Source organism: Mesoplodon bidens, assembly GCF_964165515.1.
Source record: "Mesoplodon bidens genome assembly, chromosome: 14".
In the NCBI taxonomy this organism is placed as follows: domain Eukaryota; kingdom Metazoa; phylum Chordata; class Mammalia; order Artiodactyla; family Ziphiidae; genus Mesoplodon; species Mesoplodon bidens.
The window spans coordinates 11668758-11781761 of record NC_138170.1 but is presented as its reverse complement, the minus strand read 5'-3'; the positions used below and the strand labels follow the sequence as shown (position 1 = coordinate 11781761).

Here is a 113004-nt window from a genome sequence, read left to right as displayed (position 1 = left end):
GACTTTGACATCTTCCTGCAGATGGACAGGAAGTTGTTTCTGGAACCTTATGGGGACAGCCTAGAACTCCCTACAGAACTGTCCCAAGGAACCTACAAAAATGGAAACCAAATGAGCACCCAGTCCCAGTCCTGGGTGTGGAACGGATCAAACCCCACGGGCCTAGACTCACCTCGTGTCCACCCTACTCTGCTTTCCCACTCAGCCCTGGGTTGGTCCGTATCTTTGCAGGAGGAGGGGATGGGCACAGGTTCTTGGTGAGCAGCTCAGACTCCATAAGGCTGGCTGAAGCTTGCCCTCAGTTCCTCCTTTCCCACCTAGGGAGCTCAGCTAACCAGGAGATACCCCAGATGTAACCTCTTCCTGGTCTCTCAGCATCTCTGCTCCATCTGGCTTTCTGCTGAAGACATTCATGTGTTTGTTGTTTGCCAGGCACCAGGGAGGAGTTAAGATCACTAGGGCCCGAGGCCTGGGTCCTTTCCTCTGGGGGCTCCGAGTCAGATGGAAACACGTGGGGCGTGTCCTGCTCGGCAGGAGCTGGGCTGGAGGGTTGAGGTGGGATAGAGTGAGAGACACACGGTGGTCAGGGTGAGCCGAAGCTGGATCGTAAAGGACCTGGTGTGCAGCCCAGGAGGGTGGGTTTCGAGCAGAAGAGTGACGGGCTCATGGCTTGGGAGATAGTCTGGGAGTTTGGCTTTAAGAAGATGGAATGACTTGAGTAAGTGAGCCTAGAATAGGGTAGATTATGGCCTGGAGATGGTTTATACTATGCATGCAAATTTTCTGTAAGTCTAAAAAAGGGGCAGGGGGAGAGAATGCCCTGGAACCTTGGGACAACCTGGCTATCCACATCTGGCCACATCCCTCTCCCTTTCCCCGATCCCCCAACTTGCTTGCTGCCCGTACTTAGGGGGTTTCCTGAATGCCACACTCTGTGTAAGGGCCCCTTTCCACTGCCCCCTCTGCCAACACCTTTGCCTCCAGCTATCCTGCATCTAACTGGCCCCCATCTCTACCTGTTCCCTGCCTTCTGAGGAAGCGTTGCTCCGTGCATTCCTGGAACTGACCGCCACCCCCTCGTGCCCACACCCCTCCCCCTCCCCGTGTCCTGCCTACCCTGACCTCGCCCTCAGGGGTCCCATCTGGGTTTTCGGCCTGTGCTTTACCTCTTCATTATCTTGCCTCGAAAACAACTTGATCATCTTGGTATCAACTTGGTATCGCCATCATGAGGAAAAAGAAAAGCCTGCACTTGACCGTCTGCTGCCTGTAGCCGAGATCCACGGATGTGTGGTCTTTTCCAGCCCTTTCCCTCCCTCCCCTGGTCCTGTTCACACCTGACACGTTGGCCTCCAGCCACTGCTCCCCACTTACGACCCTCAATCATCAAATCCAAAGCCTTCCCAGCTTCCTCACCTCTCAGCGACCTTTGGCCCCATCTGCCCCTGATCTGTGGAACCTGCACAAGGCCCAGTGTGATCTGGCCAGTTTGTTAGCTTCTTGTGCTTCCGTTTGCTTCTCTATAAAATGGGGATAATAGCACTACTTACCTCACAGAGTCCTTGTGAAGATTAAGTGAAATTATGCACGTAAACAGCTCAGAACAATGCCTGGCACAGAAGGAAAGCCTGTTAGCTATTAGTACCGGCCTTGCTGGCCTTCCTCAGGCACCCTCCCGCCTCTGGACTCCGGTTCACATTCTGCCCTCAAACGTGGGGTCCTGCTCCGAGGCTGGGCCTCTGCACTCAGCTCTCCCTCTGCCTGGACTTTGCAAGTGACAGATGTAAACTCACATGGGCTTTAGCAGAATAGGACATCGTTTGGCTCCAGTAACTGGACAGTCTGTGTCCAGGTCGGGCTCCACACTGAGCCAGGAATCTGTTTTTCTCTTGTTCTTCTCCCAGGCCTAGGAGGGCAGGGGCAACCCTCACGGTACCGAGGTGGCCCCAAGAGCTCCCAAGACTCCCTCTTCTTGGTACAAATCTAGTGCGCAGAGAATGTCTGCTCGTTGGAAATTTCAAACTCAAGTCCAGGGTAGGGTCTCTCTTTTTTTTTTTTTTTTTGTGGTACGTGGGCCTCTCACTGTTGTGGCCTCTCCCGTTGCGGAGCACAGGCTCCGGACGCGCAGGCTCAGTAGTTGTGGCTCACAGGCCCAGCCGCTCCGCGGCACATGGGATCTTCCCGGACCGGGGCACGAACCCGTGTCCCCTGCATCGGCAGGCGGACTCTCAACCACTGCGCCACCAGGGAAGCCCCAGGGTAGGGTCTCTTAGAGCAGCATACCTTGGGCCGTGTGCCCACCTCTGAGCCAATCACTAGAGGCCTCCTTCCGAGATGGGGGTGGGGTGTGGAGGCAATGCCACCCAAAGGATGGGGGGGACCAGCTGCTGAGAAGTTCGGAGTGCCGGCACTGGGAAGAGGCAAAATCCATTGCCGTCCACCTGCCACCTCCCCCGTGAAGCCTTCCTTGACCCTTTCTCCCACCGTTATTCCCTATCACATCAAAGCCTAACTTTCTACACCCCTCCCCTGCCCTCCCCTCCTGTCTTTCCTGTCTCTTTGCTCCCAGTAGAACATAAACCTCCCAAGGGCGGGAACAGGGCTGGTTGTTTTCCATGGTATCCCAGGGCCTGACTCCTGGTGTTGAAAAAGGGAAATCTCAAAACCTTATCCTCCCTGGGCTTCCGGTACTCCATGTTCTCCTGGTTCGTCTTCTACTTTCTTGCATGTTCTCTTCTGTCTTTCCTCCGCTTCTAACCTCCCCCCGGCCCAGCCTGAACTCAGCCTTTTCCCAAGGTGGGGACTCTCAGAGATCTCAGCCGGCTGACTACAGGGCCGTCGGTTTAGCTTCTGGGAAAAGCCTCCAAATCTAAGCTTTCAGTCCTGATCTTTGCTCTGAATTTCAGACCTGGAGTTCTGTCTGCAGGACATGGTCCTTCAACAAATCCTCGTGGAAGTGGTAACTTTCTGTACAGATGTTACTCATTACACGGCAGAGTGAACTTAGAATCATCTCCCCTAAACCTGTCCCCAGCTGACTCCCCTTTTCTATGAATGATTCTGTGACAGGTCGTCCATTGCTTTGAAAGACAACATACCAGGATGATGAGGAGATGTGAGCCAGATGGGCCTTTGCTTCACCTTGGGTGTCAGGTAGAAGCTTCTGATTTTCTGGATCTCTTTGTCCCCATCTGGTGTGACACAGGCAGGGTGGGGAGGAAGTCCACGCACAGAGAGGCGCTGACTCCCTCACTGAATGAATGAGGCCTGGTCAGTGACCGTGACAACCCTTTCACCTGGCCGCCAAGGGACTCCAGGCCGATTTGTAGCTCAGGTGCAGCCACTCAGGACCCGCTCTTCCACCCGTTCTTTATTTTCTGTGCTCCCGATGCTTTCTTTCTTATTTGTATTTCACTAATTTATGGCATGCATTTCCTGTGAGCTGTCTCAAATCCTCTCTGGAACAAGGTGGGAATACATTAATATTTAAAATAAAATAAACAAAATGTCAGCTTGTGTGTGTGTGTCTTAGGCTGGAAATTCCTTAAGGGCAGGGACCATGTCTGTTTATATAGCACCTGGCACGGTGTCAAATTGAGGCTTAACAAATGCATTTTGATGAGGACGAGAAAGAAGCTGCCGGCACGAAGATACAGAAGTTTGGATCTCACCCTCAGGCCAAACCTCATCCAAACCCCCTTTTCGCAAGGGGTAACCTTCCTCAGGCCCCAGCCAAATCCTCACCCAGTTCCTGACCATCCAGGCTCCTTTCCGTCACCGCTGCCCGTCCGGACTCCCCGTAACCAACCCCGTCCTCACCTCACTCCGCTCTCACGAATGCTCCCCTTTTCCCCAGTCACCCCGCACTCGGGTCTTCACCCCAACACGCCCAGCCCACCCTTCGACCCTTTCACCCCGTGCCCCAGCCCCGCGGGCCCAGGCTGGGCAGCAGCGTGTGGTGCTAGGAGATGCCACCGGCTGAGTGTTTCAGGTGCCAAGGCACGCGTAGGGACCTCCAGCCAGGCGGGGACCTGGAAGAGGGAGGGGAGGGGTTGAGGTGCTTCAAACCTCCAGATGCAGCAGTTAAAAAGAGGACAGGGGCAATGATCCTTCAAATTGCCACATCTGTATAATCTGCCTTTTATTTTCTGCTTCATGAAGTTTTATTTCCCATTATTTATTCACCTCCCCCTCCTCCCCTCCCCCACCCCTGCTCCTCCTTTAGCAGGCGACATGCTCAGATGGGCCCGGAGCCTTGGCCTGGGTCTCCGCCCCCCACCCCCGCCCGGCTGCTGGGAGAAGGCACCTGGTCCCCCTCCGATGACGCCCTCTCCTCTCCCCATCGTTGTGTTTCAGCCCCTAAATGCCCCTCCCTCCCTCCTCCAAGGAGAGCTTGGTGGAAATGTGCATGGGGGAAGGGGTCACAGAGGTGAGGCCTGTCCCCAAGGCCCCGGTCCCCGTAACCACCCCGAGCCGGAGCTTATGGCCGAGAAGGACCCAGGAGATGAAGATGTCGACCTCACAGCCAGGTGGTGTCTCCCCGCCACGCGCCACCCGCCCGCCTCCTCTCCCGGGCCTCTTCCCCACCCTCTCTACCCAGGACCCTCTTCATCGTCCCTTCCCTCCAGTTCTTGGACCTGTGGTCAGCGTGCAGGGGGTTAGTGAGATGGGAAGGAGGCGGACCAGCCAGGGCTGCAGGGAAGTGAGCTTTTAGAGGCCCTGAGCATCTCCTCACACACACCCCCCGCACCCCGCTCCCACTGTAGGAACAAAGATGCAGCTCAGAGAAAGACCCGGGCCATCAGGTTCTAGTTAGTCATGGGGGGCGGGGGAAGGCAGGCCTGCAGTGGCTGCAGTGGGGTGAGAGGGTGTTTGGGAAAGGGCGCTTACGTTGTGAGTCTCCTCGACGTTGAGTCTTCTTGCCTAGCGCCCTCCTTAGCTGTCCGTGGGACACAGAATCTCAGGACAATAGCCCTTTTTCAGGCCCGAGGTTGAGGGTTTGCAGTCAGTGTTCTTAGAGGCTTCTTCTTGAAGAAGCTATGGAGGCTCAAGAGAGGCCTGGGAGGGGCATGAGGGATTTTGCAAATCTTACCTGAAACCGGACAGCACTTTGTAACACCTCTCTTTTGGCTTTCATCCCTTTCCCATCTTGCTCTATACCTATACCGACTTTTATAAAAGTCTCATTTTTTTTTTTTTTTTTGGCCGTACGTGGGCCTCTCACTGCTGTGGCCTCTCCCGTTGCGGAGCACAGGCTCCGGATGCACAGGCTCAGTGCCATGGCTCACAGGCCCAGCCGCTCCGGGGCATGTGGGATCTTCCCGGACCGGGGCACGAACCCGTGTCCCTGCATCGGCAGGCGGACTCTCAACCACTGTGCCACTAGGGAAGCCCAAAAGTCTCATTTTTAAAATAAAAGCTCTGAAGTTTCTTGGTTTTATTTCGGGTGACGGCGGTGGTGGTATAATCCCGTCCAGTTCATCTTGTTTTCTTCTAGGTGCCTACCACAGGGTCTGGCACAGAACAGGTGGTTTATGAACTATTTCTGAATGAACGAATGAATCAATGAATGTGAGAACTATGCCTTCTCAGGCCCCAGACTGTATTAACTGTGGCTAATTCACTTCACTCAGGTTTCTGATTTCTGTCCCAGCCTGGAATCCTCTGGAAGCCTGGCTTTAGCCCAGCCAGCTGAGGCAGGACCCCAGGGCCCCGGGTGGGTGGGCGACCAGAAACCAATCCCCCCCCCAACCCCAAACAGAGACCAGATTCCGCATATGGAAATATGGTGTTTGCCTGATGGAAAATTACCAGGGGAATTTGGGAGAAAGAGGGCTTCATACCTGAACCAGTCAGATGAGTCCCGTAATGCCTTTCACTGCCCAGGTGACTACTGAATCACGGTGTGACGGCTGGACATCATTCTGGCCCGAGCCACGCATTTTACGGCCAAGGAAGCTGAGGATTTCCCTGGGGTTGCCAACCGGGAGGCAACCAGGGTGGGGACACAGCCCCACACCCAGGCCTGAGCTCTGGAGCAACGCTGTCCCCCAGGGGGGTAAACAGAGGTGTTATGATGACCATAAGTGACAGCTCCAGTGACACCACAACCTCAGCCCCTAGACTGGCCGGCCAGCAGGCCCTTTCCCTCGTCGTCATCATCCGCAAAGAGGGCGGCTCTGGGGAGGGCGCGGCTGTACTTTCTACAAGTAAAACCTCAGTCCTCACCGCGGCCAAGAGGCCTTGCCCTGCTTCCTTCTTTCTAACCCTCTTCTCTTTCTCTTACTTCTTCCCTTTGGTGGAGAAGTAAGTTTCCATTCAGACCGAGCTCACCCGTATTGATGAGCAATGTCTTTGCCGCAGCAAGGTCCCCTGGGGAGGCATGTGGGCGGGCGGGGGGATGCTCTCTGGGCCGGGCCCACGGGGGTGCACTCCTCTCCCCAGGGGGTGTATGGGGGGAGCCAACGTTGCCCACAGCTGGGGGCCTCCACTCAGGGCCCCCAGGAGGCAGGAGCAGGACGTGAAAATCGGGGCCTGATGGCAGTGGAAGGGTGGGCTGGAGGGGAATGTGAGTTCCCAGGCCTGGGCTGTTCGTGAAGCTAAGTAACACCCTCCTGCCTGTAAAAAGCAAACACATCTAAAACAAACGAAAAGTTTTATTTGTAAATGAAAGCGGTTCTCCTTCAAGGCCGGCCCCGGGAGGGAGTCGTGGCAGCCAGCAGTCGGGCTGTGTGTGTGTGATTGTGAGCGCACGCACGTGTGGGCTTGGGCTCCCGTTACACGGGGGAGGACGCCTTGGCTGGAGAGGAGGGGGAGGGGAGGTGGGGAGTCTCAGAGGAGGGGGGGACCGGGAGGCGCGGTGGGGGGAAGGGAGTTGGCTTCATGCTGGTACTAGTTTGATTTATCCCTAATGAGTTCTCAGCACATGGCTGCTCCCGGCTCACTCCGGGGGCCAGCGCGGCCTCCCATGGGCCCCAGCCCGCCCCCGACTTCAGAACAGACGCCACTCACTCAGAAAAGAGCCAATTTCCACACTGCACAGTCTGCTTCACTCAAGGGGAAATCACATTTCCCCGGGAGAGCCGGAGGCAGCGCTTCACTCCCCAGCCTGGCCGGCTGCCACCGGGTACAGATGCCGAGGAGCTGGGCCCCGACCTCCCTTCTCCCCCAGAACAAAGCCCCACTTCCCCCAGCCCTCGCCCCAAATCTCAGGGCAGCCTCTCAGCAGCTGGGGCTTAGCCTTTGCCGCTCAGCGAGAGAAGGAGGAAGGGTGACGTCCAGGGGAGGATGCTGCCGGGGCGGGGACCGGCCTTGCCTGCTTCCTCCAGCTTTGTCCAGGAAGCCAGGCACCTGGTTTGGTTTGAGGGGCTTAGAGATGTGGCGATGGGGTTGCTGGTGGTGTGTGTGGGTGCATGCGCTCAAGCAGGGAGCAGTAGGGAATCGGGATCTGCCATCAGGAGATAAGGACCTCCAGCATCCGTGTCCCGAGAGCCCCCAAGAGCCAGAGGAAGAGAATAAAGTAATGAGAAGAGTAAGAAACCGAAAGGGATGGAAGGAGGGAGAAATGCTTCCAGCCTTTCCTGAGCAGACACGGGGAAAGTCTAAGCCCTCCCGAACATTCACTGCAGACACAAAGGTCTCTCAAAGGAATAATTGCTTCGGACTCAGCAGAAGAGGGACTGGAATAAGAAATTAAAAGAGGTGGGAAAAGGAAAGAGAAAGGTGCGAGGGAACGCGGCCTTTGTGGGCCGGGATGCTTTCATCACAATCACAGCGGGCGGCTGTGGGTAGCAGGCTGGGTCACTCCCTGTCTGCGGGTGTCACACAAACTGAGGCAGAGGAACAATCAGACCCCTGCCTGCGGTGGAAATGCTTTATGACCCTCAAAGTTGGAGAAGGGGCGGCCTGGGGGGACATTAAGGGTCAAGGATGGAGGCTCCCCCAGCACTCCCCTCCAGCCCCAGAGCTCCTTCCCGGCCTGCAGGCTGACCTCTGGGCCTTTCATCCAGGACTATTCCCCAAGTTGGGAGTGTGTGGCAGTGCCCCAGGCGGCCACATAAGTCCGTCCCTTCCTACAAAGTGATGGGAGCCTGAGGTCTCTGCAGAAGCCTGGCCACATCCAGCTACTCAAGGACTTAGATTGGGATGCAGATTTGGCCTTAGATTAGGGGTCGGGCTGTGGCCCCAGCTCCTCTGAATGACCTTGAAAGATCAAGTCATCTCTTGCTCTCAGTTTCCCCAAGGGCAAAATGGGGCTGGATGTTCAGAATTGGAGACACAAATGGATGTGAATGAGTTTTGTAAACAGACAGAAACTAAGCCTATGGGAGAAGGGTTATTCTATCTTCTGAGGATGGGGGAGTTCAGGGAGGGCCAGGGAGGGAGCCCCAATCCCCCCTGAAGCTAAGGGCACTGACTCGGGACCCCGAGGTCTCCAGCCCCCTTGTCCTGTGCCCACCCCCAAAGGACGAGCCTTAGGAAGACTCTGGTGGGAAAAGTTGTGAGTATTTGGGGAGGGGGCCGGGAGGATGGTGAGCGCAGTGGGAGAGGGGAAACCTTCGCAAGCCCCTCACCTCCTCTGGCCTCCTACTTCCCCATGTGTAGACTGTGGCCATGCTCTCCTCTCACCTGAGGTTGTTGTGAGGGTTGAATGTGTGTCTGGCACATGACGGGCAGAAGGTACATGTTCTTTAGTAACAACAAATGCCAAGAATATTGGCGAAGAGACAGGAGGGGCTGGCCTCAGAGCAAGACTCCCAGCTGCCCCTGCCTCCCCCCGCCACAGGCCGTGGGGTAGGGGCCAGAGGGTCACAGCAGCTCCAGTCCACCTTAGAAAGGTGGGTTCTGCCCCACCTGGTGGGCCCAGGTAGGGCTCTAGCTGCTTTGTCTCCCAGCAGGAAACCCACCACCGTCCAGGGGCTGCCTGGCCCACACAGACCGCTGAGCTCCAGGCACCCTGGGCTCTCCTGGCCGATGCTAGGAGGGCAGGGGGCACTGCAGGAGGAAGGGTGAGGATGACAGTCCGGGGAGAAGGGCCTGGAAAGCTGAGGAAGACTCTCCACACAGGCAGTGAGAGGGATGGCTCCAGGGTGCAACGGGGGTGGGGCGTGGGGGGGTGGGTGTGGCAGGGCCCTCGCTGCCCTGGGAACGCCTCGGGCCCAGGCTTCATCCCCAGTTCTCCCGCCGACACACACACCACTCCCATATGCCTTCAGAAAAACCAGGGCTTCGACCCTGCTACAGAGTCAACTACCTCTCCGCCACTTCCCACGCAGCTACCCACGGACACTCCCCACACTCCCCAGCAGGAAAGCCCCTTTCTGTGCATCTGTGCCTCCCATCACCTGTCCTCCCCACCCTTCCCCTCCTACTCTTTCTTCACCACGACCCCGTCATGTACCTCGCCAACTTGTCCCAACACCACCCCCGATGTCAGGGCACCTGAGATCATCTCTCTCTCCAAGCACACAGACGGCTGTATTTTCCAAGCCCCGAAAGGGGGACCTGCGGTTTGACTGTGGACGGAGTGTCTGGAGCGCTCCTGGCTGGGACCTGCTGCACCTGGGCCATGCCACACACTCGCTGACACCTGCTCTGAGCAGAGTGTCCTGGGGGCGCTCAGCTCACTTCGAGAAGGAACGGGAGAGCTGAACCACGGTCAGCCAGCAAAAGCCCAGCCCAGGTCCCTTTGTCATTCAGGGCTGGGAGAGGCTGCCAGGGCACCAGTGTCCCCGGAAAGGGTCTGGCTGTGAATACAAAGGATCGCTCTGCAGGCTCTGGTGGGGCACCATCCACCTCTCAAGGTGATTCCTGGGTGGGGACTGTTTTAGGGCTCTCAGGAACCCAGATATAATGGGATGCAGTCCTGCCACCGTGGCTCGTGGCTGGAGGAAAATCCTGTTATTGAAAACTGAGCCTCATCTCAGATCCGCTCAGAAGTCATGGGGACTGGTCTTCTTTGTGGGGGGCCCACTCTATGCCATCCTCAGTGAGCATTCCTCGCCTCTCCTTTGGGAGGACCAGGGAGGTCAGAGGCCCGTCTCTTAGCCGCTGCCTTCCCAGCCTGGGAGCCCCTGGTTGGGGTGCTAGTGGGGGATGAGGAAGCCCCTCCTCCACCCGACTCGACCTCAGCTGTTATCTGCCCAGCTGTCGGCATTAATCTGGCCATCCTGCCCCCCGCTCCAGCTGGGTCCCTCATGGAGAGGGTCCACGCAGACACCAGGCAGCCGCTGGTGGTCCAGGCACCCTCTTGGGGGCAGAGACCTGGCAGTCACCATTGTGACTTGTCCTCTAAAATCTCACAGAAGGAGGTTGTCCTGAGTCCTTATAGTAGCTCCCTCACCCCTTCCTGGCCTCAGCTGCTTGATTGCACAGTCTTGCCAAATACTTAGGAACCAAACCCCAAAAAATTAAACTCTCGGTGGCAGTCTCAGAACTTCCCTTGGGTCTAGAACCCCCTGGCATCCCTGATGAGAGAGCCCTGTGCTGTTGGGTGAAAGTGCTGGACTTAAGGTAAGAGGACTTGATTGAATCTACTACTTCCTGCCTTGGGCAAGTTATTTCATTTTCTTCTGAGCCTCAGTTTCTCCATATGTAAAATAGGGCAAATGGCAGCTTAATTTATGTGAGGCCCCCATCCAGCAGAGCCCAGTAACTGTCTTCTCCCTTCCCTCCTCTCCCACCTCAGGGATCCTAAGAGCTGTTTACGTGGGCTCCAGTGTAGAGCTGTTCCCGGATCTGCCACCACCAACCTTCCTGGCTGATTCTCTGGCTTCCTGTTAATTACAACAGCAACTACCTGTGGGGAGTCTGTGATTGGCCAGGCACTGGGCCACGTGCTTATTTGATGCTCGGGTTTACTCAGAGTTGGCACAATCAAAGCTTGGGAGACGTGATTTGCCCGGTGCTGACCATCTCTTTGGGGCAGAGGGTGAATGCTAAGTCAGGGGCTCTCTCCCTTGGGCATTCGTGGTCCTTTCAATGCCTGGCCCCAACGTGAGTTCGCTGGCCACTGGGCTCTGAGGTTCTCTGGAGAAAACCCAGTCCTGGGGTGCCTCCTTCCCCAGCCAACCCCAAAGCTGGAGACCAAGAGTCATGGTTTATTGAGTCACGTGGCAGTGGTGGGTTGTCTTTAAAAAAAAGAAAGAAGCGTCAAGGGGAGAAGCCCGACATGGCAGGGAGACAGGTCACTGAGAGGAAAAGGGCATCTTGACTCAAGCAGAGCCTCCTTTACAGTATTTACAGTCAGGCCTGGGGAGGGGAGGGCAGGAACGGTGGGAGCCAGAGAGGAAACCGCCATGGCTGGCTTTGGGGGGGTTGTCTTAGGGTCTCTCGGGTAGCTGTGGGCTTGGCAGGGCTGTTGGGAGGGGAGGCGGGTCCCCAGCCATTGTGCCTGGCTCTGCCCTGGGCAGGGCTGCACCCCACCCCCAGGAGCCCGGGGGCTTTGGAATGTCTGTCTCAAGCTGCAGTAGGCTCAGCCAGGCTGAGGTCTGGCTGCCAAGGGGTGGTTCCGTGGCGGGGAGCACCTGGGATGGAGCTCCTACGTTCACAGCAGCAGGTAAAAGGAAGGCGGATGACCACCTTGACCACCAGGCGGAGCTCCTGGTTGGCTGGACCCAGCATTCAGCCTGTGGGCCAAGAGGGAGAGGAGCAGAAAGATCCAAGCAAGCTGCACAGAGAAGGTGGTGCCTCTCAAGGCAGCGGTGCGGGAGAGCCTTCGCACCCGCTGCAGCTTGTGGGCTGGACGGAAGCGCTTAGAGCCCGCGGCTGCTAGAGCGTGTCGGTGATGGAGCCACAAAGGTGCTTCTGTGTGGCCCTGACCCCGTCGTGGGCCCCATGTGCCTCTCAAGCCTCTGGCCGTCCCCTCTTCCCTCCCCACTTCTCCTCCGAGTTTGTCTCTTTGGAATGGGACGGTTCTGTCCCCCTGGGACTCCTGCCCCTCATTAAGGAGTCCTGGAGGACAGCGTGGTCTTCTCCAACGTCGTCCGGTCTCTCAGGGTTCATTGAATCAACCACACAGGGAGGGAGCCGTGATGCTGGATTTGTGGTTATTTTTCATGTAATAAATAAAGATTCCTTTGTGTGACTCTCTGGGGCCCGTCCCAGGCCGAGTCCTTCTGTGGCTCAGTCGCTCCCACTGTCCCCATGGCAACTACAGATGGTCAAAGGCCGCGGCAGTGGTAGGTGGCGCGCTTGGCCTTGATGTGGAACTGTAATAATACGGGGAACCTGGACACGTTCGCAAAAAGAACAACAACACTGCTGGTCAGGAGGGGAACCTGCACCGCACAGCCTCTCCCTGCCTCTGCCAACCTTTAAGACAGCACGAGTTAATCATTGATCCCCGGGCCTATCTGATCATCAAAGATTAACTCCCCTCTGGCCCTATTTCCTCCTTCTCTGGCCTCACCTTTGAGTTTCTGGCCAGAAGGAGAACAGTGGCTTCTTGCCCCTCCCGCCATGACTCCTTTGACCTTCAACACCCTTGTATCAGGGAGAGGGCAAGAGAGAGCAGTTACATTTGGGACCCTGGAGAGCCAAGTTCACACGGGGAGATCACTGGGGCTTTCCCCAGCCTTGCCCAAAAGGTGCGAGGCCAGAGGATCTTCTTCTGGGGAAGCAGGGGGACTGGATCCTGACCGGTCAAGGGGGATGCACATTTGAGGGCCTGCACCGGGCAGCTCTGCACACCTGCAGGATGGACAGCCCGGGAAGGTTCCATGGGAAGGGCCTGTCTCAATGCCGTCAGCCTTTCCGGCTAAATCGAACAGAAGGGTGGCTTGAACTTATCTGGCAAACAGAACCCAGCTCAGCCAGCCTCCTAGTCATTTCTGGAGCATCAGGAGGAGAGGGAGCGTCTTGGGAATGGACGGTCCTGCCAGGCCTGTGACGGCGCCCTTGCGGTTGGCCGTACCGCACTGCGGCTTCTGTCCGGCTCAGGTTTGCTCCGAGACCCTTAAGGCCATCCCTCACGGAGACTCCAGTGGGATCCCTCACGTTCCCCATTAAGGGGCCTGGTTTCCTGAAAAGCTTCTCTACCCAGCCCAGGCCCAGGGGGAGACAGGGGCTGAGGAGCAGCCCCACAGCTCACTCTCTGCTCCTCCTGGAGGCTGTCCACACCTCAAGCCAAATAACAGGAATGTGGTGGAACAGACGATTTCTGTGTAAGGGCTCTGGGCTGAATCGTGAGTATTTCTGAGTCACTTAGATGGTTAATGAGGGCGACAGGATGGCATTGTTCGCAATCAGGGTGCTCCCCAGCAGAAAGGCAGCTGGCACTCCCGCAGGGCGCCCCTGCGACAGCGTCTGCAGCTGTGGGACTCTAAGTCCCTGAAGGCAGGGAGTCCCCCTCCAAGGCTTTTCTGGAGTCCACTCACCACTGCCCTCCCAAAGCCTGAGCCCTGAATCTTACACAAAACAAAAGATTTAATAGAAATGGCCTTGGGATGGAGAAGAGAGAGAGTGATGCACGGAAGTCTCTCTTTCTCCTGCCTCCTCTCCCAGGCAACCTGGTACCCTGCCTTCCCTCTATCTGCTTGGATTACGGAAAACACCTGTCTTCCCGGGCCCTCCATCTAACTGGGGCCTCCCAGATCTCAGACAACTTTTGGCTCAGCCTTGCACCCCAACCCACCCCCCACCGCCCGCCGCAGAGCAGAGGCCCTGGGCAGCCCCAGAGGCAACTTACTCAGCAAGCTGGAGTTGGGGAAGCGCCAGGCCTCGCTGTAGGAGGAGTAGGGGGTGTGGCCATAGGCGTTGCCAGAGTATTCGCTTCCTGTGGGAAGAGAATGTGAGAGACCCATGAGGTGGAGGCACCAGTGGAAGGCTGGGGATGGGGGACAAGGGTCTGCAGGGCAGGCATCGAGCGAGTCCTCCTCCATCAGTCCTTCGAGGGCCCCTCAGTCTGCATCATTTGGGGCAGTGCCTTTTCCATCAGGGACTGGAGGTCCTGCCCCATCAAGATCAGCCCTCACAGGACCCCCAGGAGGTAGATGTTAGTACTGTGCCCATTTTCCAGATGAGGAAACAGAGGCTTGGGGATCTGCAGAAGCTCACACAGCTGGAGGGTTTGGTGGAATTTGGAAGCTGTGCTGTGACCAGGGCCCAGGTTCTAACCACTTCTGCTGCTGCCTGGACCTTCTGTAAAAAGGTCTTTCCAGGAAGGGCCAATGGGAGTGAGAGGAGTTAGGGGTCATGGAAGGGCTCAGTAAGGATAAGCTTTGTAGCCTCCCTAAATATGGTTTGTTAGGGAGGGGCGTGTGTTTGGTGGGGGGGGGGGCGTTGCTGAGGATGAAGGGAAGGAGAGGGGAGGGCATCTGGGTCCTGGGACTTGCTCCATAGAGATGTGTGTCTCATTTCAAATCTGCCACTGCAAGCAAATTCAGTGCATGATTTACACAAAGCAAATCAGATCACCTCTTTCTGCGAGTGGATTCTTGGCTTCACCAATGGAATTACTTACCAAAAAAATTACTTAAGAATTCCCTTAAATAACAAAGCAGACCACCGCAATTACTGCTGGGGCTTGGGACGGAGCGTAAAGTTGGCAAAACACTTTCCCACACAGTAAACCCCTTTATTCTCATAACCTTCCGATGAAGTGCTCATCAGTAGCGCCAATTTATAGAAGAGGCAACTGGAGTACAGCACCAGTGAGTAGGGGGCCTCAAATCACACAGCTGGGAAATGGCAGAGCAGAAGTTGACCTGAGGGCTCTTAACTTGAAATTCCAGATCATCCATTTATGTACTTAGGAGACAATTTCATCCACAAAGCCAGGTTCCCGCCAACCCTGAGCTCCGGTGAATCCACACCGCCGTCCAGAATCTGATCTGCTGTTGTGAGCCTCGTGCTTTCTGTGGTTCCTTCCTGATCTCCTTCCCAGAGTCTAGAAGAGAGGCTCGAAGCTACCTGGCTCTGGAGCTGGCCTGCCTGGAGCCAAATCTCCATGCTCCACTTCCTAGCTGTGCAACCTTGGACAAGTCACTGAACCCCTCTGAGCCTTGGTTTCCTCATCTGTAAAATGGGGCAGATTATTGTCCCTATCTCATGGGGTTTTGCTGAAGATTCAATTTGATAACACACATCAAATGCTTATGAGCACCATGCTTGGAATATAAGAAGCAGTCAAGAAATGCCAGCTTTTATGATTTTCCCATTAGGTAGGCACTAAAATAAAGCTCAGTAGAGCCTCACACCAGTCATCCAACCAGTGTTAAAGCCTGAGCTGGGATCAGCAGGGGCTTCTTCCCTGCCAGAGAAGAAGGCAATTGCACAGAAGGAATGGAAGCGAGGAGGAAGAGCCTGAAGCAGAGGAAGGTTACTGGGTCCTTGTCCAGGGGGTCAGCATAGGCAGTGGTAACAGGAAGTTCCTTAGGGGCGGGGCCTAAGCCTAACACAGGTCAGGAGCACAGCAAGTACATGTATAAGAAGGGAGGGAGAAGAAAAGCAAAGGGATACATACAGAAAGACAGAAACTAAGAAATGATCTCATCCAGGGATTTCCCTGGCGGCCCAGTGGTTAAGTCTTTGCCTTCCAGTGCAGGGAGTATGGGTTCAATCCCTGGTCGGGGAGATAGCATCCCACATGCCTCGTGGCAAAAAAAAACAAAACATAAAACAGAAGCAATATTGTAACAAATTCAATAAAGACTTTAAAAATGGTCACATCAAAAAGAATTTTTTAAATTAAATATAGTAAAAAAGAAAAGAAATGATCTCATCCAACCATTCATTTCACAAATGAAGAAACTGCTCCCCAGAGAGGGACATTTGCCCAAGGCCACATGCTCCCTTAGAGCCTGCTCGGACTCTAGCCCCCAGTACTTTTTCCTGTATTCACAATGCGACCTGTCCTGCTTACTGCTGGGTTCAGCGCACCCTGGAAGAAGCCGATTCTACGTTGGTTGCCCAGCAACGCCCTCGGGCTTTGACCCCACCTCACCCAATGCCAACCTCAGCGGCTCCAAAGGACTGGAAGAGAGGTGGAAAGTCCAATGTGTTTGCCCTCTCGCCGTGTTACTTCTTCATGCATTCACTCACTCACTTGCTCACTTATTCACTTATCCAACACACACTTACAGAGTACCTATCTGCTTCGGTCACTTAGAAGTTGGAGTAGGGTACGGGACTCAGGAGGTGGTACACCCCCTGGGTGCAGCATCATCCCACCACCAGATCTGTCAACCCACCTGCAGCCAAAGCAGATGAAATGTCCCTGCACCCATGAAAGGCCAACCCATCCTCTTTGCTCTGCATCCTGCCTCACTCCCCTGTCTGAGGATTTGGTCCCTACAGTTTATCCCTTCTCTGTACTCTTCATCGACGTCTCCCTTTCCAATTCATCACTCCCTTAGCCAGCACACAGGCTCTGCCATCTTCTCTTTTAAAAATCCTCTTCTTACCCCACATGCCTCTCCAGCTACCAGCCCTTCTCCGCTCCACGGTCTCTGCCCTCACCTCCTCATCCCCCTCCAATCAGGCCAACGCTGATCTCTTCACATCTCCACGACCTCTACCCTGATCACTCCAGTGGTCACCTCCATGTCCATCACCCCCCTCAACCTCTTAGCCGGCTTTGATTCAGTTCATCACTCCCTCCGTTCCTCTGGGTTTCATGATGCCAGTTCTCCTGGTTTGCCTCCTAACCCAAGGGCCTTTCTGACTCACGGGCCCTGCTCGTTCCTTCTCTGCTACGTCTCTGAATGTTGAAGAAGCCCAGGGCTTGGTTTGTGAGCCTTCTGTGATTTTCCATTCACATTCTCTTTCTAGTGATCTTGTGTAATCCCTTGGCGTTAAATAACCGCTTTGTACAATGGCTGAGATGTATACCCTAGTCAGGATTCTTTCCTGACTTCAGACACACATCGTGTGCCTACGGATGTATTCAACTGGTTATCTAGGCGGTGTCTCAATCCTAATATGGCCCAATAGAACTCTTGACTCCCACATGCCAAGTACTCTACCCTTCCTCTTCTAACCTCCCACATATATACTTGTCACCGCCATCCATGCCGCTTCCCAAGCCCCAGACCAGGGACTCATGCTTGTTTACAAGCAGCCAATTCACTAGTAACTGCTGTTGGCTCTACCACCAAAATCCCTCCTCAGCGTCTCTGTTCTCCTCCTCCCCTGCTACCTCTATGGCCCACAGCACTGTTATGTCCTGTACGAACTACTGCAGTTGTCCTTCAATTGGTCAGCTGGTCTCTGTGCTTCCTCTTCTGACTGTCTACAATTTGCTTTCCCAGTGGCCTGAGTAGCTTTAAAATTCGACCCATCCACAAACAACATCTCCTCATTCTGTAGCGCTTTTGCCACTCACTCACTGTTCTTGGATATTTCACCCTCTTTCTTTGTGTGATCATGCTAAACTAGTTCCTGCCTTGGGGCCTTTGCACTTGCTGTTCTTTTGGGCTGGGGTCGGTCTGCCCCAGTTTACCACTTGGCTGACCACTTTGAACACCTTCTCAGAGAGGCCTCTCCGGATCACCCAGTCTAAAGTAGTTATCTTCTCTCCCTGTGGCTCTTTATTACATCATCCCATTTTATTGTCTCCCCAGGGCTTATCACTATCTGAAATTATCTTGTTTATTCATTCACTGACTTTTTTACTACACTTTTTTTCTCCATTATTAGGCTGTAAGCTCCACAAATAGAGGGACCTGTCTTGTTCACTGCTAGATCCCCAGCATCCCATACCATAGATCCTCAACCACTCTTTGTTAAGTGAAACGTGGTGAATGGATGGTAGGATGCAAGGATGGTTGAGAGGGTGGATAATGGATAGATGAAGAATGGATACGTGAAAAGATGTATGGAAGGATGGATAGAAGGATGGATGGATGAATGGATGGGTGGATGGATAGATGGATGGATGATGGAAGGATAGAAGAAGGGATGGATGGATAGAAGGATGGGTGAATGGATGGGTGGATGGATGGATGAATAGAAGGATGAATGATAGAAGGATGGAAGAAGAGATGAGAAGATACACGGACGTATGTAAAAATGTGTGTAAAGATGAATGGATGGAAAGATGGAGAGATGGGTGGATGGATCCATCTATCGAAGCTCTCAGTACAGCTCCAGAACTGGTTAGAGGGTCATTAACTGTATCGATGAGACAGGAACAACAGCAACAACAATCAGAAGGCACAACAGAAGATGAATGGATAAGAGAAATCTGTGCCCTGGTCTGGGTCCTATGTTGCTCTCCTAAAACACATGTCATTATTTCTGGTTTGGTGGGAAGCAGCGTGGTGTAGTACGCTAGATCTGAAAGAATGCTAGATTTGAAATAAAAAAAACTGTGTTTGAACAACCCAGCCATTTAGTATGGTTATGACCCCGAGCACACTACTTCGCTTTTCTATGCTTGTTTCCTTATCTACATAAAACTAAGATCATACCAGCTTCCCAGTCTTATGGTGAGGATTAAATGAGAAATAAATGTATACCTCTGAATGGCCAGGCACAGAGAAAGTGCCTGACAAATGATCTCTTCCTTCCTTCCACAATTGATTGAAGAATGTCATTGGTATGCCTTGCTTTGAGCATTTTGTCTGTACCTAGCACACAGTAGGTGCTCAAGGAAGGTTTGATTTTAATGGAAGGAATCTCGCTTCAGTCAACTTGGAGATTGTAACCACTGGTAAGAGATGGACACGAATACTTTTTCTACAAAAAAATTCCTTAAGAATTCATTTGCACCATGGAGTTCCTAGGAACCAGGGATGCATTTAAGTAACATTGCATTTTCTGAAAACTGATTTGCATGTAACTTACTGGGAGCCCAACCACCTTGCCAGGCAAGCCCCCTCTTGGAATTCACTTTGCAGTCCATGCTGTACCTGTGTTATTATTATTATTTTTTTCCACAACACCCACTCAGGGTGAGGTCTTTATGGAAACAACCTGGGGGCCTTTGATGAGAGGCCCAAGCCTTCCAGCTACCTCACAGGTCAGACTCTGGGCCCCAGGAACCACCCCTTGCCCTGGGCCTGCCCCCAGGAACGATCCATAATTAAGAGAAAAGCCCTGTGCTTTACGTCTCCTCCTCCTCTTCTAAGCAGGCGGCAGGGAAAGGTGGAGAGGTTGGAAGGGGAATGGGGGGAGCTGACTGGAGCCTGGGATTTTGATTGAGAGGCCCCATTATCCACACTCTTAAAAAAATAACCAAATCTTTTCCTTTTTTATCTGGACCAATCTCATTTCACGCTCCAGAAGAGGAAGGGAGGGAGGGAGGGAGTCTGGGGCCAGGAGGGAGAGAGGAGTCAGTATTCTGTATTTTCAACGCTGCATTAAGCACATCGCCAAGGTAACCAGGCAGCAACAAGTGCCAGCTCAGCGGGTTCCCAGGGAGCGCAGAGCCTCCTTCCCTCCCGCGCTCCTCCCTCCCCTCCCTCTGCCCAGGAGAGCCCAGCCCACCTGCCTCGCACAGGGCACCCGAGTGGGTGGCTGGTAAAGAATAACCCCTGCCAGTGGGGGAGGGAAACAGGCCTGGGTGAATGCCTTGAGTCTCTGGAGTCAAAGCCAGAGAGGCTGGTCCAGGGCTGGCAGGGAGGTCACAGATGCCCTGATTGATTCAGCGCCCCTTCCAGAAGCTCCAGGTCCTCAGGCCTCTCTGGGCAGTGCAAATGGCTCTATTCGACCCTATCCATCCTGGGGTCCTTCCTATATGTTTCCTAAAAGAGTGAGACTCGTCCAAAGAAACTCTCATTGTCCTCACTTGTCCAGACCTTGATAACCCGGGTCACTGCTGGGTGAGGACCACACTGGTGGACAAAGAGACCCCAGTGACTGGCAGGGAGGATTCCAGAACAGCCCAAGTGATGATGGAGAAGTACTCCCAGCTCATCTCACACTTTATAGTACCTTTGGAGTTCTCAGGCCACGGGTCCTGCCCGTGCAGGGTTGAGTGAGTGTGAGGTGTGAAGAAGGTTGTATTTCAACCATCTTCACTGCCATCATCACCAACACCATGCAAACTACCTTCCCATGCAAAATGGGAAGGTAGTCAAACCTTCCCATTCTGGAGACCCCACCTGACCTGCTGAGTTTCTCTCCATCTACACCACGTGCCAACAACCACAATGCTTCACCCTTGTACCTTCTTCCATTGCCCCATGTCCTGCAGGCCCATGAGATTCTGCCTCATCCAGGGACTCTTGGCCAGGTGACAAGACATCCTGTTCTGCCCAGGTCATGATTTTACAGAAAGGGTAAACTGGGATTCACCAGAGTTAAAGAACTGGGAGACCACGGGTTGCTTATAGGCTAGGCTTAGGTTTAGCTCACAGTGTTCTGATGGCCCCCAGCGGCCTCTCCATCAAGGCTCACTGCATCACTGGAAGAAATGGCAGAGTTCCGATTTGAACACCAGTCTGTCTCAGTCCCTCCCTTTTCATCATGGTGGGTAATACAGGAGTATCTGGGAAGAAGATGCTGGGGCTGAGCTGGAGAGAGTTATGGAGCCAGGACTGCACTGAAGTCTCTTCTCCAGGCATTTATAAGAAGATGCACCTCTCAGTCCACCCTTCCTTGCCCTTTGGGAAGCCTGTGCGAGGGGCACAGCTCACCTCTTGCCCTCTCTTGCTCTGCCTGGGGCCACCACTTCCTCTTTGCAATGCTTCCCCTCCTGCCCAGCCCCTCCCCTTACCTGCCACCATGCCTGCGATGGCAGAAGAGGCATAGCTGCCCTGTCCACTGGTGGGGATGTGGGGTGGGTATCCAGGCAGCGTGGGCCCCACCATCTCTCGCCCTGGAAAAATACAGCAAAGTGTCATCAGGTGGGCCATTGTGGGCTCCTGCACTTACTGTCTTGCTCCCCTGAGGCTCAGCAAGCCTTCCCTCTGCCATTCCTGCTCTCTCCCAAGTCATTCTCCAAACCCACTTCCTCCCCCGCCCTCCTCCTCTGAGCCCAGGCTCCTCTCTCCTCGGCTGGCCTTGACCAGGCCACAGGCTCCACCATGCAGGGTGTCCTGGTTACTGCAGTCCTCTATGGTTCCCTGTTCTCCAATGATTTTATTTACACAAATCTTATTCATCCATAAAAATGTCATGGTATTGGAGGGAGGCTGAGGGCTATGTCTTCTGGGTCTTTGTGGTCCCCCCTGGCATCCACATAGCAGCCGGCACAGCTTGACCTAAATAAATACATTAGAGGCCACTGGACTCAAAGCTCACATCTCCAGCTCCAAGGAGAACCAGGAACAAGACCCTATGAAGGGATGGCAAAGGTGTGGCCTGGTGGCCCATCACTCTCCTTTTCCAAACCTGTGGCAGATCTTGCTAATCAATCACTGCACTCTTTGCCGCTGAGCCAGAGGGAGGTTCCTGCCACTCGACCTGGCCTTTCAGGTGGACACAACCTATCAGAGCTGCAAGAGACGTGAAACATATCGCCTCTTCCTGACGTGGAAAGGAGATGTGGGCTGACAGACCGTGTTTACACAGGCCCGTGAACCACTGACATCTGTCCACGCCATTCCTGAAAAGAACCATCTCTCTGTTTATCTATAAGTTGTGGGTAATACTCTGGCCTTGGTAACACAGAGGCTGCTCTGTGAAGTCCTGATTTCCCTGGCTTTGCCTCTCCTCCACATCAGGTAGTCAAACCTTCCCATTCTGGAGACCCCACCTGACCTGCTGAGTTTCTCTCCATCTACACCACGTGCCAACAACCACAATGCTTCCCCCTTGGCCCTTCCTCCATCGCCCCGTGTCCTGCAGGCCCATGAGATTCTGCCTCATCCAAGGACTCTTGGCCAGGTGACAAGACATCCTGTTCTGCCCAGGTCCTGAACACTGTCCCAGCACATTTATGAATAACGCCCATTCCACTCTCAAAATGCCCCAGTTTGAATGATGAAATTATTGGGTCATCCTAGCTCGTGGCGATGTTTTTACAAGGGTTCTGAACCTCAGACCTATTGACACTTGGGGAGAGATAATTGTCTGTGAGGGACTGTCTTGTGCATTATAGGATGTTGGGTCTACCCACTAGATGCCAGGAGCAGTTCCCACCCAGTGTGACAACCCAAAATGTCTCCAGATATTGTCATATGTCCCCAGGGGGGCAAAATCACCTCTGAATGAGAACCTGTGTGTTAGATTATCACCATTACCAGAATGCCTTTACCTTTCCCACACTGGGGGCTACCTTCTCTCCTAGGACTTACCTAGCCTCCCTGTGACCCTCTGTCAACCAGCTTACCAAGTCCACCCCCTCCATGGCACTGTTGGTCCAACTTTCCTCCCATCCATCCCCCCGAGGCCCTTCATATGTCGGGCGCTTCAGGGGGTGCCTAGTAACAATGGGAGGGAAGGTACCTCGCATGGAACCCTGTAAGTTGTCAATACAGCAGTAACTCCCTCCTTACCTCTATTTCTAGAGGTTCCCTGAAGACCGTTCATTCATTGGACAAATACTGATGGAGTAACTCTGATATCCTAGGCACTTTTCAAAGCACTTGGGGATACAGCAGTAAGCAAGAATGCTAAATTAGCAAGGCTAGGCGCTATAAGTCATGATGGGGATAGACTGGGATGGGCACTGGAGGCAAGTCCAAGTCTGGGGGGGGCGGTCAACAAACAAGACCAGGCCTACTGGACTTCTACCTTTCCTCTGGAGGGAAGGGTCCAGGAACCAGAGGACTTTGGTCCTCATTCTGCTTCTACAACTAATTTTCCAAGTGCCCGAGACCAGCCACCTACGTACCCCAAGCCTCAGTTTCTTCACATGCAAAATGGGATAAAAAATAAGAGTAGCCTTACACACCTTATTACTATTACCAGAATGTTATCAGCATAATTCAGAGCTAAGGTTTCATGCCAGAGGTGAACACTGATTTGTGCAAAGGACACATTCTATAAATTGTTACATGTCAAGGGAAACCTTATAGAATAAATCCTATTGGAAAGGAGCCATCGGTTTATTATTTAAAATTGTGTGAATGTTTTGGTAAAAATGAACAACACCCCCTAATTTCCTAATTTGTTTCAGTATAATGTCCAGCAGTGGTCGGTGCTGGACCAAACAGAAAGGGACCCACTGGAATCCGACAGATGGGTCCAGTTCACTTGACACAGGCCTGAACAAATGAGGGCTTGGCCACACAGGTGAGGAAAGGGAAATTTCAGTATATTTAGAAGGAGAGGGAGAAGTAGGCAGAAGATATACCAAGGGAAAATCTGATCTTTCTTCGAAAAAGACTGCAATACGATCAGCTCTCAGACTCAGCCCCTTGGACCCTTGGATGAAGCCCCTGGTCAGGTACCAGAGCCCATGAGAGGCAAGGAGTGATATGAAGCCTGTGTGGGCAGGAGGAGGACACATGGTGTACGTGACATGAGTAGGGGAGTGATGGAAGAGGGTGGTGGCTCATTCAGGCCTGATGCCTTTTCCCTTTCCTCTTCCCTCCCTACTTCCGAGAGACAGACAGACAGACAGACAGACAGACATCTAGGTCCAGATTGTGGCTGAGGAACAAAGTACTTAATCTCCCTGACCCGCATCTTCTCGTCTGTCTCGTGAGGAGCTAGGCTAGATGACAGATTATAAATTGGGCTCACCTTAATTAATATTTGACTGATTGGTAGGGGGCTTCCTGGTGCATTGTGTTGAGAAGGATTCTGAGGCTGCATCTGTGTCTGCTGTGATTGGGGTTGGTGGTATAGCTTGGCTCTCAGGCCACCTATTGGCTAGGGCTGGCCTAGGGGCTCTACAGAGCTCTTTCCGGCCCTGGAGCCCTGTGGTGCCACATTCCCCTTCATTCTCCTCTTATCCTGTCCCTTTCCATCACCTGGTCCTGCTGCTTCTTGAGCTTTGCAGCTCAGCGGGCAGACCACCAGGGTGCAAGCTCCCCTTAAGCCACAACTTAATTTAGTCACAGCTGCCCCCATGGGTCCCATCCCACGAGAACTAGCTCCCAAACTGCTCCTTGGGAAACTGAATTCACCAGCCTCACTCCCCTGTATTCTGAGATTTTTCATCTTCGTCTCCCCTTAGTCACCTAACTTTCTCCCAGTGGGACGGAGGTTTTTGAATCAGATGCTGGAGCAAACTCCTGAAGCCTTCCTCCCCTGAAGCTTGGCCCCCTTGAAAAGCCTGCTGAGACAGTCTTCAGGACGGCCTTCACCCTGACTCCGTACCATCAACTTTCCCACCAGTCTCGCAAGACTCTGCTGCAATTCCTTAAATATGTGGGTTTCTCCCAAAGCCAAGAACTTTGCAACCTTCTTAGAAATGAAACCACAGAAGCCATAAGGCGGAGGCACCCTTTCACAGCCTATTTTATGGACTTAATTGATTTTTAAGGCTCTTCACCACAAGTTTATCTTTGGTTTGTAATTCCATCTCCTCTGTACTCAAATATACTTCCACTATAGTCCTATGTTTAAGAAGCTGACACAGACACAGGTCTACGTTGACTGGCTGGGAAATGGGGTTTTAGAAGAGAACACTAGCACCCCAGAAATACCGGTAAATGTTCTAAATATCGGTAGAGGCCAGGATCAGAGCCAGGACTTGCAGGAATTCTGAGGGTAGAGGTGATTTCAGACCATTTTATCCGCTCCCTTTGATGTCTGCCCTCTCTGTGACCTCTTTTCAACTCCTTATCTTGTTCTGATAGCAAGGAGAATTTATGGCAATCCAGAAATCTCTTTGGCAGGATTAAATATAATTTTGCACAAAAGGATGGAGGTGGGTCATGGGCACTTTGATGATAAAACCGAAGTCAGGGCTTTCTCATCAGCTGAGCGGGACTCAGCCCTGGAACAGCCAGGACAAGGACAGCCTCAATACTGCTCTCGGCCAGTGTGCTGGGACCCCAGACTGGGGCATCTGATGGGAACTGGGAATAGAGTTAGGATCAATCCTCCTGTTCCCCAAACCCTGAGGTTTCTTCTTTCTTGGCTGATTAGGGAGAAGTTGAGACGCAGATAATACCACCCCAGACATCGCACCAGCAGAGCCGCTGGGCTGGGAGGGGACTTGACCCCAGGGAGGCGGACAAAGACTTGGCGGGAGGTGGCAGGCAAGGTCCATAGGAAGCTACTCAGAGGAGGAGAGCTGGGGGGGTTCACGTAGGTGACATTTCATTATGGAATGAAAATTTACCTGGTCCTCCTCCGTCTCCTCTGTCTGCAGCAGTACCTCGGATTAATTTGGTCTGGACTTCCTTTCATTTTTTTCAAGCTCATCTCTTCCTCCTTTGGATAGGTTTCCAGCCCCCAGACTCTTGAGATCATTCCCCTCCTTTTTTTTTTTTTTTTTTTTTTTTTTTGGCTGTGCTTCATGGCTTGCAGGATCTTAGTTCCCCAACCAGGGATTGAACCCGGGCCCACGGCAGTGAAAGAGCTAAGTCCTAACCACTGGACATCCAGGGAACTCCCAGATCATTCCCCTCCTAAGCTGCTTTCTCTCTGCCGTGTCCCCCCAAGTCCGCTCACTGTGGCTCAGCCACGTGGGAAGTATTTAGGTCCAATCTTGACCAGAGGCGGCAGGGGGGACACTCCTTCAGGAGCTCCAGGCCAACACATGGGCTCAGCACGGATTCTGCCATCATGGGCCTTGTGCCTGATCCACGGGGCGGGCCTAGCTCTGTGGACTGCGGCCTTGACTTGCCTCCTGTTCTCGGCAACCTCCTGGACCCAGCCGCTCCAAGCCTGGCCACTGCTTGCTCTTCTCAGAGCCCCTGCCTCTGGGGGCGGGGGTGCCTCTTCAGCCCTCAGGCTGGGCTCTGCAGACTTCACGGGGGTCACACCCTGCACATCGCCTCACCTGGGCCTGGCTCCGGGGGCCAGCTGTCTAAATGACCACTGGGTGTCTGCTGCCCACTGCTTTGCCCCATGGGGGCCTGACCTCCCAGTCCTGCAGCTGGCTCGGAGAGAGGGCACATCGATTAAACTAAGAGCTCACAGAAGTTGGAAGCATCACCCCTGATGTGGCTGCATGGTGGCTGGGGGTGCTTGAAGCCCTAAAAGGGGAGAAAGCGTGGGAGCTCTGGGGCAGGGACTTTGCACTGAGCTGTTGCCACCACACTTCACACCACCACCCAGGTCTGTGCTCTGATACATCTGCTTCCCACTGCCCTGTGTCCCTCCCGCTCCTCTCTGGCTGGTCCTGCCAAGCCTCTCCACAGCTCCCACTGCAAGTGAAGAACTGCTCCCCGTCACCGCATGCTTCACCCACACCCTCATCCCTTACCTGCCTCATCCCAGCCCTCCTGGCCCTGGCCCACCATGCGCACAAGGCAGGCAGTCTTGCCCGGTGACTGGGCCGGTCCACCCCACAGTGGATGTGAGTCTCTTCTATTCCCCCCTCCCTCCCTCCCCATCCCATTTTCTCTGGCTGACATCACTTCACTCAGCTCACAGAGTTTTCTTCTTTAATCACTTTGGTCAAAACAAATGACCCATCTCTGCTGACTTCACCCTCTTTTGAAATTCTGCACTGAATCAACACTTTCCTCCTTGCTTCAGACCCTTACACATTGCCTCTCTGCCCACACACTGGGCTTCCTTTATGAATCCTTTGTCTCTGTGCCCACCTCTTCCAAGAGGACCTCCCTCATTAGACGCAGGGATGCACAGAGGAAAAAAAAAAGTCCTAGGTGCCAGACAGACATAAAACATACAGACAGTTACAAGAAAGGGTCAATGAACTTGAATAAGAGGACCGTGTGGTCCCTCTGGGCGGGCAGAGGTCTGGTTCTTTTGGTGCAGTGATTTTCAAGACCAAGGGCTTTCCGTGGGCAGAGCCCCTACTTCAGACAGAGCAGCTCTTCATTTGTCTGGTTTGGATACCTGGCTTCTGTCAAAGGTTTCATTTCAAGAGAGTGCTGCGAGGTCCAGCAAGTTTGAAAACCACTGGTCCAGAAGGGCTGGCCCACTCCTGGCTTCCCCCATGGGTCCTGGTTCAGTGCCTTGGACCCACATCTGAAACGGTCTCATCTCTGTGGCAGCCCTTTAGATATCTGAAGACTGTTATGGGTCTCTGCCCCCCAGCCCTACCCCTCACTCCACCTCAGGCCTTCTCCCTGCCCAAGCCAAACACCTCCGACTTTTTCAGCCACTGCTCAGACCCTGGCTAGACGGGCTGATGTCCTTTTGCCAGGGAGACCCAGCTCTGCTGGGGAATGACCCACATGCTGCATGCAGGCGGAGCCCTCACCATGGTCCCATTCAGGGGCCTCGGCCAGGCCCTTCTCTCTGGGCCTGTCGCCCATCAGTGTAAGGAGAGATTTGGTCTAAATGCCCCTAAGATTGCTTCCAGCTTTAAATGTTTTGAGTTGGATGAGGTTCCTGATGGGAGGTCCCTGCTCCCCCCTCTCTTGGGTTGGTGAGTCACTCTGCTTGAGTGTCCTCCAAGGGTGACACTCTTAAGCTGGGCACAAGGAGAGTTACACTATGGAGATCCAACTGGGGCTTACCCTCTGTCTTTAGAAATTTGATCCAGAATTTGGCTCCCAAAGCCAATGGCTTTCTCCCTCCAAAGTTTTCTTTTTTCCTTCTTTTGTATGTTTTACCCAGACCAAGTGTTCAGGGCTTTACGGAGCCTGGCTCCTGGCCTTAGGGTCCCTGTTCTTCCATGGGGCCTTGGGTGGAGGTTCTGGAAATCTGCCTTCACCCCGACGGCCTGACTCTGCAGGCTCGGAAGGGGCACATCTTGGCAGCTCCAAAAGTTGCTGGAGGAATCAGGAAATGGGGCGATGGTGGAGAGGACTGGGGGCCGGAGAGGGGGCTGGACCCACAGCAGGGGACCGGCGTCCGGCCCTGAGGACCCCCCTCCCTCCCCCCACGATGGCTGCACAGCCCGGGACCTCCCTGTCGTACCTGAGAGGAGGGCCTGGCCCGTGAACTGCCCGTACACGGAGGCAGCATGGGGAAAGGCATTGAAGGGCGGGACCGAGGCACCTGCTGGGACCCCGGAGCCGACTTGCTGCAGATCCAAAAAGGCGGAGCTAGATAAAGAGGAAGGGGTGGAGCTAGAACTGGACACCTCGGGGGTTTCCTGCTTTATGGCGAAGGGTGAATGAGGATCTGCCGGAGGGAGGGAGACAACAAGGAGAGAGGGGTGTGAGATGATGGGGTGGGAACATGCACAAACCAAGCCATGAGGTGCGGGAGGGGTGCGGCGGCGCGGGGCCGGGGGGCGGGCTCCTCCCTGAGGCTGGGCGTGGAGGGGGGAGGTGGGCGGGGCTACGCGGTGCCCCTCAGGCCGCGGGAGGAGGGGAGGGGCCGCTCTACCTCCCTGCTGTGCCTCTGTGAATGTAGACGCGGCTGCGTGTGCCCCGCGCTGGGGGGCAGGCGGAGGAGAGGGGCCGAGGATAGAAGGCGAGACCCTCTGGACCCGCCTGGAGGCCCAGCCAGCAGAGCCCCCCTCTCCTCTCCAGGCCCAGGGCCGTAACACATTCCTTCTCTCCATCCGCCAGCTCTGCCCTCCAGCCCATCCTGGCAGCTGGGGCCACATGGCCCAGGAGATTCCGGGCATCGTACCTGCCACCACGGGGTAGGTCTGATGAGTCGAGAGGTTGCGCCCCAAGGGTGTATTGGAAGGGGTCAGGGTGGCCTTCCCGTCGTCCAGGGCGCTGTTGAGCAAGGGCAGCGGGTAGAGGCCCTGGCGGACAAAAAGAAGTCAGTGCACAGAGGCCGTGGGTCGCAGGCCCACCTAGAAACCCCGCGGCCCAGTCTCCCCAGGAAACACTCCCTTCCTGTGTCCCCCCTTCCCGCTCAATCTCGACTCCACTTAGCCTGCTTAATTGGCTCTTATTCTCAGACTCACAGCCCTTCTGTTTTCCTCCCAGTCCCAGGCTCAGGACCTTCCCTTCCGCAGCCCCGGAATTCAATGCCGGCTGGTGGTGCACAGGCCAGGCACAGAACAGAGCAGCTCCTTCCAAGGACCACGCCCTGCCTGGACGCTGGGCTCCTTCCTGGTCTCCTCACCCTGTCTGGGCCCACAGAGAACAGGATGCAGGGCTGGGGCAGTTGGCACAGGAGACTGTTCAGGTTGCTTTGCTCCATTCATTAAGTTATTCTTCTCCAGATCACAAATGCAGGCACAGAGAGGTCAGGAAACTTGCCACACTCTCACAGGGGCCGAGCCAGGATTTAAACCCCAGGGGTCTGGCTCCAGGGCCCATGCTGTCAACCGCTGCTCTGCAGTGGGTAACATCATGACCACTTCTTACACTTGCAAAGAGCGGACATTAGATTTTGCCTGTGTTATCCTGATCCGTTGCCCCCAGCAGCCCTGTGACATGGGTGAGCAATATTAGGTCTGTTTTATATGCCGAGAGCCTGAAGCCCAGAGAGGTAAATGTCCCAGGTGCGTATGAGACAGAGACTAAATCGAGGACAGCAGTTCCTGACCCAGGCATTTTCTCCTTCAATAAAATGACACACCCGATACCCCAGCAGAATAGGTGGATTTCTCTCCCCCCGCCCCATATCCAAGGAAATATAAATGTGCACATTCAGCTTGAAGATTGTAGGGGGTTAATTTGTTTAAAAGATTCTTTATCAGGTACCTGGGGATCTTCTTAGTTATGACCTCATTTTAGATTTCACTCGGCCTCCCCTGACGTGAGCAGGCCATCTCCTAAGATGGCCTCCAAGAAGAACTTGTTCAATTAAAGGCAACGGTACATCACCCCTCACCATGACTCCCTCCCACCAGGGCACGAGGTGTGTGCTCACACCTGCTCCCCATACATGGATCACACACGTCACAAATGCCCTGTGTGAACTAGTGTGCAAAACTGAAATCAAGGCTTGCTCCGTGGTTACATAACGGCTCCTCTAAAGGCAATCGCTTTCAATGATTTCCATCGAGCTGGGTTCTCCAAGGAGCCACAGCAGTTTCTGGTGGTGTGCCAGGCACTTCTGGAAGCTGCAGTCAATTCTGGAGGCCACAAGGGCACCATTATCATGTAGCAGCAATTACTGACTAAATGGCGCTCTGGTTCCATGCCTTCCGAGGGGGCTTCCTGCTTCTAGGCAGGATGGAGTTGCTTAGAGCCTGGCTTAATGAAATTGAACAAGATGCCTAACTTCTAGAGAGTGTAAGAAAAGTTTAAAAGGCTTTATGGATATGTTGATTTGATACCAAATACTTTCTCAGAATCCTCTAACTTTCTAAAATTTAGGCAATTCAGTGAAAGACAAACCAACCTATATAGTCAGACATTTCGGGGATGTTGCACTGAATGGCTTAAACATCCCCATGATGACTGGATTTCTTACTGGGATTGAACTTGAATTGGGGTTCAGAGGGCACAATGCTTTAGGACTTGGGTGAGTTTGAGCCCTGGATCTGCAAGGACCAGCCAAGTAGCTTTAGTCTCCTTGACCTCTCAGAGCCTTGGCTTTCTCACCTGTATAACAGGGATAATAGAATCTGCTTCACAAGGCTGATGTAAGGATTAAATGAGATTTTATATACCTACATTAAATGCTTAGCCCAGAATGCTTGGTAGCCCAAATGCTCAATAAATAGCTATTTCAGAGTTATGTGAAGAGTCATAAGCTCCCCAATGCTTGAGTCTCTGTCTTCATAATATTCCCATTCTGTTGATCTGCTTCTTGATGCACTTGTAAAATAGAGGAACGAGGGCTGGGCAGACTCCTAACTACGCCTGGTGGTAAAATAGCAACCAGAAGTGAGGCCACAGGACGTTTCTGTTGAATGCTTTGCCCCTTGTTGACTTTATAGAAGAGATGGCCATGTCTTCGCCCCATCCTGAGGTCAGGTGTGAGGACCTGTGCTTCTCTCCTGGCTCCCTAGGCCAGAGGGCCTTCCTGTGCCCGGTGAGGACACACGGAGTGTTCCTTCAGCAGTGCTGACAGCGCCGAGGGTGGGAAAGGTAAGGAGCCCCGGGCACAGGCTGGGTTCTCCCTGCCGCTCGCCACCGAGCAGGGGAATGGAGGACGGAGTAGGTGACTGGCTGAGGGGGGGAATGAATCAATTATGGGCGCGGTGGAGCCTCTGTCTTCTCATCTGTAAGGTGGGGGGTTGGAGTAGTTCCGTGGTTTTCAGGCTCTCTTTTTCCAGTCTTCAAATAAGAACTCACATAGGAGCATCGTATTTAAAGCAGGTGAAGTGAACGGATCTGAAGGAAACCAGGGCCGGCAGGGCTGAGCTCCACGACCATTCACTTCCCCAAGCCCTCTCTACGTTCTCTGGCCCTGGGTCATCTCCACACAAACGGGAAGACTGGACTGGGTGGGCCCTGCGGTCCCTCTGCCTCAAGACTCTCCATTGCATGACTGCCCATGTACATATGCCAGCTTGGTGCTGGGTCTCGGGGCTCCTTGTAATCAAGCAGGGCCCCTTGTGGGGCTCAGGAACAGAGCCAGGAAATGGCTCTGTGGCCCAGCGGGTCTCAGCAGCAGGGTTTCTCTACTCTCCCAGGACACTGGGTTGTGCAGGCTCCGTCTCACACAGCGGGTTCCCGCAGGCCCACCGCTGTGGCCCCATTGGGCTCCCCCACCCCCGCCCCACCCTGCCCCGGGAGCCATGTGCTGCCTTGCGGCTGAGTAGTGCCCGGGCCCTCTCCCCAGGTCTGCTGACGGCCAGCCTTCTCTGCAGCCCTCCTGGTTGCTACAGCCCAGGCTGATAAAATCGCTGACGCAGATTGCCTGCCCAGCTGCGTTGCTGGCATCGGCCCAGCAGCCCAGAGGGTCACTGGCAACGGTTCAGTTGATTATTGGCATCGTCACCATTGGCCTACTCAGATCTTAAAGATGTACGGGCATGCCTCACTCCTGCATCCGATGACAGCGTGTGCAGAGAGGGCTGAGCAGACACCGGCCTAGAGAATCCTCAGCTGGTTGACCAGGTGGGGTGAGGCAGGGAGACACTGCAACTGCAGTGTTGATAAAAGATAATGAACTGAGAGGCCAGCGGGCCTGGCAGTTCGGACGGAGGTGTGGAGTCTTTGTTGGACTCTGTGGGAGACCTTGGACATCTCTGCCAGCTTTTCACAGAAGCCAGCCCACGATAAGCCGTTTCACCTGCCCTGAGCACCGGAAATAAAACTTCCCTTGTAGCTTGTAGTTTATTGTGCTGGATTTCTCAGGGCATTCACTCAATCTACCTTTACTGAGCATCTGTTATAAGAGGGGCGCAGTGTTAGGTGTTGGAGACAAAAAAACGTTTTGAGATGCTGCCCTGTCCTTAAGAAATCTGCTGTGTCTTTACATCTCTGTCCACTAGGCAATTACACTACCCCGTGAGTTCTGGGGGGCAGCCACCCGGACGTGCAGAAGCAGGGGCGCGGGCGAGATGAAGCATGTCTGAGGAGCGAGGAAGGATTCGTGGACCAGGTGATGCTTGAGCTGAGTCATAATGGCCGAGTGGTATTTTTCCAGGCAGAGAAGTGGGAGGAAAGGCATTCTGCGAGGAGGGCACACCGCGTGCTGGGGCAGAGGGGTGTGAGCAAGTGTGGCGTGATGGGGAGCGTGAACAAGGCTCACGGGGTGGGCAGGCGTGAGTGGCCCGAGGCGGGGCTGGAGCTGCTGGCAGAGGTCACGCTGTAGAGGCCGGAGCTGCGGCTTTATTGCTGTGGGACCTGACCCCGCCGTCTAGGGAAGTCACCGCGGCAGGGGCATGGCATGGTTGGCTGCATTGCCCTAAGCTCAGAGGCTGTGGGTGAGGGAAGGCAACAGGGCTGGGAGGATGAGGAGGAAGAAGCTAGCGTCTGGTGAAACAAAGCCTGTGACGGCCTTGGAGCTGCAGGAAGCACGCGCCTGAGCCCATCAAGCAACTCCTAGCTGCTTCCAGAGCCGCAGGCTGATTAGGGAACTCTCAGAGCCCATGCCTTGCTCCGGCACCCCCCCCCCACCGTCTGCTAACCTCCCACGCCCGGCTGGCCCCTCACCTGCTCGCCTTTGGTGTGGCTGGGGGAAACATAGGCCTCCGGGTACTGCTGTCGATCGAAGGGGCACTCAAGCGGCTCAAGGTGGTGCTGGCTGAAGGCGTCCGTGCGAAGGTGCTTGCGGGGCCCACTGCCACTGCTCTGGGAGTCAAGGCTCAGCCGACAGCTGTCCTGGTCACCTGGCGGGTGTCCCCAGGCAGGGAGAAAGCTTTCAGGGGCCCGTCCACCCACCCCCCAGGCCCGAGCTGGGGAGCAGACTTGCTTCAGGGGAGGGAAAGGACCAGGCTTCCGGGGCCTCAGGGTGGCTTAGAGACCGGCCCGAAAGCCCTGGGCCGCAGGGGGCTTGTGTCCCATCAGAGCCTCAGCAAACTGCCCTCCTGCGCCCCCAGCCTGCCCTCTGGTTCCCACAACACTCACTGTCGTCCAGTTTCCTCTTGCTGTCGCTGCCGGGCTGCGCGATCCCCAGGAGCCCGTTGATGGAGTAAGTTGAACCCAGAGAATCGGACTGGGGAGACTCTGGGGGCGTCACGGCTGAGCTGGGGACTGCAGTGGGGCGAGACGGAGGGTCAGGACGTGGAACTGACACCCCTCGGAGCCCCTGCTGCCACCGTGGAGGGGTCGGGGGCACCACGGGTGACAAGGGTCTTGCCTGAGGTGGTTCCACCCCGGAATATTTCAGAGCGAGGCTGTGTCCCGACGGAAGGGCTCCGTCTACACACTTGGGTGTGTCTGTGTGGACGTGTTTGTGTGTGACTCTGGGTGTGTATGCCGATGGGTGTGCGTGTGCAAGGGGCTGGGTGTGCCTGCGGCACCCTTGGTACTCACTCAGCGTGTGTCCTGGGCTCAGGGACTTGGTGGCCACGCAGCCGTCCATGGGAAGGTTGAATGGTTGCTGCACTTTGGTCCGGATGATTCTGTAAGGAAGACGAGAAAGGCCCTTAGAAGAGAAGGAAACAGGGCTCCTGGATGCCCCAGATCCAGTTGCCTTTTTGAGATCCCACTTGGGTATCTAAAGGCACCTCAAACTCAGCCTGTCCACACTCAAACCCGAGACCTTACTCCTCATGCCTGGTCCTTCCCACTGTTCCCATTTCACGATTAGTCCCCCTGGTCACTCAAGGCATAAATGCACGTGGGGCTCAGCATCTGCCTCCCTCCCTCCTCCATCGAGCCCGCCATCAGGTTCTGTGGGTTTGACCTTGTAAATCTCTCCAGCATCCATCCCTCTCTGCGTCCCTCACTGCCAGCACCAAACTCTCCCTCCAGGGTCACTCACTGGCCCACCCCTCTCTGCTATTGACCCTTTCGAATCTTTTCTTTCTATTGCAGCCAGAGTGGACTTTCTGAAATGCAAGGCAGCCTCGGGCTTAACGTCTGCCAAGGTTCTTCCCATTGCTTCTAGGTCAGAGGCGAGAATACGTAGCACGGTGCCCAGCCTCTGAACTGCAGCCTTTCTTCACATCTCCACCTCAGCCGACTTCATGCTCCCCTTCCTCCACCTACTGGCTTTCTTTCAGCTTCTTGTATAAGAGCCTATTCGCCACAGGGCCTTTGCACGTGCTGTCTCAGAGCTCCTTTCATCATCCCCCCCGCCCTTTCACCTAGTTAACTCTTATTAGTTATTTCTTACTCCAGGCATCATTTCAGAACCTCCCTAAACAAAGTCACCCTCTGCCAGCTCAATACCCTCATATTTCTCTCCTTAGCCAAACTTAGAGCTGCATTTCTTACAGTTGTTTGCATGGGCACTTGATTAGGACTCGATTAGTGTGTTTTCCCACTGGACTGTAAGGGCCACATGGACAAGGATTGTGCGTCCCCAGGGCCTACACGTGAGTGACTTATATGTGAATGAATGAGTGAGCAAGTGAATGAATGATTGAGGTGGTGAGTGAATGACTGAATGACTAAGCAGAGGAGTGGGTGTTTGGATGAGGCCCAGTTAGGGGGTCTCGTGCCTCGCTCAAGAAAGGATCAATGCAAGAGGCAGTTTCTTTTATTGAATGAAAGTGGATGTGATGTGTGGGGAAGGAGACTGCAGTGGGTACAGTCTGGGTTGGGGACGGGGCGAGGGGCGGTGCGGTGAGGAGAGGGGTGAGGGTGGGGATGCCCCATGGCAGTGAGGAGGCTGGAAGGGGTGGTGCCTGCCCTGGGCCCGGGGCACTTCTGGCCTGACTCTTCAGCATGCCGCCCCTTCCCAGGCTCCGTTCCACTCAAGCCAGGTCTCCGTCATGATTCCCCCAAAGCCCGGGTTCCCCGGCCTCTGGCTGCGGTGTCCCGCTCACCTGTTGATGGAGCTGACACTGGGCACAGTGTCGTTGTCACAGACGCCCTCGGCCAGGAGCCGGTCTCGGATCTCCCAGGCAAACATGGTCGGGTTCTGACGTTTGTAGTCCCCGATCTTCTCCACCACCTTGGGGGTAGCCACCTTGGGCTTTGAGCCCCCTATCACTCCAGGCCGGATGCTGCCAGTCTCGTAGTACCTACTCCAATAGAGAACCCCAAAGAAGTACCCAGTAAGCAGGTGGGGTCTTCGGGCAGGAACTTAGCCAGAGACTCTCGTTCCCCTCCGAGGCTTCTGGGGAGGGGCTGGGGGGTGAATCGTGCCCCCAGGGCCGGCTTCCAACACGATGTTCCCGGCACTGCCTGTTTCCCTTGCATGGGTAGGTTTATGCCGCTGCCAAACCAGAACTCTCTTCAATAGACCTCACCCAGGGATACCTGGCTTCTCTCTTTCCTGTCGTCCCTCTGGCCAGTCTCCTGCGTCTGAGCACCTTATGGGGCACAAAACACCTCCCTTCTTAGAAAGGGCACTTTGACGAATGTGCTCTGTGGGTACGTACAGGTTCACGGTGGCGGTTTGCTCTGTCCCGCTTTTCTTGGCTGAAGCATGACTTACTGTTCTCCTTGGCCATCCTGGTTTTACCCCTCCCTCCCCAGGAAGCCAGCGGGGTCATTGGGCCCTCTGCCCTGCCTTGATGGTTTCACCTTTGTTCTCCATAAAACCCCTCCGCCCCACCACCCCACCCCATACCCCCAGCCACTGGTTTCCCACCAGGTTACACAGTTCAAGTTGAGGCTGGTCCTCATGGACTCTGGAACCCCAGTCTGGCCTGGAGCCCTGGCCACGTCCAGCCCTCTAGGCTGAGCCTATTCTCCCAGGGTCTCCACGCCCCTTCCCCGCATCCCTCAGCAGGATAGCCTGCCTCCCCTCCTTGGGGAAACTCTGGTCTCTTCTGCCATGAAATAAGATCTCGTTCTTTAAAACTCCCTTTATGGGCTCCCCTGGTGGCGCAGTGGTTGAGAATCTGCCTGCTCATGCAGGGGACACAAGTTCGAGCCCTGGTCTGGGAGGATCCCACATGCCGCGGAGCAACTAGGCCCGTGAGCCACAACTACTGAGCCTGCGCATCTGGAGCCTGTGCTCCGCAACAAGAGAGGCCGCGATAGTGAGAGGCCTGCGCACCGCGATGAAGAGTGGCCCCCGCTTGCCCCAACTAGAGAAAGCCCTCGCACAGAAACGAAGACCCAACACAGCAAAGATAAAGAAATTAATTAATAAACTCCTACCCCCAACATCTTCTTTAACAACAAAACAAAACAAAAAACTCCCTTTATGTGTCACCACCCTCCGGCGCTCATCCCCTCCGTGGGATACTGCAGCCCATCTTGGGAACGCCTCTCCTGACCCCAGCCTGGGACCACGCTTTTCCCTGACAACTTCGGCCAGGAAAGCGGAGCTTTCCACATTGAATTACAGATCAGGCTTTGGTCTTTTTGAACCAGAACTCCTCCTGAATCCACTTACAGGTTGGGTAAGGGAGACAGGTACACCGAGCTGACACGAAGCCCCGAGTCCCCCGTGTGTGGGCACTTCCCACCCGAAGTGGCCCTCCAGGCTGGACTACACGGCTGCGTCGGTCCAGAGCTTCGCTGCTTCTGGTCCGTCCTGAACCTTTGGGTTAGCAGTTCTTTTTTTTTTGTGGTACGCGGGCCTCGCACTGTTGTGGCCTCTCCCGTTGCGGAGCACAGGCTCCGGACGCACAGGCTCAGCGGCCATGGCTCACGGGCCCAGCCGCTCCACGGCATATGGGATCTTCCCGGACTGGGGCACGAACCCGTGTCCCCTGCATCGGCAGGCGGACTCTCAACCACTGCACCACCAGGGAAGCCCAGGGTTAGCAGTTCTTAACTCTGGCTGCAGGAAATTAGAATCACTCGAGGAGGGCTTAACACTATACTGAAACTTGGACTCATTCCCCGAAAGTTCTGCCTTAACTGGGGTGGGCTGGGGCCTAGACATCAATTTCTTTATTCCTCAGGTGACTCTACCGTGCGGCCAGGGCTGTGAACTGCTGCTCTGGAGTTAGTGTCCGTAAGTGTCACCTGGTCATCTCATAAAAATCACAGCGTCCGGACCTGGCTCCCAGAGAGGCTGCTGTAGGCCTGGCCTGGGGCTTAGGGATCTGCATTTCCTCAAGCAACCCCGGTGCTTCTGTGGCAGATACTCTGGGAGTTACGGTTTGAGAAACACAAACTCAGACGTCCCTCAAGCTGGGGTTAGACCTCGGGAGTCAACTCTGATCGTGTGTCCCCTCCCCAGTGGCTCCCTTCCCTTGGTCTCAGCAGGGGTAGAGCCTTTGGGGAAGATTCTTCTGCTTTAGGAACAAAGAAGTCTATAGAAAATGGGACATGGGGCAAAGGAGACCACGGGGGAGGGAGAAATGAAAGGAAGGAGAAATGGACAAATGAGGAAGGAGGGCAGGAAACCACAGACGGGCAGCAGATCGGGAGAGCCCAGAAGCACCACCACATCCTGTTCAGCTCCTGTGCAGGGGCCCAAGCAGGACACCCCACGAGCCCCCGAGAGGGAGGGCGGTGAGGGGTGAATTTCGAGCTTACCTGCCAAGGATCTTGCTGACACAGCCATGGCTGACTCGGAGCTGGCGGGAGATGTCGCAGGGCCTCACGCCCTGGTGGGCCAGGTCCACGATGCGCTGACGCACCACTTCGGGCAGGGGTCTGCCATTCACAAAGGCCCCTCCCAGCTGGTTCAGCCCTCCGTGGCCTGAAACACAATAGTCCGGGGGACAGTTGTCAGGGCCACCAGGCAGAGAGTCAGCCTGCGTGTGGACATTGGATGTTGAGAAGCCCCTGAACTTGAACTCCCACCGTGGGTCACACCCTCTGGCGTTCCCGCTGCACCCTGTCCTGCTTCCCACCTCTGAGGAGGGCTAGCTCGGGTTGGCGGGCTGAGGGGCATGTATGATGCCACAGAGGGGGGACATCCCACTTTGAGGACCTTTTGGGGGGTCTCCTCTCAGACGCTCAGCACCTCCAAATAACAACCCCAACACCTCCCGCCCTCCCTCTAGAAAGTATCTAAAGAGTTGAGGATTCAGGCTCTTCCTACTCTGATACTGAGCTCTGTGACCTTGGGGAAAATCCCCCTGTCCTCTCTGCGTCTCTGTTCCTCGTCTATAAAATGAGGGCATAGGATGAAATCAGTGGTATTTAAGTTTCTCATTCTTGTTCTTCTTTTGAACCATAGGGACAGATTTTTTTTTTTTTTTTTTCGGTACGCGGGCCTCTCACTGTTGTGGCCTCTCCCGTTGCGGAGCACAGGCTCCGGACGCGCAGGCTCAACGGCCATGGCTCACAGGCCCAGCCGCTCCACGGCATGTGGGATCTTCCCGGACCGGGGCACTAACCCGTGTCCCCTGCATCAGCAGGCGGACTCTCAACCACTGCACCACCAGGGAAGCCCCCATAGGGCCAGATTTTTAAGCACAATCACGTTGAGAAACACAGACACAAAACAATAAAAGGAGAGCTTCTCAGGTTGAGCTTGGACAGAGTGGGCCCTGTCCGTGGGTTCCCGGCCTGAATGGCCCGAGCACTGTTAGGGGCACTGCAAGGGCAAAGGCAGAGACCTCACTGGCCCACGTTCCAGGGCCTCCAGGACTGACATGTCGGGCTGTGGGCGGTGGTGCACAACGTAGACACGCTTTGATGTGCGCCTGTCTCGTTAGCTGCCTTCCTGACTGGCCTCTACCCTCTGGCCCCAGCCTGTGTTTCATTCTGAGCCCATCCACCTATTCAACACATATTTACTGAGTGTGTACTACGTGCCAAACGCTGCAGGCCCTGCAGATGTCGAGGTGAATAATGCAGATGTGATCCCTGCTTTGGGCTCATAGGGTTCAAGTGAGGATCTAGACCAGCCAATGACCATACCACATGGTCAATGTGGGACCGGGGACATGCAGGGGGTTATGGGAACCCCTGGAGGGGACCAAGCCCAGGCTCAGGGGACCATAGACGGGTTTCTGAAGAAGTCTAAGTGGAGACTGAAGATAAAAAGAGGTCAGACTAGAGAAGGAGATGAGGAGGAAAACTGTTCCAGGTAGTGGGAACAGCATGTGCAAAGGCTTAGAGGCAAGAAGGTATCTGTTCGATTTATCAACATACTTAACTCTCTAAAACCCCTAGATACAGGTTGGGTTAAGTTCAGGCCTGAGATCTTCCTTTTGCCGATGAGGAGACTGGGGCTTAGAGGTTTTCAGTGACAATTGATGTGACTCAGCTTATATGAGGAAGAGCCAGGATCTAACCAGGGATTAAGGCTCCCATCAGAGCTGCTGGGTGAGCCCCACTCTATGGCCAGAACTGACCCTGGAAGCTTGGCACCAGCCATGCACTTCCACACTGAAGGTGCCACTGCCCGGGAGCCGAGGGCGTCTTTTCACACCAGGGGCATGATTTGGTGATCTGGGATGGCAGAGCCCCGGGGGTGGGAGGCAGGGGGAGCGGGCAGGGGAGGAGGAAGAGCCAGTGCCAGGCTTTCTGCGTCAGCCCGTTAAGGGTTATTTATGGCCGAGGGTGGGATGTACCTCTGCTAGGCACACCGTGCCCATTACGGCCCACTGACGTAGCACGTTCAAAACTGCCCCTGCAATGTCTCCTCAGGGGCCCAAGCTGTTTTCAGCAGAGCAGTGAATATCTGTTTTTTTTTTTTTTTTTTAAAGAGTCTATAAGCGCCTCTGGCCTGGGCACTAAGTCCATAGGAAAAGCCCGCTGGCAAAACACTCAGCAGGAGGGACACGATGATCCATCTCCCTGGTGGAGACAATTGGGTTACCTTGGGCACTGCTTCCACCTGTCCCGTGCTAGGCAGCTTGTCCTAGCAAGTGTGCTTCCACCAGGGCTGGGAAGACATCCCAGATGGTCAGCGGAGGGGCCTGCATCCACTCCTGAGCCCGCTCCTCTGGCTTCTCATTGGCCACAGGCTGTTGGTGGAAAATAGCTCAGCCATTTGACGCTCACTCCATCTGAGCTGCTTTTCGGCTCTTTTGGATCCAGACACTGAACACAAGGGGGCGCCAGACAGCCACCCAAACAGACAAGGCCTCCCAGCTTTGTCCCCATTTTCCAGAATTTAGGCTCCCACGTGGTCCATGGAGCTTAGATGTTGTGCTAGGTTCTCTACATCTAGAAACGAGGGTTCCTACAGGTGGAGCTCTTCACCCCTAGAAAGGTAATAGGTTTAAAAAGCCAAACGCCATTTCTTGGTGGCATGAACCAGGAATTGTGCCTAAAAACAAATCTACCCTGTTTCTCCATTGAAGCATGTGGGCCATCGTCCTAAATCTTCCTGAAGGGCTGATCAGGATCCTTAGAAACCCAAACTCTCAGGAACCCTCCTGAAAGGTTATTTACTAGATCAGCCTGCATCGGTATGGAGGGAAAGATGTATTCATAGCTCTGGCTCCTAAACTGTGAAGTCTCTGGTGCTTTATTTTATTTTATTGGCTTCTGAGTTCTTTGTGTTACTGTGCAAAGGGCATTGGGTCAGACTCCTGTGTTGACTCTGTCTGTTTTCATTTTTTTTCACCAGTTTCTTTTATTCTGTAAAGTTGCTTAAACTCTTCTAAACAATTCTTTAAATCTCCTTTTGAGGAGTAATTCCTTTTTTTCGCCAAGCCTGCTTCTTCTTCTTCTTCTTCTTCTTAATTTGTTTATCCCTCTACGTATATTTTTTTTATCATGTAGTCTTTTTTTTTTTTTACAGTAGGTCCTTGTTAGTTATCTATTTTAAATATAGCATTGTGAACATGTCCACCCCAAACTCCCAATCTATCCCTCCCCCCAAGCCTTCCACCCTGGTAACCATAAGTTCGTTCTCTAAGTCTGTGAGTCTATTTCAGTTTTGTAAATAAGTTTATTTGTATCATTTTTTTAAGATTCCACATATAAGCAATATCATATATGTCTTTCTCTCCATATATTTTTAATACAATTTTTTAAGGGTTACACTCCTTTTACTTCCTGTTTTAATTTTATCATTTGAGAAATTTGGGGGTTTTTTCAACCATAGTGTTTCCATCCACTGAACGGAAGCTAAATAACACTATTTGTAGTGTCTGCTGCTGACCTAGGCCAAGAGCTGGTAAAGAAAATTTCAGAGAATAACTAACTACATGTACACCTCCACCTTAGCCCCATCTTCTTAGAATAATAATTCTTATTGTTTGTATATTACAGTTTTCATCTCTTTTGATCTCAGCACAGATATACCAAGTACCTACCATGAATCAAAGCACTGAGGAGATCACCTTGAACAAGACAAGAAACCTGGCCCTCAAGGAAATTACAATCTTTGGAAGGATGCAATAAGATAAATTGGAAATCACCATGTTAGGGGAGAAGTTTCTGGAAAGACGTAAGTCAGATGCTAGGGGAGCCCGTAAGCAGTCAGAGGGAAGCTGAAGGGTGGAATGACCAGGAGGTAACCAGGTGACGAAGCTTCCACAGGAAGAAAATCCACACACAAGACTTTGGTGCTCTCAAGAAATGGAAAGACATTTACTGTGGCTGTCGGAGGATCAGGGTGGAGGATTTGGAAAGAGCCTGCTGGCTGCAGAGGGAGACGGGACCTCTGCTTTGAGGTTTGGAGCTCAGTCCCCATCACGGAAGGGCTTTTGTCCCTCCTGTGTCCGGTGCGGGGGAGTAGACGCCTTTGGGCGAGTCACCATCAAACGCCCAGAGGTGGGTGCATCCTTCCTTCCTGACCCAGGGAAGACCCGGCCGCCCACAATGCTGACCACCTATCCGTGTGGACAGGGTGGGCTCTGAGGCCGGAAGCCAGGAACGAGTGGGAAGCGGGGAAAGGTGTGACCCAGGAAGAGGTTTGACGCTTTCTGAACAAAGGCCCTTTGTTCAGGCCCTTTGTATGGTCTGGAGGGTGGAGGAGAAGGACGAGATGGCCTGGCCGGCCCCAAGTGGGTTCTGAGTGTGAAGTCCGCACACGAGGGGATGCCAACTTGCCTGGCGGCAGAGAGCACTGAGCCTACAGCGAGGGAGTCTGCAAAACTCTGGCTGAAGGCTGCTGTCCAGAAATGTATACTTTGGAAAAGTGACCATCTGGGGAGGTCTTAGGCCTTTCTTTGGTCATTCTTCACTCCTTACAGGGCTCTGAGGAGTAGGGAGAGTAGGAGGACAAGAGAGAGGTCATTGCCCCAAACTCTTGTTACATGTGTGGATACCCAGACCCTTGAGATGTAGGATAATTTCCCTGTGCCCCATAATCCTTTTTTCAATTTTAATTGTATTTTTCTTGGCTGCACCACGTGCACGGCATGTGGGGATCTTAGTTCTCCGACCAGGGATTGAACCCATACCCCCTCCAGTGACAGTGCAGAGTTGTAACCATTGGACCACCAGGGAAGGCCCTGTGGCCCATAATCCTTTGCCCAAGTCTCAGTTACAGCGCTGGCTGCACCGAACAGCACCTTGATCTGTTTAGATTCCTTTATGAGTTCGCAAGGGCAGGGGCCCCATCTTTGTCTACCTAGCACCTGTCACAAAAGTTTAATTAATGTTGCAGTAAATACACGTGGCAGAAAAATGCTTTACAAATGTGAGGGGCTATTGTGATGGTTGGTGAGTGGATTCCCCACCGCGGGACCCTCGAGTCCCATCATTGGATACTTTCCCCCTTTCACCTTCTGTCTGATTCCTCCCCAGTCCGAAAGTGACAGTGGTTCAATGTGCTGTGAAGATTTCCACTTAACTACCTGGGGATTTTTGTTTCAGCCCCAAAGAGTATCAAGGTGAGCATCCGAGCCTTGGCAGGACTATAGTGGGGGATTCAGCAGCTGCTTTGGGAAGTCCTGTAAATCTCGCCACCAGGCCTACTCTCTCTCCCCAAGGAATGGCGGTGCCAGCACTGCCCAGTCTCTGACAATCTCAGTTCAGTGATGTCTCCCCAGCATGCTCACCTGCAGGCCTGTGATCTCCCACTGTAACCTCACAGCAGCCCCCGTTGGCTTGGTGCCTTCTGGAATAAAGGCCAGGGCCTCTGCCTCAAAACACTCCTAAAGAAAACGCTCCAGGACCATGGAAACCCAGTGTTCCAACCTCTTGTCCCACCTTCCACCCCAAGTCTACACTCCGGCTCCCTCCAGCATCTATGAGGTGATAGGTCACCTGGGCACATTAGACCCTTGGATTAGGACAGAGGGGCCAGCCCACCGAGAAGCAGCATTGTGCATCTGGCTTTACCCTCAACTTGCTGCATGACCTTGGTCTCTGCGCCTTGCACTTCTCCCAAGGGTAACCGGAGAAGAGAGACAGTCGGTTGGTAAAGCTGCCGATGGGATCCTCGTCCCTTTCTCACTGATTCCTCATCCTTCCACCTGTTCTGGAACCCTACTCCATACACCACCCTCCCGTGTTTTTTATATGAGTTACGTCTCCCTTTTGACCAGGTCCATCGCCTGGACCTACACACACAATTAAATCCATTTATACTGCCTCCCCAGCCCCTGCTTACAAAACAAAACGAAACGAAACAAAACAGAACCTCCCCTTGACTATGAAACTTTTCCTTCCTGTTGTTTTCAACCAAATTTCTCAATAAGTAGTCACACTTGGCTGTTCCTATTTCCTTCCTTTCCTCCCTTGCTGTTCAGGGGTCACCTCACGACGTGCCTCATGCTTAGCAGGTGCTCAGATGCTAGGAACTCGGTGGACGGCAGGTGGTGGAGGGCGCTAAGCCCTCCCTCTTAAAGAGGCTTCCATACAAGGCTTGGTCCTTGGTCCCGGTTCCTTGTGTTTCTCTTTAACGCAGCTCTCTTCCCTCATTTGTTCTGTGATATCTCTTTTTTTCCCAGGCTTCTCTCAGATCCCAGTGCTATGCTCACTCTACAACATCATCCATGGTGATCTCACCTACTCTTGTTGTTTTACTTACCACCCCTGTACTGATGGCATCGTGGGCATCCAGGTATCTCCAGCCCAGATCTTTCCTCCGTTTTTATATTCAACTTCCTATCGGAAATCTCCAGGTGATAGAGGCACCTCCTCTAGGGTTGTCTTGGTTGGTCATGACACCAGCTGCCATGCACGCATAAAACCTGTCCTTCGGGGCTTCCCTGGTGGCGCAGTGGTTGAGAGTCCGCCTGCCGATGCAGGGGACACGGGTTCGTGCCCCGGTCCGGGAAGATCCCACGTGCCGCAGAGCGGCTGGGCCCGTGAGCCATGGCCGCTGAGCCTGCGCGTCCGGAGCCTGTGCTCCGCAACGGGAGAAGCTGCAACAGTGAGAGGCCCGCGTACCGCAAAAAAAAAAAAAAAAAAAAAAAAAAAACCTGCCCTTCAGCTTCATCGCATGCCACCTTCCACCACACTCTCCGCTCCACACCCTCACGGGCCTTGTGCATGACCTTGGAGCTATTGGTGCCTCCTCCTGCTCTGGGGCCTTTGTACATGCTGTTCTCTCTGCCTGGCTTCTTTATCTCTGAAACCGTAATATCTGGTATAATGCTTGATGCACAGTAGGTACCCACTAAATGCTGGTTAAGTTAATTCCTGGAAGGAAGGAAGGAAGGAGGAAAGGGAGGGAAGAGAGGGAGGGAGGGAAGAGAGGGAGGGAGGGAGGAAAGCAGGTCCAAAGCAAGCTGAGTGAAGCCCACACATTCTTTGCCCTCAGCAGAATTCGGTCTCTTTCAAAGACATATACTCTTAGACATAAGTTGTTTTTTTTTAAAAAAAAGGGAGTCCAGACATTGTGGCACAGGAAAAGAGAGGTTTGCCTTCCTTCTGCAGGAGCCATGGGATGAATGCAGGGACCTTCCTGTTGGCTTTTACATCCAACCTTCAAGGTCAACATTAAATGTGTGGCACTTGCGGGGCTCACACCTTTGCAGGGAGCGTTACAGCCCACACACTGCCCTGTAGATCTGGCAGGAGCACTCTGTGAGATGACTGCTATTGTCACCAGTTTACACCGATGAGAAAACTGTCACCAACTTGAGTCTTTGGGTTCTAAGTTGGGAAGGCTTTTCCTTCTAACCCTGGCTGTAGAGGGTTATGGAGAATGATAAGGAATTTATAGCTCCGGTGGCGAGATTTCAGCATGCACCGAGGGAAAGAATCACGAGAGACAGCTCCAGCTAGGGAGGACCTCTGTTTAGTAGCAAAAGCTATCCCACTGGGGAACTCGGACATCCCAGACTCAGAGGCCCACTTGACAAATTTCTGACTCAGGGCTGCAGGGTGGTGCTACCCCTTGATGTCTGCCAGGGTCCTATCAGTAAAAAGATTTGCTATCCCAGATCTCACTGCCGGGGAGCTCAGCACTGTGTTCTGGGTTCAAGGCCAAGTACACAACCAAGCCAGTCTTGGAATCCTGTTTCTTCAGACCTTTAAGTAGAGCATCAGTCAGGGGCTAGTCAGGAAACACAGACCTGTTTCTAGGTATTTCAACAGAGGGGCTTTCATGGAGGGACTTGCTTTTCTAGGCGTTGGAGGCTGTAAGAGCACAGAGGAGCACTGGGGTACCCCTGAGACAGTAACTGTGGAAGAAGCCACCATTCGTAGGACTGGGGAAGCAAAGGAAGAGGCTGGAGTTATCAGAACTTGGACATTTGGAGGAGGGGCCCAGGGAGCTGGGGCTTGGACCTCCGAGGTGAAGGCACCTCCTGGCTGCTGCTGGTATATCTGAGGGGCACAGGAGGCTGGTTCCAGGATTGCTGGTCTCTGGATCACCTGCTGCTGAGGCAACACTGACAAGAACCACATGCAACAAGAGGAAGGCCCTGTACCATCCTCCAGCCTTCCACCCCCATCACATGGCCCACTTATCAGTCCCGCATAGAAGCCCAAACTGATAAGCAGCTTGCAAATCTGTCCTCTCACCCTGATGAGCGGCTGAGGTTCATCTATTCATTTATTTTCATGCACTGAATCTGTGTAGGTAAAGGTTAGAAGAGCAGGCTCAGGAGACAGACTGCTGACATTCAAACCTCTGTTCCACCTCTGAATTTGGCATGGACTTCACCTCTCTCCGCCTCTCTTCCTAGGTGTGTTGTGTGATCTACGTAACACAGTGCCCATATAGCACTCAGACAAACATTCTCCATTACCACCTGCTCCCCTGCCAGGCACGGCTCCAGGCTCCGGGGATACCTAGGGATCAAGACAGGTGGGTCTCCGCCCTCTTGGATGGTATAGTTTTCTGGGAATGGTTTCAATGTAATGAACTTACTTTCTCAGCAAGTGGCAAAGCTCTCCCACCCCATCTACCCTATCTTCCTGCCTGGATCATTTTCTGCTCTTCCTCTTCCAAAATCCTTAGTGATGAGCAAAGGGCAAGGTTCCGGGATGCCCTGAGGGGCAGGAAGTAATCCCAGTTCCTCTCTCCCCTCCTGGGTTCCCTGCTAGGTGGTTATTCATTGATTCCTGGGCTTGTTCTTGTTGATTTGTTCTCCTGGCCTGTTGGCCACTGTCCCTCTTGTGGGGCCTCCATGCACTTTAATTCAGCACAAGAGGCCCCCAGGTTGTGAGACCATGAGGACCAGCTTCCGGCCTCCTACACTCTGAAGTTCTGGCAGGTCTGAGGGTCCCCCAGAGCCCTTGGAATAATAGGGAAGAAGTCTGGCTTCTTTGCATGCTCTTGACTTAGATCAGCCCAGAGGGTAGGAGGGTTCAGCCCTATTTTTTCATGTCCAACAGGTAGAGAGGGCTGGCAGGGATGGAGGGAAGGAGACAGTCCCCTGGATTAGTCTCTAGGTGGGAAAGAACCAAACTTGGCTGGTATTTTACCAAGATTGGACTTAAAAAAAAGAGGAAAGAGGGGAAGGAGGAAGGGAGAAAGGGTTACTTTCAGTATTCACCCCCCTTCTCCCAGGAGTCAATGCTTCGGAATTAGACTGACAGCCAGCATGGTGGGAGGGGCTCACTCTGGAGCCAGGCTGAGCTCCCTAAGTGCATCTTCTCATTCAGTTCCCATAACAGCACATTATCCCCATTTTGCAGATGGAGAGATAAAAGTAGAGACTGTCTGTAACTTTGCCCAAGGCTGCACAGGGGCAGAACTGAGACTCAAGCTGAGGGCTCCCGGATGTCCCGGCACTGCCCCTGGCAGCGTGTGGTTATTCTGGATGGACAGTCAGACCCTTCTCTGAGGGCGCATGTGTCTTCACGTCACCTACCAAGCATGCGTGCATTGCGAAGCCCACTTCAGAAGCCTCTCTGGGTTTTCATTTGGTTGGGGCTGAATTTTTCCTTTTCTATGACTTTCTTTAGCCAGAGAATGAACGGAATTACATTAAATTTCTCCCTCTTCCACGTTGGCTGATCCTCCTCCACTCTCTTGATTTCCATCCACCCGCGCTCCCTTTCTACCCCGTCTTTGCTGCTCGGGGGGTTTCTTCCTCTGTCCCCGGTCTCCTCCCATTGCCTTGCTGGCTTTTATTTCCATCCCTTGCTGATGGCCCCTGCTCTTCTCAGCCCCTTCCCCAGTCCCCTCCACTCCTGTCCAAGACAGCAGGCCCCTCCCCTGCACCTCTCTCCCACCCACTCACCCTGAGCTTTCCCTCCTCTCTACCTTCCCCCCGCCCCTCACTCCTTTGCCTGAACCCCCTCCCTGCACCGTCCTTATCATCGCCTGCATGACTGCTCTGGTTCTTTGTCCCATCTTCCCCTCAAAGGCATTCGCAGCTCGGCTGTTATTCTTGTATTAGCATTGAACCCATTAAAGCTAATTTGTTTGCCCTAATCTCCATTTATTTTTCCCTAGTTGATATTAGATTTCCCTTTCTACTGCTCCGGCATGATTTTCTCTTTGTCTTCCTAATGGTCCACCCCCCTCTCTCTTCTTCTATTAATCTGGTTGGCTTTACTGTGTGGTTTCAAGGCCTTTATCCACCTCCCTCAGCCCTTAGATTAACTCTGTCACTCCCCTCCCAGGAAGGGACCCAGGGAGTGGATTTCCAGGGTTGGAGCTGCTGTAAATGTCAGTGGATCTCTAAGCTCCCTCAGAAAAGTACTTGATGAGAGGCCCTGACTTGTCCCGAAAGTCTGGAAGGCTCGGAAATGAGGGGGCTGAAGAGAGCTGGAGGTAAGTGGGACGAAATGTGCTGTTCTGAGCCCAGAGGGGTCACCCCGCCCAAGGCCTCCCAGGCTGGGCTACCCTTCGGGGCTGTCTCAAAGATTTCTGGGGCTTCCCTGGTGGCGCAGTGGTTGAGAATCTGCCTGCTAATTCAGGGGACACGGGTTCGAGCCCTGGTCTGGGAGGATCCCACATGCCGTGGAGCAACTAGACCCCGTGAGCCACAACTACTGAGCCTGTGCGTCTGGAGCCTGTGCTCCGCAACAAGAGAGGCCACGATAGTGAGAGGCCCGCGTACCGCGATGAAGAGTGGCCCCCGCTTGCCACAACAAGAGAAAGCCCTCGCACAGAAACAAAGACCCAACACAGCCAAAATAAATAAATTAATTAATAAAACTCCTACCCCCAACATCTTCTAAAAAAAAAGATTTCTGGAGGCCTCTGGAAGCTTCTCAGATCCCATAGATTGCGTACCAGGACGCCAAACAGCATTGGGCCACTTTCTTCCTGTGACTCATATTGGGCACCATCTCTCCTCCAACCCTGTTTCCCAGACTGGAGACATACTCCCTCCTCTTCCTGAAGAGGGGAAGGCTTCTCTCTGCGGATGTAGCTTTGGGGCAGCTAAAACGCATCCCGCATCCTGGCCATCATGTTTCCCAGGACAGAAGCCGCTCAGGATCACCTCTCAGGAACCTTCACTATCCCCTACCTTCTTCTCCACTGACCTCCCTGCTTCACAGCCCTCCATCGGAGTGTCGTTATTGGCCTTTCTTGGGGCTAGGGCTCTGCCTGTGCCCTGGACGCCTAGCTCCTCGAGGGCAGGTGCAGTGTCCTATCTGACCGTATAAGCTTGCATCGCGGAGAGGAGAGTGGTGCTTCCTGGGGGCATTCAGAAACTTTCCACCTCGGTCACGTCAACCATAATCTCTTGGCATGCTGTCTGTGTTTTTAAAAAAGTTCCTCTGGTGATTGCCCAGAGTTTTATGTCCTCTCATTAGATGGTCAATAAATACGTATTGAAAGCATGAATTAACTGATTAAACGCGAACTTCCAGTCAAAGGCTGCAAATGGGACTTGCCGGTGCTTTCTGGAGGTTTCCTAGAGGTCATTCTTGGCTCCTTCCCTCCCACGGAGCCTCTTAGATGCCTCCAGACTCCTGGCATCACGCACCCGGGGCTGCAGTGGGAGGGGCCAGGGCCCCCGCATTTGGGGGAGAGTGGGCATGAGGCAGGAGGTCAGCACCCACTGAACCTGCCCTTGGAAGCCCAGCATCTGCACGAATCACTGTGCTGTGCCTTCCCCTCCCCCTGGGGTCAGAGGCCTGCGGATATTAATGCTGTTTATTGTTTTAATGATTCTATATTAAAGCAATTTTCAGTTCATTAGATTTCAATTCACTGAGCTCCCACTCTATGTCTAATAATATTCCAGGCTACATGTATGTGGGGAGATGGCTTCTGACTAGAAGACAGCGTGCTTGCCCTTGAGAAACTTACAGGTTAATCACACCTGGCACCTTATAGAACCTTAAAATATTAAAATCCATTCACAAGCACTATCTCCTTCAATTCTTTTCACAAGCCCATGGAATACCCATGGGGTGTGTGTGCACATTTCTGTGTGTATGAGTGTGTGTGTGTATGTCTGTTCCTGTCCCTCTGTGTGTGTGTCTGTTCCTGTCCCTGTGTGTGTGTGTGTCTGTTCCTGTCCCTGTGTGTGTGTGTGTGTTTGTCTGTTCCTGTCCCTGTGTGTGTCTGTTCCTGTCCCTGCGTGTGTGTGTGTGTGTGTGAGTGTGTGTGTCTGTTCCTGTCCCTGCGTGTGTGTGTCTGTTCCTGTCCCTGTGTGTATGTGTGTGTGTGTCTGTTCCTGTCCCTGTGTGTGTGTGTCTGTTCCTGTCCCTGCGCGTGTGTGTTTGTTCCTGTGTGTGTGTGTGTCTGTTCCTGTCCTTGTGTGTGTGTCTGTTCCTGTCCTTGTGTGTGTGAGTGTGTGTGTGTGAGTGTGTGTGTCTGTTCCTGTCCCTGTGTGTGTGTATGTCTGTTCCTGTCCTTGTGTGTGTGTGAGTGTGTTGTGTGTGTGTGTGAGTGTGTGTGTGTGGTGGGTATGGAGCCCTCAGGCCTGGGGCGGGGGCAGGAGGGGGGCCTGGCCACCCTGTGGAGCCAAACAGGTAGGAACAAATGAAGAACAGCTGCTCTTGTGAGCCCGACACACTGAGCAAAATCTGTGACAAAAAACTGCATATCGGTGGCTACCACACCTGTCGACAGGTGGTTCCCCAGAACCAGGCATGGTAGCAAAGCAGATACACTCTAAAAGCCACTCAAGGCTGCCTGAGAAACAGGAAGGCACAGCAGAGCAGGCTCAGCCTGTAGGCTGTGGTTTCAGGGAGGAAACGGGGTGTGGGAGGCTGAGAGCTAGGAGACCTGGGTCCTGCCCACTCTGGGACCCTCCTGTCTGTGTCTCAGTTTCTTCATCCGGCTTGAAGGGCACAGATCATGTCTACTGTCCCTTTAGTCCTAATATCCACACCTGCGGGACTGCCCTCAGGTCTGGGAATAGAGGCCAGGAGCTACCAGAAGGGGGTGCAGATATAGCTTTGTGGGGGGACTTTGGGCAACTTTCCATGGAGGAAACTCCCAGGGGGTGGCCCTGAGGCCACCTGTAGAAAGACGAGGGACGTGGCACACAATGGGCCCTCGGGCTGTGCGTGACCTGCATGACAGTGGAGAGAGATGTTCTGATGATGGACGATTGAGGGGACGTGTACGTGTGCAAGGCTGCGGGGCATGTCTGAGAGGGTCCCTGGCTAGGAAGGGGAGGCCGCCTGCCTGATGCCACAGACTCACTTCATGGCAGAGCCGGGCAGAGCTCACATTTTCTGACCCAAGTTCCCATTCATTCCACATCCCAGGGGGGCCCTTTGGGACCTCAGTGCCATCTCAACTGGGGCCATCTTGGCCACAGTGAAGGAAAACGGTGGTGGGGATTGGATAGAATGTGTTCCGAGCCCAGGCACACCCTGCAAGAGTCCTGATCCTCTTATCAGTTTGCTTGTCATTTGATGTTCTTCTGTGGCGAACCCAGTCTTGAAGCTCTTTTCTGGGGGTTCTGGGTCTGGGAAGCAGAGTCCCTTCCTCTGTGGAAGCATGGGGCTGTGAGAAACAAGAAAGGCTCTCAAGAACACGTGTCGCTTCTCCTCTCTCTGTCAGCCCCAAACCAGGGCTTCTACAGCTAGTGTTACTCGGACCCAAAGCAGCTAAAGGGCTAAGTGGGGGACTGAGCTAGACCCACCACCTGCAGCACTCAGATTGTTATGCATTGAACTGAGTCCCCCAAAACTCACACGTGGAAGTCCTAAGCCCCTGTGCTTCGGAATGTGACCTTATATGGAAATAGGGTCTTTGCAGATGCTCGAGTTAAGATGGGGTCATTAGCGTGGGCCCTAATTCAATGTGGCTGTGAACTTTTAAAAGGGGAAATTTGGACACAGAGAGAGACACACAGGGAGGGAGAATGCTACGTGAAGACTGGAGTTATGCTGTCCCAAGCCAGGGAACACCAATGACGGCCAGCATATCACCAGACACTAGGGGAGCACAGAACAGATTCTCCCTCTCAGCCCTCAGAAGGAACCAACCCTGCCAACACCTTGTTCTCAGACCTCCAGCCTCCAGAGCCCTGTGACAACACATGTCTGTTGTGTGGCCCCCTAGTTTGTGGTACTTTGTTACGGCAGCCCCAGCAAACACCTGCACAGATTAATGAAGTTCTAGCTCAGAGCTGGGCACAGGAGGCTTGGGGAAGCCCCCTTGGGCTCCTCTCCTGGATGCCTGGTCGCCCCTCCAAGTGACTTTCCAGTATAAGGCAGGCTCGGTCACAGGCAGAGAGCAATTGCTTTCTAACATCTGACCCTCTCTAGGTGCACCTGCTTCCCTTGACACCGCCATCCTCCCACAGAGCCGCCGTCCTGCTCCGTTCCCGATCCTTCCATCAAGTGGCAAATTCTCCTTTAATGCAAGAGCATCAACACATGAAACAGCAAAGCTCCCTGCAGGCGTCCATCACCCTTGCCCAGCCAGGCCGTGTTTCCCGCAAGTCCGCCAGGACTTCCAGGCTTCTCCTCCTTTCACGCACTGTCTGGATCCAGTCTAAAGGTTGGTTATGAACTCACCCAACATTTGCGGTGCCCTTTCAAAGTGCTGTTAGGTAAGTGATTCTGAAATTCAATTCAGCAAATATCCATTGGGCCTTGGCTGTATCGGGGATGGATCTTCACCATCATTCTATGGCAGGGGGAGGGCCTGGCACTTTGAACCCATCTTGTGGATGAAGACACCATCTTGGAAGGTTAATGGCTTCTGCACAGCCAGTTATGAGCAGACCCGAGACTGCACCTGAGTCCGACCCACTCCTGTCTACTGCCACATGGGAAATCTCTGGGTGGAGGGGGTGCTGGGCAGGGAGAAGGGCTGTCTCTTCAGAAGGCTGGCATGAGAGACTCCACGTGGGATTGACCTCTGGTTGGGACTCAAGGTGGGCTGACTCCAGATCTGTGGTTCTCCCATGCTGATCTACAGCAGAATCACAGGCAGCCTGTGAAGGATGCAGATTCCAGGACCCCACATTGCTTAACAGAGTTCCAGGAGCTTCTGATGCTAGAGACCACACTTGAGAAATATTTGTATAAAGCTAACTTTCAAAAAGGTTCTTTCGTTTAGCAAATATTTATTAAGCATCTAGCATGTACCTACTGAGTGCCAGATATTGTTTGGGGAAGTTTTTTTTTTTTTTTTTTTTTTTTTTTGTGGTACATGGGCCTCTCACTGTTGTGCCCTCTCCCGCTGCGGAGCCCAGGCTCCGGACGCGCAGGCTCAGCGGCCATGGCTCACGGGCCCAGCCGCTCTGCGGCATGTGGGATCCTCCCGGACCGGGGCACGAACCTGTGTCTCCTGCATCGGCAGGTGGACTCTCAATGACTGCGCCACCAGGGAAGCCCCATGTTTGGAGAATTTTATTCCCAATCTACAGAAGCTTGTAACTATTGGTCCTCACAGATGGATCCTAAATCTGGTCAACCACCCTGCCAAGCTGAAACCCAGTGTCCACCGGGAAGGCCCGCTACCAGGTGAGTCTTGCCCAGGCCTGCCAGTGTTTGCCACCCCCAGTGGTCACTTCTGCCCAGCCTTGCTACCCTGTATTGGAGCCCAGGCCAGCAAGATGCCCCAGGACCAGGGAGGCATCCCGGTGGGGCAGCTCAGGCCTTGATGGCTGCCTCGGTTTCCCTAAATGGCTTCTCTCCGTCTTTCCTCAGTCCCATAATGACCACTTATTATAAAGAAAATAAGAGTAGTTATAGCAATATCATGGGAAAAGATCAAGTGTGCTTCTTGTCGGGAAAACTTCATTTACAAAATTCAAGTGTACAAGTTAGGTTAACTAGTAAGACAGTGAAACATGTTATTGGAGAATTATGTGAAAACTACCATCATGGAGATTTATGGAGCCCTCACTAGGTCATTAAAAGTGAGGGTAGGGCTTCCCTGGTGGCGCAGTGGTTGACAGTCCGCCTGCCGATGCAGGGGGACACGGGTTCGTGCCCCGGTCCGGGAGGATCCCACATGCCGCGGAGCGGCTGGGCCCGTGAGCTATGGCCGCTGAGCCTGCACGTCCGGAGCCTGTGCTCCGCCACGGGAGAGGCCACAACAGTGAGAGGCCAGCGTCCGCAAAAAAAAAAAAAAAAAGTGAGGGTATCAGAGAGGGTCTGGTTAAGGAAATAGAACCTGAACAGGGCTTTGTCAAGGGGGTGGGGATGGGGACGATGTTCCAGGCAGCTGCCACTGAAGGGGCAAAGGCACAGAGGTGGTGATGTACATGGTGTGTTTTGGAAACAAGACTACTTAGCTGGAACATGGGTTTGCATACGGAAATAGTGGGAAATAGGGTGGGGGGGTGGGATCGAAACTTCTCGGGTTGTACACCAGCGGTTTGCCCACAAACGCCTGTTAATGATTGGATTAAGAGGAAGGGCAAGCAGGACTCTAAGATTATTTCGGAAAATCACCAGGCTCAGATTCTCTGGAACAGGGCGGGGAAAGGCGGGAAATCAGAACATTTTGATAATGTGAATCATCTAGCAATCACAGATTATTGCTAAGTTGTTCCACTCAATAAAAGCACCACAAAGCCCAAAGAGGACAGAGTCAGTGGGTACACAGCTCTAGCAAGAGAACTAAGAGGAATACGGAAGTCAGCGACAAGGGAAGTGTGAAGGCGAGCTGGCTGAGGACGGCAGTTTCCACGCACAGTGAGCAAAAAGCCCCGCCACATGCACATTGAGTGTACTTGACCCAGGCTTCCTGATGGCAGGGTTAGAGAGGACCTCTTCATCTGGCCTCTCTGGTCCAAGTCCCCCACAGTGTGTCTGAACCCCAACTGTCTTCCTATTGCTGTCCCCCGTGTTTCCAGGACCCTGGGCCCTGGAACCTGCCCACACTCCTAGGATGTCACGTCTCTGCCCCTGCTGGTCCCTCCTGGGTCCCCTGTCTCAGGTCAGGCTCCCCCTACCCCACCCTACTCACAGCCCAGCTTGTCTCCCTCTCCCACTAGCTCAGCATTTTGTGTCTCGCTAGACTGAAACCTTTCTTTTCTCTCCCCACTTGTGGCTAAAAGTCCAATTTGCTTTCTTCTCTCTCTAGAATGTCAGCATGAAAGCAGAAGCATGGTCTCTTGATCCCTGTAACCCCAAAGCCTAACTCCATGCCTGCCATACCGAAGGGCTCGGTGGATGTTTACTTACTGAACTGAATATTAGGGGAATGATGCCCTTTGAGACAACTTGGAGTCAGAACTCCAGGCTTCTGTGGCCAGGGGATGCATGACTGGGGAGAGCACGTCATAAGAACTGGAAGTAACTGAGCATGGTTGAGGGGGTGCATTGAGAGACGTGCACTGGGCACTGCCAGGCTGGTGCAGGTGTGCCAGGGAGTTAGAGCCAGAGACCAAAGGGACACCCGGTGCTTCCTTAGGAGCTGGAGTAAAACCTGAGGTGATGCAGGCACAGCGTCCAGATGGAGCACCCACTTGGGAGAGAAAGAGGCCAGGAGGAGAGGAGACAGGTTCATCACAGGACAGTAGAGGGCAGGGAATAGTAGCATCTCTGGATAGTGGACCAAGTGGTCTGCACATCTGAGTTGGAGAAAGATAAATCATGATTTCTATGGCTGGTGTTATGGGCTGAATGTTTGTATCCCCCAAATTCATACGTTGAAGTCTTAACCCTTACTGCGATAGTAATTGGAGGTAGGACCTTTGAGAGTTGATTAAGGTTAGAGGAGGTCATGAGGGTGGGATGCTCATGATGGGATTAGTGCCCTTATAAGAAGAGGAAGAGACACCAGAGCTCTCTTTCTCTCCAGGCTCATGCACTGAGGAAAGCCCATATGAGGACACAGCGAGAAGGCAGCTGTCTGCAAGCCAGGGAGAGAGCCCTCATCAGAACCTGACCATGCTGGCACCCTCACTTTGGACTTCTAGCCTCCAGAGCTTCAGAAATAAATGTCTATATTTTAATCCACCTAGTCTGTGGCATTTTGTCATAACAGCCTGAGCTGAATAAGACATGTGACTGGGATGGAAATTTCAGAGGTGACAGGATCTTCAGAGAAAATCTCAGGCAGAGGTGTTACGGCTCTAGGTGTGCACGAAGGAAGCTGAGAATGAGACAAAGGAGCAACTGCTCAGAGTGTGATGGGCGAGTGGATGCAGGCCCAGTGAAGCTGAGTGACAGGAGACCCGGATCCAGTAGCCCACCTTTTCTGTGTATGTCTTTACAACCCACAAAGCAACTGGGTTCCTTAAATGACTGACGCTCACGTGCTATATTGGACCATGTGCCTGGGAAGAAGGGGGTTTGTCGGGAACGTACAGATGAGAGGAGGGGACACAGGGATGTGGCTCCTTTCTTTGGATGGTGGCAACGTAAATTCTCCACGATGGAAATGCTCCGGATGCCTCCTGACGCAGGCATGGGGACCTCATCATTTCACAGAATTGGGGCATCACAGCCACTATGTGGACATCAGGCAATTCCAGCCTCACTTGCAGTCCAGCTGTTCCCAGGGAACAGGGCACCTGGAGGGTCCCACAAACTGTTCTGCCGAGAACACCACAAAACAGTAAGCTCAATATAGTGAAAATCAGAATGTGCTGCTAAATCCAATCCTAGGTCCTAAGGAAAACATGCGGTAGTGGCCATCATATAGGGGAAAAAAATACACCTTTAGCTCAAAGGTATTTTATCCACAAATGTACTTTTTCCTGCCACCATTACTCTGTTTCACTATATCAGTGAGTGGGCACCTCTGCCCGCTAGGCAGGAAAACATTGTTTGAGAATCAATGATTTATGCAAGTTATACAAGTATTTGTTGATCAAATGCACAAAGTATTCCTGATGCACCCCGTTGTTTGTAATGATCAGTTCCTGCAGTGCTGCAACAAGCATGGCATTGTGTGTCCACAAGACTGCGGTTCCTGCTCACATTTCCCCCGTGGGTTTAGTGCACGGGCGTGCATGTTCCTAAAGACCCTGGGCAGGGCTCCCGGGGATTCGGAGCGAGGACATTCCCGTGGTCTGAGCAGAGGATCCCACTGGTGACAGCCCTCAGCCACCTGCCTTCCATGTTTTAATCCTCGGTGGACCAAGAGGCCAGATTCTAGAACAGGCAAGTCCTGCTGCTATTGTCTGCCCTCTTGGTAACACTGTCCCCATCTGGGAAGAGTCACCATAAACCCCAGAGCCCAAGCGTTGCCAGTAGCTCCCACACTGGCCAGAGAGGTGACATGTCCCTGGGTCTCATTTGAAAACAAGGTCTCTGCCGGGCCCCATGGCTACCGACGTCCCATAACTTAAGTGGGGGGTCTGCAGGAGTCATGGCTGGACAGGGAGTTTCTCTGCCCAGACCTCAAACCATAGGTTTCAAGAACAGGGAGGTCACAAGTCAGTGACCCCATGCTAGACCGACTACAGTTGATTCCCCAGACAGAGCAGGTGCTCCGGATCTCTGGGACCTTGCTTTCCCTACTATGTCCAGTGTCGTGGACTCAGTCCGGGATCATCAGCTGCTCCTATAATTTCATGGCTGTGTCTCTCGGGGTGTCTGAGAGTATGGACTTCTTTGGCCGCCTTTTTTATCACCCCCAGACCAAGAACAGTGTTCTGTGCACACGCGTGTGTTTATGTGTGTGAGAGGGTGAGTTTTGTATTCACATGTGCATGTGTGTGTGTGTGACTACACGTCACCCACGTGTGTATGAATGTGGGTGTAACTGGGTAGGTGGGTGTGTGTATCACAGAACGCAGACCAGGGTGAGGACAGCCAGGCATCCAGGGTACAAAATTTAAGGAGGCGCTTACTTTCAGGGCCTATCCTGCCCCTTAATGAGTCCGAGAGTGGGGGGCTCCTTAAATTTTGCACTCTGGGTCGCTTTGTGCCTCACCCTTGACCCAGCCTTGGTTATGTGTGAATGTGTGAGAGTGTATCTCTGTACGTTGGTGTGTATGGAAGTGTGTGTTGTGTATGTGTATGCATACGTTTGAGTGTGTGTATGAGTGTATATGTGTGTGCACTTGTGTCTGGGCAGTTCTTACTGGGCTTTGCCATTTCCGTCAGCAGCTGTAGGGACCCCTTCTCATCCGCCTGGGTCAGCCTTCCCTCTACCCCGTGCCACCCACTGAAAGGCAGTACCCTGTCTCAGAGAGCCCTGGTTATACTCATGGGGTCTGGGGCAAGGCACAGCTCTCCCGGTCTCAGTTTCCTTGTTGGTAAAATGTGGTGTCAGGACCTCACCTTTTCTGGCCTTGAACAACTCCGGGTCTAGGTAGACTACTTGGTGTAATGAAACCTATAAGGCTCCTGTGACACGTGATCCTCAAGTCTAGAAGGTGAGAGGCACGGAGATGAACATTCCTACACAAAGTAGGCTGCAAGACATGCCATAAAAATAAAGTACTAGGGACCTTGGGGAGGAGGAAAGGAATCCAGGAAGGTTTTAGGGGGAGGTGGCATTGAGCAGGGCGGGCTGAGGATGGCTAGGCCGTGTGCATCACAGACATGAGGTCCGTTGGGCCTCCCAGCAGCCCGCTGAGCCAGGGACCACGGGTCCACTTCACCAGCGAGGGAAACGGCTCCTGAGGTCACACGGGTGCACGTGGTTGAATGGCAATTCAAAACCACATGTGTTGGACTCTCAAGGCCCCACCTCTTCAGCCACCTCCATCCAGCAGGGGAAGAGGCTCCCGGGCCTCAAGATGGGCAACATCTACACGGGGCAGACCGATGAACACACACAAAACAGTCTGCAAACCATAGAAGGCTGTGTGCAATGCTGTGTGCAATTGCGTGTACACGGCGGGACAGAGAGTGACTTCCAGGGAGGCGGGGACAGAGAGCCGTGTGGGCGGGGGCATGACGCACTCCTGCCTGGGCTCTCCCGGAGAGGTGGACGCCTTCCAGCCAACCCGACCCAGCCAGGCTCCGAGGAAAGCAACTGTGACAAAGCAATCAGGGCAGTGTCTGTGTGGCTGCGAGCAAGACTATGAAGAGGGGGACACTCACAAGAGGGTGAATCCCGAGGCCCCAGGGCAGGTCTGTCTCAGTTGGGGGTACCTGTCCAACCAGCTCTGAGGCCAGCAGGAGACAGGGGGCTTGTAGGGCTCTGGATCTTTGGGGCATTGTCATATCACCAGAGAACAAGGGGACTGGAAGGCTTTATTTTTTTTTAGCTTCCACATATAAATGAAAACATAACTTTCTTAATATGAGGATTCAAGTGTTTGGAAAGTGTATCACTGAATACATATAGTATAGACAGGCTTTGTCACACTGTCTAAAGGGAGACGTCTTATAAAGTCTGCAAATCTCTGGAGACACGGGGATTAAGCATTGGATGGGTCCAGCAAGGGTTCTGACTTGGCCCAAGTGGGCAGATCTCCACGGCACTTACACCTACAATTCTGCAACATTTTGCCAGACATTTGGAGCCCCAGTGTAGACCATCGTGGAGTTGGCTGATCCAATACAGCCTCACCTGCTGCCTTTCTGGAACAGTGAGTGCTCCAGGGATCAACCAGACTCCAGAAGGCCTGATGAGTTTTATCTGTTATTGGTGTCCACATGGTAGTGGCAGGGCGGCTGCTGGTGATAAGTGACCTTTGGTGCTCCCACCACCTGGGTTGTTAGTTTGCAGTCCTCGTCCCGTTACTGAATTGTTTTGTCTGATTATTTCCCCTCTTGGCGCTGTGGGTCTGCTGCCTTTGAAAGGGAATCACAAGACTTCAGCTCCCTGCCCTGAGAAGGCGCCTCTCACCCCTGTCATTTACCTGGAATAACCTGGCAGTGGATGCCACCATCACTGGTGTGATGCCCTGCACACAGCAGGTGGCATCCGTGAGGGTCTGTGAAATTGAATGAAACCGCTCACCCTCAGATTCCAGCTGGACTCCAGCTCCTCTCCTGCCCCAGCATCCTCCCTCCCAGCCTCTTCCTCCAATTGGAAGTCACAGCCAGGCACCCGAGGACATGTCAGGAGATCACCCCATTCCTGCCACCTCCATTTCGACAGTCATCAAGAACAATCTCAGGTTCAAGGGAAAGAGCAAAACAGAGCTGGAGGCAGGGATTTGGTGCTCAGCTAATGCCAGGCTTTTAAATGTCAACCAGGGTTTGCTATCATGCCAAAGCTGGATTACTACACAAAGTTGGAAAATATAAGACAGGAGGTAGGGGTGGGGCTGGAAGGAAGGAGAGAGAAGAGGGAAGAAGACAGAAGATTTGTGGATTTTTATTTTTTTTCAATAGACATATGGTTCTGTGTCAGTTAAGAACCCGTACACAAGGCACATCTCCCTGTGGTCCTGTCTCAGCTCCACACATAACATAGATGCATGCCCACTCCAGCTCATCTTTCCTAAGACCAATTCTACCAAAACCCTAGAATGTTCTGGATTCCAACATAAAGTCCACGGGCAGCCCATTCTATCGTGAGCCTACTGTTTCCCCTGGGATTGGGTTTTCTGGTAAAATGGAATAAGGAATCCTTTTCCAGACTGGGCTGACGTAGCAGGTGATCATAGCCCCAGGGCTCTGAGTCAGCACTTCCCATGAATTCTTTCATTGAATCCAACACCCCTAGGTTTTAAGCCTATTATTTTATCCGGGTGGAATATTAAAAGGTCTGTCCTAAATCTTAACTGGAGCAAAATTTTGACGCTGGTTTTCAAGCTCCTAATGGAGAGTTTCAGAGGAAATACTGAGACAGTGTAAGGTTTGGACATCTGTGCTGGAGGATTTTGGGAGATCCTCCTCCCTAGGGACCCCTGTTCTGGAGCAGGGAAAAATTCTTGAGCAGCTGCTATGTGCCAGGGGAGGATACTGGTTTCACTTTCAGTATTTCCTAGAAACCCTGCAATATCCCCGTGTTTTATGCAGAGGAAACTCAAGCCCAGAGAGACAGCTGACTCGCCTAACATCACACAGGGAGAAAGCAGCAAGGTCTGGTTCACCGGCAAAGCCTCTGAGGCGTAGCCCCTCCTGCCGCCTGCAGAGATGGAGAGGTGGCCGCAGGGCCTGGCTTCACAGTGACTTCAAAAGTCTCTCGCCCCCTTGATGCCTCACGGCCGCCCCTGAGTTGATCCCAGGAATAATAGTTCTCCCAGAGAAGCTGAGGAATCAAACGCAACACATACAGTGGGCGAACACGCAGTTCACACGACAACGGTAGATTAAGCTGCTTCTCTGAAATGCATCACCCAACCAGCTCCCGACTCCTCTGCTGTGCTCGTCTGACAGCAACAATACAGTCGCAGTGGACTAATTAGCACTAATGACTCAGGTCACGCCAAGGCCACTTAGGGAAACAAGTGCAGAAGAGAACACGGATGAGCACTGGGGCTGAGGACAGGAGAAGAAAGAACAGTTTAAAAAGAAGGGAGGGAAAAAGTGGTCTTCCTCTCTCCATCACTTTCTCCGCTTAAATCAAAGATGGGTTTGCATCCAAGAAATGCAACCAGCCAGGAGCTGGGGGGCGACTGTCCACAGCCTAAAGGGGCAACATGAAAATTTACCCCCTTTCCAGGTACTGGTACAAGTGGAACCTCAGCCGAGGCGCCAAAGGAGCCGACGACTTGATTTTGAACCCCTGAGTGAGAGGGATCCCCAGGAAGCAGCAGAGGGAATGAACCTAAACTTGGGGAAATGCTCCCCACTGGCTGCCTGTGGATGGGGCACCTGGGGACAGCCCCTGACTTCACGGGCGGGTCTTCCCAGTAACTCTGGAGCTGTTTCCATCACACCCACTAACTCCAAAGTCTCTGAAATGTACCCAGTCAGGGAGGCCCAGTGTGGTTTGGAGATACCAAGGGAGTATAGTATACCCGCTGGCTTACAATTTATTGAGGTGCCTGTGGGTAACTGCTTTTTTTTGGGTGCAGGTGGAAACACAGCAGCCTGGGGGGATGTGTTGAAAGAAAGCTCCCTCTCTCTGCCTTTTCTAGTGGCTGACCATCTCCTTCCACCTCACAGGACCTCCAGGAGGGACACCAGATAGGGACCACTGCTCCCATTTTGCAGATGGGAAGACTGAGACAGCCTGTTTTCATTGAGCTGGAGCCTTAGGGACACTGATGAAGAAACCAAGCTGACAGACTGAAGGCCCTACCTGTTGCTATCGGTAGGAGCCCTTGAGCCTCCTCACCAAGGATGCCGGCCCGAGTTCCCAATGGAGCTGCAAGCGTGAACCCATCTAGTGCTGCAGGGAGTTTTGATGAGCTGGACTTTGGGAAGGGGGGCGCTGGAGTCAGATCAGGCTCACTGAGCATCCGTTCTCTCCTCTGCTGTAAAAACGTCCATAACAAACCTGCCTGGTAGACTCCTGAGAATTAAATGAGACAGTGGATGTGCCCTCTCCCAGCAGAATCCCATACCTGTAATAGCCCTTGGAGATAAAAATCAGAGCTTCCATTTACCGAGGGCTCACTAAGTGCCAGGGTGTGCCCAGCACTTTGTGTATTGGGTCTCTGTCTTTGGATATGAACGTGGCATGAGCAGAGCTGGAGTGGCTGTGGGCTGCCTGTGCTGAGCCTTGGCAATCCTTGGCATTTTATATGGCATTCGGGACCATGGGAGGATCCTCAGGCATTAACACAGAAACAGGACCCGTATATCCCTGGGGGACTCCTGAACTTCCCTCCCCTTCATCTTGGACATGCCTCAGCAAGGAGACGCTGGGTTCCACCCCGGCCCTTTGTTCTTCCTGGGGAAGGAGTCCCAGTCAAGGGAAAGCCCAGACTCAGTGACATGAATTGTGGGTTTAAAATAGAAACGTTCCCATGAAGATTTTTCTGATCCATAGTCCAGGTAAGAGACATGTGCTCATCTGGGCCACCTGGCCAAGGGAGAGGTCTGGAGGGGTTTTCAGAAACCCGAACAGGCGTGTCAGCCCTAACTCTGGACCTCAGGACATAATTACAAATGGTCAAAGATCTACTTAAAAGTGCCACGACCGCAGATACATAAGGAAGGGTGGATACCCCTGCCCACTCTATCCTGACCCAGAAACTCTATCCCAGGGTCACTGACTGTGGACTGGAGAAACTGGGATTGGCCTGGGAGGGTGAAGTTTTCAGGAACCAGGAGACCCTTGGACTGGATTTCTTTGTCCTCTTTCCCCCAAAGAGAAACACCTAGCACCTCTGCTGGAAGCAGGCATTGTACACACTTCCTAAGCAGGCTGTCTTTTAGCCCTGTCTCCAAAAGAACCTGGGCAAAGGTGCTCCAGAAAGAATCACTCCCCCAAAGAGCTCTGACTTGAGACTGCATTCTCTTCTTTTTAGAGAGTGCATTATACCCCCAAGATCTACCTCTGAAGGGAGTGCGGGCTCCTGGGGGCTGGTAACTCCGTCTTTCCTCAAGTCTCAACTAAAACAAAAGCAAACTGCCATCTGAAATGGGGGCACAGTCCCCTGCCCTCTCCTTTTAAGATCATCTTTTTTTTTTCTTCTTCTTCTTAAACGAAATTGTGTCTTTTATCTTTTGGATCTTAGCGTACTCAGAACCTCGGAGCTCAAAGCTTTCTCAACGCAACTGAGAAGTCGGCACCTCTCGGATTGATAAATGGAGCGGCTTTAAAATGCTTCGAACTGAAGACAGACCAACTGTGGCGAGAGAAAGTAAACACATCCCCGCACCAGTCAACCCTAGCAAGCTCCTTGCTGAGATTACAAACTGCAGTTCCTGCCTGAGCTGGCAAAGGATGCTGGAGCAAGCTGGGGTGGGGAGGGGCACAGCCACAAAGCAGCTTCCTCTGCCTCCGTCAGTTGTGTCCCAGAGGAGACGGGTCACCTGGAAGCCTCCTCAGGACCCGGTTTGGATGTTCCTAAGCATAGCCGCCTCTGCCAACTGGTTTCACGCCTGGAAATGTCCCAAGAGAAGAGGGAACCAGCTTCCTTCTTTTGATCTAAAGGGGGGTTCCTCTCCCTTACCCCCACCCTCCCCGTGTGCAGGTGAAATTCGCCAGTGAGAGAATGGGGATTTTTCACAAAATAGACTGAGATCGCTACATAATTCGATATGAATATTTGAGGAACTTTTCCCATGAAAAAATCCATACTTTAAACACTCCCCCCCCCAAACACACACACAAATTGTTTTTAGGAGAACCAATTAATAAATGCTAATTCATCCAGGCATATCTCCACTAAATTACTGTTTCATTTAATTGTGGGGGAATTTTCCATTACTAAACTCTCCCTCGCTGGGTTTTTTTTTCGCATTATTTATATATTTTTTTCAGTTTCACTAATAGTGAGGTTGGTATGCGATATTATCTGCTGTTTGTACGTCTTAAATTTCTTTTTCATTTAAAATGTTTCCTCATTCTTGCAGCTCCACGTAATCTGGGAGAAACATCATTAAAAGCAGACAAGATTTTATACATAAATGATGGAAACAGTCACTGGCTGAAGAAACGGGCACAGGAGAGCGTCCTGTCCGATGGCGCTGCTCTGATGTCAGGCGTGCATGGGTGTGCGGGAGCGTGTGTCTCCACTTTGGGTTAATGTGGAAATGTTTTCCTATGTCAGTGAGTCACAAGTCAATCCACGAAAAGACTTGTGGGTACACAACTAGGAATGAAGATCACAGGGGCTTGAACAATAAAAATAAACAAACTTGAATCTCTTTTTAAGCCGCCAGCGGACAATGTGTATTTTCTTGCTTCCTTTTCATGGACACCAAATCCAAACTTTGACATCTAGATACCCCAAATCCAGACCAGCTGGTCCCCAAAGATCCTGCCATTTTTATGCATAGAAAATTGGGGGGTTCCAGTGATGGTTAGGGGCGGCTTGAGATCGCATTCCAAAGGACATGTTTTGAGGTAGCATTTTGATTTCCTTATAATGAATGGCAAAGTTGCCATGCACCTGGCTACCGTCATTTCTGAAATAAGTTCTTTCATTTTTTTCTCTCCAGCCACCTTCTTGCCCTCTCTCCTCCCCTCCCCCACGGCCTCCTTTCAGTGTCTTTCTTTTTCCCTTTAGTCTTCCCCTTCTTTCTCTTTCACGGTAACACATTCTGGAGGATGTGAATGATTAAACTGTTTACTCCGAGGTTTGAGGTTTAGGTATGAAAAGGCATGTCACTGTAAGTAAAGTTTCACCTTTATACCCAACTCTATCAATAATTACAGAACAAGGATGACTGTTAGTAAATCTTTCTTACAGTTAGCTCTTAACAAAAAAGGGATGGCATTTATTCTGACTGTACTGAGTTCTACTGATCTCACTATTCACAAAAATTAATTACAAAGCTGAGTAACCTCCAAAATGAAGTCAGCATATAAAGGGATCAGGAGTATATCCCTGGGAAAATGCATACCCATAAAACATGTGCCACATTAAAATTCAAGAGTTGAGGTCATAAATAGAAAGTTTTGACATGTTATTATAATAGTAGATGCTTTCCTTTGAACCAAAATATCTCTTAATAATTAAAATTCCGAGATTGATTTTTGTGTTGTTTTCCTACAATTCCTTTGTCCTCTTCAGCAAAATTAAGTAGAATCCTTTCGGGTACAGACGGATAAAATTAATTAACTTTCCTTCCACCCCCAAAATGTCCCAAATAAATGCTTCCAATAAACATCAAAAAGTGTCAATTAGAAATAATTACTTCTTATCAATCAGTAGGGCAATTAAAGTGACAAAGCTTGAAAAGATACTTATCTTAAAACTAATTCACAAGGTAGCTAAATTATCTCCTAATTAACTTGTATTGAGGAGGGTGGGAGGACGGACCATCTTGAAACAAAGATGAATTGAGGAACCCCAATACCTCTTTATGGTCCTCAAGTTCCTCAAGACTGTTTTTCATCCTGAGACCTTATTTTCAACCCAGGCAAGAAACCTGGGCAGAAAATAGATCTGTGGCTCCCTTTGCCCCTTTTTAAAACCAAGAGGAGGGAACAGGGCTTTTACATCTGTGATTTAAGGAAGTTAGAGATAGGCTCCTCCTTGATCTAAAGTCTCCTTTGACTCCTTGAATAACCTAGTTTCAGGAGCTGAGGGAGAGGGCTTCTCGGAAGTTATTGCGCATAACTTTTAATGACAACCTGCTTGCTTTTTACTAAACTCTCTTCTTCGTGGATCCAGTATTGTTTACATTTTAATATTTATGTGGCTTTTCTCGTGCATCTCTGACTATTTAAAAAAACGTTCTTGCTTTAGAGGATCTTTGTTCCCTGATGCTACAAAATTCCCAGTAGATTTTATAGACCATTTTATTGCTGACCACCGGCAGGTCAGAATCATTCACTCTTCGCTCTCCACATCCCTCCAGAAAAAAAAAATATATATATATATATATAATATATATATATAATATTAAATATATATATATTTTCTTGCTTTAAAGAGCTCTCTGCGAAGCAAGATCAGCCGAGAGCGAGCCGCAGAGGGTGAGCCAAAGCGGCCTGGGAGGAGAGGCCGCGCAAAACTTTTCTCGGGCGTCTCGGATTTTTGGAAACAGTGCGCATGGCCTCGCTCCCGCGAAAAAAGGCCCGCGGCCGCCTTCGCCCCGGATTCTGCTCCAGGGGAAGCTTCAAGGGCCGCTCTCCAGGCAAGGCCCAGGCAAAGCCGAACTCAGAAATGGAAGTGCCTGGGGAAAAGAGGGAAGTCCCTAAGACCTACAAGAGAAATGGGCTTATAAAAACAGGAGGGCTCAGCTTATGAATTTAGCTCTAAATATAGGCAATGGTGTCAACGGATTAGAAAGACAGAGGGTCTCTCCCTCAGGTTTGCCTAGAGAGGATTTAGAAAAGAAACAGGGGACAGTCTTGAAGATTTTGAGCTGTGTTTTAGGCAATTTTCTTCTGTTTCATTAGCATTAAATTAAAGGAGAAAGTCTCATCCTCCCTCTGCCTCAGATTTGTTTTTTTTTTTTTAATTTGTTTTGGGGAGAAGATAGAAGAAGCCCCTCTGGCTCCTCTAGACAGAAAATTACCTCTGTCCCAGGCCCTGCCAGGGGTGGACGGCTCCCTCCCCAAACCCAGGGGCGAATTGCCTCAGAGCTAATGGAAAAACTGTGTCTCCTCATCTGGGTCTGTTGCTGATTTAAAATAAAGTACAAATAATTGTGTCCTTTTTCTCTCCTTCTTTCTTTCCTTTTATTCTAACGAGTGCTTCTGTAATGAAAATCGGTAGCGAAAACAAAATCAAGCCAACCCAAGGGGCCGTGACATCGTCTTATTTCTCGAGCAGCGACGTAGAGGAAAGGGTCTGGTCCAGCACGGTAAATTCGAGGTCCGGGAGCACCCACTCCTATCACCGCTAGAAAGGTCAGGGGAAGGTCGGGGGTTGGTTGGGGCTTGGGGGTGAGAAAGGAACCCAGAGCCCAGCAGAAGCGGCGGGACCCAGCCTGGCGTGGGATCTGGCACCTGGCGCCGTGCGCTCGGCCTCGGAGACCGACCTGATGATCCCGAGGCGAGGGGATTGACGTCTCTCGTTATACCCCCGTTTGGCTAAAGACTAAGGGACTAAAACCTGGTCCTGGCCTCAAAATGTGGTCAAGGAGCTTGAGTGGGGCCCAGGCGGGGGTGGGGGCGGGGTAAGGGGTGCCAGGCGCTCCCCTCGGTCCCCTGGATCGTCGATCCCGCCGCTCCCGGGGAAGGGCTGTGAGGTCTCCACTCCGCGCCCCTGGAGGCCCGGCGCCCGCAGAGGGCGGCCAGGACTGCGGTGGCCCCAGTCTCCTAGGGGCACCGGGGTGGGGAGGGAGCGTGCTGCTGACTCCGTCTCCGGTGGTAGAGCGAACCCGAAGGAGAAACCTACCGGCTCGCCGGGGGTGGGGGGCCCTGCGCCTCTGCCCGTGGAGCCTCGGCCCCCAGACCCGAAGCAGCGCGGGCGCAGCTCGGACCCGCGGCGTTCTGGGCTAAATTGAGATCTCAGCCGCGCGCCGCGCCCGATCCGACCCTCCTTATTATAACAAATGTCCCGTTTGCCGAGCGGGACTTCATATTCGCCGAGAATTCATCTGGAATATTGATTTCCTCTCACTCCACCGGCCCAAATCGATAGCGCTGCGCCCTGGCCCCATAAATCGCCTTCCCCGCGGCCGGCCCAGCTCCATCCATCACCGCGGGCCAGGCCGCGCCTCTGCCCGCTGTCCACACTTGCTGAGCGCCTGGTCGGCCGCGCCCACCGCGCCGCCCGGTCCCGACCCTGCGGCTGTTTCCTGGCACAGACCACCCCGGCCTGGGCCAGGAGGTGGGAGAGAGCGGGAGTCGTGTCCAGGGACACCCTGAGCGCTTTTGAAGGGCCTGGGCCCGGGCGCCGGTGGGGAGGGGAGTTCGGCCCGTGGGGGGCTTAGTCCTCGCAGGCCGGACGCCCCGATCGCGGGTCCCCGCCTGCCCGGTGCTGGGCAAAGAGAAGTCCGAGAGCCCCGCAGTGCGCTCTCGGCTCCCAGGCCCCGGACCGCGGGCTCCTTTCCGTTTGGCTGGAGAGGTGCGCTGGGCCCACGGTCCCGCCCGGGAGCCACGGGCAAGAGCTGCGCGCACCCGGGGACGAGGGCTTAGAGGTCGTGGGCAGGGGAGCTGCAAGTCCTGCACGGCCGCGGCGCAGGGCCTGAGAGCGTGCAGGAAGGATGTCCACTCTCATGGGCCGGGCAAGACGCGGCTGGGGCGCGAAGGACACCCCTCTGGCCCCACGGAGAGGTCCTCGCCGCTCCGGGTGGCCCGCAGAAACCCAGGCCTGAGGAGGGCAGCTCCGCAGGGCCGGGAGGGACCTCAGGGCCGGAGAGCGGCGAGACGGCAGCCGCGCAGAGCCAGGCCGGAGGCGTCCCCAGCTGCGCCCCCCACGCACGGGGTCCAGTGAGCCGCGAGCCTGCGCTCCCCAGCCCCACCGACCCGAGCGTACGCACGGACGCACGGCGACGCGAAGGCTCGGGGGTCCCGGCCACTCCGCGTCCTTACCCGATCTGATGGAGTTGTGAGGCATCGCCGGGGAGTCACTCGCAGCCCGCCGAGGGCTCAGGGCTTCCTCACGCAGGTCCCCGCTGCGCCCACCGCCACGCCGCTGCCCTGCACAGACCCAGGGGCAGGGGCATGAGACTCCCTGCCCGCTGCCTTAGACCTCCTCGCCAGGCCCTACCCCTGAGGCTCTCATCGCGAGGCAGGAGTCGCAGGATTTTTAGGTGAAGTGTGGCCAACCTCAGCCCAGCCTAACACATGAGCCCGGCCGGAGGATCCGGCGTTGGCATCCTCTGAGCAGCCCCAAACCCCAGCCCGGTGCCCTCTACCTTTGCCGCCCCGGCCTTAGCCAGTTTAACTCGAGAGAAAAAAGGCTACCGGGCTTCCTGGGACCCTCTCCCTTCTCGAATCACCCCTTTCTCCCAGTCAACCCCTGGGAGGCCTACCTGGCCGGCCGGCCACAGGCCTTCACTGCCCGGGTCCGCCCGCGAGGATGCCCTGGGCCCCGCGCCTCTCTCCTTCCGAAGTTTGTTCCCATCCACCCGGCATCGCCGACCGGTTTTATCCCGCCAGGGCCCGGAGAGATGGGTCTGGAGAGGCTCGCAGGCCGCGGATTGGCTGGCTGGGTGCAGGGGGGTGCAGGAAGGGGAGGATTTTGCAAGGGGGACATGGCTGAGTGGACTCAGGAGTTAGAAACATTCGCCTGAGCTTCTGTTTCCAGTGGAGAGAGGAGAGGGAGGCAGCTGGACCCTAACTCAGCAGGCCTGGAAAGATCTGAGGAGTGGGCGATGGAGGCCTCGGGGCCTGAGGATGAGGGTCTCTGGGTCCCCCCCCCCCGGGGGTCAGTGACACCAGAAGTGAGAGACACGCCACCTCTGTGCACCCTGCGTCCCCTCCTCTCACCCCTAGTCTGCTCAGGGGATCACCTTTTCTTTTGTGGGAGGGAACTTTGTTTCATATGCCTGGTTCTTAAGGTAGATGCCTGTTCTCAGGGCGGGAGGCAAGATGGTCTAACCTTCTCACCACTGGTGTGGACCTCTTCCAGGGCAAAATCCTCAACAGCCCCTGAACCCATTCCTTCCACACCAGCCAGGATCCACACCTCACATTGTTAAGTTAATGAAAATGGTCCACCTAACCTACTCCACGGGAACACCTTTCTCCTTCTAAACACGCAGCCGCCAGCCTCCTTGCTTGCTCCCTGAGGATTTTGAACTTGGGAGAAGAGTCCAGAGGACGGGCCATGAGGGCCTAGATTTCAACTCAACGTGGAAGGGTGTTAGAAAGGGACAGGATGAGCTGAACCCTGCCTTGTCGGCAGGAATCAGCAGCCTTGGGGCCGTGTGGGCCTGGGTGTGGATAAGAAGGACTCCCTTGGGGTGGGAATGAGAAGCCCTTAGAGGGGGTGAAATCTGTCCCCCTCCTTCCACACAGGTCTTCTCTTCTGTCGGGGGAAGCGGGTACAGGGAAGATTGTGTGGACGAACAAATGTCCTGCAGCGCCAGCAGGCCGGTGGGGCAAGGCCTGGGTGCTCCCCAGTCTCAGGCTGTGCTCTGGACTCAGGGTTATATCTGGGAGGACAGTGATGCTCCTGGCCTTGGGGGGGACAGCTCTGGGGTACAGAGGCTTAGAGCTGCCGGCGTGAGAGGGAAGGGATGGCACAGAGGCAACTGGGGAGATTCAGAGGGATGTGTGCGCGGGGGTGTGGACACACACAATTTTTCTTAATTAAAAAAAAAAGCTCTCTCTTTCAGGTTAATCCACTTCCTCCTCCCACCCAGCCTCGCTCGTTTCTCGATTTAGCAGAAATTAATGATTCTGTGAAAAGCAAAAGACTATGTATGTTCCAAAATGGATCCTCCACCCCATACGTGGCTGTAAACAAAAAACAATCTGCGCTTTATTGTTTTAAATGCATCTCAAAACTTGTTATTTAGAATCACTCTGTGGTTTCAAAATGTCCAGATATTGCACTTCTCTGGTCAGACCTCCCGGCCGCACCCCAGAGAGAGAGGGAAGAAAGGTGCTGGGATGAAAGTGGGCCTTGGTGTAGGTCCCACGGACCCCAGAGGCCAGTTTGCTGCTCTGGTGCCTGCCCTGTTGTCTGTAGGGGAGCGGTGGAGTGCGGAGGCCACGCAGAGACTGTCCACCCAGGCTGCCCTCCCACTGCGGAGACAATGCTCCAGGGTGAGCCTGACAAGCCCTCATCCAAACAGTTCTGCAAACCTCAGAGCGTCTGCCCAAGCTGAGGGGCTGACAGGTACCCAGAACCTTGAAAACTTCTTCATGGTTCTTGCCAATGCTTTCCTCCTGTTCAACAAAACAAGGTCCCCTCCTCCCTCCCCCCGCCCCGTGTTTAGCAAAACGTCTCAAAGGACAAAAACAGCAAGTTATCAAAACAGTCAGGTCCCAATTGTGAGTTCATTTTTTAAAAATTCATTTTAATATGAAAACGTAATATGCAAAAAACACATCCACACACCTTGAGAGCACCCCTTCCCCGGACTGCAGGTGACAGCTGGTGGCCAGTAGGAGGCTCCACAGAGAAGTTCTTCCAAAGCCAACAAGCCAACAAGCAGTAAGAACACAGGGCGCTCCACTGCCTCTTGGTCTGGTCCTGCTTTCTAATTACAGTGGGATTGGAATAGGACCTAATTATTTTCAACTAAGGCCAAGAGAACGGTTATTAACCAGTATCCCAACCCTTTGCAAATGTAGAGGTTGAAATGATACATATATAATTATATATATATATAATTTAAAAAAATGCCTTTTATCACTGTTTTTGTGCAAACAAGAAAAATTCCTGATCCTTTTAGTTAAGCATAAACATGTCAAGCCTTCCTTTGATGTAATTAAACTTTCCAAATAAATTTAGCATCCTGACTATGACACTCAGAGCAATGGGAAATTGAGGACATGCTTTTAAAAACTAAAACACCTTCTCTGCCTTCTTCTCGGATTTGATGTCCATAAGCCTTTCACGCTGAGACTATCACCTGGCAACCTGTGATTTAAAGCCAGTTATGATTTTTTTTTTTTTTTTTGCGGTACGCGGGCCTCTCACTGTTGTGGCCTCTCCCGTTGCGGGGCACAGGCTCCGGATGCGCAGGCTCAGCGGCCATGGCTCACGGGCCCAGCCGCTCCGCGGCATATGGGATCCTCCCAGACCGGGGCACGAACCCGTATCCCCTGCATCGGCAGGCGGACTCTCAACCACTGCGCCACCAGGGAGGCCCATGATTTTTTAAACTCAGTGTTTTTCCAAGAATATTTAATTCATTGCCAGTATGAAAATAAATCGAGAAGAGAGAGTAACTCCGGTTTCCTTTAAAAATTTGACAGATCTGGCCACAGATCTAAGTGTTTCTTCGTAGAAATGAATTACCTTGCAGTTCAACATTCAAAGAGTTTAATATACATCTCAGGTAGCTGCCTAACCCCACTGAGTATTCTGTGATTTTTAAATTCTAAGTTGATCCACTGAAGCTTCAAAAGATGGTCTTTCTTTCCACAGTTCAGCTGAAATCCATCAAACTGGTGGTAGGGTTTGTTAGGGTTGAGACTGAGGGCGTTCCCTAGATGTGGGATTTTGGGTGTTAAAATACGGAACTGTCCCAGGGAAACCAGCATGAGTTGGTCATGTTAGCTGATAGAGCTGGGAAGGAAGGGGTTTGGGGTCTTTTAATAAGCAGCCAGAGTTTACACTGTCTCTGGGCTGGGTGTTTAACTGGCAGGTGGAATCCTGCCTCCTTCTGGATCAGGCCCTTGACCCTCTGCTTGCTTCAGGGGCCTCTCTTTCCCCCTCACCTCCCTGTATCCCAGAACCTCTTCCACCCCTTTGATATAAAGTCTCAGAAGTTTCTCTCTGCTAACTGCCCAGAGGCCAGCCCTGGGGGAGATCCCTGCCCCCAACAGCCTTGGGGGAGATCCCTGCCCCCTGCTTACCTGCCATGTCACCTTCCCCTACATGGTGTAAACAATCCCGGGACTAAAGTGCATCCTTTGGGGAGGAAACAGCAGCTCTCTACTCTGAGTTAGAAGGCAAGCGTTTCAGCCCTGGCTGTGTGAAATGGGACCATTCCCTTTCTCTGAGCCTCAGTTTCCTCTTCTGTAGGATGTGGGTGTGAGTGAGGAGTGGGGAGGGTGAGACCCACCTCATAGCCTTGTTGTGATGGTGAATAGAATTATGATGGTAAAAGCCCTTTGAAAACTGCAGCTCTGTACAAAAGTTAATTATTATTAGACAACAAAGGCAGGGCGATACTTCCAAGAAGGGTAGAGGTAACACTCCTCTAAAATTTTGTTGTAGATGTTGGTTCCTTTAATCCTTTCCCAGCAGCACCGTGAGTTCTTCAAACAGCTGTGTGACTGCTGGGTGATGGACAGGTGAGCCGTTGAGAAGGAAAGGGTCAGTGAGCGTGTGCTCGTGTGTTGGGTGCAGGGTGGGTGTGGGAGCTTCTGTGGGGCAGGGGTGTCTGTGAGGGGGGCGATGAATAGTCCCTGGCCCAGAAAGAGGGGAGCAGAACCAATGGCGGAGGAGGAGGGCCAGCGCCGGGGCAGAGCTTCGGACCCCCTGACTTCACCATCTGCCGAAGGCAGAAGCGCTCAGGGCACCACCCTCTCCCCCGACAGACCTGTCCAGTTGTCCCCAGCCACACCTCAGGAAATGGCCGACAGCCTGCCCTGAGGCCTCCTGGCGGCTGTGTCAGAGAATCAATCATTAACTACCCCGTGCTCCTCCCCCCACCCCCAGGCTTTCAAAACACAGAAATAGAAATACAGGTCCTGGCAGGTGAAAGGAAAGTGGAAAGCAGTTTGGAAAAAGCCACCCGTGGCATCTGTCCAGTTGCTTTTGGGGTTGGAGATGTGTCCTGGGCACAGGTCTCTGGAGATCTTTGCCCACCCCAAAGCCCCTGGTGGCTGCCACCTGGGCTGCTGTGGGGGACGTGGTATTTTCGGGTTGGAGTAAGAAAGAACCCCACTGGGGAAGCAGAGAGAAAGGTAACAGAAGGAGAGGAAAGGAGCAATGTATAGAGGGGATAACACAGGTCAATTGTTTTCTCTTTTTGAATAGTTTTTTTAAAGTTACAAATAATGACCTAGGCCCCTTGGCAACCCATTTTGCAGATGAGAAGACTGAGCCCCAGGAAAAGTGAGTACCAGATCTGAGGTTACCCAGCTGGTAGGTGGCTGACTCGATGTCCAAATAAGCACTAGAGACCCAGGCCTGGCCTTAATGTTGGAAATTCTGCTCACCCCAGCCTAGTTCCCTCACTCCCCAGCACCTACCCCACATCCCGTCAGGAAGGAAGGTTCTGGATCCCAGGGAGTGGCCAGGGTGAGGTCGGACTACCATGGCCAGAAAACTTTCCTGCCCCAAGTGAAAAGAGCAGCTCACCAGGCAGGAATGCCCTCCCCTTGGCCGGGCCCCTGAGTCCAGCCCAGAGCAGCGGGGGTCAGGACACAAGAATCCTCTCAGGCCAACGCGCCAGGGTGCTGGAGTGGGCTGCCATCCTGACAGCTGTTCTTGGGGAGGCGCCAAGGAAAAAACCCAGGTCCTGGGCTTTGCATCAGACTCAGGGTTGGCTTTGTTCTCTGTGGCCTTGGAAGGCCAGAGGTTCCTGCTGTTGGCACAAATCACAGAACAGAGCCTGGCAGTGTCCAGGGCCCTGATGAAAGCACCAGAGACCCTGGTGGTAGGGTGGGGGGAGAGGGGAGAAGCGGAGGGATAGAGAAGACTTGAGAGCTCTAACCTGCCTCTTGCCCCCAACCTTCACTGCCTGCCCCCTGGAAGGCTGCCCGCATTCTGAGCTGAGTAATCCTGGGCGACTTGCCATGCTTTAGGGCTTGGCCGCCTTCAAAACTCTCCTCCCATTTAGACCTCTTTCATTCTCCCGCAGACCCCACAGCCCCTGCCTTCCCTGTGTTTGGAGGAGCAGGGCTTTGGTCCCCTGTTTTGGTCTCCATGCTCCAGTGTCGTAGTGGTGTGGCCACCCTTGGTCCCCATGAGAGGGTAGACACACCGTCAGGTTGAGGGAACTCTAAGCACGGTGTCTCCTTCTAAGAACAACAGCTACCTCTATTATTACTTACTAAGTATTACTAAATGCCAGGAACTGTCGAGTGCCTTACGTATAACCCCATTTATTCTCCACAACACCCAGTGAAATTGAGTTTTGAGGCAACATGGGCATAGGGGCTGCTCTGGGTCACCCCGTGGCTGGGCAGTAGAGCTAGGATGGGAGCTTGGACTCCTCTAAGACCTGTGCCAGCATCCTCTCTACTCCCCCACGGGCTGATTACAGGCACGACAGCTGTAATACCTCCAAGAAAGCTACTGGAACAAACTAGGGAACAAACTAGAAAAAGTGTCTTGTTTGTCAGTTTTGGGGGCCACCAGTGGCTTATTGGGAAACTTGGCATCTAGTAATGAGATTTATCCTTCTGAGGCCCACGGACAGGCCAGGTAAATGAAAGAATGAAAAAAAAAACCAAGGTGGGAGTCACAGTGACTGTATGCTCACTCACTTGGCAGAGCACAGACACAGAACACATCTTTGTTATAAAGCAGAAACTAATAAAAAAAAAAAGAGGGAGGGGATATGGGGATATATGTATATGTATAGCTGATTCACTTTGTTATACAGCAGAAACTAACACAACACTGTAAAGCAATTATGCTCCAATAAAGATGTTACAAAAAAAAAAAAAGAGTTCATCATCCACCTATACATTTTCCTTTTTTTTCTTCTGTTTTTTTCAGCTGTATTGAGGTATAATTGACAAATAAAATTGTAAGATGTTTAAGGTGTGCTTTGTGGTAATTTGATATACGCACACATTGTGAAAGGATTCCCATCATCTAGTTAATTAACACACACATCATCTCATTTATTCGTTTGTTTATTTTGGTGAGGATGTTTAAGTTCTACTCTCTTAGTGACTTTCAATGATATAATACAGTATTATCAACTATAGTCACCATGTTTTACATTAGATCCTCAGGAACTTATCTACAAAAGAGAAATTGAGTTACAGATGTAGAAAATAAACTTATGGTTACTGGGGGCTGGGGTGTAAAAGGGGGGAGGGATAAACTGGAAGATGGGGATTGGCATATACACACTACTATATATAAAATAGATAACTAATAAGGACCTACTGTATAGCCCAGGGAACCCTACTCAATACTCTGTAATGGCCTATATGGGAAAAGAATCTTTAAAAGGTGGATATGTGTATATGTGTAATAGATTCACTTTGCTATACACCTGAAACTAACACAACATTGTAAATCAACTATATCACAATTAAAAAAAAAACCTATACCTTTTCTGAAACTTCTTAAAAACTTCTTTCCATTTTTAGGTACATCATCTTTACATAAGGTAGCATTTCCTTTTCTTTGTCCTAAACTGCTCGTTTTAAACCTCAGGGGGTGATCTGTGGGCCTGATAATTTCTGTTCGCTTCATCCACATTCCTGATCTCTTTACAGACAGTCATCCTGTTGCTCTGAGACTTCCGTTTTCCAAGTAGAATCACTTCCCTCAAGCTCACTCCGGAGGATAGAGCCCAGAGTCCTGGGGAAGGATCTTTCGCCACTTGAATCCTGGCACCTACCCCTCCACAATGCAGAGAAAGGGTAGGAGTCACCATTCTCTGTGGGGCTGGGAATCTGACGCTCAACGCTGGAATCCTGGCACAGTCCTGCACGGGCTGTGTGAACTTGTGCTGAGTACCCACCTTCCCTGAGCAGAAGTTTCTGAGTCTGAGAAGTGAGACTAATAATGGTAGTTCTCTTCTATTATGTTGTGATGTTTAGGTCAGACAGGGCGCTTGGAGCACAATGAATGCTCAGAAATGGTTAGTGACTGGAAATAAAACTAGTCACAGGGACGTCCCTGGCAGCTCAGTGGTTACGACTCTGTGCTTCCACTGCAGGGGGCGCAGATTCCATCCCTGGTCTTGGAACTAAGATCCCTCATGCTGAGTGGTACAGCCGAAACCCAAAAAACGAGTCACAATACAGGTGATAGAGAGTGTTGTTCATGGACCTTGGGGTGGTGTCACTGTCACCATACTCAGGACACCAGGAGACACTGAAAAATTCCAAAGGACAGTGGGGTGAGGGCACTGGGGAGAAGAATTGAACTCGCCGGTTCCTGGGACAATCAGAGCACAGGGTCCCCAGGCACCCGTGAGCTGCTTCATCCCTTTCCACCCCCATCTGTGGGTGTGCACTTACCCCAGGGTCCCTGAGACTGCCCACATGGACCAGACCAGTTCTGCTCCCTGAAGGGGCTGCCGAGTTATGTAGCCTGAGAACTCTCCTCCCAGACACTGTTCCCTTGGCTCCGAGGGTGGCGCCCAGAACATAAGACCTCACTCCTGGAGGGGCAGGCATGGGCCTCAGCTTCCCAGTGGGGGATGTCTGAGCTAACTGCCACTTTTCTGATTCATTGAGAAGTCAGAATCTTCTCTAGTTTTCTTTGTTTTTATTTATTTTACTTTTAGCTTATACACGTAATAAATCATAAATAAACAATAATGATAAATGTCTCCCTTCTTGCAACCCTTAGCCCGAGGTAACCCTGTTATCTATTCAATATTTGTTCTTCCAGACCTTTTCTATTCATACCTTATGTCTGTAACTATAGAAATAATGACCGCTGTTTGGGGGGAAGCGTGTGTTTTTTTTTTTTTTTTTAAGTTTATTTATTCATTTTTTTTTTTTTTTTTTTTTTTTTTTTTGCTGTATGCGGACCTCTCACTGCTGTGGCCTCTCCCGTTGCGGAGCACAGGCTCCGGACACACAGGCTCCGCGGCCATGGCTCGCGGGCCCAGCCGCTGCGCGGCATGTGGGATCTTCCGGGATAGGGGCACGAACCCGTGTCCCCTGCATCGGCAGGCGGACTCTCAACCACTGCGCCACCAGGGAAGCCCTATTCATTTTTTTAATTAGTTTCTGCTTTATAACAAAGTGAATCAGTCATACATATACATCTGTTCCCACATCCCTTCCCTCATGCATCTCCCTCCCTCCCACCCTCCCCATCCCACCCCTCCAGGCGGTCACAAAGCACCGAGCTGATCTCCCTGTGCTCTGCGGCTGCTTCCCACTATCTATCTACCTGACGTTTGGTATACGGAATTTAAAAAAAAAAATGTCATGAAGAACCTAGGGGCAAAACGGGAATGATGACGCAGACCTACTTGAGAATGTACTTGAGGATATGGGGAGGGGGAAGGGTGGGCTGTGACAAGGCGAAAGAGAGGCATGGACGGGAAGCGTGTGTTTTAAGATGCGTAGTAGCAAATACCAGAAGTAAGCTGTGCTCTGCAAGTTGCTTTTACTCACTCAGCAATGTCTGGAACATCTTTGCATTTCAAGACATATAGCTCTACCTTGTCCTTTTAAACTTCTCCATCAGAGCCCAAACTGTGAAGGGGATAGAGTCCAAGCAACTATCCTCCTTTTGATGGATATTTCTCTCTCATCTGCTTTGTTATATCAAAACTGTTCTGCGATGAACTCTTTGTGCACATACGTGGATAGTTTCCTGGAGAAATTGAAAATGAGAAATGGGATTGTGGGAGCACTGGGTGGGCACCTTTAAAATAAGGATGAACTAATTGGCTTCCCTCAAGCCTAGTCTGGCTTCTCTTTTCATGACTCTTTCTTCTTGTTTTTGCAGTACGCGGGCCTCTCACTGCTGTGGCCTCTCCCGTTGCGGAGCACAGGCTCCGGACGCGCAGGCCCAGCGGCCATGGCTCACGGGCCCAGCCGCTCCACGGCACGTGGGATCTTCCCGGACTGGGGCACGAACCCGTGTCCCCTGCATCGGCAGGCGGACTCTCAACCACTGTGCCACCAGGGAAGCCCCATGACTCTTGAATGTCCCTTTCAAGAGGGAAGGTAGGCAGGATGGGCAGAGTAGGAAAGTGCCTGTGAGGTTTCCTGATCCAGGGGCAGTGACCACAGCGTACCGAAGCTCTGGGTGGGCATCCTGACTGGGGAATGTCCTTCATCCCGAGAGCATTCTGGACTGCCTCAGACTAATAAGGGAATAAAGAGAGGGTGGTTTTTAGCCCCCTGGGATCCCAAGGCCACCTTCACATGTCAAATTGACTGAGTTTCGTGTTATAGTCTCTCCTTCAAGATTCAAGAGAGAGCTGGACTCCCATGCTTGGGACTCGGCCTCTCCATTCTGGAGCCTGAGGAGTTGTGAGAGACCTGAGGTTATGATACAGTCCTGCTCTGAGCTGTGTGATGGAGGGAAAGTCACTCACCCACTCTGATTCTCAGGTTCTCATACTTAGTAAAAAATGCATATAATATTCACATCCTGTCAGCAGGGTTGTATGAAAGTGATTTGTAAACTGTTAAGAAATGTGAGGGATGATGAATTTGAAGCAGTTACGATGCTGAATATAACACCTGGATGACTTCACCAGGAGAGCCCTTTCTCTTTCCCTCCCTCTTTCCCTCCGCTTCTTCCTTCCTTCCCTCCCTACCCCGCACCTCACCCCCACTTCCTCTTCATGTATTTAGTTGTACAAATATTTATTGAACATCTATTAAGTGCCGAGCACAAGGCCAGGGCCTGGGAACACAGTGGTGACCAAATCAAGAATCATGTCTTCAGGGAACAAATAGGTTCTGCAGGGAGGCGTGCTCCCCGCTGTGGTGGGGTTGGGGTGGAGAGCAGGAGGCGTGGGCAGCCCACGAGCTGGAGGGCACCTCACAGAGTCTTGGCTGTTCAGAAGGGACCTCTAGCAGAGCCCTGAAAGGAGAGGCAGAACCAGCCAGGCAAACAGAGGAAAGGGAGGACGTAGAATATTCTGGCATGAGCAGAAAAAAAAAAAAAAAAACACATGTGAAGGTCTGGAGGCTGGGGGCAAGAGGGGCGATGGGGCAGGCACAGCTAGGGAACCGAATTCACTGTAGTGAGAAATACAGTGGAATAATAAGGGGTGTGTGTGTGCACACAGGTATGGTGAGGGCTGAGAGATGGGACTGGGAAGTGTGCATGGTTGGATCACAGGAGTCCTTAGGCATGTTAAGGACTGCGGGACTTTATCCTAAAAAGCAAAGGGGCGTGTCTAAAGGGATTTTAGCGGGGGCGGGGTGGGGGGGAGGTGTGGCCAGACTCATGTTCTGGAAAGCTCTTCCTGGTGCAGGGTGAGAATGGGTTGGAGGAGGCCAGGCTGCAGGCTCGGGCAGGCTGTGGTACCATAATTCCCTGCGGGCTAATGGGAGCAGTCAGGGTGGAGAGAAGCTATGATGGGAATGGGGTGGTGGAAATACTGTCATGGTCACCTGTGGACTCTCAGTTTCATACTTGGCCTGGTGGTGATGAGCTGCAGCCCCGTGAAGACCAGATTGAACATACGTGCTAGCCCTAGCCTATCTTCCTATGTTTTCTGGAGGGCTCAGACCTTGGGTCCCCCGACGTGCAGGCAGATCTGGCTCTTCTCACCTTGAAACCTCCCAATGGCCAAGGGGACGTTTCTGTCTGATGACAGATCAGACAAGAGAGAACGGAGATGTTGGTCCAGGACCCAGGCTGTCATTGATGGGCTGGGGAGGAGGCATGCGCGTAAAGTTGCCCAGGATTTTGGATTTCAAATCCCACCCTGATCTGGACGCAGATAGCACCCCTGTGGCTGAGTGACCAAGAAACAGTGACCACGACAAAGGAGGGGGTGGAAAGTTACACAAGGGGTACCTGCCTCTATGTAGGACAGTAACAAAAGAGGACTGGCTGAGAGTCAGGAGCTTAGGGTCCCAGACTTGGGACCAAGGCTGTGGGACTTTGGGGAGGTCACTCGGTTTATCTGGGCCTTGGTGTCCCCAGCTCTATAAAGAAGGACTAAGGGGAGGTGGAAAGGGTACTGGCTTTCAAGTACCAGTGCAGAGGAGTATCTCCTGGAGATGTATCCTGAGTGAAAAACACTCAATATCGCTATACCATGTTTTCTCATTTTCAATACCAAGTGCTTAGGGACATCTTCCTTGCTAATCTCATTGACTGGCTCTTGTGAACCCATGTACGTTGAAGCACTTTGAAACCCTAGAAGTTGTAATAATAGTACAGACTAATACAGCTTTGTTTTTTTTTTGAACCCAGCCTAAACCCAGATTGGGGCTCAAACCCACAGAGCCGGGACTCAACCCGGGCAAAACACTGACTGGGACTTGAACCAGGCCCAAACCCACAGTCTTCCAACTGAGATCACACACCTGATCTCAGGACTTAATGAAGCTCAGGTTCTTGACATCTCATCGCAGAAAGAATTCAGTGAGAGACAAAGTGATAGGTAGGAAGTGGATTTATTTAGAGAGAAACACATTCCACAGACAGAGTGTGGGCCGTCTCAGAAGGTGAGGAAGGCCTGATACAACTCTTTGCAGTGAATAAATGCTACCTTATCCATGATCTCATTTAATACCTACCTATTGCTCTGTGTATCTACTATACAACAACATACAATACTATGTATCATACATATTATATGGTCTATATTGCTCTATATAATATATATTGCTACATATTATATACATATATATGTACGAGATTCTAATATATTCCAGTTCACATTCAGTGGCTCCCCAGCTTCCCCAGAGAAAATGACAAAATTCCTAAGTGTCCTCTAAAGCCCTACTCTGTTGGCACCTGCCAGCCCATCACTTCCCTCATAGGTCCCCTCTCTTCCCCTCTTTTGTTCTGCTGCAGCCACTCTGATCTCTTTGCTTGCTCCACCTACGCCAGGCTGGCTCTCACTCTGGACTTCTCCGTTGCTGTTCCATCCCCGGTGAGCCTAGGGCTTGCCGCCTCACCTCCAAGTCTGGCTCAAATCACCTTCTCAGTGAACCTTTGTCCAGTCCCCCTACGGCAAGCCTCTCCTCCGACTCTTTATCCTTGTTACTCTGCTTTGTTTCTCTCCGCCATCTGACATAGTATGTATGTCACTTATTCATTTGTTTATCACCTGGCTTCCCCCAGGAGCAGGTAACAGGCATGAAGCCAGGGGGTTCCCATCCATTTTTCTCGCTTTGGTGTCCTCTGGACCTAGAACAGTGCCTGGCACACAGGAGGAACTCAGTAAACATTTGTGTTAGTGTGAGAATTTGATGGGGCATATGTGAGCGGCAGGGATAACACAGTGACCTCATTGTGACAGTGTGATGCTGGGCATTGGACACACAGCAGCTAACAGGACGAACTCTGGACAAAAGTCTCAGCTGTGCATGCCCCTCATTGGCTCCTGGCAATTAGTGGTGGAAGCAGAAACTCAGTAGCCCTTAACTCTTTCTGTGGGGATGCTGCCTGCCTCTCTCTTCTTTGTTCCCAGCAGCTATAGATCCCCTGAGTAGAATCTGGGTGGGAGTTGGGCTCAGGTCCTGGCCAGGGTCAGTGGGAGGCATACAGGGAGTGACTTCCCTGCCCCCCTATCCCAGGGGCAGTGGGAGTCAGCCAGACCCCCTTCCTCCTCTTTGGCATTCAGTTCCTCCATCGAGGGCCCCAGATCTCTGGGCAAGGTCAGAGCACCTCCTGCCTAGGGGACATGTGACCATGTGAGCACTGCTGGGTTGGAACAAGCCACACTATCAGGTTATTGTGCTAAACATGCAGGTCCCCTTGCCAAGCCACCACACCCCATTCCACCACTGCCAGAACCTTTTGGGGGCCCTAAGTTACAGGGACTTGAACTGGGGAGGGTGTTGTCCCAATGGTCCTAGGGAAGGAGGGGTCTTTTCTGTGAGACCCACTTACTCCGGCTTCCTCTGAGATCCGGGGAGAAGGAAGCAACAAGCCCACTTTGGCTTTAGGCCCCACAAGGAGTGGCAGACATCGACAAGACCATTACTGTTTGACTCTTGGGGTCACTTTGGCATTAACCATTGTCCTCCAGCATTTGCTTTGGGTGCCAACGACTGTTATCACTAACTTTGATTTTTTAGGAAATCCGTAGATGTTCCTCGTGTTGTGACTGTGTCCAGGAATTCCCAAGAAGTCCCCTCCTGGAGAAAGATCTTCCTTCACAGAACTGATCCTCAGCAGGTCACTGGACAAGGATTTGGGGCTACTGAACTCTGGGTGAAGTCTGCTAAGCTCAGAGAGAGCTTGGAGGGGTGGGTTTCTGGGGAGTTAGACTGAGCTGTCAGGGGGGACAGTCCGTGTTTCCTACTTTCAAGTGAGTAGCCTTGGGCAAGCTACTTAACCTCTCTGAGCCTTAGTTTCCTCATCTATGAAATGGGGATGATAATGCCTATCATACATGATTGCAGATGATCTTGAAACGAGATCTGTAAAATATTGGCCTGCACAACAAGACTGCGTCTGTTACTGTCCTTCTAGGAGTGAGCGGTCCTACAGGGCTTTGGACCGTGGTGACACTCGGGCAAAACTCACTGTCAGGTTTTATTTCACAGGCATTTAGTGACTGTAAGGGATCCCAACCTGCTCAGGCCATTTATGTTTTTCACTATAAGTGATTCTAAGGGAGAGGGCATGATGAGGAAGCATTCAGCTTGGTGGCCACAGCAACCTCAATTTTAACAGGCAGGTGAATAAGGAATATTCCTTTGCTTAGTGCACTGCAAGATGCTCGAGTGCCTGGTACATAGTGAGTGCAAAAAAGAGGTGAATCTGAATCAAGGAGCTTGAAGTCATCCAGGCCACCTTGGGTTCCAGGTATTCGTGATGTGTTTAGAGATCCCAGTTCGGCTTTGTTCTAATCCTCAGCACAGAGAGGATCTAATCCTCCCTTTGCACAAAGAGAGAGGGAGAGACAGTAACCAGCATTGACCCTTCTCCATCTTACTTTTTTTTTTTTTGCGGTACGCGGGCCTCTCACTGTTGTGGCCTCTCCCATTGCGGAGCACAGGCTCCGGACGCACAGGCTCAGCGGCCATGGCTCACGGGCCCAGCCGCTCCGCGGCATGTGGGATCTTCCCGGACCGGGGCACGAACCCGTGTCCCCTGCATCGGCAGGCGGACTCTCAACCACTGTGCCACCAGGGAAGCCCCTCCATCTTACTTTTGCAGGAAAGATGTTGGTCTAGAGGCTGGGACCCAGGTACTCGAGATACCCTTGCCCATAACCCTGGCTCTAAGGGCCCAGCAGGTGATTTCTGCATCCCATGTTCTGGCTCTCCAGAATCATCCTCAGGGGAGCACATACTCCCCTGCCACGTGAAGGGAGGTCTGGGCACGAAGAACATTGCAATTTTTGAGCTCCTACTCTGGGAGCACAAACTATGTGGCAGGTGCTGAGCAAGGTACTGTGTGTGTGCCATGTCCACTGTTCTCGGTTTCCCTCACCCCTAAAGAAAAGGGCCTGAGACCTTGAACTTTGGAGTTGGTTAGTCTTGGAGGCTCTACTCTGCCACCAATTGTAGGGTTTACACATGTGATTTAGCCCTCTGGGGGTCTCAGTGGCTGAGATGGGGATAATTAGAACACCTACATGGGTGTGTGAGGATTAAATGAGATAAGAAAAGCATACGGCCCAGGGTTTACAAGCAAATTTTAAGGATGATGATGATGAAGATGTTGAAATAGTGTGGGCTCTAAAAGGCTCCCCTAGATGCTACTCTTTTTTTTTTTTTTTTTGCGGCATGCGGGCCTCTCACTGTTGTGGCCTCTCCCATTGCGGAGCACAGGCTCCAGACGCGCAGGCTCAGCGGCCATGGCTCATGGGCCCAGCCGCTCTGTGGCATGTGGGATCTTCCCGGACCGGGGCACGAACCCGTGTCCCCTGCATCGGCAGGTGGACTCTCAACCACTGCGCCACCAGGGAAGCCCCCCTAGGTGCTACTCTTGACCTCATGGCTACTTGGGATTTCCAGCTGGCAGCAGAATGGCCCTGACACTGGCAGTCCTGGGAGCCTGACTCTATTTCTCAATTGCTTGGTCACTTGGGGCCAATTATTTCCTCCAGACAATTTCGACTGGGGCCTGAAAGTTTGGTCCTAGGGTGCTGGGCCAGCGGCACTAAGTCAGAACTATTGCAAAGGACAGAAAACCCCTCTCCTTCTCCAGGCGCCCAGGCCTTGCCCTAAGGCGGCAAGGTGATGCCGCCCGCTCTTCGGTTTGGAGAGGGAGGAGGGAGGGGCCGCGAGCAAAGGGCGAGCCCCGCGTGGGCCCGTCTCCCCCGTCCCCCAGCAGCGCGGCAGACTTGCTCTCTTCCCACCGGCTGGGTCTCCAGGTGCCTTCCTTTTAATTAAAGGTACTTAGCCTTCCGCTACACTGGCCTTCATTTGCATGGGATCCTTCGCTTTATGCAGCCTCAGTATCACAGTGAGGCAGGAGGTTAACGGAGCATCATCGCGCGGTGCCCTGGAAGGCGGGACAGAGCCCACTGCGCCCCGGTTCCCTGAGCGTTGCTCCCCGGGACTCCGCACGGCGGGCGGGGAGCTGCCAGCTTTCCAGCCCCTTGGCCGCCGCGCCTGGCTCGGCCCCGGGCCAACGGAAGCAGAGGGGCGGCAACTTGCTAAGCCTGCGCGGGCGTGGCCCCAGCTTCCTTCTTCAAAGGGCCTTTACAGACCGAATCGGCCTTGGTCCCTGAAGCCAAGGCGAGTCCTCTAAGTCTCTGCAGCCCCAGGGCTGGTCCTTGGTGCGTGCGTATTGAATCCACGAGGAAGGCAGGTGTTTTCCAATCACCCATGTTTGCCGGCCCCTGGACTGAGTTCTTGTGGTATTTCGGGACAAATCACGACTCCTATCCCGAAGGAACTGATGGCTGATTGGGGAATTGTATTGGAGATTACACAAAGAACCGTGATGTCGGGTAGAGGGTGGGTAAAACTGTAGGAAGGCTTCACCTGAAGGGCACTGGAGTTCAGAGGGAAGCAGGAGGAGAACCGGCAGTCAATGCCAGACACTTCCTGATTAGTATTCAAAAGAAGATTCTGATGTTTCGAAGCATCGGGCAAATTCACCACAGTCACGTAGGTGGCTTAAACTCAGGCCCATCTTTTCTCAGGAAGAGAGGAAGCTCCACCTTGGAAAGACCAGACTCCTTCCGTTTCAGGTGCTTATGCTCTAGTGAGAAGGTAAGACACAGACCTGGGAGACTCTAGATCAAGGTCTTTTCTTCTGACCCTACACTTGCCTCCATCTCATGGATCTGGCTTCCTCAAGACCTGACGTCTTCTCCATAATCTCCCACCAGCCTGCTCAGTGCCCCACTCACCTGAGTCTCCTCCATCACCAGGTCTGTACCCTGCTTCTCCCTCTGGATGTCCTAATGTCTCAAGGCCAGGGAAACAAGAGCAGGGTCAACTCTCCTCTATGTGGCTGGTCCTATCCCTAAAGATAAGGAAGAGGAGATGCAGAGCAGGCTTCTTTATCTCTGCTAAGTTGTTATCCCTTTTCCCAGATTGACTCTGATGATTTACCTCCCAACTTCTGCGAACCAGCTCTTCCTTTTCTACAAATCCCTTTTCTTTTCCTTAGACTGGGAGACAGACACCATGGGGTAGGATACCGGGGGTTGCTGTGATTTCTTCCATGTAGTGTCTGATACAGAGAAGACAGCAAATAGTGAATGAATGAGTGAATGGGCTCAGAATTAGACTCAGTCTTCCATGTTAAAGACAGAGGAGAAAAGAGACATAGACCAGAATGTGGAAGGGTTCAGAACCTCTTATTCACTGGCTCATGTCCCAATAATCTTCCCGAGTGTAAACCCAGGGGCTGTCATGACATCAGCCCCTCCTGCAATGTTCCAGAGGAAATCAGGCAACATTCCCACTCAATTTATCATGTGAAGCTTCTGGAACTGGGAGCCCAGGGGATTCCTTTGCCTTCTGGAGCCAGCCCAGACAGACAGACAGTCAGTCAACACCATTCTAGGCCCAGGAAAGGGCAGAGTAAGCTCAGGATTTCCTTTAGAGGTTTGTTTTCAGTGCAAAGGTGTTAGTACCTCCTTCCTCTTCCCTACCAGAGGGTGAAGCCCATGGAAGATACAGGTTTTTCATTAGCATTTTCCCAGCCATGCACCTCGGAATGGCGTGAGTGCCCCCCTTTCTCCATCTCCCTTGCCACGTGTGCCTTGCTGAATCGGGAGAGGTGGGGAGGCTACCATGAAAGAAGGCAGCAACCAACACCCCCAGGGCGCTTTCCAGTAGCATAATCTCATATCACCCTCATAAACAACTGATGAGGTGAGTGTTGATCTGTTTCACAGATGAGCAAAGTGAGGCTCTAATGGGCCTCCATACCCAAGTCTCCTAACTATGAGTGTTGGAGCCAGGATTTGGACCTAGACCCTCTGATTCCAGAGACCAGCAGTCAGTGACCAGGAAGACTATCTGAAAGGCAAATAGCTTGGGCAAGACCCTTGAATCTCCAGGCTTTGGCCTCTGGACAAAGAATACTTGAAAGAACAGCTTGCTTGAAATGACCCTCAATAGGTGTCTCCTCTAATGAAGGCACTGTGACTCTAGAGATGCTTGTCTTGAGAAGAGTGTGACAATATCAATCCAAAGGCCCATGGGACTTGTTAGCAAACCCTGGCCCATTCGATTAGCTTACTGTCACCCAAAAAGTGAAAAGCATGACCCTCAAGGGCTAGATCTTTAGGGCAGGTACAATTTGCAGCAGATGCAGCGTTGACAGAAAGATTATAGTCTCAGGTGGCATTCGTAATAATAGCACCTCCAAGATAAAAGTACTGATGTTTCCTCCGCACTCCTTTTGAGTCCCACCACACCTGGGTTGTGGGTTCAGTTCTAATGACCTTCAAAGGAGGAGGATGAGAAACAGAAACAGAGGGGACCAGGGGAGCATAAAGGGACTCTAAACCATACCTACTGAGGATGAGTTAAAAGGATAGAGGATATTTTACCCAAGAAGAGAAGACCGAGGGTGAAATGGAAGGTGTAGCAAGGAGCTAAGCCCCGCCCCCACTCTGCCCATCAACAACCATGTGAAGGAAATATCTTGGATGTGGATCTTCCAGACCAAGTCCAACCATTAGATGACCGCAGTCCTGCTTGACAGTTTGGCCGTAACCTCTGAGCAACCCTGAGCCTGAGCCACCCAGCTGCAGAGCCCCTGGATTCCTGACCCTCAGCAGCTGTGTGAGATAATAAATGTTTGCTGCTCTAAGCTGCTAAGTTTGTGGTACTTTGTTACACAGCTCTAGATAACTAAGATAACTCATTCTTCTATCTGCTCTGAGAAATTCTATTCTTGGCTGCAAGAGTGTTTTGTCAGCAGATGGCTCAGAGAATATTTTCACTGCTAGAGCAAAAAAGTAGAATTTCTTCTTTCTTTCTTTGTCCTCAACTGACTTCATTGAGCTTTAAACCTGCCTCTAGCCCTGATGTGGAGATTTGGTGAATTAACACATCAATTGCTTCTTGGCATTTTAAATGTAACTGTAGTCAAATTCCCAAAGGGAGTCTCTCCTCCCAGAAGCTAGTCTGGAGATATCAGCGATGCCCCTCTGAGTCCAGTAGTTGCTTTATTCTGCATTGGCTGGACCTTCTGGATGAGACAAGGAGTCATCCTGGGGGAGAGATCACATGACCTTTCCTAGAGAGAAGTTGGAACAAATGACAGCAATGGGGGTGGAAGGCAGTGGTTGAGGTTGGTAAGACTCACCTTTCAGAATCAAGGAAAAAGAGAGAGGAGGTCCATCAGGTATCGAGTCTCAGTCCCCGCACTTCGTATCTGTGTGTGCATGTGTGCGGCTGTTCATCTTTCAAAGAATTAGAGGCCAGGACCAGCGCTGGACACATGTCACAAGGTTTGTTCATTTCTTTCTCCTTAGTTCTGATTTCCTTTTACAGGAAAGGGAACTACAGAGAGGGGAACACAGTGTGGGTTGGGGGAGAGGCAGGGACAGCAAACATGCCGAGTCTCTGAGGACTAAGACAAAGGAAGAAAAAAGTCCAGGAGAAGCTGGTCTGGGTCTGTGAAGGAGGTCTGGGCACTTAAAGTGTCCTTCTGGGATTCCCAGACTGTCCCCTGCTGTTTTCTTCCCATTGACTAGACTCTACCTGTAATTCAGGTAGATGCCACCAGGTGGAGAAGTGTCTGGATTACAACCTCTTGACTCGCAGGATTTCCCACCGCCATGGGTAACTAAGAAGATACAGAGTTGGACTATCAGGTTCAAAACTGTCCACAAAAAAAGCACAAAGTACTCATTAATGAGGAAAGACTCCTCCACTAACAAGCACTGTAAATTTATGAAATTACTTATCACTAATTCTCTCCAGGACTTTGTTGCCTTATCTTTAAAGTGAAAGAGGCAAGCAAAGTGATTTCTAATGTCCGGCTCTGAAATCCTAGGATTCCAGGGACTTCCCTGGTGGCACAGTGGATACGACTCCACTGTCCCAATGCAGGGGGCCCAGGTTCGATCCCTGGTCAGGGAACTAGATCCCACATGCATACCACAACTAAGACTCCGCATGCCACAACTAAGGAGCCTGCCTGCCACAACTAAGAGCCGGTGCAAACAAAATAAATAAATAGGGGCTTCCTGGTGGCGCAGTGGTTGAGAGTCCGCCTGCCGATGCAGGGGACATGGGTTCGTGTCCCGGTCCGGGAAGAACCCACATGCCGCGGAGCGGCTGGGCCCGTGAGCCATGGCCGCTGAGCCTGCGCGTCCGGAGCCTGTGCTACACAAGGGAGAGGCCCGCGTACCGCAAAAAAAAAAAATAATAATAAAATAAAATAAATAAATAAATAAATAAATAAATATTTAAAAGAAAATAAATTCTAGGATTCCATAATATAACATTTGTAATAAGGCTCATCTTAGTTATCTTTGATTTCTCCTACTTCCTTAAGGCTGAGGGATCTCAGCTGTATTCCCCACCCCTTCCTTTCCCATGGTTTACTTGAGCTATGTCTCGTCAATAACCATTCAATGTCAATTTCCTCACCTTTTCTCCATAAAATAAAAACAAGTTTCTGTATTTCCATTCATCCATTCTCCCCTTGGTCTTGGTGTACAGGTGGACCTTGGAGATACTGCACATTCAGTTCCAGACCACCACAATAATGCAAATATCACAAAAAATGAGTCATACAAATTTTTTCATTTCCCAGTGCATGTAAAAGTTTATGTTTATATTCTACTGTAGTCTATTAAGTGTGCAATAGCATTATGTCTTAAAAAATGTACACAACTTGATTTAAAAATACTTTGTTGCTAACCATCATCTGAGCCTTCAGTGTGTCATTTTTGCAGTCATAACATAAAAGATCACTGATCGCACACCACCAAAACAAATATAACAATAATGAAAACATTTGAAGTATTGTGGGAATTACTAAACAGTGACATGAGTACATGAAGTGAGCAAATACCGTTGGGAAAATGGTGCCAGTAGACTTGCTTAATGCAGGGTTGCCACGATAATTTGCTAAAAACACAGTATCTGTGAAACGCAATAAGGTATGCCTATATTAGCCACAAGTTTTGTGTGCTTTCTTGGATTCCTCCTTTCTCTCTCTTGTTTGGTGCCCATTCCATTCTGAGTCATCTCTCCACTTACGGACTTGATCACACCACGAGATTTGGTGTTTTGGCGGACAAAGACTGAAAGAGGCAATCCAGAAGTTCAGGGGCATTTGCTCACTGTTGAATAAGTCTTGATTGGTGGGAAATGAGAGACTGGAGGGGAGTCAGATAAATTCCTCTCCTCTTTCAGTGGATACTTCAAGGTTTGATTTCTCTTTGTAACTCTTACAGAGAAGCTCAGCACGTTAAGCAAACGTGCCTCATGGGTGCCCCACTGTGTGTCTTCACAGCTTGTTGTGAAACTGCACAATAATGCATTTCATCAAGTGCTTCACATCTTCCCTTCCCTTCCTTCTGATTTTTCCTAACCCTCACTGTCCTGGGCTTGCACATTTCTCCTCTATAACGTGTGAGCACTTCAATCTTTGCCTCAGGCTCTGCTTTCCATAGAATTGAGGCTAAGACAGTTGGCCTCAGACAACAGAGTGCCTCCCTCCCACTTTTTAAGGCCAATTCTGTCGATTGGGTTTTCGATTCAATCTCTTTCTGCCTCCTCTACACTTCATTAACTATTCTTCCTTTTTTTTTTTTTTTGGAGATACAATAGTTACACTAATTCTTTCATTGTTTTGAGTTTCCAACTTCTCCCTCTCTATGGACTCCATTCTCTTAGCCTGTGAACACACTCAAGGATTTCCATGAAAAATGAGCATTCCCTTTACTAAAAGTGTTCAATTCCATTTCTTCATGAACAGATTCTTACAGTTATACTCACTGCCTGTATCTGTTTTCTAAGGCTGCCATACAAAGTACCACAAATCGAGTGGCTTAAGGCAACAGAAATCTACTTTCTCATGCTTCTGGAGTCCAGAAGTCTGAAATCCAAGTGTTGGCAGGGCCATGCTTCCTCTGAAACCTCTAGGGGAGGATTCTTCTTTGCCTATTTCAGCTTCGGGTCACTCAGGCAATCCTTGGCTTATGGTGGCATAACTCCAATCTCTGCCTTTATTCACATGGCTGCCTGCTCTCTGTGTGTCCGGGTCTTCACATGACATTCTCCTCTCTCTTATAAGAGCACCAGTCATATTGGATTAAAGGCCCATCTAACCCTAACCCTAACCCTAACCCTAAACCCTAACCCTAACCTTAACCTCATCTTAACCTGATCACATCTGCAAAGACCCTATTTCCAAACAAGGTCACCTTCACAGGTACCAAGAGTTAGGACTTCAACATATCTTTTGTGGGGACTCAAATGTTCTCTCTGCCAACTCCTTCCTTGGCTTTTTGTAGTTAGGTTTCTTTCCACACCTTGTTACTCACAGGGTTCCCCTGAGGGTCATCAATGTCAAATTCAGTGGCTTTTCTCAGTCCCTATCCTTGTGACTGCCCTGCAGTATTTGTCATGGTTACCTTTTCTCTCCTCCCTGAATCCCTCTGCTGAGCTGACATCCGGGTACTGTGCACACCCGCAGCTCCTTCTGTCTTCCCTGCTGTGGCAGGTATACCTTCTTCTGTGTCTTTTCCTTCTCTCCCCATCTCCAATTCAAAGTGCATTTTAATGTTGGGGCCTTGGTCGTATTCTCTTCTTTCAACTCACTCTCTCTTCTGGCCTACTCCCAACCTTCCTGCTTCAGTGCCCTCTTCGAAGTAGATAACAAATATGTCTCTCTGGCCCGACTGTCCCTCGAGCTCAGGGCAAGCATTGCTGCTTGGAAATCACTGAAGAGCCTCAAAGCTAATAAATCCCAAGCACAACACATTCTCTTAACACACACACATCACATACGCACAATCACACACACAATCACACACATCCCCTGATCAAAGAAACAACTGTTCCTCTTCTTGGCTTCCCTGTTGCTGGTAATAGCACCACCACCCTCCTGGTCTTTATTTCCCATGCATTCATGTCAGTTTCTGTGACCTTGTTCTGAGGTTTCCAGAAATACTATGGCACTTTGAATGTGGACAGGCTCCCACAAGAGTGGGTGTGACCCATCCAGTGACATGTGCCTCATTGCCATTATTGTGGCCCCAACTTTAGACTCAGGCTATGGAGGCCTGAGAAAGTCTGGTCTACACTTGATTCTGCAGGCTGGGACTCTCAGAGCAACAAGAGCAAGAGCATGTGTAGCAGACATCCTAGGCATATAGATAACTCTAGGCCTGGTTTCAGATGCAATGAGGCCCAAGGGCACCCTCTCTCTCATATGCTGTTTGTTTGGGGATATATGCTTTCCACACTAATTCTGCATTTTTTTCAGAATCTCTGGTAGAGAACCTCACACATTGCTAGCTTCCTATAAATGTGGTTGAATGATGGAATTTGCCTGAGTGCTTATCTCAGCCATAAAAGTCAATATGCTTGCACTCAAGGATCTGTAAATAAGCAGCTGATGCTACTTCCCTGCAGCTCAGCTCCCCAGAATCTTCACTCCAGGCACAGCCAGGGAGCATTAACATGGTGACGTTTAAGATTCAGGGCTGGAGAAGACTGGAGGGATGACCCTTCACTTCATCGACAAGGAGGCAGACATTCTGAGACATTCAGGGACTTCCCTGGGGCCCCCTGTGTGGTCCCCTTACATACTACCTGCTTTTCTTTACTTTCTTTTTAGAAAGGATAGCATTGACCTCTGCTGACCATTCTTGGGATGGGCAGAGGGGGCTTCAAATGAGCTCACCTGCCTGCAGTGTGTTGGGTGGGGGGGTGAGGTGCTGTCCCACACTGCACCATGGAAATACTGCCTGGCGGCAAAGCATCTCGGGATAACTTTAGGGATATTGTTCTGGGGTGGATGCTTGGGGTCTGGAGGGCTCAGTAGAGGGAGGAGGGAAGGGAAGGAGTGTTCAGGGGTTGTCATGTGTTGGGAAATATAAACCTTTGAGTATGTCCCGGTTCATATGGAGCCCAAGTATATGTTCTGTTCTCAAGGAGTCTGCTGGGACCTTATGGCTTCTTTCAATAAAGGAAGCCTCATCCAATAGCTGAAAATTTGGTCAGTCACATATTCAGTACTTCTTTGTTGGCAGCCTATTGCTGTACATTTTTTTTTTTTTTTTTTGCGGTACACGGGCCTCTCACTGTTGCGGCCTCTCCCGTTGTGGCGCACAGGCTCCGGACACGCAGGCTCAGTGGCCATGGCTCATGGACCCAGCCGCTCCGCGGCATGTGGGATGTTCCCAGACTGGGGCACGAACCCGCGTCCCCTGCATCGGCAGGCAGACTCTCAACCACTGCGCCACCAGGGAAGCCCCTGTGCCTTTTCTTGACATAGCAGTTCATACACAACAAGACAGACCAGGAGTACAGGTTTTGCTTTATCTGATGTAATATAATTTATTTTATGAGAGCGAGAGAGGGAGTATGGGATGGGTGCCTAGACGTGACCTGATGTCCAGGCTCTGCACAGGAAGCTGACGGCTCCAGGAGATGCTGTGTGGTCTGGGAAGGTCTTTGGAATCTGGGAGCCAGTGAACAGGCTCGGGCAGAGGTGGAATCCAGGCAAGGAGGAGGCAGGCTGCAGGCATCACAGAGGAGCGGGGACCACATGTCGCCAACACTCAGGTCCCCTGTTCCATGAAGCCTTCTTGGTCTCAGTGACCTTGTTCTCTGACTCTTGGTACTCACTGCATATGGCCTCATTGGACCACTGTCACCTGGGCTGGGGCGTCAGAGGGACTTTCAGGATACAAGGGAGGAAATGGAGGGTTAGCCAGATGGAATCATCTACACAAAGTCCCACACGTGGATGCAGCAGAGCCAGGATAATACACACTGAGGCCCCCCGAGTGCACATCCTCCCCTGGGCTGCCTTGCCATCCCCTGCACCTGTCATCTGTCTCCTTCCCATCTAGGCTGGCGGTGCCCGCGGCCACAGGGACATTTCCTCCAGCTCCGTGCTGGAGATGAGAAAGCAGGGAAGCTGCCTGGCTGTGGACCTACTGCACACCAGGTGCTGGCTAAACAGCACCTCACTTGATCCTCCAACAGCCTTACGAGGCTGCCCAGGTTTCTTAACACTGTAGTTCAGGACCTTGAACTCAGAGTGTCCTCAAGTCACCCAGTCACTTGCTGGGATGCAGCTCCCAGGTGCGCGGGGCAGGCAAGTGGAGACTGCACGGCCTGCGAGTGATACATGGAGAGCGTCACCTCCTGCCTGACAGGAGGAAGATAAACAGCTCCCCGTTAAATCTCACTTAATGCCGAAATTTTAAATTTATTCAGCTCGTGTTTACTGAATCGAGAGAACGCCTAATAACATAACGTGCTTCATCTCACATGTTCCTACTAATGAGAATGCAAGTTTTGCTTAATTTTTTCTTTAACATTTCATGTGCTTTCTATTCCCCCCACTTCTTCCTCTAGTTGTTGGCTTGGATTTTCCTCTGTTGCCAAATTCTGGAAAGTTTGGACTTGTTGGGTGTTGGTGAGGAGAGGGCCAAAGTGGGCCCAGGGCAGAGGGCAGGGGGATAGTGCCCTGGGCTCTGGAGAGACAAAAAGGATGGTTGGAATGACCACAGGAATATTGGCAACGTTTGTGGGGTTGTGGTGTGGCTGTGTGTGAGTGTACGTGTGTGTGAGGGAGTATGTGTGAACAAGTGTGCATGTATGTATGAGTCTTTGTAAGAAGAGAGACTCCACTTTTACCTTAGTTTGATCTGCTCACTATGGGTTTGTTAAAATGAAGGCCTCCCTCTGGCCGTTTATCCCACTAAGGTCAACTGTCTGGCTTCTGAGAGGGCAGTTATGGGGTATACTGGGCAGCCTTCACCCAGCCAGCAGGAGCTCCAAAAACAGGGCAGGGAGAGAATGCCAGAGATCAGCAGAGCTCGGGAGGGCATCTGGAAATGGGGTCAATGTGGGGACAGCTGGGTGGTCTCATCTGGGCTTCCTTGGGGTATGCTGGGTGGGAGGAGAGGGTACGGAAGGGCGAGCTGTCAGGCCTTGGTGGCCTGAGGGGAGGGGGGCGCCCTGCAGAAGTCTGGAATCAGGGTGGGCTGTGTGGGGAGCTGGAGTTTGGGAGGAGGAAGGCTGGAGAGATGCTGACGGGGGGTGGGGCCGGACCAGGAGGTCTCCATGGAGGGGGCACACGTTGAGGGGGAGAAGAGAGGGAGATGAATCTGATTCAGGGCACCGGAAACAGGATCTGGGCGAGGAAATGGAGAAAGGAGACGGGATGCAGGCCTTCCTGGGGCCTTTCCAACTGCATGCTGCCCCAAACTGGCTGCACTCTGGTGCCTCCCAGCTCCATGCAGACGGACTCCACATACTCTTAGATGTTTCTCTGCTGGGCGGGCGGAGCAGGGGTCTGGCTCGGATGGTAGCAGCTCTGGGTGCAGCACTCTCTGTCTTCCCTGGGCCTGGCATCTTAGGAGGACTCATGCCTTTTGGCATTATCCAGGAAGCTGGGGCTGCCATGGGATCTCAGGAAACTGGAGAAGTCTGTGGTGAGGATGGAGGCTCCAGGTGAATGCTAGAGGCCCTCAGGCCTTCTCCCCAGGGCAGGAAATTCCAGTTCTGCCCCTCACTGGGTCTGTACCCTACATGGAGTCCTCTTCCTATCTGGGTACCAGTTTCCCTGTCCAATTAAAGGCAGGTGGTGACCAGCTCCATCTATGGCCTAATTCCCACGGCCACCTGCCCAGGCAGCCCTAAACCATGGTGTCCTTTCCCCTACCGCCCAGAGCAAGGCAGGCAGGTAACGTGGGTATCAGAGGTCCTGGGGAGCAGACACCTGCTTTAGCAGGGAGTGGGGAAGCCCCAGGCCCAGCCTCTGCCACCTCCTCCTGTTTCCGGTCGCCCAGGTTTAGTCCTCTCCCCATGCCGCCAGTGTCCCCCTCTGTGGTCCCACCTCCAAGGCCCATCAGGATGGCCAGCCGTCCCAGGCTCCTCTCTGCTCTGCAGCTGCAGCAGGAACTTCCTCTTGACACCCCCCGTGCCTCCCTCTGGGCCCAGCTCTGTTCGGGGTTCCTTCAGGAGGAGGGGGAGAGGGATGGGGGCTCATCCCTCTCTTTTGTGCTCTCTTTTCCTCCCACTTCCGCTCCCCTCGCTGCTCCGGGTGACCTTTCACCCCTCCCTTGGATGTCCCTCAAAGGCAGCTCCTGTGGTTAATAACTTCGGCTCACAGCCCCACACAAAGCCGGGGCCGGAAACCATTGTCCTGGGGACAATGGCCGAGCAGCCCAATAATGAGGCGGCCACAGTGTTGTCTGACATCCTACGTTGCCCTGGCAAAGGAGGAGGGGCAGTGGGGCTCGCTGTGCCCTCACCTCCTGGAGCTGAATTATTCCCCTCGCACATGGCACTTCCTCTCCCCGAGGGGGCACCAGGCACCTGTGCCCTCCCATCAGCTGCATGTCCCGGTGATTGCAAGCTGGGTAGCTGTCCCCTGGAGACACCCCAACATACACCACCACTGCTCTGGCTTATTTCGCTGCTCCCATGTCCTGAGTCAGGGCACCACAGAGTTTAGCAATTGATTGGTTCTGGCAAATTGATAAGGTTGGGGAGATCTCAGCCTGTACCTGATGGGAAGCATGACATCTGGCCCGGGTTCAAGGACTCCTTCCTCTCTTCCTAGCTGCATGACCTTGGGGAAGCTGCTTAACTTCTCTGAGTCTCCACTTATTCATCTCTAAAAGCAAGAGTGGGATGGGAGCCAAGGGGAGGGCACTCAAAAGTTACCTGACAGGTGAGTACCTGCCACATCCAGGGGCTGCCCCGCCCTTGTCACCCCTGTGGGGGACATGAACTTCTCTAGTTGTGGGAGTGTCCCTGCCTCAGTTACAAGTTCACTTCTTTTTTATGCAGCCCCCTGTCTTGCATCCCAAACCAGATTGTAAATCACTCAGGGACATGAAGTGCCACATGCTTTTCCCCCATCTCTCCCGCTTCTTCCGTCTGCACAGTGTTGGGTTCTCAGGGTGGTGTAGGGATCCCACTGAAGCCCCAAGAATTGGCGGCTGACACATGCAAGAGGATCTAGAGTGGTTCTCAACCCTGCTGTCCACTACAATGACCCGGAAAGGTTTAAAAAATACTCAGAAATTTTGACCTAATTGGTATGGGCTGGGGCATCATGACTGTGTGTATGTGACATCGGTGCATATGACAGGTGAGAATATTTTTAAAAACAGGTAAAGAAACACTGATTTGTCCCCTTGGAAAACATGCCACCTCACATTCATGCTTGAGCATAGCCCTTCTCTAGAGGGAGAAGTGGACGATGTCCTGAGACATTCTTGATATCCTTGAATACAGTGTTCTTTCTTACAGCTTTACTGTAAGTAAAAGATTTAGGTTTAGGGATAGTTTTCTTTTTAATTCCACTTTACTGAGACATAATTTGAAGCTAACAAAATATACTTATTCAAAGGGTACAGTTCACGAGTTTAGACAAATATGTGCCCATATGGAACCACTGACCCAATCAAGATACTGAATAATTTGTCATCCCAGAAAGAGCCCTTGTGGACGTGAGATTTTAAGACCTTCCCAGATGATTTTGGGGTGCAGCAGCGTTTGAGCAATGTTGTGGGCCTGACACTCATGTTCTGACAGTTTCTGCTTTGGAGTCTCAGAGAGGTTGTCCAGGACAGCATTACTCATGCTTCAGCACACACAGCATCACCTGGAGATCTGGTTAAGTGCTGAGTCGGTCCCGGGGGAAGGCCTGGAGCTCTGCATTCTTAATAAGCACTGCCCACCCTTTGAGACACCGGTTCCAAGTGTCTCATTTTGCAGATGAGGCTCAGCGGGTGGATGTGGGTGCCTTGAAAACCCTGGTTTCAAAGCTCCCGGCCTAATGACAATCATGTCCTTTATCTTCCAATCTCTTTTTTATCTTTTATCTCTACCCAAACGCTGAATCCCAAACAAGTGACGCAGCCATGATAAGGGCTCTCTCCTCTTTCCCTCTGAGTGTTGTCACCCCTTCCAGCCCTGGACCCCCTTGAGTCACCTTCCTGGGAAAAGGCCTCCTACTCTCTCTTTCTGAATGATAGACCCACTCCCTGTCAACATCTACCTTCCCCATTCTATTCCATCGAGGGTATGCATCAATTCAACTTAATGAGCAAGTGTTTATTAAGCAATATCACTGATCATACCTTTGAGGAGGAAGATAAACCAGAAGCTGTGATTTGGTTAACCCAGAAGACAATTGATTAACAGCATAGATGGGCTGGGAGAGACCTGAGTGATCACTCCTTATTTTACAAATAGTGTTTAGGAGAAGCCACCCACCCATAATCCCAAGTGAGGAGCATATAGCGTAGACCTCACGGAAGAGAAGGGATTTGGGAAGGATTTTGAAAAAAGTATGGAAGAGGCTGTGAGAAGACAAGGCGGGGTGTCCTGGCCGAGGGTAGGAAGGAGACACTGCTGATGGAGACTGAGCCCCATTTTCTAAGAAAATTGGGAAGAGGTCCTGTGGATGTGGCTGCCCAGACAGCTGGCGTAACCTCAGGCTGCCAGGATGGTCATCACTGTTGGGAAATGGAAGGTGACACTATGCTTCTCCCCTATTCAGGTTTCTTCTGAGCACTGTACACACCCTATTTAAGCTCCCTTCCAGGAGCTTAAATAGGGTGTGTGCCAGGGGTGGTCTGGGGATTAGGTCCCATGAGTACTGGGATCTGGGGATGACTGGACACAAGGAGAGGAGATATTTGGTCTGGAGGGACCTGGGGTCACATTTAAACATTAGCAAAGCTATCATGTACAGTTAATTAGTACTGTGGACTTTGGAGAGATGTGGGTTTCACTTCACCCTTGGGCAAAACTAGGTTCTAACACCCTTCCCCTGAGATAGATGGAGCCACATGGGGAGAAAGGAATCTTCAGTCCCTGAATGTGGACAGCTGTCAGACATCTAAGCTTCTCTGCCCACTCCCTGAGCTTCCACCAGGGGATGCCGATCATCCCCGTGGTCTCATGTCTATCTTTGTGTCTGAGGTGCAGCCTGCACAGCAATTCCCCTGTGGCTACCTGGCTGCGACCAGAGGATAAGGTACCCATTTTCTCCCAGAATAGATCCACACCCAGAATTTAATGGTTACAGGCAGGAACACAGATGACAGTATAGCTTTAGGAAAGAGGAAGACAACAGGGTTCTATCATGTGCATCTGAAGGATCTTTAGGTATCTGAAAAAATAGCTCTGGAGTTTTAATAAGAGGTTGGTGCTGATCCTGAGGAAAAAGAACAAAACTGGAAGCATAACCCTTCCAGACTTCAGACAATATTACAAATCTACAATAATCAAAACAGTATGGTATTGACACAAAAACAGACATATAGGTCAATGGAATAGAATAGGGAGCCCAGAAATAAACCCACACACCTATGGTCAACTAATCTTCAACAAATGAGGCAAGAACATGCAATGGGAAAAGACATTCTCCTCAGCAAGTGGTGTTTGGAAAGCTGGACAGCTGCATGTAAATCAATGAAATTAGAACACACACTCACACCATACACAAAAATAAACTTAAAATGACTTAAAGACTTAAATATAAGACATGACACCATAAAGTTCCTCAAAGAGAACATAGGCAAAACATTCTCTGACATAAATTGCGGCAGTATTTTCTTAGGTCAGTCTCCCAAGACAAAAGAAATAAAAGCAAAAATAAACAAATGGGACCTACTCAAACTTATAAGCTTTTGCACAGCAAAGGAAACCATAAACAAAATGAAAAGACAACCTACAGAATGGGAGAAAATATTTGCAAACAATGCGACCGACAAGGGATTAATTTCCAAAATATACAAACAGCTCATACAACTCAATATAAAAAACAAACAACCCAGTCAAAAAATGGGCAGAAGACCTAGACATTTCTCCAAAGAAGACATACAGATGGCCAACAGGCACATGAAAAGATGCTGAACATTGTTAATTATTAGAGAAATGCAAATCAAAACCACAATGAGGTATCAACTCACACTGGTCAGAATGGCCATCATTAAAAAGTCTACAAATAACAAATGCTGGAGAGGGTGTGGAAAAAGGGTAACCCTCCTACACTGTTGGTGGGAATGTAAATTGGTGCAGCCAGTATGGAAAACAGTATGGAGGTTCCTTAAAAAACTAAAAATAGAGTTACCATTTGATCCAGCAATACCACTCCTGGGCATATATCCAGAAAAGATGAAAACTCTAATTCTAAAAGATATATGCCCCCCAATGTACATAGAAGCACAATTTACAATAGCCAAGACATGGAAGCAACCTAAGTGTCCATCACCAGATTAATGGATAAAGAAGATGAGGTATATATATATGCAATGGAATATTACTCAGCCGTAAAAATGAATGAAATAATGACATTTCCATCAGTATGGATGGACCTAGAGATTATCATACTAAGTGAAGTAAGTCAGACAGAGAAAGACAAATATCATATGATACTGCTTACATATGGAATCTAAAAAATAGTACAAATGAACTTATTTACAAAACAGAAGCAGACTCATAAACATAGGAAACAAACTTATGCTTACTAAAGGGGAAGGTGGGGGAGGGATAAATTAGGAGTATGTGATTAACAGATACACAGTACCGAATATAAAATAGATAAACATGGATCTACTGTATAGCACAGGGAATTATATTCAATATTTTGTAATAACATATAATGAAAAAGAATTTTAAATTGAATATATATATTCTTTTTAATATATATTTAATATATATGTTTAATATATATAACCTAATATATAAATTTTATGTGTGTATATATATAAAACCGAATCACTTTGCTGTACACCTGAAACTAACACAATATTGTAAATCAACTACACTTCAATTAAAAAAAAAAGAGGTTGGTACTGAACATACAGAAACGAGGGTTAAGATAGCAGTGAGGCTTATCTAGGACGATCATGAGGGTCCAGATTTCTGTGGATTGAATGTCTTGCAGGGTTTTGGGGAGGATCAAATGGGAGTGGAATGTGGCCATGACCAGCCTTGCGAGTCAGCGCAGCCTTGCTCCAGCCAGCTGTGTGTCCTTGGTTATACCAAGGGTAAGCTTCCTCTTCTGCATGATGGGGAGATTGCCCTCAAGATATTTAAGGTTTCTTCTAGCTTAGACACACTGGAATTCAGTGGTTTTAGGGATTCAATCCAAATTCCCATCCAGAAGTGGAAATCAAGGCTGAGCTGGACCACCTCAGGGTAGTGGTGGGGTCCGTGTCCAGCAGTGCTGGTCATGGGTACTCTGGGAGGGCCCGGAGGGAGAGGGGGAAAGGACGATTAGGATGATGTGAGATGGGGAAGAAAGCAGTGGATTGTCCTCAGTCCCTCCAGCCAAGCACTGCAGAAGCTTTACCTGCCCGCCAATTGTCTGCCAGTCAGACTTGGAACATCCCCACAGGACGCTGCCGGGGTGGCCTGGCCCATGTTCCACAAAGCAGCAACAATTGCTGGTTAATTACACAGACACAAGGTGAGGAACACAGCTGTCTTTAGAGTCAACTCATAAGGAGCTGCAATTTCTGCAATCAGCTGCCGGCCACATATGGGGAGCTGGCTTTTCAAGTCCCAGGGGAATAGATCCACAGGGCTTGTCCATCCCACACCGTGCTGTACACTAGCTCTCTGCTGGGAGGGCAGAGCTTGCTCCTTTTTCTGGCTCCATTGCCCAGGGAAGGATGCAGCAGACAGTCTGGGCTCCAGCACTTCAGCCCTTTGTTCAGGTCGTGTCTTCATCTCTCCAGCTCAGATATTCACCCCTGAAAAAAAGCCTAGACCTCAGCATGAATGCATTCTTAGCAGACAATGAACACCTGGAGAACACTTCTGATCAGCAGACCTGAAGAGTGCTAGGATGCAGCCTTCGAGATGGAAAAGCCAGTATGCCTGGGTCCCAAGGCATTCTTTCCCACTTCTGTGCATTGGCCCCAGAATACATCTTAACACATGACACCAGTCAATGGGATCGCCACATTCAATGAACACTTGACCATCTCTTGGGTCTTGGAAGATCCCACATGCCGCGGAGCAACTAGACCCCGTGAGCCACAACTGCTGAGCCTGCGTGTCTGGAGCCTGTGCTCCGCAACAAGAGGGGCCGCGATAGTGAGAGGCCCGTGCACCGCGATGAAGAGTGGCCCCCGCTTGCCACAACTAGAGAAAGCCCTTGCACAGAAACGAAGACCCAACACAGTCGAAAACAAATAAATAAATAGCTGCTATTAAAAAAACAAAACAAAACAAAACCTTAAGACCTGATCTCATTTGGACTTCTCATGGCCTGAAGTAGACATCCTGTTTCTTTCAGGGAGTTTTAGAGTTCAAGGACCGATGGGGGACATTTCATCTTATGCACTGAAAAGAAGAGTCTTACTGTCATACTAACTTGGGGCTGAGACCAGCTCTGCCACTTAAAAGCTGTGTGACTGGGCTTCCCTGGTGGCGCGGTGGTTGAGAGTCCGCCTGCCGATGCAGGGGACACGGGTTCGTGCCCTGGTCTGGGGGGATCCCACGTGCCGCAGAGCGGCTGGGCCCGTGAGCCATGGCCGCTGAGCCTGCGCGTCCGGAGCCTGTGCTCCGCAACGGGAGAGGCCACAACAGTGAGAGGCCCGCGTACCGCTTTAAAAAAAAAAAAAATAGCTGTGTGACCTGGGGAAATTTATTAAACCTCTCTGAGCCTCTATTTCTTCATACAGAAACTAGCCTGTTGGAAGTTTATTGCGGAAAGTTGCTGGGATCAGCACCTGAGGAGGAAGGGAAGGAGGCAGGATCAGGCCTAGGCGGAAGCAGACTGCGGTATACAGCACGCAGAGCTCTAAAGCTGGGATAGCCCTGCAGAGTCGTCCTGAGTTGGAGTGATGGGTCCGGGGCTTTAAAGCCCCATATTGACCACTCATGGGATGTGGGGCTTGACCTTGGGTGAATTTGGCATTTTTCAGCCAAGTGTAATTCCAGGGAGATCTGAGAGATGGCAAATGAGCCCTTCACTCTTGAAGGGGGATCGGGGTGATGCCCTACTTTGCGGTGCTGTTCTAGGACTAAATAAAATAATGGGAATATACATATAGCACAGGGGTGAGAATGGAAGTGTCCAGTCGACATCAGGTCCTTTCTCCTTCCCCAACCTCTTTCGATTGGTTACAGACCCTCTGCCTGTCTTCCAGCTACAGGGGGCAGAATCCACAGACCTCACAGAGACCTCAGAGGACCAGAGGGCAGACACCTCACTGGAGAACCTGCTTCCATTCAACAACCTGGCCTGGACTACTTGCTGTGGGGCGTGGAAGGGTGTGCATGTGTGTACACATGTGTGGGTGTGTACGTGTGTGTCTGGTGTCTGGGCATCTCTGCCAAATTACCTATAAGCTCCCAGGACAGGAATCATTTCTATTATTTCATGCTCATCTCCCAAGTAATTCGTTAGCTTAGTGTAGCAGGTCCCAGTGGATATTTGTAAACAAGATTTAAATCTCTTTTTTGTTTATCTGCTTCAAAACGTGCTATACAGCATACATATTTAAGAGAAAGGGATTTAAATGGTAGATGGAGGGCTACAATATCCAACCACACAGGTATTATAAGACCTCAATGTGGCCACACATATGTAAGCGTCGTGCAAGCTGAGGGGCTCAGTGCAGTCCCCGTGAAGAGGCTCCTGAAAGGCCTCGGACAATTGCGAAGCACAAACGACATGGAAGACGTTATTATAGTCGGTGGAGGGGCACTGCGGTTGATGTAGTGATGGTCACAGCTACCTTGCCAGGTACAATGCATTTGATTTTCCTCAATCTTCAGAACCCTACATGGTGGGTGCTGTTTCTATCTACCTTATGCAGATCAGGAAGCTGCGGCTCAGAGAGGTCAAGCCACAAGACCACACTGACCCAGCTCATAAGTAGCAGAGCTGGGACCCCCATCTAGCCTTGGGCCATCACTGTGCTCCAACGCCTCTTTAGCCAGAGGTTCCCTAATTTGGGGGGAAAAGAAGGTGCACCTGGGCATCCTGTGGAAAAAGAAAAAGCAGGATTGTGAGAAGGTAAAATGGCTCATCAGCCCACAAAGAGACTACAGGGGATGGTGACTCCCCTCCTGAAGTGAGGGTGTGGGATTGGGGGCAGAGGAGAAAAAGTTTAGGAGCTGAGATGAGTTTGTAAAGAAGGTTGTGGCTCTCCTTCCCCGGAGACCATGACAAATAGGCCACAGCAGCCATCGGTGGCAATAATCAGTGGTTCGCTGCTCACCAGAAACCAGGGTGGGCTGATTAAAATATCGACTGGGGTCAGCCCAAGCATCCCACTTCCAGAAGGCGTGCTTTGCCAGAACACAAGTTTGCAGTCCAGAATGCCTGGGGGTGGCATTTAGTCGTCTTAAATTCCTTTATTCCACTCGTGGACCTTTAACAAGTGAATCTCCCCGGTGCCATTAAAATTGAACTTGGGTCATTGATGTAACATCTCAGAGCCCTCACAACTGTATAACGGTGTGTGTGCCTCCATGCTCAGAAGTTGGCTGCTCCTTCCTGGGAGGGGCCATGGGTTCTGCCTCCTTGGGTGTCCCAGTTGCCCTGAAATCTGTGACATGACCGAATAAGTGTGTACCACTAGAGATCCAAACTTCTCAACCCCATCCTGATGCTTGCACCTGGAGATGCCTGCTCTTTACTGCTCACCCTTCCCTGCCTTCTAGCTCCAGACCTATTGGCTGGCTTCCTAGTTATGGGCTGTCACCCCTCTGACTGGACCCCTGATAGTTTTTCTCTAGGGCTCACCTTGGCTTCCCTTCTGTATGCGTGCCGTGCTCGCCATTTGGGCTTTGTCTACTCTGGACTCTGTTGTAAAGTACCCCCTTGGATAAGGAGCCCAAAAATGTGCACCTCAGCCCCCAGGACTGGGAGAGACAGGAGATGCAGGGGCTTAGAGGGAAGAGGGATGGGGGAGACATTGGGACCTCAGCTCCCCTACCCAGCCTCTGTCATTTAACTTGAGTTTCCTCATCTGCAAAGTGGGGACAGTCATTCTTACCTTATGGATTGCTTGGCAGTGTTTGCAAAAGATGTGGCACACGCTTTGGAGATGCTTAATGAAAGATGGCTGCCGTTGCTGCATTGCATTGTGATTTTTATTAAACTGTGACTGCTCCCTTAAGGACTGGGTGGTGGTAAGGAGAGGCGGTGAGAGAGGAGAAGTCACCTCTACCCAAGAGACAGGCAGACAGAAGACTCAGGGACAGGGGTGCCCTCAGGGGCGTGGAGACAGAGTTCTGGAAGTATCATTGCTGCTGCTGCCGGAGGTTTTTCATGAACCTCATTTGTCATGGACCTCAGGCCCTGCACTGCTGGGAGCTCTGTGTAGATCCCAGACCAGAGACCCAACATTACCAGCACTCTTTGAAAATTTGGGTGGTCTTACCTTCAACAAATCTTACCCATGATCACCAGATTGCTTCCAACTTCTCAGAAGGGAGGATGAAAGTTATGAAGGAGTTCAGGAATCTGGACCTTTTGCATAGAAGAAATAGTATTAAGCTTTAGAATTCCCGCATCAGTCAATCACAGTGTAGCTGAGATCCTGCGCACCTACAAGGAAAGGAGCTATCATATAATATGCTTGCCATGTTAGTAACTAAACAGTGCGTCTGAAAGTTGAATATACTGTATCTGCATTTGCCCTGAATACTGAACTCGGAAAGAAATGGAAATTCCTGGGGAAAGCAGAAGGTGTAAACTTCTGTACGAACTCTGGGGAAGGAGGTGAGAACGTTCAAGGACTTTTCAGGTTGGTTTCTTTATGGCATCTAATTCCACTCTCTTTTTCATTGATTCAGATGGTTCACTTGCGCACTGCTCTTGCATTTATCAGTCATGATTAAGGTCAATTTTTGGCTCAGAAATAGAATGACTAGAGGAAGTAGGGGATAAGAAAGGGAGGTTTGAGGAGGAGGAAAGGCAGACGAGAGAGGGAAGGAGGGAAACACACAGATTTCTTTAAAGACGCTAAAGCATTGCTGATTAGATCAAATGGTTTAGGGTCTTCCGCACTAGCTCCTGAAGGAGAGGGGCAAAGAGGTAAGGAAAACAACATGCTCAGGAAGAGAAAAGAAATGGTGGAGAAACAAGCAGGAGGTGGACAATAATTCATGCCTGACATTAGGGTGCTGTTCACACAGGACACCCTGGTTGGGTAGATCAGTGGTGGGCACTGAGTGGGCAGCTGGCAGAAGGAATGAAATATTTGTAAGGTCAGGTGTTTATACTGAGTTTACATGTACCTGAAAATAAGGGTCGTATGTTGGGGAAGGGCATAGGGTGGTGGGCGTAAGCTGTTCTTCTATTCTTCTTCTTCTTCTTAGGTGGTGTCATCCCATTTTATATCAGTTGAATGGCTTTAGTCCTTCACCCCACACATATTAAGTGAGCCTTCCCTACATTCTACTTCTTGGGGTTCAGTGATGAGTACAAACAGACAGCCTCTCTTCTTAGGAGCTTCCAGTCCAGTGGAGGAGAGGAACACGAATGAATGCATCACACAGATGCACATACATCTGCATTAGTGATAAATGCGGTGCTATACGGTCTTTAACGGAAGCATTGCACCCGGCTGTTTCTGCAGTGAGGCTTCTCTAAGGAAATGATGCTTGAACTGAGATCTGAAGGACGACGGATGCCAAGTGGGCTGAGAATTGAGAAAAAGTGAGCAGGCAGTGTGGGCAGCAGGCACAGCAGCCGCGTGGTGGGAAGAAGCCCGGGGCGAGGGACATGTGGCCCCCCAAGAAGGTCAGCTCTGCTGGGGCTGGACAGGAGGAGAGTGTGGGGAGGATGGGGCTTAGGAGGCGGGCCTCTTGCAGGAGCTACAGGGGAGGACACTGAGGCTCAGGGAGGGTAAGCGGTTTGAACACTGCCACAACTCATAAGAACCAGACCTGGGATTCCATCCTCATGGCTTGGAAAGTCAGTGCTCCTTGGCGAATGTTTTCACATATTGGGTACTTTGTTCAAGGTGAGGACTTGGGGAAGACCATCCATCTTATTATCCCTCATTAAAACGTTAACAGTATTATGTATTGCTAATCAAGCATCTAGAATCCACATGCAACACCGTGTTGTAATGTCTTATACTAACGTGAGCATTGATTACACATGTACATATAAAGAGTCAAATCCTCACTTAATGTTCAAACATACATTACTGGAACCTTTCTGGTGAACGATACCACAGCAGAAGAATAAGCAGCGCTCTGTTAAGTGGAAAAGCGCACCCCCAGGCGCATGGGCAGGAGATTGCAGCCACTGCCCGCCGTGCTTTGTGGGGTTGGACATTCGCAGACATCCTCACTCTACGCAGTAGATGTGTTCTGGAAAACTCATCTCTGAGTTGAGCTCAGGCAACTCAAAACCGGCAGGAAGCCTGAAGAATCCCTTCTTCCAGAACCAAGCTTCATGCTTTTACACGTTTGTATGACACGCTTCTTTCTTTCTTTTCTTTTTTTTGTATGACAAGTTTTCTTAAAGCGGGACCGACCTGGAATATTCCAGGGCTGATTGTTGAACATTATAACAACAATTTTACTGTCTTTATGTGAGAAGATGGTAGGTGTATAGATTGCAGGTCTAAATTATATATTTTCCTTTTTCAATTTATTTTTTTATTTAAAAAAATTTTATACAATTTTTAAAGGTTACACTCCATTTACAGTTATTACAAAACATTGGCCATATTCTCCAAGCTGTACAACACATCCTTGTAGCCTATATTACACCCAATAGTTTGTACCTCCCCCTCCCCTACCCCTGTATTCTCCCTCCCCCACCTCTCCCTACCGGTATGTATTTTTCTTTTTTAACCTAGTAGTTACCATATAGGGTCTCTATCTAATGATCTATACGAATGGAGTGACTTTGGCGTTCTGTGCTAAGCTGGGAGGCTTCTTGGCAGAGCTAACATGGGATGATGGAAGCTGGGTGGCTGACCTTCAAGGTCTCCTCCTGTCCAGCCACACGCAGCAGCTGTAATGAACTGCCCTCCTCCTGGCAGGACGTGCCTTGTGCTAAAACCACTTCTCAGCGCAGCCTCCAGTGTCTTGCACTTGGTTTCATATGCACTACTGTGGCTCCTTACCTCCATGACCTCCAAACCCACTGCTGTCCCCTTGTGGGTTTTTTCTGGGCCCTTTGACTCGCCACTGGGCCAGTCTCTCACAGCAATCAACCTCCACTTTCCTCTTGTCACCATTTCGTCTCTCCCCGTGGACAAGGTGAAGTTGTTGATAATGTACAGTGAATGTACCTATTGGATTCCTCCTTGAGGGAGGGCCAGGGTATGAAAGGGGCGGGGTCCAGATGATGGAGAAAGCACTCTGGAAGCAAGCCCACCTGGGTTTGAATCTTGGCTCCACCCATTACCTGTATATGACCTTGGCAAGTTATTTCATTTCTCCGAGCCTCAGTTTCCTTAGCTATAAAACGGTGAGGACAATTCTGATCTTACAGGGGTGTTGTCAGGATTTAGCAAGATATAGTATGTAAATCCATAGTAGGTGGTAATGCATGATAACTCTCATTTTATTATGAACAGGGTGGCACACAATAGGACAATTTTGAGGGTGAGCTGAGAGTTCAGCAGAATTCTGGACATTTGTCAAGTCCAAGGGGCAAATGAAGAGTCAGAGCTGAGAGATGGTCCTCAAATCTAAGTGAGGCGGATACTGAGCAGATCAAGCTGCATGAGGAAGAGTGGGGCGCAGTTTCAGATGAGCCTGGGAGGCAGACCTCAGCCCCTACTCACTGACCACAGACTGCCTGGCCCCAGGGGTGACAGTGGTGGTCTTTTAAGGACCCAGGAGTAGCTAGACAGGAACACGCTTCGGTGATTTAATTCATTTGCAATGTCCCTTCCCTGGCAGGGAAGGTAGAAAGTTCTAGGACAAGCTAAAAATCATCCTCTATTTAAAAAGCTACCCCCAGCAGTCTTGGGGCAGGGGCTAAATTAAAAAGCAAAAAAAACAACAGCAAAAATCCCTCAGTGATTTCTAATATTTTTTGAATACAGAGGCTTGGGAAGGAGTTGGCCACTGGGTTCATGACGAAGGCGTGACTTCTGTGTAGCACTGGGGGGAAAAGCCCTCGGGATTCCTCTCTGGGTACCAATCCCATCCCAGAAAGCCCCCTCCGCCATCTGATTGGCCCGGGTTCTTCCAACCCTGAGATCGTTTCATGTGTCACCCAGTTTCTCCCTTAGCTGTTCTCATTTCAGCCCGAATAAGTTTGAATCTGTGTCGCTTTGACTAGTACGGCTCTGGCAGTTACTCGTTAGCTCTTTTTGTTTCTAGGACTGAACTTCCACTTGTCTCCTCAGTAGCATTGGCCTCGGCAGGTCCCAAGTTTCATGCTATAAAACTGTGATGGTTTTATTGACCAATTAAGATAGGTTAATGATGATTGTTTTTATGAAAGGTGGCGGGTCACCCTCTGGACAGCGGGTTGAGCAATGTCATCTCAGTCTTAATCGTAGATCGTAAAATGTTAGAGCCAGAAGGGTCTCAGAAGTCATGTAGTTCAGCCCTCTCATTTAGCAGGGGAAGGAAGTGAGGCCTCGAGAGGTTAAACTCTGGATTTAAAAGGCCAGCCAGATAGAGAGAGTCATGGAAGCACCAGGAAGGGCGGGCTTTTCTCTTAGATGATTTGATAAAGAAGCTCTGATCTCTTTCTTATCATCACAGAACTTAGGCCTTCCAAATGCTAGATGCAAAGATGATGCTGTGATCGTATTTGTAAGGCTGATACATGAGGAACTGTGTATTTTAAAGGCTAGGTGGCCTCTAAGATTTTGATCAACTCCGGCATTAGAGGGGCATTATTTTGTATGGAATGAATGATGCTGTATCTACAATAATTGATTTATTTGCTTAACTTCTTTCTCCTGTAGAGAAGCTTCTTTTTTATTTTTTTTAAATGAACAGTATTATACTGTATGAGTGAAGCTACAGAGACATGATAATTAGCACTTCTGGATTATTTATAAGGAACTTTGAGTTCTTCCGTTTTTTGTTTGTTTTAAGATGTTGGGGGTAGGAGTTTATTAATTAATTAATTTTTGCTGTGTTGGGTCTTTGTTTCTGTGCTGGGTCTTCGTTTCTGTGCAAGGGCTTTCTCTAGTTGTGGCAAGCGGGGGCCACTCTTCATCACGGTGCGCGGGCCTCTCACTATCACGGCCTCTCTTGTCACGGAGCACGGGCTCCAGACGCGCAGGCTCAGTAGCTGTGGCTCACGGGCCTAGTTGCTCCGCAGCATGTGGGATCCTCCCAGACCAGGGCTCGAACCCGTGTCCCCTGCATTAGCAGGCAGACTGTCAACCACTGTGCCACCAGGGAAGCACGAGAAGCTTCTTAAGGACAGGGCTATGTCACCCATCTTTGTTTCCCTTGTAGTCTTGCTTACAGTATGTGCTCAGTAAGAGATTTGATGAACGAATGAATGGGTGAAGACATTTTGAACGTGTGACAAAGAGTAACCAGGTTTTTGACTGAGTTTGAGAGCAGAGTATATTCTCATTCAGTTGGCAACACTTGAGGAAAGACCAGAAGTATGTGGAGTGGAAGTGGAATGAGTTCTGATTTTTTTTTTTTTTCGGTATGCGGGCCTCTCACCGCTGTGGCCTCTCCCGTTGCAGAGCACACGCTCCAGAAGCGCAGGCTCAGCAGCCATGGCTCACGGGCCCAGCTGCTCTGCAGCACGTGGGATCTTCCCGGACCGGGGCACGAACCCGTGTCCCCTGCATCGGCAGGCGGACTCTCAACCACTGCGCCACCAGGGAAGCCCTAGTTCTGAATTTAAATAAGGGGTGTAGCCTAAGGTTTTTCTGCAACAAAAGAAAAAAACCCACATCTTTCCAAATCCCACTGAAGCTTCTTGGCTCACAAAGAGTCTGTAAAGACCGAAGATGGGACATGGGACCACCTTGAGTGGGAAAAGAGGTTTTCCAGATGAGGACACGGTTGGCTAACTAAGTGGTCCAAGGCCATGGTGCCAGCTCTTAGCATCTCTGGCACTAGAATCCAAGGCTCTGGCAAAGTCTGCTGCCCCTTCCCGGGCTCCACTCACCTCTGCATTGTGCAGCGAATTCCTCCTCTGCTTGGGAGAAACAACCATGGGAATATGAGGTCCCCCAGTTCTCAGAAACAAGAAGAGAAATGTGGGAGTACATTTCCATTCAATTGTACTTCAGCAGACTCTGTGCTTAATACCTCCAGCTCTAGACTCAGAGGCCCCACCTTCCAGCCATCACCTGGCTCTGTCCTCACCTGGAAGCCCCGCTGGCCTCTTGGCCAGAGGACCCTGGCCACTGGCGCTCCCCCTCTGCCCAGCAACCTCCTGTTCCCGAAGGAGGATGGGCTGATGGATTTCTTCTATCTCGCTGGATCCTGCTCACGGTTGCTGATCTGGGCATCCTTTATTTTGTTTTATTTTTAACATCTTCATTGGAGTATAATTGCTTTACAATGGTGTGTTAGTTTCTGCTTTATAACAAAGTGAATCAGTTATACAGGTACATATGTTCCCATATCTCTTCCCTCTTGTGTCTCCCTCCCTCCCACCCTTCCTATCCCACCCCTCTAGGTGGTCACAAAGCACTGAGCTGATCTCCCTGTGCTATGTGGCTACTTCCCACTAGCTATCTATTTTACATTTGGTAGTGTATATATGTCCATGCCACTCTCTCACTTTGTCACAGCTTACCCTTCCCCCTCCCCATATCCTCAAGTCCATTCTCTAGTAGGTCTGTGTCTTTATTCCCATCTTACCCCTAGGTTCTTCATGACCTTTTTTTTTTTTCTTAGATTTCATATATATGTGTTAGCATGTGGTATTTGTTTTTCTCCTTCTGACTTACTTCACTCCGTATGACAGACTCTAGGTCCATCCACCTCACTACAAATAACTCAATTTCGTTTCTTTTTATGGCTGAGTAATGTTCCATTGTATATATGTGCCACATCTTCTTTATCCATTCATCCGATGATGGACACTTAGGTTGCTTCTATCTCGTGGCTATTGTAAATAGAGCTGAGAATCTTAATCACCCAAATGAGTTTGCAGCTGTTACTTCTCATCAGAAACACATATTTAGTGCTATCTATAAAGTGTTGGGTTCCACACAGGGTGCTGGGAGACAGGGGATCTACCCCGAGGGTGACAATCAAAAATTCGATCTGTTCCCCAGGTCCCCTTGTCGGCACTTGGGAGGGAGAGGTGAGGTGCAGAGAGCCCCCGGCTTTGTTGATAGAGTATGGTTTCCACCTGAGAACCTATCCAAATCCTCCTTCCTTCCCTCCTTCCTCTCTCTCTTCTCTCTTCCTTCTTCCTTTCTCTCTTTCCCTTCTCCCTTTCTTCCCTTCAACAAACATTTACGGAGCACCTACTAAGTACCAGGGGTTAAGTCAAGGTGGATGTTGTGGAGAGAGGGGCTACAAAGGTTGATAGACCCTGGCCTCTCTTCGGGAAGAATTTGCACAACTGAACTGCAGAGAGAAAGCAAAGCTGTGCACAGATGTAAGTGTGCAAAACTCTGGCACAGAATCCACAAAGCACCCCTGGCAGGTGTACACAGAGTGGGGTGTTTCTGTAGGAGTCACGCCAGTGCAGGTGGGAATCAGAGCTGCTATCGGGTGGGGCATGGCATTTTAGCTGTTCCTCCGAGGACAGGCACGTTGAAGGTGAGCAGAATTGATGGTGGTTTCTCT

At 51.6% G+C, this 113004-nt stretch overlaps 1 protein-coding gene across 1 annotated transcript; it reads right to left on the bottom strand.

Annotated features, from left to right (window-relative positions):
* Window positions 1–11085: 11085 nt before the first annotated feature.
* On the bottom strand, window positions 11086–69290 carry PAX8 (paired box 8). Its single transcript, XM_081254574.1, has 12 exons — window positions 69237–69290; window positions 68794–68901; window positions 37785–37950; window positions 35168–35365; window positions 33708–33796; window positions 33300–33425; window positions 32886–33061; window positions 28504–28624; window positions 27841–28047; window positions 20660–20761; window positions 13688–13774; window positions 11086–12228 (listed from the first exon to the last, which is right to left on the bottom strand). The coding sequence occupies exons 2-12, from the start codon at window positions 68816–68818 to the stop codon at window positions 12152–12154; spliced, it is 1374 nt and encodes a 457-aa protein (XP_081110700.1). The 5' UTR covers window positions 68819–68901; window positions 69237–69290; the 3' UTR covers window positions 11086–12151.
* Window positions 69291–113004: the final 43714 nt, after the last annotated feature.

Excerpts from the sequence above, each read along its gene's own strand:
- PAX8 (XM_081254574.1), bottom strand. The coding sequence starts at position 68,818 with ATGCCTCACAACTCCATCAGATCGG. Across the intron at positions 33,797-35,167 it reads AGTGTCAGCTCCATCAACAG|AATCATCCGGACCAAAGTGC; the intron begins GTGAGCGGGACA and ends TCTTCCTTACAG. Across the intron at positions 12,229-13,687 it reads CCCCAACTCCAGCTTGCTGA|GTTCCCCGTATTATTACAGT; the intron begins GTAAGTTGCCTC and ends GAACGTGTCCAG.